We start from the raw sequence: 122,500 nt of genomic DNA on the forward strand, positions 1-122,500 counted from the left end.
CTCTCACACACACACACACACACACACACACTCCACATATCCCTCTGAACACCAGAGGGCGTCTCACACACACACACACACACACACACACACACACCCCGCAGAAGTACAATGACACACGTCATCACACTCTCTGTATCTGGATAAACAGAGGATTGAAACGCTTTGATTGATTTATTAAATGCAGTCTTTTGTGGGACAAGAGGTTCATAAATGCTTCTCATGTTTGGAAAGGTGTTTGACGCGTGTTGCTTTTTCAAATTCACGTTATAAGCGACTCAAACTCAGTGTTTTCAGAGTGAGCACAATCACAGCATTTGCCATTTCAGAATCACGATGAGCTAGATCGGTTTAAGTGCGATATCATGGAAATTGCGATTAATCGTGCAACTATAGTGTGAGTGTGTGTGTGTGTGTGTGTGTGTGTGTGTGTGTGTGTGTTCACAGGACCCGTATAACATGGAGCGTGTGTTCTGGCTGCTGTCTGGTCGAGATGGAGTGATGGTGAAGAGTGTGTGTGTGTGTGTGTGTGTGTGTGTGTGTGTGTGTGTGTGTGTGTGTGTGTGTGTGTGTGTGTGTGTGTGTGTGTGTTCACAGGACCCGTATAACATGGAGCGTGTGTTCTGGCTGCTGTCTGGTGGAGATGGAGTGATGGTGAAGAGTGTGTGTGTGTGTGTGTGTGTTCACAGGACCCGTATAACATGGAGCGTGTGTTCTGGCTGCTGTCTGGTCGAGATGGAGTGATGGTGAAGAGTGTGTGTGTGTGTGTGTGTGTGTGTGTGTGTGTGTGTGTGTGTGTGTGTGTGTGTGTGTGTGTGTGTGTGTGTGTGTGTTCACAGGACCCGTATAACATGGAGCGTGTGTTCTGGCTGCTGTCTGGTGGAGATGGAGTGATGGTGAAGAGTTTGATGGAGGAGTTTCAGGAGACGCACAGACTCTCTCTCCCCGCGCCGCTCCATCAGCAGGTGAACATCTCTCAGGAGAATCACACAGTCTCTGGAGCAAACTTCACACATGAGACGAGTTCAAACTCTGCTGCAAACCCAGCGAACAGAAATATCATTAGAACATTTTGTTAACAACATTCCCATAAAGTTATGAAAACACTCTTTCTGTATGTGCAAAACATCACATTTTTTAAATGTTGTAAAAATGTTTTTTCTTGGTTATGTGAATGTTAAGGAAACACTGTATCATTCTTCAAACATTATGGAATGTTACTTTTGAATGTTCTCTGAACGTTCTGAAACAAGTAACATTTAAAAAAGCGTTTGATGAACGTCCAGCTGAAACATTTCAGAAATAAAACACTCTGAGAACATTATTAATGACCAGATAAGTTTGAGCAAATGTTTTATTGTTCATAACTTTGAAAAAAGCAGTTGTAGAAAGACAATAGTGTCGTTATTCGGATCAAATCAGTTCAAGCTTGTTTCCAGCAGAAAATCATGATGTTAATGTTGATGGTATCTCAGCTAGAGCTGCGTGATAACATGCTCACTGTTGTTGATGTTGTAGTTGATGTTGTTGATGATGTTGTAGTTGTGTGAAGTGTTGTTGTTGATGTTGTCGTTGATGTTGTTGTTGATGCTGTAGTTGTGTGAAGTGATGTCGTCGGGGTCGGTGTCTGATGACGGGATCCTGGAGACCATGAGGAGATGCTGGCAGGACAATCACTATCTCCTCTGTCCTCATACCGCTGTGGGCGTGTGGAGACACTATCACTGTCCCATCACACCGGGAGAACACAGGTCACACACACACACACACACACACTATAGGACTGACTTTAGGACCCAGCGGAACAGCTCGTTTCCTCCATATAGAGCTATAAGGCCCTCTAGTGGCAAGAAATATCATGAAATATTATTTATTTCCCACAAGAGGTCTGCAAAGAGGTCCCCCGATGTAAGATATTTAGAGCTGAATTAAAAGGGTTATGCATGAAATTGTGAGCTTAAATTTAAGTTGAAAGAATGTGAGGAATGTGCTTAAATTACTATTTTTTTATTTTTTATTTTATCAAATCTAGTAATTTAAAGGTAAATAAAATAAATAAAAATCTCCAAAACAAACTTGTATTATATTTTTTTTTAAATATCAAAATGAAATAAAATTAGCTTTCTGGACAAAAATATATGTTACAAAGCGCACGAGGGAAGGATGAGGAATAATAAGTCTGGACGTAAACGGCAGTGTTATAACACTACTTTATCAAACATTACACAGATTAATTTCACAGTGTAATTAAGCTCTTTGTATTCAGATGTTGCATAGCGACCGCATCACCAGCCAAGTTCCAGGAGGCCGTGCATCGGGCCGGTTTGACCCTTGACCTCCCTGAAGCAGTGCTAGCGTTAGACGCGCTGGAGTCGCGTTACGAGGTTCTGGAGCGATCGGACGACTGGGAGTCGAGACTGAGACGCCACATCGAGTCCATCGGCTCCGCGAGAGAGCGCAGAGACCAGAGGAAATGAATCAGATCCGGGTTCTGCTGATCTCCGCGCATTTTTGACTGGAAAATTGTACGTTTTGTTTTTTGGAATTTTTTTCTTCTTCATTGAATCATGGTAAAGGTTTTGGCACTTGCTGTGTGAAACCAAAAAAATCATGGACATGATTCAAACAGGTTTAATGGTCCTGAAAACGATATTCACACTTGTGCTCCTCGCGGCTTTGGAAATGAATGAGACGAGTTTCCTCTAGTGGAAGCGTTTGGTACTGCAGCCGAACACACTCTCACTGAACGCTCATTTACTGAGATATCAAACTCAGATTTTGAACACAACTTGTTTAGATTTATAACTTTGATTTTCTTGCAGTTTTAGATTTAAATCTGATTTTGAAAGTATATATTTCATATACAATTTTTGCAGTTTTCATAACAATTCACATAAATTCTGTTACTTTTTTAAATTCATTTTTTAAAACTTTATTCACTTCAGCAATAATCTGCCAAGTGTCGTGTTTATAAAAGATCAAACTTCAGTCTGTCGCTCTAAAGTATTCAAGATTTACCACAGTTTAAGTTGGAAATTAAATGTTCAGGTCTATGCTCAAAAAGTGAATAAATGGATTATTAATAAAGTGTAAATATAATTTAGCACATAAAATCTCCTTAAAAATACAAAATATTACATAAAAAGCATTATCAAACTAAAATATAGTACATTCATTTCATTGGCCAAAAAAAAAAAAAAAAACCCAGAGGATTAAAGATTCACAGCAGATTTTTAATAAGAATGTCGTGTGGATAAACTGTCATGATCATCCAGTGGTGTAATTTTACTGTATGCATGAAGACCAGGTTCAAATCCTCATATAATGTGTTTTTATAATGCAAAACACTCGAGTTCCAGTGATCGGCCTGCTTTATTATACATAGACGAGCGGAATCAACTTTTTAATAGCACCGTTTGTGTTTGATCAGAAAAACCAATGCCCAATACAAATAACTATTATTGTTTATGATAAACCTTTACAGAACTTTCACTGTAAGAATTACAGCAATGCTTTCAGACCCAGTTCACTGAATTATCAACCGAGAACATGCATTATTAACACTTTTACAGTTGCTTTTCCAGAATGTTATGCATCATTTTAACAAAAAACTGGCTAAGATTTAAATGAATGTGTAATGCATATCTCATTAAATGCTGAAGCTCTTTGTGCTGTTCTGAACACTATTCTGTGAATTCTGGATAGTTGCATGCAAACACTTGTTTCTGCACAAATCAAAGCTGCGAAATTCACCAAAACCACTGACTATTATTCGTTTTTACAATAATGATGCAACTTAATCATCAAATGTAAACAAATATTTTTAAATAGTTTTTTGGAAGTTGCATTCAAAACTCAAAACTCCAGACTGTAAAACTATTTGTACGTGTCAATATTTTTAATTGTTCTGAATAAACAGAATCTCACTTTGAATGCCTTCTTAGAAAGGATTGTTTGTGTGTGAGTGTGTGAGTGTGTGAGTGTGTGAGTGTGTGAGTGTGTGTGTGAGAGTGTGTGTGTGTGTGTGTGTGTGTGTGTGTGTGTGTGTGTGTGTGTGTGTGTGTGTGTGTGTGTGTGTGAGAGAGAGTTTGTTAACACCGCTCGGTGTTTATATGGGAACCACCAGATGCAGTGTTAGAGTTAATGAGATAATTAAGTGATTAATTGAGTGATGATTGAGCAGTGAAGACACCTGATGATAACGAGCAGAACCACTGAAGAAGAGAGAAACACAAGAACTACAACTGACTCCCAGACACAGCCTTAGATGAAATCAACTGAAAACATCTCTCGAGATCTCAGCAGAGGAGGATTAAACATCTCCACAAACATCATTACCAGCTTCACTTTATTACCAACTAGTTATTGAGAATAGAGGTGTAGATGTTGATGTTTTATTAGAAATAATAGGTTTAGTAAAGTCGTCATTATGGTGATCAGTGTTTCCTCTAGTTGGTCAGTTTGACTCTTGGATTTTTCTATGCACGTTTGTGGTCTTTGTAACAGCGTTCACCAAAACACATCATTTGTTTCAAAGGAAGCCAGAAACAAACATGATCAGGTGATATAGGTTTAACCATCCTGAAGTAGAATGATTCACTAATCTCATCACTGACCAAACATGGTCATTTGTTATCAATAGATTATTTTCACCAACAATAGTTTCATGCCACAGATCATACAGTCTAAATTGTGATTTTTAGAGTACATTGTGGGGAGAAATTATTTCAGACACTCACAGACATCAAGAATTAGCAAATGAATCTCAACGATGGTGACATGCTTCAAGCAGCAATGCATGCTGGGAACCGCCATATTATAAAACGAATGTCTCCCAGCATGCATTGCAGCATGAAGCATGTCACCATTGTTGAAACTCATCAGCTGATTCTGGATGTTAGTGTGTGTGTGTCTCTTCGTTGTCTTTTCTCGCAGTGTATTTAGAAATTAAAAATCAGAATATTTGATGTGCGGCACAAAAAAAAGGTAAAAATCAATTAATAACAAGTTACCTCTTTTGGTCAGTGATGACTTTTATCAGACACTTTTCTCTATGATGATGAAATATATATCATGATCATCTTTATTTGTGGTTTCCTTTGCAACAAATTATGTGTTTTGGTGAACACAGTTTCAAAGACAACCACTAACTAAAAATAAATAACGAGTAAAACTGCCCAACTGAAGGACACTGATCATCATAATGGTGACCAATATTTTCAATATCTAGAAATGTTAATTCTGAAAAAGAACTTCTGTAGATGACTGACAGAAATAAGGTCAAACTGGTTTGTAATAAGAGAGATGTCATGTCTTTTCAGTTGATTTAATCTAAGGCTGTGTCTGGGAGTCAGTTGTAGTTCTTGTGTTTCTCTCGTTATCATCAGGTGTCTTTAATAATCGAGCAATCATCACTCAATTAATCACTTAATTATCTCATTAACTCTAACACTGCTCAGTGTTACTTTCAACACCCTGCTGGTGGTTCCCATATAAACACTGAGCGGTGTTAATTTAACACCTGTGTGTGTGTGTGTGTGTGTGTGTGTGTGTGTGTGTGTGTGTGTGTGTGTGTGTGTGTGTGTGTGTGTGTGTGTGTGTGTGTGTGTGAAATGTCCCCACAAGGATAGTAAATCCTGACATTTTTAACTTTTAACATTTTTTTGGGTCCCCATGAGGAATAGCTTATAACTCTCAATATGTATAGTCCTCATAAAACACAAAAAACCCACATGTGTGTGTGTGTGTGTGTGTGTGTGTGTGTGTGTGTGTGTGTGTGTGTGTGTGATAATGAAGGTGAGTGTTTGACTTCAGAAGGCTTTATTGCAGTATAAATGTTTTAGTGGAGCTGAACATTTGGACTTTGGTTATTCAAGACTTATGGTGTTCAAGACGAACTCAACATGAACTCACACACACACACTTGAACACTGGAGTGACTTTAAATGAGTGTTAGTCATTAGTTAATGCTTTTACTCTTTCCACCACCATGATTCATTCTGGGTCACATTTCTTGTTTTTATTGGCGTTTTCCATGTTCTTTGTGAATTGCTGATATACACTCACCTAAAGGATTATTAGGAACACCTGTTCAATTTCTCATTAATGCAATTATCTAATCAACCAATCACATGGCAGTTGCTTCAGTGCATTTAGGGGTGTGGTCCTGGTCAAGACAATCTCCTGAACTCCAAACTGAATGTCAGAATGGGAAAGAAAGGTGATTTAAGCAATTTTGAGCGTGGCATGGTTGTTGGTGCCAGACGGGCCGGTCTGAGTATTTCACAATCTGCTCAGTTACTGGGATTTTCACGCACAACCATTTCTAGGGTTTACAAAGAATGGTGTGAAAAGGGAAAAACATCCAGTATGCGGCAGTCCTGTGGGCGAAAATGCCTTGTTGATGCTAGAGGTCAGAGGAGAATGGGCCGACTGATTCAAGCTGATAGAAGAGCAACTTTGACTGAAATAACCACTCGTTACAACCGAGGTATGCAGCAAAGCATTTGTGAAGCCACAACACGCACAACCTTGAGGCGGATGGGCTACAACAGCAGAAGACCCCACCGGGTACCACTCATCTCCACTACAAATAGGAAAAAGAGGCTACAATTTGCACGAGCTCACCAAAATTGGACAGTTGAAGACTGGAAAAATGTTGCCTGGTCTGATGAGTCTCGATTTCTGTTGAGACATTCAGATGGTAGAGTCAGAATTTGGCGTAAACAGAATGAGAACATGGATCCATCATGCCTTGTTACCACTGTGCAGGCTGGTGGTGGTGGTGTAATGGTGTGGGGGATGTTTTCTTGGCACACTTTAGGCCCCTTAGTGCCAATTGGGCATCGTTTAAATGCCACGGCCTACCTGAGCATTGTTTCTGACCATGTCCATCCCTTTATGACCACCATGTACCCATCCTCTGATGGCTACTTCCAGCAGGATAATGCACCATGTCACAAAGCTCGAATCATTTCAAATTGGTTTCTTAAACATGACAATGAGTTCACTGTACTAAAATGGCCCCCACAGTCACCAGATCTCAACCCAATAGAGCATCTTTGGGATGTGGTGGAACGGGAGCTTCGTGCCCTGGATGTGCATCCCACAAATCTCCATCAACTGCAAGATGCTATCCTATCAATATGGGCCAACATTTCTAAAGAATGCTTTCAGCACCTTGTTGAATCAATGCCACGTAGAATTAAGGCAGTTCTGAAGGCGAAAGGGGGTCAAACACAGTATTAGTATGGTGTTCCTAATAATCCTTTAGGTGAGTGTATGATAATGATTTTTTTATTAATTAATAATGATTCTCAGCCCGGCCGCTGGCAGTGGCATCAACACAGGCTTTCCCACAGAACTGGGTTAGTTTCAAATAAATTGCATAAATTGTATCAGACTGAAATGCTTGTATTATAATATATAATTCATTTTATATTCTACCAATGATAAAACTACAAGATCATGCCTATGTACAGATTTGCATCTTTATGAACTCAGATTCTGTGGCCGTGATGAAATACACTAGAACAAAAAATAGTTTTAATAGTTTAATATCTGCACAAACGTAGTCAAGCCATCATCAGTACAGTTCTACTAATATCTGCTGCTATGTATTAGCCATACAAATATCTAGCGGCTATACAAAGTTGGTTTACAAAAGGTCGATGATGGTTGGTTGGTTGGTGGGCGGGCTCCTCCTGAGATGATGTCACGCCTCTGTGAGCGTTTCATTGGTGGAGTCTGTAGGGGTGGGCGTGGCTTGACATGTGCAGGAGCTTCATCAGTAGATCTTGGCTAGTTGAAGCCATACCGTCACCGTCTCCATCCACACACGACTGGTCCACACTGCAGCCCTCTGATTCACACACACAATTCACACACACAAAAATCTTTATTATCAATTTTTAAGGCGAGACAAGTAATTCGGTGAGGTCAATATGTAGAGAAAGACTACACGCCTGCGCACTACATATTCGAACGAGCATACCTATAGACTAAACACGTAATATGCATGTTCGCGTTTTTGAAGTAATAACGTTTTTAAAAAATTCAACGCGGCTTGCACCTTGGAACCTGTTCATAACCCAGTAAAGGATGGGATGCTAAAAGTAATTTCTGCATGTCAAGTCAAGTCTTCATTTATACAGCGCTTTAATAACATAGACGTTTCACAGCAGCTTTACAGTGATAATAGGAGATTACAGTAACAGAGAGTGTTTAGGCTTTACAGCAGATCTAGAATAAAGTTATTGTCCAGATAAAGTTAGTTTTGATTGATTCACTTCCGTTGCAAAGATCATTAGTTATTAACTTAGGGGCCGATAACACGACTCCGGCCCAGATCCGGGCCGTGAGGAATCCATGTGTACCAGATGTGGGCCGGATCTGGGCCGACACTGTTGCTGGGAAATGCTATATTATCACTAAATATTGGACTCAATCTTTTTGTCAACTGTCAATCAGCACAATTTCTTCATCTCTTTTTGGAGCTGACTGATCGAAGTCATTCATCTGAGCTCATGCGCCTCACTTTTTTTGAGGTGAAGTGAAGTTAATTTTCAAAAATCAGTTTCAGAAACTAAGGTCTGAGTTGAGAAACACTTTTATAAAGTATCCACCACTTTTTTTGGTGTGTGAAAACCTTGCAAACGATTCAGTGCGTGGGTGAACCAAAATCAAACTGAATCGCAACCGCGACCTTTCGACCGATTACATCAAAACAGTGATTCGTTCATCAATATGGCATGAGCTGATAGAAAGCAGTGCAACATGATTGGTTAAATATTGTCAAGGAAAGTGATCCTCAGATCGGTATACGGTCCCAGACGGCAACATAGTGTCGGCCCAGATCCGGCCCACATTCCGGAGCGCATGGATTCCTCACGGTCCAGATGTGGGCCGGATCTGAGCCGTCACTGTTGCTGTCTGAGTACGCAAAGTCAGAGAGTTTTTGTCCAGTGCAATAGCCTCAACTAGCATCTTCAGGAAAAAGAAAATCCCACGAGGGTGAATATATGAAACAGGTAAACTAACCTGCGTCACAACAGACCCCAGGCGCGGCGCAGCGCCCTTCATAACCGCACGCTTTCCCGGCCGCGTCGCAGGGAGTCGGCAGAGAGTCCTCCTCCAGACAGCGAAGGGTTTCTGGCGAGCCGACCAGACAGCCGATCCCTTCACCACAGCAGATACTGGGGCCGAAGCACCGGCCGCGATCGCCAGGACCGCATGACATGCACTACAGAGGACCAGGAGGACACGTCTCAGTAATGTCTTCAGCGTTCAAACACAGACAGACACAAAGGCCAAGTGTGTGTGGCTAGTTTCAGCCCGACGCAGTTTTCATTTTCACGTCCTGCGCCACGTTCTTTAAATAGCAAATGCATTTGTGCCCATCTGTGGCCCATGAGCTGCTGGTCTGAGAACGAGTGTGTGTTCAGGTGATGGAGCGTTGACCAACTGAGATCTGCTCTATAGTCAATGGCGCAGTATTTTTTTTGTTATTTAAAGAGCGCTTTAGTAATGTGCGCCTATAGGCGGGTCCACAACACACACACTCTGCTTATTATTACACACACTCTGCTTATTACACACACATGGACGCGCAGCAGCACACAAGGAAATATGCCAAATATGAAATATGCCAAATATTTAAAATAAAAGGATTACAATGTAAAAGATTAATACTGTGTACATAAAGATAGGGTGGAATCCGGCTTATCCCGTAGATGGTCTCGCTTTAACCTCACACACACACACACACACACTGCTTTAACCTCACACACACACACACACACACACACACACACACACTGCTTTAACCTCACACACACACACACACACACACACACACACACACACACACACTGCTTTAACCTCGAGCACGAGCAGATCCGTTTCCTCGCTAGAGAAGCGTTCAGTTTTTCCACTTGCAAATTCCATCATGTAAATAGCGAATCCGCCATGGCGCGAGCACAACTGGCTTTTAAAGGGAATGGGAGATGAGACTCTGATTGGTTTATTGCACGTTACGCCCAAAACACACCCATTACTCATTAAGAGAATAGGGACAAAACACACCCATTACTCATTAAGAGAATAAGGACAAAACACACCCATTACTCATTAAGAGAATAGAGACAAAACACACCCATTACTCATTAAGAGAATAGAGACGACTCTTTTAGACCAGCGCCGGGAGCGCCGACCATTTTCCCCGTCGTTAAACTAGCAAAACTGGATTCGGACCATGCGCTTAGATCGTTAAATTAGGGCTCAAAATGTCGGCCCAGATCCGGCCCACATCTGGTCCCCGGATCTGGGCCGACACTATGTTGCCGTCTGGGATCTCATGCTTTATAAGTGGATAAACGCACCTGTCGAGACGGCCAGTCCTGTACGGCTCGTTTGCCTCCGATGGGGCAGTTAGAGATGTAACAGGCCGAGCAAATGGACATCAGACCCAGCAGACAAACCACCGACAGCAGACCTCCAGACATATCTGTGCAGAAACTCCATTACAACACAACACAACACTCTCTAAATGCAAAAAATGCTTTTCTTACTTAGTATTTTTGTCTTGATTCCAACATTTCCTAAATCAAGATGCATTTACTAAAGTAGTAAAATGACATTAGATGGGGAAAGAAAAATAATCTTAATTCAAACAGAAACAAGATTATTTTTCTTACCCCATTGGCAGATAATTTAGCTTTTTTTAAGCATCAACTCCATTCATTTTGATTTATTTAACCAGAAAACAAGACTTAACATCTTATGTCATTTTACTCATCTAGTAAATGCATCTTGATTTATTAATTTTTTTTAGACATTTGGACTGGAAACAAGACAAAAATACTAAGTAAGAAAAGCATTTTTTGCAGTGAACACTGTAAATAAAGTCGCAGTACTTACTTTACCGAGGCTGAAATGGACAGCTATAGTGAAGAGATTCAGCTTCTGAGCAACGATGTTCATTTGTACGGTGTGAGGAGGCTCTTTTTATACCCCTTTGCTCTCTTTGCTGCGTGATATTATCACATTATTACCTGTTAGCAACAATCAAGGAGCCTATCTATCTAAATGTTAATGATGTGGCCTGATTAGGTCAGAGGCCCGGTCACTACGCTGTCCAGTCGCAGGGATGTGCGTCATTAGCGCCCGTGATCAGGCATACGGTGTGAGACAGGTGAAAGGCAGATGTGGATTAAAACAAGAACATTCATTTTAGAGATTTCTGAAACTTCACCCTTAAAAAATAAGTTTCCAAAAGGAGGCTTTCACAATGATGCAAAGTTGTTGTTTTGTTGGCATTCAGATACATCTCTAGTTTCAGTATTATTTGTTCTTCAGACATTCCTCTTTAAACACAATAAGTATCAGCTATTTGAAAAGTTAACTACATTTGGTTTTTGACCATTGAAAATGGGTAAAATTCAACTATTTGAATATAAAGTCGAATTGGGAATTTCTATGTGATTGAACCATATAGGGCCTTTAAAATGAAGATATCAAAAGAAAAGTTTATTAAGAATGAGAGTCTAAAATCATATTAAGATATCTTTAATACTTTTTGAGAGACAGGCATGCAAACTTTGGAAAAAGAATATGGCCTCAGACTGGTGTATTCTATGCAATTTTGTTGATAGAAAAACGTGAGATACATTTCTAGTTTCAACATTATTTGTTCTTTAGATATTCCTCTTAAAAGAAAGAAACTCTCAGCTGTGTGCAAACTGCAAAGTGACCCACATTTGGTTTTTGATAACTGAAAATGTGTAAAATTGACCAATTAACAGATGGAGCCGCATTAAGATCTCCATATCTCTGGGATTAAACCAGCGAGGGCCTTTAAAATGAAGAAAGCAAAAGAAATGTTAATCTAAAGCGATATTAAGATATATTTAAGATACTTACACTCACCTAAAGGATTATTAGGAACACCATACTAATACTGTGTTTGACCCCCTTTCGCCTTCAGAACTGCCTTAATTCTACGTGGCATTGATTCAACAAGGTGCTGAAAGCATTCTTTAGAAATGTTGGCCCATATTGATAGGATAGCATCTTGCAGTTGATGGAGATTTGTGGGATGCACATCCAGGGCACGAAGCTCCCGTTCCACCACATCCCAAAGATGCTCTATTGGGTTGAGATCTGGTGACTGTGGGGGCCATTTTAGTACAGTGAACTCATTGTCATGTTCAAGAAACCAATTTGAAATGATTCGAGCTTTGTGACATGGTGCATTATCCTGCTGGAAGTAGCCATCAGAGGATGGGTACATGGTGGTCATAAAGGGATGGACATGGTCAGAAACAATGCTCAGGTAGGCCGTGGCATTTAAACGATGCCCAATTGGCACTAAGGGGCCTAAAGTGTGCCAAGAAAACATCCCCCACACCATTACACCACCACCACCAGCCTGCACAGTGGTAACAAGGCATGATGGATCCATGTTCTCATTCGGTTTACGCCAAATTCTGACTCTACCATCTGAATGTCTCAACAGAAATCGAGACTCATCAGACCAGGCAACATTTCTCCAGTCTTCAACTGTCCAATTTTGGTGAGCTCGTGCAAATTGTAGCCTCTTTTTCCTATTTGTAGTGGAGATGAGTGGTACCCGGTGGGGTCTTCTGCTGTTGTAGCCCATCCGCCTCAAGGTTGTGCGTGTTGTGGCTTCACAAATGCTTTGTTGCATACCTCGGTTGTAACGAGTGGTTATTTCAGTCAAAGTTGCTCTTCTATCAGCTTGAATCAGTCGGCCCATTCTCCTCTGACCTCTAGCATCAACAAGGCATGTTCGCCCACAGGACTGCCGCATACTGGATGTTTTTCCCTTTTCACACCATTCTTTGTAAACCCTAGAAATGGTTGTGTGTGAAAATCCCAGTAACTGAGCAGATTGTGAAATACTCAGACCGGCCCGTCTGGCACCAACAACCATGCCACGCTCAAAATTGCTTAAATCACCTTTCTTTCCCATTCTGACATTCAGTTTGGAGTTCAGGAGATTGTCTTGACCAGGACCACACCCCTAAATGCATTGAAGCAACTGCCATGTGATTGGTTGATTAGATAATTGCATTAATGAGAAATTGAACAGGTGTTCCTAATAATCCTTTAGGTGAGTGTATACTACTTGAGTTAGGCATGCAAACGTGAGGCAAAAAAAAAAGCAAAAACAAGAAGTGCATATAATGAACAAATATTGCTAAAGTCAACAGATTTCACTAACAGATCTACCAATCTTTGTGTAAAAATAAAATAATGATGCTGCCATCTTTCTAAATTAAGTTTTACTCCGCTATAAATTGTCTCCAAATCTCAGGTAAAAAGTGTATTTTTGACCCCCCTCTACAAAATAGTGGATTATCAGTAAATATACATCCACGACATTTAATATTTTGCCTTTCTCCTTCATTTATGTATTTCTTTCACCAGATAAAAAATTATCTGCCGGGGGCCTCTGGCTCTGGCCTCTGGCAACATTATTAGCCGGGGGCCTCTGGCTGAGTTGACACGGAATGACCCTATAAACATTTCTCAATTTTGGTCATTGCTAAGTTCCATTTTTAGTACAGTCGATGCAAAATATTGCAACATGAGCATAATGTAATATCTTTAGATAAGATTAACCCCCAAAACTAGTCTTGCTGTGTTTTTTACTTGTATTAAACCACTCGTTTTCAAGACATACAACTGGTCACCAGTTGTTAGGCATCTTTTATTTCAACAATCGCTGGGACGCTCTAGAACCACATAGGATTTTATATTGCTCTTTTATAGTTTTATTATCGTTACTCACCATGAAAATAGCGAAGGAGGCTGGCATGTCATTAATATACCAGCCAAACAACAACAGTGTTTTAGGATCCCCGTTGAAAGCTCCTGCTCTCTCAGATCGGACACTGGCGTCCCCCAGGGCTCGGTCCTCGGCCCTCTGCTGTTCATGCCGAACACTCCCAGTGTGTCTCCAGGGATCTGAACAACCATGACATCAAAGTGGCTGATGATTGTGGAGGACAAGAAGACTTTTGTGGCACAGAAGCATGTGACAAGCATATGTTGTTTTAAAGGGGTGGTTGATTATGATTTGACTTTTCTAACTTTAGTTAGTGTGTAATGTTGCTGTTTGAGCATAAACAACATCTGCAAAGTTACAACGCTCAAAGTTCAAAGCAAAGGGAGATATTTGCTTTTACAGAAATCGCTTTTTAAGGACTACAACAAACGGCTGGTAGAGACTACACCACATTCCTCCCGGGTTAATGACATCACCAACCCTAAAATTTACATAAACCCCGCCCCCGGAACACGATTTATAGATTATCATGACAGAATATGCTAATCAATGACTAGAAGATAACTACACATCAGCTTCATAAATTCATCAATTATCCATTCAGAAACGTCCTGTTGCTTCTACATGTTGTCACTTCTTCTAGAATCTCTCCATCATTGTGCGACTCCGTTTTGAACATAAAAGGCTAAAGGTTTTTGAAATGTTCAGTGTGTGTGTGTGTGTGTATGAGGTAATCTGAGCTACTAACACTCACACACACACACACACACACACACACACACACAAGCTCTTGAAGCTCCGCCCTCTGTGCCGGGAGCAGCAGCTCATTTGCATTTAAAGCAACACACGAAAACGGTGCGTTTTTGCTCACCCTCAAAGGAGACAAATTTAACATGCTATTAATAATGGTCTGTGGGGTATATTGAGCTAAAACTTTACATACACACTCTGGGGACATCAGAGACTTATTTTACATCTTGTGAAAAGGGCATTATACCACCCCTTTAAGTTCTGCAGATGACAATAAATAGGAAGTTGAAAAATGTTCTTGAATACATGACATGTTCTGCAGTGTTCATATGTAACTTGCGGGAGCTTGAATCGAGGGAATAATGAGTGCTGAAGTGATTAATCCGCAGAGTCACAGGGTAATGACACAATTGTCACATTTAACACGTCCTCTCTGCTTTTCAATCATTTATCTCTGATTAGCCTTTAATAGGACACATATCCCATGGATTTAATCAAATTATTGAATTATTACCTCGGGTCAGCATAGGCCGCCGTTGATGGAAAGTCACGTGCTGCTTTTACCAAAGTAAATTAGTTGAATAGTTAGATAGTTGTTTGGTTCATTTGAACAGAGCAACTATAGCAGATGAGTCAGGGAGTCAATGGGAACTTACTGGTGTGTCTTTATATTAAAGCCCCCCTGTGGTCAAGCTTCAAAATCCAGCTTTTAATGTTGTTTATGTGTCTATATGGTGTTTTTAATCTGCTTTAAGACACAGCATGTGTAAGTTCATAAGTCGACAGCATTGCTGAGTATTTCCTCCTTAAAACTGCAGTGAACCAAAGACAGTCTCAAAAACACGCTTTGAAATCGCTGGTGTTTCTGACGTCACAAACTACCTTGTAACCAATCAGATCAACGTGTGATCGTCAACCAGTGGATCTCTGAGCTGAGCGAGTGAGTGGAGGCGGGGCTCATTTGCATATTCAAAGAACCACGCATACTAAATGAGGCAAGGGTTTCGAGTTACATTCAAGATATTTGAAGGCATTTTTTTTTAAAGGAAAAATGTCATTTTGCTGATCAAAGATGAGTTTTAAGAGATACAATTATTGACTTTGGGGGGACTTTAATACACCAGACACTTTTTGATAATGCTATTTTGTCTTAATGTGTTTCACATGGACACAGTAACAAGTAACAAGCTTCTGTTTCTACACAAACACATCAGTGATTTTTATGTGGCGATAAATGTCATGTGACTGATCACTGTGGACCTGCAGGAAAATGACATCCGACTAATGGGGCTAGTCCCAGTCTAGGGTCCACCATATCAGCTTCTGACACAACCAGTAGTGTGAGTTTGGGGCTTTGGGACTGTTTGTATTTTTGGGGTGTAACGATACCCTCATGTCACGATTCGATACACATCACGACACTGAACTCACGATACGATATTATTGCGATACTCCAAGACATATGGTGAAAGGTTACAAAAAATGCACGGTTGATTAAAATGCTAAATCTGGTGTTAGACTGTGTGTGTAAATGAACTTGGACTTGGTGCTGAAACCCAAAGCACAGGACAATAGAGACACCAGAATAACAATATTCATGATTCTGAAGCTGAAAATACTGAATTATTTTAGACGAATATGCTTTACTCTTTCACTGACTAGATATATTTAAAATAATGTAGGACACTTTTTAAAGACATTTGTCTTTATTAGGAGCCATAAATATCCCCCCATTGCATTATTATACATTATATTCAACATTATATAGTACAGTAGTTTAATGTAGTTATGACAATAAAACTCTGAAACTCTTTCTCACAGTTATTTTATTTTGGGTGAACTATACACAATACTTTTTTTGTACTGCGATATATTGTGACACTCCTAGTAATCACATATTGAACGTCAATTTCTTTTATGTTTCTTAACTCATAATTCACAACCATACATTGTTTATAACTAGTCACAGCCTGACGTTTAGGGTCCATCATATCAGCTTCTGACACAACCAGTAGTGTGAGTTTTGATTCTCTGTTTGTATTTCTGGGACACTGTATAGTAATCACGTATTGAACGTCAGTTTATTTTATGTTTCTAAACTCATAATTCACAATCATACATTGACCTATTTACTTTGGTTAGTTGTTTTCTTTATAGCACATTCATTCATTCATGTATTAGTAGTGTGTCGGTCTCCACCCTTCTCTTATATCTCTATGATCTGCCTCAGGTTTCAGCTCCACCTGCCCGGTGAGCGCGAGGCTGCGTCTCAACCCCTCTCGAGTGCCCTACCCAGTGCGCAGCGTCAGTGGCGCGTGTCATAGGCACGTGATGCAAACTCGTGTTGCCTAGGCAGCGGCCGAGCGGGGTTTGAGACGCGACCCCTTGAGGTGAGAGTGAGAGATTCAACATGGCGGCGGAGTTTCGCTCTCTGGCGATGAAATACCATCAACAGTCACGAATGATATCGTAATATCGCATTAAAACAGCCTCAGATCGACTTCCAATCATTTCGTTTTACATTTTCAATATCCTCTGAAGGACATTATATGATATTTCGTGTCATCGCGAGTCGATGGTTGTAACGTAACGTACATTAACGCGGTACTTTCTCTCATTAATGTCGTTTTATTTCTCATCGGGTTAGTCTGACGGATCTGAGGGGGAAATGTGCTTCAGGTAAATGTGTTTTCCTCTCGTTCTGCTGTGTTTTTGTCCTTTTCACCTGTGTTGTCGTCGTCTGATCTCTGACAGTCAGCTGATACACGGTCATTATGCAGATTTAAAGCAAACGCGTCTGAATTTATTCATCATATCATGCAAAACATTACATTTAAAATAGTTACACTGTTATACCAATTTTGATTGAATCCTAATGTTATATCACAGTGTTTATCATGGTTGTTTTCGCATAAAAAACAAATGAAGTCAGTCATTATTTTATTTTCAATAAGCACAAATAAGATCATGTTCACGTGTGATCTCTGTAAATAATGTAAAGCACAGATATGTTTAGGTTTAGTGGTTATTTTTTATGCTTTACCCTGTTGTTTGTGTTCTTTTGTTGTTGTTGTTGTTGATGATGATGATGATGATGCGCTTTAATCTGACCTCAATATCACTGAAAAACACATCACTCTTATTAACACACAGAATAAACCCATGGAAGCTTGTTTCTGATACGGAATAAAAGATAAAAAAAGCCAATTGCAACTTTTTATCTCACTTTTTTTCTCGCAATTGCCAGTTTATATTGCACAATTTTGAGGGGAAAAAAGTCAAAATTGCGAGATGATGATGATAATAATAATATAATATAACCCAGCCTCAATAACCTTTTATTTTTTTTTATTCTGTTGCATTAGTGGCGTGTCACATGGTTAGTTCCTCCCAAACACACGTGTTAGTTAAGCAAATGCATCAGTGCCTTGTTTAAACATCACGTCATGTATCTCGTGTTGTAGCACTGTAACATAATTCATTATATAATTCATATTCATTCATATTCTAATTCTACTGCATGTCTAATCAGATACCGTCTTGCTAACCCGAGACAGCTCTCATATTGTGTGAGTAGCAGTTCTGATCTGAGGGAAACAGGATAGTGTGTGTCCTCTTTACTCAGTGCGGTGAAGCCTGTGTTTTGCAGTGCAGTTGCTGGAGGACATGTGCTGGATTCCTGACGTGTGTAGAGTTACTGCGAGCTCCAGCGGCTGTTCTTGACTTCATTCGCACTCGATGTTGCAGAAAGAGTTGTTCAGCTGTTCCTAGTCTGAAAGAAATTGTGCATTATCCAGCAATAAAGTATTAGGGCTGCACGACTAAGCAAAGGCTGAGATGTAATAAATATATGCTCGTATTTCAGGGTGAAGCGCGGCACTGTGTTCATTTACACGCGAGCAGCTCATGATCTCTTCCTCTGCTTTGAGTTTGAGCCGCTTTAAGCTAATGTTTTATATTTTTCTTAAATACTGTTTTAAATTTTACAATGAAATATTACAATAGAAATTTTTTTTTTCCTGTTTGTACACAATAGGTCGTAATCATGAACTTCAAAGTCTGATGGAATCTTTCAAGGCAAACCTGTGCTTCGATGTGATACGCACTGGAAGTGTGATGTTTTATCCCTAGTTCATGTAAACCTGCACAAATGTTTTCGATGTAAAATAAGTCTGTACCACTCGCGGTAACCTAAAGCTAGTAAAGGATTTAACCATCATCTGACTTTTCAATCAGATGCTACGCAGGGGAACAGCTTCTGGAAACCTAGTAGTGGCACACATGATTGTTAATACTTACTGATGTTTGCTTGCATGTAAATTATTTATTGATCAAATCTGGTAGTTTAAAGGTAAATAAAGTTTTTAAAAAATCTCCCAAAAAAAATGCATTCAAAAAAAAAGAAAAAATATTATCAAAATGAAATAAAATAAGCTTTCTGGAAAAAATTAAGTATAATTTTAGGGCTTCGGGTCATTTTGACCCGCGAGGGAAAGATGTGTTACATTTGAGGGTTAATACTTATGTTTGCTTGCATGCATATTATTTATTGATCAAATCTAGTAATTTAAAGGTAAATAAAGTAAACAAATCTCCAAAAAAATTGCATTAAAAAATAGAAAGAATATAATCAAAATGAAATAAAATAAGCTTTCTGAAAAAAAAAAAAAAGGATAATTTTAGGGCTTCGGGTCATTTTGACCCGCGAGGGAAAGGTGTGTTATATTACTGATGTATGCTTACATGCATGATATCAGATGAAGCTCTTGTTGATTTCTTCTGTGTAGGTGATTCAGATTAGCGGCGTACCTCAGGGCTCCGTCAGCGGCCCGTTCACGTTCATCATGTCCTCGGCCCCGAAAGCTCCTGTTCTCTCGGGCCGGGACGATCTCTCCATCTCGTCTCTGCTGTCCGGAGACCTGGAGGAGGAGGAGGGCGAGAGAGCGGACGAGGACCTGGCCGATCTGGAGGTGAACCCGTACGACGGGCTGCCGTTCTCCTCCCGATACTACAGTCTTCTGGAGGAGAGGAAGACGCTGCCCGTGTGGAGCCTGAAGTTCAGTTTGCTGGAGCACATGGAGGAGCACAGTATGATCGTGCTGAGCGCGGATGGAGGCTCGGGGAAGAGCACACAGGTGGAGCACAGCTCATCCACATCACACACACGCTGATTCACCATCAGGGTTTGAAATTAACACCCGCCAGATGTTATAATGTTTACTCACTTTGCTGGGGAAGTCAAATCTGCGCAGATTCAGCGCAAATACTCGTGAGTCATCATGATATATTAAATACAGCGTATTGCACAGAATCTGCTCATATCTGGCTTACTTGAACACACACGTCACTACGCAACGAATAACGGCGCGCTTGTTCATTTGCATTGAAGCAACAGCAAAGATTAAAAAGCATTTGTTTAACAGAAAATACATTGTTATTTTTTTTATGTTCTTTGTACTGTATTGATCTATCCACCTATCTGTTCTGTTCCATCCCATTCTATTCTATTCTGTTCTATTCTATTCTATTCTATGGTTTTATTCAATTCCATTCTGTTCTATTCTATTCTATGGTTTTATTCAATTCCATTCTGTTCTATTCTATTCTATGGTTTTATTCCATTCTGTTCTATTCTATTCTATTCTATGGTTTTATTCAATTCCATTCTGTTCTATTCTATTCTATTCTATTCTATTCTATTCTATTCTATTCTATTCTATGGTTTTATTCAATTCCATTCTGTTCTATTCTGTTCTATTCTATTCTATGGTTTTATTCAGTTCCATTCTGTTCTATTCTATTCTGTTCTATTCTATGGTTTTATTCAATTCCAATCTGTTCTGTTCTATTCTATGATTTTATTCAATTTCATTCTGTTCTGTTCTATTCTATGGTTTTATTCAATTCCTTTCTGTTCTATTCTATTCTATTCTATGGTTTTATTCAATTCCATTCTGTTCTATTCTATTCTATTCTATTCTATGGTTTTATTCAGTTCCATTCTGTTCTATTTTATTCTATTCTATTCTGTTCTATGGTTTTATTCAATTCCATTCTGTTCTATTCTATTCTATGGTTTTATTCAATTCCATTCCGTTCTGTTCGATTCTATTCTGTGGTTTTAGTCAATTCCATTCTGTTCTATTCTATTCTATTCTATGGTTTTATTCTTATTCAATTCCATTCTATTCTATTCTATGGTTTTATTCAATTCCATTCTGTTCTATTCTATTCTATGGTTTTATTCAATTCCATTCTGTTCTATTCTGTTCTATTCTATTCTATTCTATGGTTTTATTCAATTCCATTCTGTTCTATTCTATTCTATTCTATTCTATTCTATTCTATTCTATGGTTTTATTCAATTTCATTCTGTTCTATTCTATTCTATGGTTTTATTCAATTCCATTCTGTTCTATTCTATTCTATTCTGTTCTATTCTATGGTTTTATTCAATTCCATTCAATTCCATTCTGTTCTGTTCTATTCTATTCTATTCTATTCTATGGTTTATTCAATTCCATTCCATTCTGTTCTATTCTATTCTATTCTTTTCTATTCTATGGTTTTATTCAATTCCATTCAATTCCATTCTGTTCTGTTCTATTCTATTCTATTCTATTCTATTCTATTCTATTCTATGGTTTTATTCAATTCCATTCAATTCCATTCTGTTCTGTTCTATTCTATTCTATTCTGTTCTATTCTATTCTATTCTATTCCAGCCTAGTTTTGTTTGATTCTGTTGTATTGTGTTCTACTGTTGTGTTCTATTTCTGTTCTCTGACGTGGCTCTTTGTCTTGTGTGTGTGTGTGTGTGTGTGTGTGTGTGTGTGTGTGTGTGTGTGCAGGTTCCTCAGTGGTGTGTGGAGTACGCTCTGTCGCACGAGTTCTCTCAGGGTCTGGTGTGTTGTTCTCAGCCGTATGCAGCGGCCGCTTCCAGTCTAGCGCTCAGAGTGGCGGATGAGATGGACCTGAGTCTGGGGTTAGAGGTCGGATACAGGGTCCCACACGAGGACGGGTGCACCCCCGACACTATCCTGAGGTACACACACACACACACACACACACCCCGACACTATCCTGAGGTACACACACACACACACACACACACACACACACACACACACTCACACACACACACACCCCGACACTATCCTGAGGTACACACACACACCGGACACCATCCTGAGGTGCACACACACACACACACACACACCCCGGACACCATCCTGCAGAAAATCAAACATTCAAAAATGATAGGTTTTTTTTTTTTTTTTTTTTCAATGAAATTAATGTACTATATTTTAGTTCGATAATGTTTTTTATTTAATATTTTGTATTTTTAGGGGATTTTATGGTACTGAATTATATTTACACTGTATTAATAATCCATTCATTCATTTTTGACCGTGAGGATCACAAGAGTGACTATTTTTCAGAACCATATAACCTGTTCGAATCATGTCCATGTTTTGTGTGTGTTCACACAGCAAGTGCCAAAACCTTTACCGAGTTTCGTTCCATTCCGATGAAGTAAAAAAAAAAAATCAGTCAAGCATGACGTAAGAGCAGTGGTGGAAAGAGGACTGAAAAAACATACGCAAGTAAAAGTACCAGTGTGAGCGGCAGTGCACAGATCGTGACGCGCGTCTCTCTATATGTGATTGTGAAGTGAATGGGAGCGGGAATTCACCGCATTATGAACTCGTCACGCAATACCCTAGCCTGGGAAAACCCAGACAACTTCCGGCAAATTCAGATTTGCTCTGCGAGTAGTCTGGCAAAGAGCTCATTCAAGCCCATTTCCATGGCCTAGAAATCGCGGCACCAATCAGAAACGTTGAGGCGGGCTTTACACGATGACGATCGCTCTGATTGGTTTTAGGTCCATCCAATTGCGCCCAGAGGCATTTGAGCGACGTCAGTTCAACTTTTAAATGCATTATTATATTCAAATTGCAAACACATGAGGACAGTCTCCATGAAAGACCCACTGGCAGATGAACGTGCGACTACATTTCTCTCCGAAACGGTAGGAAATTAAATTAGATTTACTAGAGGATTTCAACTGTGACACAATGATTGACAGGGCAGTTTACGTGACAGGACGCACGCGACAGATCCGTCCGATACAGATGATGAAGTAGTGTGTCCCAAAGCTTGCCTACTTTTCTGCTACACATTCAAAAGTAAATACATTTTCTTCACAAAAAGAGTACATACTTTTATGGCGTAGTGTAACTTAGGACGCAGCATATGGCTTTACACGATGCCGATCGCTCTGATTGGTTTTAGGAGTTTTAGGCCTATCCAATTGCGCCCAGAGGCATTTGAGCGACGTCCATTGGTGACGCCCCTTTGGAAATGAGTTATTAATGAAGCTTTGCCAGACCATAACTCTGGTTAGCAATACCCCCATCCTCACACCGTCAGGCCCTGTAGACAGCCCAGCCTATATACATATCATAGTAAGCAGAAGTGTACCTTATCATATTAGAGGAAGCTGATATCTGGATTGAGTTGATGCTTGAAGAATGCACTTCCTCACAGCAGTCTCGAGTAACAGCAGGATCAGGCGGTTAAAGTTTTCTGTGCTTAATTTGATTTGATGACAGTCACGAGGCCGATTACTCGATCCAATCACGTTCATGAATAAAAATAAAATTAAAACAAGCATGTAACGAGTAACGACCACAAACAGAAGGAAAATAGCGGAATAAAAGTACCGATACATCACTTAAAATGTACTCAAGTAAAAGTAAAATTACACAATTTTTAAACTACTCAAAAAAGTACAATTTCTGAAAAAACGACTTAATTACAGTAACGTGAGTGTTTGCAGTCCGTCACTTCACCCCCTGCGTGAGAGCAGCAGTAGTAATGCTTGTGCTGTAAACCTGCAGGTTCGTGACGGACTCGCTCTTGCTGGAGGAAATGATGTCAGACCCTCTTCTGCGCCAGTACGGGGTGCTGGTGATCGACGAGGCTCAGGAGCGCACGGTTTCCACGGATGTTTTGCTCGGGCTCCTGCGTGACGTGTGCCAGCAGCGCCGCGAGCTACGGGTGCTAGTGCTAACCGATCCCGCCAGCGCGCACACCTTCGCTAGCTTCCTGGGAGAGAGCGTGCCTCACCTCAGCGTTCCCGCGCTAGCCTCCAGCGCCGAGATCCTGTACCGGGACCCGCCCACAGGACGTGACCTAGCAACCGCTTCCTGTCACATGATCCTGGATCTGCACCGCAGGGGGGAGCAAGGAGACGTCCTAGTGTTCCTCCCTAGTGTTCAGGTGTGTGTCTTTATTCTTTTATTTATTTTTTTCCCAGAAAATAAGACATAATATCGTTTGGAATTTTACTCATCTAGTAAATGCATCTGGATTTAAAGGGGACCTATTATGCCCCTTTTCACAAGATGTAAAATAAGTCTCTGATGTCCCCAGAGTGTGTATGTGAAGTTTCAGCTCAAAATACCCCACAGATCATTTTTTACAGCATGTTTAAATTGTCATTTTTTGGGGCTCAGAAAAACGCGCTGTTTTAGTGTGTGTCCCTTTAAATGCAAATGAGCTGCTGCTGCCGGCACAGGGGGCGGAGCCTCACGAGCTCGCGCTCAGAGTCAGGACCATCTCATCTGATGATATCAGAACAGAAACTCTCAGTTGCGTGTTCATTTCGACTCGGAGTCGGACAATAATGCCCACGGAGCCAGAGAATATTTGCTGTATGGAGATAGAACAGGTATCGTTTAGCTTAATTACGGTTATAACTAATTTGTCATCTGCTTTTATCCACTAATACAAGCCTGCTGTAGCAAACCCCGTCCGAATGATGACCAAAAATATACTGACGAGTTCAGTGAAGTTTATTGTACATCACACAAAAGATGAGCGTTAGTTTTACTCCAGAGAATCTCTGTAAGAGCTGAATAAACACAGTATAAGAAGTGCGCATTAAAGTCTTATCCATAAACTCTCTCTCTCCCTTTCATTGTCATCAACATACACAGTGAAGTACACAAAACACTCGTTACAACTAACAGTAAACAAATATATACAGATAAATGAATAAATAAATACAAATATATGCCCTAGCAACCACCCAGAATACCCTAGCAACCACCTAGCAACACCATAGCAACCACCCAGAATACCCTAGCAACTGCCTAGCAATGTCCTAGCAACCACCCAGAATACCCTAGCAACGGCCTAGCAACACCATAGCAACCACCCAGAATACCCTAGCAACCGCCTAGCAACTCCATAGCAACCACCCAGAACACCTTTGCAACTGCCTAGCAACGCCCTAGCAACCACCCAGAATACCATAGCAACCACCTAGCAACACCATAGCAACCACCCAGAACACCCTAGCAACCACCTAGCAAAGCCCTAACAACCACACAGAACACCCTAGCAACACCTTAGCAACCACCTGAACAACATGAATAAGCCATATCTCAGCACCAGAACATCGTACTGTGTATCTGTAAAGCGACTCGATGAGCTGTGATAAAGAGCGCGCTCTCACTTTCATTTCTGTCGTGATCAGTCACGTTAGGCCTGTCGCTCCTCTGGAGACTGAAGCTGGATCACGAGAGCAGTTGTACTGATCCATCCTCGAGTAACAGCGGGAGTAAATGAAGACTGCTATGTTCATTCTTACATCCTACAACAACACACCTCAATCGCTTAGGAGACATTCTTGTCTACAGCGGCTCAAGCGTCGAACAATGGCGGACTCTGTGTCCAGCTCACTCTGGGCGGGTCTAGGCTCAAACTGAAGTGTCACTCAACAGTCGTGGGCGGGGCCTGTGCAAAGTGACGTCACATTGCCCCAAATCTGAGAACAGCTCGTTCTGAGACAGTGCTTATGATTTATGGGGATTATAAAAAAAAGCACTTGGTGTATTTTTATCATTATAGGGTGGTTGTGTACACACACTGCCAACACACATTTATGTTCAAGCACCATGTACAAGTGAATTTTGCATAATAGGTGCCCTTTAAGAATGTTTAGATATTTGGACTGGAAACCAGACAACAGTATGTTTGCAGTGCTCCACTGATCTCCTCATGTAGATCACACACAAACATGGACTCCTTTAGTCAACAGTGTCCCGCCCTCCTCCAGTCCCTGAGCAAACCGAGCTCGTTCTGCGGAGACACTCGCTGAAGTTCAAACGCTTCTGATTTCACTGAGATGATGTAAAGACTGCATTTGCTGTTGAAAAGTTAGCGTCCTAAAGCTAAATGTACTTTTGCATGCGTTATTCACAGAGTCGGCTGAGCAAACTAATCTATACCACTCAAACAATTGCAGAGGACTAGATGTTTGCTATCAAATCCTCAAATTTGAGGTTAAAGTCCACCTGTGGTGAAAATCCAGCTTTTAATGTTGTTTATGTGTCTATGTGGTGTTTTTAATCTGCTTTAAGACACAGCATGTGTAAGTTCATAAGTCGACACCATTGCTGAGTATTTCCTCCTTAAAACTGCAGTGAACCAAAGACAGTCTCAGTCACAAACTACCTTGTAACCAATCAGATCAACGTGTGATCGTCAACCAGTCGATCTCTGAGCTGAGTGAGTGAGTGGAGGCGGGGCTCATTTGCATATTCGTAGAACCACACATACTAAATGAGGCAAGGGTGTCGAGTTACAGTAAAGATATTTTAAGACATTAAGAGTTTTGTTTCACAGAAAAAACGCTTAAATATGTAGTTTTGGAGATCAAAGATGAGTTTTAAGGGATAAAATGATTGACTACAGGGGGACTTTAACAGAAATTAAAAACATAAAAATGAATGTATCTTTTGTCTTGTTTTCTGTACAAATAATCTCAAACTATATTTACTTAAAAAGCAAAATGACCAAAGATTGAGTGAGTTTATGCTTAAAACAAGAAAAAAAATGTTTAAATATGTCATTTTGTTGATCAAAGATGAGTTTTAAGGGATACAGTGAGACAGAGATGCTGTTGTTGTGCTTGTCAGGAGATCCAGGAGTGCCGAGCGGCGCTGGAGAAGGAGTGTGTGTCTCTGAGCTCTCATCTGTCGTCTCTGCGCGTGATCGAGCTTCACGCTGGCGGCGGAGGCTCGTCGCAGGAGCTCTACGACCCCGAGAGCGCCGAGGACGAGCAGGAGGACGCGCAGGAGGATCCGGCTCACAGACGCAGGGTCGTTCTCACCGACGTCTTAGGAGAGGCTTCGTTCTCCCTCCGTAACGTCCGCTACGTCATCGACACCGGCGTCCAGCTGAAGACCGTGAGTGTGTGGAGATCAGGGCTGGCAAAGTGGCTGAAAAGCTCAATTCGAATTTCTTTCTTAAAAATCAGCAAAATTCTAATTCTAAAAGAAATACTCGATGTCAGAGTAAAAAAGTGCTGTATTGTCTCCTGTGTCCACAAGAGGGCGCACGCGAGCGCAATGAGCAGATATAAATCAGATCACGCATCGCATCTTTTATTGAAATGAAACGACATTCACTTTTTAAAGTGCATTAACTTTTGAAACAATTGTTCTTAAATAAAATATATAATTTCCTTAATTTTTATGCAAGGAAAATTAGGTTACAATAGTGTGTTAAACTGTGTCTGTGCATCAGTGACCTGAGAAAACACTTCAACAGAAGCGTAAAGAACTACATGAACACACAACAGCAAACTGGCATTCAGAAACACTCACTTCTACTCTCTACATCTACATACTGATCATCACACACACCAGACGCTCTTGATCTGAGCGCTTTATCACACACGCACACACACACACACACACACTCAGCTCTGACCGATGTGCAGGTTTGGTAAAGATCAAGTGTGTCGTTGCACGTTTTTTGCCTCCGACTGAGAGTGTGTTCGTCAGCAGGAAGAGACTTTTCTCGCCATTGTTCAAATCAACAACTTCAAATGAATTATACTGGGTTAGCTAACACACAAACACAACGCGTCAGTGACGTCATCCTCAAGTCTCGCGCGCCTCTCGACACACCAAACATTCAAATGCACGGTTTTTATTTATTTTATTTGACGAATATTCTAAATTCGAAGCTGTATTTGCCAGCCCTAGTGGAGGTCAGAGTTCGCGTGGCTGTGGCGTGTTGTTCACCCTGCTGTTCCTGCACAGATCTACAACCCTCAGATCCGAGCGGATTCACAGCTTCAGCAGCCAATCAGCAGACAGCAGGCCGACGCTCGAGCCCGCAGGGTCAACAGCAAACTGCCCGGTGGGTAAATACACACACCTTATTAAAGTGCCCCTGTTAGTATTATTATTCGGTCAGTGATTCTGAACTGAAACGAGTCAGTAATTCAGTCTCACTTCCTGTTGAACCTGCGTAGGGTTGTAACTAATTTGCATAATGCAATTGGTTGGTCTTGATTGGCTGAGCAGCGTCTCTTAGCTCCGCCCTCAAACCCTGTAGTGTATCTGAGACTGGAAGAGTTCGGTTCGTGTTGTTCGTGTCGAGAAGACGCTGTTTTCTGAGATTGATACGGTAAAACCCATGCCATCGTTACTGTTCGTATCACTGTGATCAAGAGCTGAGATTCAGATATGATAATGAGCGTTTGCTTTCTGACCAATCACAGCAGAGCAGCTCTCAGAGAGGCGGGGCTTAGAGAGACTGAATCCTCGATGGAAGCGTTTCAGACACTGAGAGGAAAGAGCTGACGCTGCACTGGAGATTATGAATTAAACTTTAAGAAATTAGTGTGTTTTTTTACCTTTAATCCATTTAAACCTGTTTTAGGAGAAATTCAAACGAAATTAGGGACCTATAAAATGGCATAATAGGGCAAAAAAGAGAACCTTGTTTTGGACCCATGTGACTTTCTTTTGCTGAAATTTAACAATGAGTGAAACTGAAGCTTTAAAAAGACGCAAAAGACCATTACTGTTAATTAACATCATCTGGGTTGTTCTGGGTTGGTTGGGGAGGGATTAAAAATGTAAAAACTGCAAACTCTCTACAAACAATAGCATTTGCCTTTGGAACAAAAAAGACCCAAAAGCATCATAAACATGGTCCATCTGTGCTTCTGTGGTGCTCAGTTAGTCGTTCAGTCCCATTCACTGTCATTGTATAGAAAATATATCAATATAAGCATTTTATGCCCAACCCTAATTGTATTTATTTAAAATATGATTAAAAGGAAGTCTGATGTTTACATTTACATTTATTCATTTAGCAGACGCTTTTATCCGAATTTTATCTTAATAGAAGATAAAGTGTTAGTATTAATGGATCAAGTGTTGCCGAAAAAGATGCGTCACGGACTCGGTTCAGTTGAGTTCATCAGTCATTCATCGGTCATGTGATTGAGTTGATCGGTCATGTGATTGAGTTCATTGGTCATGTGATTGATTGGTCATGTGATCGAGTTGATCGGTCATGTGAAGGTGTGTGTTGTGTCCGCAGGTGTGTGTTTCCGCCTGTACTCTCAGCTGACGTACGAGGAGATGCCTGCGTCCCGGTGTCCAGCGGTGGCCGAAGCGAACCTCAGTCACCTGGTGCTGCTCCTCAAGAGGCTGGACATCGCAGACATGGGCCAGTGCAAGTTCCTGGACCGGCCGGGTGAGAGCTTCATCCTGTATTCTTCATAATCGTCCTGGGGTCCACACAGACATACAAGACAAAACATACAGATAACATAAAACCAAGAAATAATTACACCAATCAAATCATCCAGCTGTACATCTGCGCAGTAGCAGCACATCACACACACACAACACACATTTACACATACTTTACAGTGTCTTCTATATACACACGTGCTTTTACTTTTCCGTATGTTTATTGGAACCATATTCAAGCAACAGAACCTCGATAAAGCACAGTTTGTTTTCATGAAATGTGTGTGTGGACGAGCTATAAAGAGTTGAGCTTTACTCACTCGACGCGTTCTATAGTCGTGTCTGAAACCCACAAGTTTATCAGAAATCCAGAGCTCACACCTGTGTTCATCGGTGTCATGATCAAACCCGTGTCATGATCAGCACGTGACAGGTCAGATGTGCGCATCTACCACACACACATCAGTTCTCCTCCCAAATCATCCCTACCTAACATCTTCGTCTAGTTCTTATTCGTTGACGAAAATGTCAATAGATTTTCGTTACAGCTTTTGTGATTCAGAGCCAGTTATCGTCTCGTTTTCGTCTGTGAAAAAATGTCGTTGACAAAAATAATGCCGTAATTATTGGTTCCTTAAAGGGATAGTTCACCCAAAAATGAAAATTAGCCCATGCTTTACTCTCCCTCAACTCATCTAGGTGTGTATGACGTTCCTCTATCAGACGAACACAATCAGAGTTATATTAGAAACGTCCTGCTCTTGGCAGTGAATGGGTATATATTTGTGGAAGTCCATTAAAGTGCATCTGTTCATCATTAAAGCCCTCGACGCGGCTCTGGGGGTTGATAAAGGCCTTCTGAGGTGAAGCGATGTGTTTGTGTAAGAAAACATCCATATTTAAAACTTTATCGACTAAAATAACGAGCTTCCGGCAGACGGCTGTACACATCGACTGGAAACACCGGAACTTGACGCACAGCGTAACGATGAACACGGTTGCCATTCACTGCCATTATAAAGCTGGAAGAGCAGGACATTTATAATATAACTCTGATTGTGTTCGTCTGGAAGAAGAGTGTCATACACACCTAGGATGAGTTGAGGGAGAGTAAATCATGGGATAATTTATAGGTGAACTATCCCTTTAAGAGTCCTTGAGCCCTGGAAAGGCGCTAAATAAATAAAACATATTATTATTATTATTCACAGTTCACACTCTCTAACCGGCAAATCTAGAGCTGGAAGTTCCTGTTGCATCCGACATGATCTCTGTGTGTGTGTGTGTGTGTGTGTGTGTGTGTGTGTGTGTGTGTGTGTGTGTGTGTGCAGCTCCGGAGGCGCTGATGCAGGCGCTGGAGGATCTGGATTATCTGGCGGCTCTGGACGACGACGGGAATCTGTCGGAGGTGGGAATCATCATGTCTGAGCTTCCGCTGGAGCCGCCGTTAGCTAAAGCTCTGATCGCGTCCTGCGAGTTCGACTGCGTGAACGAGCTCCTGACCGTCGCTGCCATGCTGACCGGTACACTTCTCTCACGCTAGAGGACTGACACACACACACACACACACAAGTGTCTCTAATGGGGTCGGGGATCTTTGACTTTTAACGATTCCGATTTCGATTCTGCTTATCGATTCCTGATTTCAGTTCCAATAAGGTAAAAAAATTACTTGGATATCGTTCACATTTATTTTACTCTTATTGCAAAACACTTAATTGTATCTGAATATCATGAACAGAAATCATCAGGCTAAAGAACATTCACACAAGGAGCGTTTGCCTGTGGTTTAAAAACACCATAGAAGAACAACTAGCCCAACTAATATAAACTTTATTTATTAAAGACAATAAACACTCCGTAATTAAAAAAGAACAAACAAAAAATTAGCAATCGGAACAATTGGACACAACTGAACAAAGATTAGGCTGCTGTCGCTTTAAGAGCTGCACGGATCCGATATACTGATACACACGAAGACAGAAAACAGCGTCTCTCGCGCTTGAATGGTTTAACATCATATTGAAATTCTCACAAACGAATCGATAAGAGTCGAAATTGTTTATTTCCTAACCAGTATCCGATCCCTGACCTCAAGTATTCGATTCCCGATTCCCAACCCTAGTGTTTAGTGTGTGTTTGATGACTTCCAGCTCCGCCGTGCTTCATAACGCCTCCGGCTGGAAAAGAGGAGGCGGCTTCGACACACAGACGACTCTTGCTTCATCCCGAGGGAGATCACATGACCCTCATCAACGTCTACAGCGCATATCTGCAGCGTGAGTGACATCATCACACCGGATCACGAGAAACTGAAGTGTCCGAAACCGCTCCCTATACACTACATAGTGCACTAGATCCTCATAGTCATACACCATAGACTATACACTATATAGTGCACTAGATCCTAATAGTCATACACCATAGACTATACACTATATAGTGCACTAGATCCTAATAGTCATACACCATAGACTATACACTACATAGTGCACTAGATCCTCAGTCATACACCATAGACTATACACTATATAGTGCACTAGATCCTAATAGTCATACACCATAGACTATACACTACATAGTGCACTAGATCCTCATAGTCATACACCATAGTCTATACACTATATAGTGCACTAGATCCTCATAGTCATACACCATAGACTATACACTATATAGTGCACTAGATCCTCATAGTCATACTCCATAATCTATACACTATATAGTGCACTAGATACTAATAGTCATACACCATAGTCTATACACTATATAGTGCACTAGATCCTCATAGTCATACACCATAGTCTATACACTATATAGTGCACTAGATCCTCATAGTCATACACCATAGACTATACACTATATAGTGCACTAGATCCTCATAGTCATACACCATAGTCTATACACTATATAGTGCACTAGATCCTCATAGTCATACTCCATAATCTATACACTATATAGTGCACTAGATCCTCATAGTCATACACCATAGTCTATACACTACATAGTGCACTAGATCCTCATAGTCATACTCCATAATCTATACACTATATAGTGCACTAGATCCTCATAGTCATACACCATAGTCTATACACTATATAGTGCACTAGATCCTCATAGTCATACACCATAGAGGACTGGAGAGGACTGAGCGAGCGAGTTTAAACCAGAGATTACTTTACAGCTTTCTGATTTCTGCTTTTCATTTATTTCATGCTAGTTTTTTTTATTTTTTATTAATCATTACTTGAATAAAACATTAAAATATTGAGACAATATTATATAGATGAATTTCACTTCATTTGGTTCACTCTTGCAGATGTAGTGCACTCAAATGCCACACACTATATAGTGAACGAGTGAGCGGTTTGGGTCAGCTTGTGTCTGTGTCCTCAGATAATGAAGATGAGGTCTGGTGCCGGACGAACTTCCTGAACGCCTCTGCGCTGCGATTGGCTGTGGTGATTAGGGCGGAGCTACTGGAGGTGATGCAGCGAATCGAGTTGCCCGTCTCTCCGCCCGCCTTCGGTTGCCAGGACAACAGCACTAATATAAAGAGAGCTCTGATATCGGGATTCTTCCTGAAGGTAAACGCACGCGCTCATCGTGAGCCGGTTGAATAGCTGAAGCACTGGATTCTGATTGGCTGACAGACGTTCCTCATTGCTGGTGTGGAGAGCCACTGTCGAGTTTAGTTACAGGACTGGAGTTAATGTGGGCCGGATCTGGGCCGACACTATGTTTCTGTCTGGGATAGTTGATTCTGATTGGTTAATGATTGCGCTGAGATGACTGCACGTGATCACATGTTTTGAGTCCCCGGTGTGTTTGATCTCCAGGTTGCTCATGACGTGGACGGCTCGGGGAACTATCTGCTGCTCACACACCGGCACGTGTCTCACCTCCACCCGTTCTCCTCGTACCGCTGCCGCCGGCCTCGACCCGACCCGCCCGGCTGGGTGCTTTACCACGACTTCACCATCTCACACGACAACTGCATCTGCATCGTCTCCGAGATTCACCCTCAGATGTGAGTGTGATCGCATCAGATCCCTGTCTGTGAGTGAGTGCTTTAAAGGAGTTCACTTTAATATGAAGATTAGCCCATGATTTACTCGCATCATGGACTTCAAAACAGAAACGGCCATTATAAAGCTGGGAAGAGCCAGGACATGTTTTAATATAACTGTGATTGTGTTCGTCTGAGAGAAGAGTGTCACACACACCTAGGATGAGTTGAGGGAGAGTAAATCATGGGCTAATCTTCATTTTAAAGTGAACTCCTCCTTAAAGCTGGTTTAATCTGGACTCGTGTGTGTTGTAGGTTGGTGGAGCTGGCGCCTCAGTACTATCTGGAGAATCTTCCTCCCAGCGACGGCCTGGATCTGCTGATGGGCCTCAGACTGAGTCTCTTCCCTCCGGATGATCAGGACAAGATCCCTCCGGATAAAAGCCTAGAGGAAGCGAGAGAAGAGTCCAGCGCAGAGACGTGTAGTGTACAGTAACCGTTCAGATGTTTCAGTCACTGGAACACACACACACACACACACACAGTCGCTGAAACACACACTCAGTCGCTGGAACACACACACTCAGCCGCTGGAACACACACACTCAGTCGCTGAAACACACACACACTCAGTCGCTGGAACACACACACTCAGTCGCTGGAACACACACACTCAGTCGCTGAAACCCACACACACTCAGTCGCTGGAACACACACACTCAGTCGCTGGAACACACACACTCAGTCGCTGGAACACACACACTCAGTCGCTGAAACACACACACACTCAGTCGCTGGAACACACACACTCAGTCGCTGGAACACACACACTCAGTCGCTGAAACACACACACACTCAGTCGCTGGAACACACACACTCAGTCGCACAGCCGCTGGAACACACACACTCAGTCGCTGGAACACACACACACACACTCAGTCGCTGGAACACACACACACAGTCGCACAGCCGCTGGAACACACACACTCAGGCCGCGGTGCAATGAAGAACTCCAGATGAACTCGGATGACCTTTAATCAGGCTCAGATCTGTTATTTCTGTAATTGACATACTATAATATATATATTTATATATATATATATATATATATTTTTAATAGTGAATAAAGACATGTTTCTGGATCAAGTAAGGGAAGTCCAGCAAACACACTATCGGCTTCCTGCAGCCAATCAGATGAAGCTCAGTCATGTCCAATCACATGATTAAGACTACAGTCCAATCAGAAATAAATGCAGTTTTACTCGTCTGTTATTGGACTCTCTCTCTCTCTCTCTCTCTCTCTCTCTCTCTCTCTCTCTCTCTCGCTGAAGTAATGACTCTCGGCTGGCAGTCTGTGGTGTGGAAGCTTGTTTCTGCCATGTAATTGCGACTTTTTAATCTCGCAGTACTGGCATTTTTCTAGGAATTCTAGGATTTTATTTTTCACAATTCAGACTTCTTCTCAGATTTCTTTTCTTCTGAGAATAAGGTAAAGTCAGAATTCTGGGAAAATTTCAGAATTGAGAGATTTAAACTCAGAATTCCAGAAAAAAATCTGAATTGAGAGATTTAATTTCAGAAGATTTAAACTCAGAATTCAGAAAAAAAAAGTCAGAATGGCAAGATATAAACTCAGAATTCCAGGGAAAAAAAAATCAGAATTGTGAGATTTAAACTCAGAATTCCGGAAAGAAAGTCAGAATTGCAAGATTTAAATTCAGAATTCCGGAAAAAGTCAGAATTGCGAGATATAAACTCAGAATTCTAGGAAAAAAAAATCAGAATTGCGAGATTTAAACTCAGAATTCCGGAAAGAATGTCAGAATTGCAAGATTTAAATTCAGAATTCCGGAAAAAGTCAGAATTGCGAGATATAAACTCAGAATTCCAGGGAAAAAAAATCAGAATTGCAAGATTTAAACTCAGAATTCCGGAAAGAAAGTCAGAATTGCAAGATTTAAACTCAGAATTCCGAAGAAAAAAAAAAGTCAGAATTGCAAGATTTAAATTCAGAATTCCGGAAAAAGTCAGAATTGCGAGATATAAACTCAGAATTCCAGAAAAAAAAAATCAGAATTGCGAGATTTAAACTCAGAATTCCGGAAAGAAAGTCAGAATTGCAAGATTTAAATTCAGAATTCCGGAAAAAGTCCGAATTGCGATATATAAACTCAGAATTCCAGGAAAAAAAAAAATCAGAATTGCGAGATTTAAACTCAGAATTCCGGAAAGAAAGTCAGAATTGCAAGATTTAAACTTAGAATTCCGGAAAGAAAGTCACAATTGTAAGAATTAAACTTAGAATTCTGGAAAGAAAGTCACAATTGCAATATTTAAACTTAGAATTCCAGAAAAAAAATATCAAAATTGCAAGATTTAAACTCAGAATTCCGGAAAGAAAGTCATAATTGCAAGATTTAAACTTAGAATTCTGGAAAGAAAGTCACAATTGTAAGATTTAAACTCAGAATTCCGGAAAGAAAGTCATAATTGCAAGATTTAAACTTAGAATTCTGGAAAGAAAGTCACAATTGCAAGATTTAAACTTAGAATTCCTGAAAAAAAAATCTAAATTGCGAGATTTAAACTCAGAATTCCGGAAAGAAAGTCACAATTGCAAGATTTAAACTTAGAATTCCTGAAAAAAAAATCTAAATTGCGAGATTTAAACTCAGAATTCTGGGGAAAAAAATCTAAATTGCAAGATTTAAACTCAGAATTCCGGAAAGAAAGTCATAATTGCAAGATTTAAACTCAGAATTCCGGAAAAAGTCAGAATTGCGAGATATAAACTCAGAATTCCAGAAAAAAAAATCAGAATTGCGAGATTTAAACTCAGAATTCCGGAAAGAAAGTCAGAATTGCAAGATTTAAATTCAGAATTCCGGAAAAAGTCCGAATTGCGATATATAAACTCAGAATTCCAGGGAAAAAAAAAATCAGAATTGCGAGATTTAAACTCAGAATTCCGGAAAGAAAGTCAGAATTGCAAGATTTAAACTTAGAATTCCGGAAAGAAAGTCACAATTGTAAGAATTAAACTTAGAATTCTGGAAAGAAAGTCACAATTGCAATATTTAAACTTAGAATTCCAGAAAAAAAATATCAAAATTGCAAGATTTAAACTCAGAATTCCGGAAAGAAAGTCATAATTGCAAGATTTAAACTTAGAATTCTGGAAAGAAAGTCACAATTGTAAGATTTAAACTCAGAATTCCGGAAAGAAAGTCATAATTGCAAGATTTAAACTTAGAATTCTGGAAAGAAAGTCACAATTGCAAGATTTAAACTTAGAATTCCTGAAAAAAAAATCTAAATTGCGAGATTTAAACTCAGAATTCCGGAAAGAAAGTCACAATTGCAAGATTTAAACTTAGAATTCCTGAAAAAAAAATCTAAATTGCGAGATTTAAACTCAGAATTCTGGGAAAAAAAATCTAAATTGCAAGATTTAAACTCAGAATTCCGGAAAGAAAGTCATAATTGCAAGATTTAAACTTAGAATTCCCGAAAAAAAAAGAAAAAAAATTGCGAGATTTAAACTCAGAATTCCGGAAAGAAAGTCACAATTGCAAGATTTAAACTTAAAATTCCTGAAAAAAAATCAAAATTGCGAGATTTAAACTCAGAATTCCTGAAAAAAAATCAAAATTGCAAGATTTAAACTTAGAATTCCTGAAAAAAAATCAAAATTGCAAGATTTAAACTTAGAATTCCTGAAAAAAAATCAAAATTGCAAGATTTAAACTCAGAATTCCGTAAGAAAGTCACAATTGCAAGATTTAAACTTAGAATTCTGGAAAAAAGTCAGAATTTTGAAATATAAACTCAGAATTGCAAGATCTTAATTAGCTTTTTATATTTTTATTTCATGGTGGAAATAAGCGTCCCTAAAGCATTTGGAAACGTGTAATCCTGCATCTGCATCACTAGTGTGTGTGATTGTGTCGATACACACTCCTGCTCCGTCTGTCACACACACGTGCTCCTGTACGGACTCTTATATTTGTGTTGTGTTCTCGTGAACTCTCGGTCGCGCTGCATTTCTCCATGTGTTGTTGTGTGTGTTTGTTCTCCTCCTCAAACTGCCCGTTCAGCCAGAACTATAACCAGAACTATATCAGTGTGTGCATTAAAGCACGGTAGTGAAATGCTCGAGCTCTTTAAAGCAGGACGTATGAAAGCACATTCCCTCCACATGAAAAATATGCTTTCGTAAGTCATAATTATACGATGAAAAGTCTAAATAATTACGAAAAACTCATAATGACACACTAAGTCGAAATTGACTGAAGACATTCAAAGTCATGGCTTAGTTTCCACTTTATCTCATTATCGCTTAGTGTGTCATAATTTCAACTTTTTGTCTCATAATTATGACTTGGTATGTCAATTACATTTTTGTCATTATATTGACATATCTCATTATTTTGACTGTCAATTTGAACTTTATCATAGAATTATGACTTTGTATGTCAATAATTAAGTAATAATTTAGACTTTTTACCTCATAATTGACTTACCATGTCATAATTTCAACTTTTTATGTCACAATTAACTTTTCATCTCATAGTTTTTAACTTTTTCCCAAAGCATGATTTTTTTCCCCTTATGTGGCAGAAATGGGCTTTCATAGGATGGGTTCTGATTGGCTGTCAATGTTTTAATCATTCCTCTTAGAGTTAGAAACCAATATTAAAACTGCACAGTTATTGTTATTCTGGTCCACGATGAGCCGCACACCACCAGCCTCCGATCTTCATCAGCCTTCCCACTGAGCCGCACACTTTCAGGATGATCCCTTTGTTTGGGTTTTCTGGAATCAGGAATGGTGTGAGTTGATGATCTTCCTCGATTCTCCGCCGTGACGCTCGTGAAGCGACGGATCGACACTGGATGTTCGGGGTTCAGTTTGTTTGAATCCCATGACTGTGTTTCGTGCTTTTAGAGGTCGTTTGCTCCTTGTGTTTTGTATTTTTCTAAATCTTGTTGCTCTCTCTCCCAGAAGACTCTGTATTTTGTGTGTGAACTCTTGAGTGTACAAATGTGACTTTAATACAGGGGGAAATTTGAACACTAATTAAAAGTTGTGGTGCTTTTTGAATTCCAGTATAGCAGATGTGTTTATGTCTATATCTCTCTTATTTTGCTTTCCTTTACATTATTTAGTGTTCCGGGGCAAAAATGACCTGCCTTTAAAATTGCTCATAAATCTCTCATGTTATACTATCACTAAATATAAGATTCAATCTTTTTGTTAACTTGTTTTCTGTCAGAATTTAGAGATAAATTCAGAATTTTTGAGATTTCTGAATTTAAACAGAATTCAGAGGAAAAAAAGTTAGAAGCGCAAGATTTAAACTCAGAATTGAAATTTCCAGTGCATGTGTGTGTGTGAGGTAAAAGGACACAAGCTGTTGTAACTCCGCCCCCTGTGCCGGGAGCTGCAGCTCATTTGCATTTAAAGGGACACACACAAAACGACACATTTTTGCTCAGCCTCAAAAAGTGACAATTTTAACATGCGATATAAAAATATCTGTGGGGTATTTTGAGCTGAAACTTCACTTATTTTACACCTTGTGAAAAGGGCATTATACCACCTCTTTAAAATTTTTGGGTAAAGGAAAATCCTCTCCAGCCAGTAGTAATGGACATGACGTCTCTAAAATGAGATTTGAATCAGATTTTATTCGAGTCTTCAACAACAGATAAAGCTTTGAGACGTGAACATGTCGGATCAAGGCCACAATCGAGCAAACCCGAAGTAACGTGCTTTAATGATTATATTGGGTTCTCGGGTTCATCTCCACAAGAGAAAGTCTTCCTGGAAGCAAGGATCTGCTCAAACGCATCACAGCTCTGCTTTAATCAGAAGAGTGTTTTCTTAATCCAGATTCACACTGGGTTTGACTCCAGTTCCGGCTGATCGAGGCTTTGTCTTCATTTCTTCTCAGGTTTGGCCTCCAGCGGCTGCCCGATGTCTTTCCCTCGCAGCTTCAGACCTGGATCAACAAGTCGAGTCTCCATCATTTATACATTTATACTTTACAGTGATAACAGGAGATTACAGTAACAGAGTGTTTAGGCTTTATATCAGCTCTAGAATAAAGTTATTGACCAGATAAAGTTAGTTTGATTGATTCACTTCCATTGCAAAGATCATTAGTTATTAACTTAGAGGCTGCTAACACGACACTTATACTAATATTTATCTCATAATTTATACTTTTTATCTCATAATTATGACTTTGTGTGTCATAAAAAAAATGGTCATAACTTTGACTTATTATTTTGACTCAATTTCAACTTTCATATAATTATGACTTAATATGTCATGAATTAAGTAATAATTTAGACTTTTTCCCCCGGTTTCACAGACAAGGCTTAAGCCTAGTTCCAGACTAAAATGCATGTTTGAGCTGTTATAACTGAAAGAAACTTTCTCTGACAGATCTTAAAATATGTCAGTGCCATTGTTTTGTCTCAAGATGCACACCAGTAATGTTTTTTTCTAAGGCACATTTATAAAGACTACTTTACTGTCCTAATTGAACTAAGGCCTAATCCTGGCTTAATCTAAGGCCTGTCTGTGAAACCAGGCCTTTATCTTATAATTATGACTTAGTATGTAATGACTTTTTTTGTAATTTAGACATTTAATCTCATTATGACTTTGTATGTCATAATTTAAATTTATCAGCACAATTTTTACTTGGTAAGTCACTTTCAATGTTTTGTCATAATTTTGACTTTATCTCATAATTTATTTCTTTTTCATAATTTTGACTTGTTTATCATTATTTTGACTGTCAATTTCACCTTTATCATATAATTATGACTTAGTATGTCATGAATTAAGTAATTTCAACTTTTTGTCATAATTTTGATTTAGAAAGACATAAAAGTCACTCATGACTTTTTAAGTATTAATTTATACTTTTTATCTCATAATTATGACTTACTATTTTTATGTCATAATTTCAACTTTTTATCATAATCATGACTTGGTATGTCATAATTTTAAAAAAATGTGTCAATTTTGATTTGTTTATCATTATTTTGACTGTCAATTTCAACTTTATCATATAATTGTGACTTAGTATGTCATGAATTAAGTAATAATTTATACTTTTTAGATCAAAATTATGACTTGGTATGTCATAAAAGTTTTTAATGAAATCATTTTTTGTCATAATTTTGCCTTTTAAGTGATAATTTGGACTTATCTGATAAAACACGGGCTTGATGAGCTGCTTACCAATGGCTCTCTCGATTTTGCCCATGACTTGATTATTGGGGATGGCCTTCCCACACTCGTAGTCGGCGATGACCTGAGGCTTCTCACTGATTTTCTGGTGAACAAACACAGAACATATTTCTGAAGGAGCATTTATGATCAACTTGACTGCGAATTATGCACAACAGGCTCAGAGACGGCTCAGGTCGCTCAGGCTTACAGTGGCGAGATCTTTCTGCGTCAGACCCTGGTTCTGTCGGCCTTTCTGGATCACTTTCCCCACTTCCAGTGGCACTCGCTGGTGATGGAGCTCCTCCGTCTCCTGGTCCAGTTTGGCCGTGTTCTTGGTCACCAGATGCTGCTTGTTCTGACCCGCCGACCCTGAGATGACCACACTCAAGTCAGATCTGGGAATACTGCATATATTATCTGTGCACATCATGACTGTGTTCATAATGTTGAATCAGAATAAGTTCCTTCTCTTCTCTGATGATGTGGGCGGGGCTTTAACCTGTCACTCACATGAGATCAGCCAATAGCAAACCACAACCATCCAATCAACTCCCCACAGACTCAATCAAGCCCCGCCCACATGTGTTCTTGTTCCGATATACGGCACAATAGAGGAGACCAGCACAACTTCAGTTTCATGATGTCTGACACAAGAGAAGACGTCTAACCATGATGATGGTGTCTTCTATATAAGATTAGACATGCGCAATATTCTGATGATATAGTGGATATGAACTGTCATCTTTATGTCTCACAAAATATCAATGCCGTTCTGACGACACAGGGGAAAAACACAGATATATAAATACCTAAACATGTTCACTAAAGCCACGCCTATAATCTCTGAATGTGTTTGACTTGTTCACAGCAGAAGAAGCACTTCTTTATTTTTATGGGTCAATTTGTATTGAATATACTGTGAAAAGCGCCATATAAATTAACTCTGAGCTGTCGGAAATACTGGAGAACTTGTTCTCACTGAGGCTCGTGAACATCTAAAACACCGAACCATCGTGGATCTGGACACATACTCACACTTCTACTAATGACATCCTTACAAACTAAAGCTCATTTTCTTGAGATAACAACCTCAAATTTGGATCAACTCGTTAAAAAATGTGGACTTTTGAGGGTTAAATGTCCGAATAGATGAAATACATAAGCATACTAATATGATTAAAGATAAAGATGATTCCTCTGAGTCACAGCAGTTTTACTGTAGATGATGATGATGATGATGATGATGATGTGTGAGGTTAAAGGTTAAAGGTTCATTAGTTGTTGTCAAACACACTCCAGTAAATCTACAGTCCAACATTACAACAAACTGCAGATGCAGAAAAGTATTATATTTCTTTACATTTTTTGGTGGTCTCGACGTCGTCTCCTCGCCTCTGAGCGGCAGCGACCGCCTAAACACACACACACACACACAAATATACTAACAAAAATGTTTACCATCTTTAAATACATTAAAAGTATCTAAATACTTAAAAGCATTATTAGCATCACGCTTTTACCCATTTTCACAATACAACTTTGAACACACTTTAAAAATAAAATATGAAAAATATACTTGAAGTGAACATTCTGTTTATTTTTTAAAAGTGTATTTATTTGCACTTTATTAGAAATATATTTTAGGAAATGATCACTGTAACAATGCATTGAAAGTGTACTTTCAAAATACATTATAGCATACAATACTATATTGTACAAAGTAGAGCTAAGTAATATTTGTTTGTTAATGTGCATTTGTTATTGAAGACAGAGTGACTGTGTAATATCTGGAGTAAGTCAAAGGTATTACTGAGCTTATACTTTTTACTCAAATATAATAAATATAATACACTTATGGTATATCGCTTGAATTTGTAATGTACTTGTAACACAAATAAAGTACACTTTAATATCACTAATCAAGGATGTAATTAGTCCCTACAGGCATATACTTTAGTACACAAAAGTACACTAAACACACTTAAAGTTATGCTTTACTACAATTTAATCACAACTAAAATATACTTAGTTGTTTGTAAAGCACTTTCCACATTACATCTGGTTTCACAGCACAGATTTCACTGTTTCTGTTTGTCCAAACAACAAGATCATGAACATGAAACACGTGACTGTCTAGAGTTGTTGTGGATCGAGAGAATATTCTATTTTCGGTTATAATTAGTTAACATGAACTAACAATGAGCAATACTTCTACAGCATTATTAATCTTAGTTAATATTAATTTCAACATTTACTAATACGTTATTAAAATCAAAGGTTGTGTTTGTTTAACATTAGGTAATGCACTGTGAACATGAACACACAATGAACAGCTGGATTATTATTAACTAACATTAACAAAGATAAAGACTGTAACAACTGTACTGCTCATTGTTAGCTCATGTTAGTTAACACGTTAACTAATGACCCTTATTGTAAAGTGTTACCCATATTTGTTTTCAGTGCAAATTCAGTTTATTTGTAAAGCACTTTCCACATTACATATTTAATGTTATTTAATTTCACAGCACTTGTTTCAGATTTCAGACACTGTTTCTGTTTGTCCAACAACAAGATCATGAAAATGAAACATGTAACTTTCTAGAGTTGTCGTGGATCGAGAGAATATTCTAGATTGCAGCGCGCGCCACGTGTGGGCCAGCCGAACCCGAACCCGAACCCGAACTGTGATCCGGATCAGCAGAACACTCACCTGTCTGGATTTGGACTGAGAGGCAGAGGGGTTCTTCTTCCTCAACACGGTCACTGTGTCCCAGTCGCTCTCGGCCATGCTGTCTCTCTGTGTGTGTGTGTGTGTGTGTGTGCCAGATCCGCTGGAGCAGAGATTCGCTGAACGCCAACAGCGACACCCGCAGTTCCAGCCGTCAATCAGCGTGACATCAAAATGGACACTTCTGGGAATATTGCAGTATTTATTATAAATTAGGTGTTTTTAATCTGCTTTAAGACACACCATGTGTAAGTTCATAAGTCGACAGCATTGCTGAGTATTTCCTCCTTAAAACTGCAGTGAACCAAAGACAGTCTCAAAAACACGCTTTGAAATCGCTGGTGTTTCTGACGTCACAAACTACCTTGTAACCAATCAGATCAGCGTGTGATCGTCAACCAGTGGATCTCTGAGCTGAGGGAGTGAGTGGAGGCGGGGCTCATTTGCATATTCATAGAACCGCGCATACTAAATGAGGCAAGGGTGTCGAGTTACATTCATGTTATTAATTAAAGTAGTTAAGTAAAAAACATTTAAATATGTCATTTTGGTGATCAAAGATGAGTTTTATGGGAAAAAATGATTGACTACGGGGGACTTTAATTCATGTGCCTCGTAATCGTGAATCAGAATAAGTTCCTCTTGCAGCATCTCTTCTCTTCTCTGATGACGAGGGCGGGGCTATAACCTGTCACTCACATGAGATCAGCCAATGGCAAACCACAACCATCCAATCGATCCCCAAGGCAGTGCCTCCTCAAAAAAAAATGGATGAGAAATCCATTGCAAAAAAATAAAACAATGCAAATATTATGCAATATGGCATTAAAATGTCTATAATTGGAACAACAACAAACGTTTGTTTGTTTTTAAAAGACGATTTGTAAACACGAAATTAAACGAGAAAACGAGAGGCGGGATTTATAGCAATGGAGGAACTGCCTTCTGTCACATGACTTTACTTCTGTCACATGACTTTACTCCATTCAGGAGGTCTGTTAAAACTCATTGGGCTCAGAGGAGTGATTTATAATAAATATACAGAAGTAAAGTCATGTGACACAAGGCAGTTCCTCCATTGCTCTATAAATCCCGCCTCTCGTTTTCTCGTTTAATTTCATGTTTGCAAATCGTTTTTTAAAAACAAACAAACATTATATAATTAAAAACATACAAACGTTTGTTCCATTGTTCCAAAAACAAGAGGAATACCTTGTATCGCTTAGTATGTGATCATTTAAGGCCATTAGTATATTTTGTTATTAATTAATCGACACATTAAGTTGTTCATATGATTCCTTAACGCAGCACTGCAAGACGGGAACGATAATAAATACAAACATTTGGTAAGGAAAATTCGTAAAGTCGGCATGAAATAAAGGTTGCGTGAGTCGCTTCAGGAGCAAGAACAAATGTGGGCGGGGATTGATTGGACAGTTGTGGTTTGCTATTGGCTGATCTCATGTGAGTGACAGGTTATAGCCCCGCCCACATCATCAGAGAAGAGATGCAGCAAGAGGAACTTATTCTGATTCAAGATTATGAACACAATAATGATGTGCACAGATAAACCATTTAGAATAAACCCTGCAATATTCCATTAAAAAACAAAAAACAAGAATCTGTATTTGTGTTTGACTCCTGCAGGCGGCGCTGTGGCGCGCTGGTGACGTCATATCCGCTCTGGGCGGCAGCAGCAGCAGCTTCACTCTCAGGCCGGGAAAACCCGATAACAAGCGAACAGAGAAAAACACTGAGAAATCTCCATCCATCCTGCCGAGTTTTTCTCTCCGGTGGAAATATATCGATATATGTGATCTGAAGTGACAGTCATACGTTTAATCGGTGAGTTATTCGCGCGCTCCGTGCGGTTATTCGCGTGTTTCGCGGCGGTTTGTCGCAGGATGTCTGAGTGTTTGTGTCGCTTTGTTCTGAGGAGCAGCCATTTTTAATCGCCTCACACATCAACAAGTCCACTCAAAACCCTCATTAACGCATCGATCACTCAATATACTGGTCTATTTTAACTAAACACCCGCGATACTGGCGATTCTGCCCATGTCTGGAGCTCGTTTGTCGGTCCTGCTGAAGTTTATACATCAGAAGCGGCTCGCGGCTAATCTCCGTTAGCATTGCTAAAGCTCTCAGAGAATTTGTCAAAATCTCGCAGATTATATCAAATATCGTTATTAATCAGCGCTCACGTGTATATTTACAGACTGTAGTGTGTGATCGTGTTGATTAAATGTGTGTGACATGAGCTGTTTGTTCAGGAATCAGGCTGGAGAGCTTCTGTTTACATCTCATGCTAACCGACTCTGCTCGCGGACGAGTTCGTGTTGTAACCGAGAGATTCAGTGGAAGTGAATATAGCGATTCCCTCGATTCACTAACAGCAGATTGTAGTTTAAAGAGTGGATTTGACAGATGTGCTTTTATTTAGCCTGGCACCAATTTCACATTTCGCTAATAAATCACTTTGAGTCCACAATCATCGTCTTGTGTAACAGTGAGTGTGTGCTTGCTTTCTCGTGAACTGTATTTGTGTATTTCTCATTTCTGGCTCATGTTTGAGTTTAGCTCTGATGATGATGATGATGATGAAGGCCATGTATCTGAGTGGAAATATAACGCTTTGTGTGTTAGTGTTCACGCACTTGATGTTTTTTCAAGGTTAGGTGTCTTTGTCCAAGCACTGAGTAATATTAATTAATAACGTGTATTACTGTATAGTTAGGGTTAGTTACTGTGTGTGTATAATTGACTGTTATTACCCGAGTAACAAACACTGTAAAATAAAGTGGTCCCACTTCATATTAGGCGTCTTTAACTGGTACTTGCATCAGAAGCATCATTATGTACAGTGCAGATTTATTGTGTTGATGATGTGAAACACTTGTGCTGCTATTGATGTGGGATACAGTAATGTTAGGGACTTGTGTATATATAAACAATAAGTGCATTGTTTCGAATGATTTATATACATGTTATTACAAAAGATACTTAATATGAGGTGGGACCAATACATTTTTGTCTTCATAGCTTCACAATCCAAAATAATTGAAATCCATCATTTCTGGGGCTTTATTTCGACTGTCTGTGAATCTCCTGTCTCTAATAAACATTTAGATGTCTGCGGATTGTTTTAGTGTGAATTGAAGGTTAAAGCTGAAGATTATCTCCTTATTTCTAAAGGTTTATGGGAGAGGAACGCAGATGTTCACGCTGCTCTTTTCCTCAGTTAGAGCGGGTGGGGTGTGTTACAGAAACAACATTAGTGAGATGTGTGGGAATTACTCCTTTATAAAGCGTTAGTTCATCCGAAGATGATCGTCCTGACGTCATCATCCTCATGTTCTCCAAACTCAAGGCTTTCTTTCATCAAGATATTTGTACTGAACTCTGACCCTCTATTGAAGGAAAGTCCATGCAACCAAAAATAAAGTCAATCTCCTGAAGTGACATGACTACTTCATATGATGAACAGATTTAATGTAAACTTTTAGTCAAATATAGTGATGCTTTTCTTACTTAGTATTTTTGTCTTGTTTCCAGTCCAAATATCTAAACATTCTTAAATCAAGATGCATTTACTAAAGTAATAAAATGACGTAAGATATTATGTCTTGTTTTCTGGGGAAATAAATCAAAATTAAATGAGTTTTTGCTTAAAAAAAGCTAAATTATCTACTAATGGGGTCAGAAAAATAATCTTGTTTCTGTTTGATTTAAGATTATTTTTCTGACCCCATTGGCAGATAATTTAGCTTTTTTAAAGCAACAAATCACTTAATTTTTAATAATTTCCCCAGAAAACAGGACATAATATCAAATGGCGTTTACTTTGGTTCTTGCGTGTTTGAGCTTCTGCTTACCGTGTTTAATTTGTGTACTTTTACAGTGTCTTTTCACAGTTTGTGAAGCATGAAATGGTTAAATCTGTGTTGTTGTGCAACTCTTCTGTTGTCTTGAACATGATGTTGCTTTGACCTCACGCCGACATCTCTCGACAGCCCAAGACTCTGCTTTGGCTTTCGTGTGTGTGTCCGCCTGACCTGGCTGATTATTCTGTCTCAGGTTGTGTTTTGCTGTTGCCCAGCTTTGAGGTGTGTCTGATCCAGATCCTCCTCGCGGCGCTGGAGCCGTTACACCGCACGGTTCAGGGTCGCACAGGTGTTGATTCTTCTTCTGTCGTGTCTTTCCACAGAAACAGACGGTACTGAGGAAGAGGTGCAAAGAAAAATTCCCATACTCGATGACATTACATCGCAATGTCCGATCGTTTGGGGCAAATAACCAAGTCCAAGGATGGGAAAAGCAAGTATTCATCACTCAGCCTATTTGACAAGTACAAAGGGAAGTCAATAGAAACTCAGAAAACCACAGGTGAGACTTGAGAACTCAATATTCAGATATGTAGTTCTGTCTGGGGGCGATTGATACTCTTATCAGGGTTCGGATGAGATGCTTAAAGCACTGGGATTTGAGCTTTGAAATTTAAGTCTTGGAAAACATGAACTTGAAAATTTCCTGGAAGTAGCGCTTGAATTATTGAAAGCCAATTATGGGAAATGTATTTTTTTATTTTATCTGTAAAACAATCTTGTCACACAGAATTAAAGCTGCAGTGCGTCTGATATAGATATAGAGGTAAATCTCATGGCTATGAGTGTGATATTGCTCTTATAAATATCCAAGTAAATGATACAGCTTTTATTCTTCAGGTCAATCATATATTCATGGGAGAAAAACATAAGAAAAGTGATATATTTTTGTCATAGTATCCTCAATGGTTAAAGTTGCCGTAATCATTGCATCTGCTGCACTTTATCTGTACCGTTTTGTTTTATTTGCTTATTTTTATTGATCTATATACCTTTTTAGAATTTAAAAGATAATGAAGAAAGATATTGGTTGATAAGTGAGATCTCTGATTGTAAAAAACAAAAAAGTAGTGCTTAAAGTCCTGAAATTAGATTTTACAGCATCTGTACGAACCCGGTCTTATTCATGCGTTTACTTAATCACAAATATTTCACATAGATGTCGTGTTCCTCAGACTTGGAGTCGTCCCCGTGCAGACGTCATGCATTCAAGCTGTCGTTCATTACAATGTTCACTGATTTCATAAGGCCTTTCCTTAAATGTCAAATTGCTTCATATTCATATGTGTCTCAGCCACACCATGTTGAGCGGCACCAAGGCGTCTCGTGTGAAATGATATATATGATGATCGGTTTATATTCACATTTATCCCATCTGTCCTATGTTTCCCATGATATAGTCAAACCAAAAATTATTCAGACACCAGATTTTTTTAAATCATTTATAATCATTTGTGACCAAAAATGATTGGGACAATTTGAGCTGATCGTGTTTTGCTGAAGTGTGTTGTCTTTAATTGCTAATGCTTTTCTAACACACAGACTGAACACAATGAAGCATTGCTTGGTGATTGGTTGAGCTAAACTGGTATTATCTAATTGTGTAGTTAAATTTAACAGCTGACAGATATTCAACATAATTCATGTGTGAGACAGTCTAACAGAAGGACGGACAAAACCAGTCAAATATCAGCTGAGTTCTGCTCATATTTTATCACCATTTTCTAAACTATAGCGAATAAACTGAGATAATGTGAGAAATGTTGAAGCTGTCTGAATAAATGTTGGTTTGACTGTATGTGATGTTGGTTTGACTGTGTGATGTTTCCCTGTATATGTGTCTGTATATGTGACCGCCTCTCTCCTGTCTCCTGCAGTTGTTGCACGACATGGCTTACAGAGTCTTGGCAAAGTGGCCGCTGCCCGGCGCATGCCTCCTCCCGCTCACCTGCCGAGCCTGAAGTCTGAGAGTAAAGGAAACGATCCCAACGTGTTTATCGTGCCCAAAGACGGTACAGGATGGGCAAACAAGCAGGATCAACCCGATCCAAAGAGGTCAGGCCCGAGTGCTCAGTAAAACATTTCTAGTGTGGCCTGTGTGAGGGCAGATGGTGAGCGGTAGAGTGTTTTGAGTCGTTTTACAGCAGGTGTGTCTGCAGTGATTATCATGCAGAGCGGCTTGTGTTAAAGTCCCGCTGTATCCCTTAAAGCTCATCTTTGATCACCAAAATTACATATTTAAATTTTTTTTTTCCTTAAAAATGCCTTAAAGTATCTTGAATGTAACTCGACACTCTTGCCTCATTTGGTATGCGCAGCTCTATGAATATGCAAATGAGCCCCGCCTCCACTCACTCAGCTCAGAGATCCACTGGTTGACGATCACACGTTGATCTGATTGGTTACAAGGTAGTTTGTGACGTCAGAAACACCAGCGATTTCAAAGCGTGTTTTTGAGACTGTCTTTGGTTCACTGCAGTTTTAAGGAGGAAATACTCAGCAATGCTGTCGACTTATGAACTTACACATGCTTTGTCTTAAAGCAGATTAAAAACACCACATAGACACATAAACAACATTAAAAGCTGGATTTTCACCACAGCGGGACTTTAAAGGGGTGGTATAATGCCCTTTTCACAAGATGTAAAATAAGTCTCTGATGTCCCCAGAGTGTGTGTGTGAAGTTTTAGCTCAAAATACCCCACAGATATTTGTATATCGCATGTTAAAATTGTCACTTTTTGAGGGTGAGCAAAAACGCAGCGTTTTTGTGTGTGTCCCTTTAAATGCAAATGAGCTGCTGCTCCCGGCACAGGGGGCGGAGCTTCAAGAGCTCTTGTGTGTGTGTGTGTGTGTGTGTGTGTTAGCAGCTCCAATTACCTTACACAGACACACTGAAAATTTCAATTTGACATTCGGGAGGAATGTGGTGTAGTCTCTACCAGCCGTTTGTTGTCGTCCTTAAAAGCGATTTCTGTAAAGGCAAATATCTCCCTTTGCTTTGAACTTTGAGCGATGTAACTTTGCAGATGTTGATTATGCTCAAACAGCAACATTACACACTAACTAAAGTTAGAAAAGTCAAATCATAATCAACCACCCCTTAAAGAAAGGCATGTGTGTAAAGAGAAAGGGAGATGCTCATTACACAGTGTCAGTCCTGTGTTTTTCAGGGAAGTGTTTTTTTGAAAAGTATGGCCCACAGGAGTTGTGTAAATCCAAAAATAAACTGGTTGAGGGTGGGGTCCTGGTTACTGTATGATGAAATCTCATAATACATTTATTGCATGTACGGATTGCTTGTGTCAGCGCTGCACGAGCTCGCATGTGAGCCAGGGATGCCAATAAAAGGCGATGGTGTTACTCTGTGTTACCCGGTAACTCCAGAATTTTGACAATACCTGTTTCTTAGAACGTGATCTGGCTTAGTGTGATCATGAAATCACAACGGTTGTGTAATAACCACGATCAGATGATTAATAATCAATAATTGTGTGCGACGAGGTTGTTAATCGAAAGCATTTGCTTCTTTTGAAGCCGTCAGCCCGCATTATTTCAACATACTTTAAAATAATTGTTTAACAGTGGAATTCCTGGTGAAAAACTACATTACCCATGATGCTATACAGAAAATTCCACCAATCAGAGAGTTGAAACCAGCAAAGCACTTTTTAGCTCCGCCCACTGCCATGAATCTCCGCGAATTACGTAATTGATGTCAATCTCTCTACACACTCTAAATATTTGAATATATATATATATGCATTTTGTGCAATAAGCCTAAAATATATTTTATATATAAGCGTGTTCAAATTGTCCCTTCTTGAGGGTGAGCAAAAACGTGTCGTTTTGTGTGTGTCCCTTTAAATGCGAATGAGCTGCTGCTCCCGGCCCAGTGGGCGGAGCTTCAAGAGCTCGTGTGTGTGTGTGTGTGTGTGGGTTAGCAGCTCCGATTACCTCTTCTCAACATGGACTCACCCCCTTTGCGTGTTCCCGGGGGCGGGGTTTATGTAAATCTTAGGGTTAGTGATGTCACTAACCCGGGAGGAGGCTCATTGTAGTCCCTGTCAGTCGTTTGTTGTAGTCCTTAAAAATATCTCCCTTTGCTTTGAACTTTGAGCGTTGTGTATTTGCAGATGTTGTTTATGCTCAAACAGCAACATTACACACTAACTAAAGTTAGAAAAGTCAAATCATAATCAACCACCCCTTTGAAAGGACTTGGTTCTCAAAATATCCAGCTCTATTTTTGTATGTGAACGTCTGTCGTCTGATTGGCTGACGGTTTCTTCTCTGGTTTTCCTCCTTTAGTTCCGTTGCATCTTCAGCACAGCTGCCGGAGTCGCAGCCACCGCTGGCTTTACAGAAATCTGTCTCCAATCTTCAGAAGCCCACGCCAATCACCAGCCAGGAGGTACAGGCCTTCAGCTTCTCTTCACTGGCTGCGCTTACATGCACATCCTGATTCAACCCGACTCAATTCATTCCGGTTGATGAATCTGAACGCAGTGTTTACATGAACGCTGAACATGTGATCGGGTTGATGTGCGCGTTTACATGTCACGATTCAAATCAGAATATATTTTTAGACATGCGCTCACTGCACAGATATACAGAGTTTCCCACTGTTTCCTCATCATAACTGTTCTCCTACACTGGCTCTTTATTTGTTTTAAACAGCAGACTTAATATTTATCCATTTCTGGTCATAATTTGGAGATAATGAGCGTATGAGCCGTTGTGCCGCTGCTTATATTGATCACGCAGTAAAAATGCCCAAAGCCAGTCGTGTGTGTGTGAGCATCTGAAGCAGCGCTGGAGGGCCGTCGTCCTGCTCACACACGCAGAAGAGGAGGATTATTACACTATTTCTACGTCCTTGCGTTATTTCCAAGTCATTTCTGTTTCCGTTTTCAATCCGATCAAGTGTTTACATGTTCTCTCGATCGGATTAGAAAAGGAATAAACCCCCCTCTTTCAATCCGATCGAAATTTCGGATCGATTAAGGCGTCTACACACACTATCACACAAACACTATCACACACTCTCACTCACACACACTGATTAAGGCGTTTACATGAAGGCTTTTCAGTCCGATTGAGCCGTGAAATTGATTACTTGAGGATTATTTGGTTCAGAGTTTCCGCTAGAAAAAGTGACCGGCAGAGGTTTCGTTTTCCGGACATTTTTGATGATATGCCGGTCAGATATCGCCTCTTAATTAGGGGGGCGGGATTATTACACGATTTATTATTTATAATAATATTACCATCTTACGTGACAGTTCTCCATTACGGACGCGTCGCGACCGTTCAAAGCGGCACTAAAAGACTGCTTTAAAACTTCCTCAAACAGAAAGCACAAAGCCTTTCTTTAAAACGAATTTCGTTTTGTATTAATTGTATCTTAATTTTAATCAGTGTTTCATTATCCAATTTTCTCAATTTAATAATAATAAAAAAACAATAAATAATCACGACATGGAGGCGCCAGCGCATGAACTGGAGCTAACGTTAAGCTATCATCCATGGCCCGAAATTTAACGTATAAGGTAGCCTACTCGCCTCACACACCTAAAAAAAATAAAGAAGTATATCTATTATCTACAGAAATCTCTACTTTTAAACAGAACCATTCAAAACAAAATAAAACGATGTGATCCGTATGAAATGTGTATCTCTCTCCGGCACGTTCACTACTGCGAAGATCGCGAGTCAGACTTCATCTTTGCAGCCGACACAGAAAACACTTGTTTATTAATAGACAATTAAAATGTCTCATTGCAATATTTTACATATTCATAATCATTACTTTTGCTGGTTCGTTGTGACAGTTATGAAAAATTGAGTGGGATTTGTTCACTTCATACAAAAAGATCTTGGAATGAGATGGCTAACTGTAGTAGCGTTTAGTCCACTGCCTATAATAGCCTAATTTAGAGATCACTTTTTTTTTTAACCGACTACCGACTAGAGAGTAAACTTGAGGCACTCGCAAGAAAATGGATAAGTAGCTACATAATAAGATTCACAAATATTACACCATTTAAAAAAATACATAGGCTACTGAGTTACTAAAACATTCTTTGTCAAAGAATACACTTGTTTGTTCACAGTTTTAACGTTCATGTTTCCATTTGTTTAATTTCAAGATCTGAGGTGAATTATATCCATTGTTGCTTTTACAGCTTCAAAGCTGGAGCACTAAATGATATTCAAAGTCACATTTCACGCTTTTAACATTAAATAAAGCACATAAACAGTAGCCGTCCAGAGATTATCATTGCCACACTTTGTGTTTGATGTTCCAGCGCGACGTCGCAGAAAAATAGAAACCGTTTCTAAATGAGAAATGTCACCGTCGCATCTGGTTAGGACAAAAACTCTGATTAACATGGAAAAGATACCTTTTATCGCGTGTCGCGTCTCGTGTAGTTAGGACAATTTTAATCGGACAATTTGACCGGAGAGATTTAATTTTGTCGGACATTTCTTTTTTTTTCCGGCCAATGTCCGGCAATTACCGGACAACGGAAACCCTGATTTGGTTGCATGTAAACGTAGCCATTGAGAGATTGGAGTTTCGCTCATGATGAGGAGTGTGTTGATGTGATTTGTTCCTCTAGAGCACAAATACAGGTGGACCAAAGCAATGGGCACAGGTCAATGGAAAGGCAGTAGATCAAGATGGTAAAAACCTGTTTATTCCTATCTCCAAATTATAATTTTTTTGAGTGATCCGATGTTGCGATGTCTCACATTCGTCTGTGTGGTGTTCAGGTTTAAAGGTCTCAAGCCGACTGCAGCCCTTCTCTCACGAGGAATTTCCGACGCTGAAAGCAGCAGGAGAACAGGACAAGGTTGGCAAGGAAAGAAGCGTCTTCGATCCGTCGTATGGGCCCGGACCAAGCCTCCGCCCACAGAGTGAGTCCTCTCTACGCTTACATCATTACATGTTCACTAGAACGTGAAGGAATAGGCGATCACAGACACATCCGATGAGCTCGTGAACACAGCGGCCAATCAGAGGTGTTCATGATGCCGCTCAACAGCGCTCAGAGCCTCACATTTTTACAGTTTCAGTGTCGACTTGGTACCGAAGTCAATGCTTTTGACAACACTAGTGCCAGTGCATCACTACTCAATCTCTGTGTTACTATGGGGCTGTTTTTTCTTTACTTTTTTCTTTTCTTCTTGCACTCAGTCATGTGATAAAGCCTGTCTAACGTGCTGGTGTTTTGTGTGTTTGTCAGACGTGTCGAGCTGGAGGGAGGGTGGTGGGAGGAACCTTCAGCCTCCAGCCCTGTGTTCTGCTTCTCCTGCCGACCCGGACACCAGGAGCATCGGCTCAGCTGAGGCCATCACTCCTCTTCCTCTTCCTCCTCTTCCTCCATCTTCTTCATCACCCTCCTCCTCCTCCTCCACCGCTGCTGCTGCCCCGTCTCCTGATGTGAAGGAGCCGTCGCTGAGACCCGTTCAGCCCGTTCAGACCCGCAGACCCGCCCCGTCAGCCCTCCAGTACCAGCACCACACCACCACCACATACCACGACATGCTGCCTGCCTTCGTGAGTCTACACCTCATCATGATAGAGCCATTCAAACGCTTTAAAGGTGCAGTGTGTGGTGTTTAGCGGCATCTAGTGGTGAGGTTGTGAAATGCACCCAACTGAAGTTACGGTGGCCGACAGGAAGTGATGTCGTCGTCTGAGACAGCAGAGAGTAGCCAGTTAAACAATGAGTCTTCTTTACAAAGATAAATTGTTTACTTAATTATTCAGTAAAACGATGTTGTTGTGAATATTATTGTGACTTGTTCATCATTGTGTCAGTGTTTTATCCGCTGACTTTAGCTGAAGCTTCTTTACACGAAGAACAACAGAGTGAGGAAACGTGTTTGTCCGTTCAGGGCCACCGTAGAAACATGTGGATGTAAGCGGACCCGGTGTGTGTAGAGAGAAATGCCTCATTCTAAGCTAACGGTTCATTATGTAAGGTCTTTATACACCACTGAAAACATAGTTATGTTTATGATATTGCATTTCTGTCAACAGATCCTCCTGAATATTACACACTGCACCTTTAATTTCAGTTGATGTTATTTGAGCAGGCCCTTAAAAGCCTTGAGTTTGATTTTAAAAACCCTGCAGATACCCTTCTCCAGTATACAGTGTTAAGTAGAGATGTATCGGACAATTATCGGGATCAGCCGATTAGTGCTCTACATGTGTCGGTCAAAAATGACTGGAATTTTTATTTCAATGAAATTAATGTAATATATATTTTAGTTCGATAATTTTTTAATTTTATTTAATATTTTGTATTTTTAGGGGATAATCCATTTGAGAATTTAATTTCCAACTTTAACTGTGGGTAAATCTTGAATGCTTGAGAGCGACAGACTGAAGTTTGATCTCTCTTCAAAGACGACATTTGGCAGATTATGGCTGAAGTGAAAAAAAAGTTTAAAAAAAAGTATGTTTATTGTTATGAAAAATGTGCAAAAATACTATTTAAATGTTTTATATGAAATATATATTTTCAAAAACATGTTTTACTCTAAAGCTGTGAGAAAATCAAAGCCATAAATCTAAATTGTGTTAAAAAAAAAAGAGCTTTCAGTCAGATTCTGTTCGGCCGCAGTGTCTCTGGTATCAAGTACACTGATATGTATTTGGCCAGCGTATCTGTTATCGACCATAATGCAAAAATAATTTCCGCCTAGATTCTGGATGTGTGTGTTTTGGTTTCTTTGTGTCATGTTTGCTGTTTGTTCATCAGATGTGCCCTAAAGAGACCCGTGATGCCCCGGGCTCCTCGGATCACGGCCCGACCGCAGTGGTGGCTCCCGTGCGCTTTGATTCCCGGTTGATCTTCAGACCAGCGCCAGAACCGGTCAAGTAAGCCTTGCGCTAATCAATAATCCTGTACAGTTGAGCAAAGCTGGCTGTATATCAGGCTTGCTACGATAGTCGGTGTTGACTTACCAGTGTTCAGAACCGCGGCACCACCAATTAAACAATTTTTTGGTAATAAAATAATTTAGTTCAGTTAGAGAACAGACACTACAATTAAAAACTGAACGTGTCTGCTCAATAAACCGTGATTTGACCGAGAGTCGCTGCACAGATCAGCAGCAGGAGTCAGATTTCATTAATCACGAGAGTGAGGAACTGACTGACAAGATGGAGGAATATTGGTGTCAAAGCGAATGTAAAAGCGCCTATTTAAGCACATTTGTAATTGAACTGTTTTGTTGTTGTGTTTTTCATTAAGAATAATAGTACTGAACTCACCATTCATGCAATCCGCCCCCAAGTTGGCACTAATTTGAAAGTGAAACTAAAATACGCACGTCCATTCATAACGGTGTGTGTCCACGGCACGGTTACATTTGCCAGCATATCTCCCAAAATTGCAAAGAACCAGCAGGAAAAGAAATGTGTGCCTGTACTAGCAGCGTACTTGTAGTCAATGAATACAAACTTCAGCATATTCTGAATCTCTAGCATTTAATAATAGACTTCTAACCAACATCCTCTTGTTATGTGCAATGAGCAATACAATCCTTCAGACAAAAAAGAAACATTTTGCTGTAGCCCCAGAATGATGTACCAGCAGCGCTCATACAAAAATAATGCTTGTGGACTTACGCATATTCTGAATAATTAGTAACATACAAAGCTGCTCTTATACACAAATAAATAATGAGTCTAAGACTTGAAATTGTTGCTGTATACCACAATCAAAAACAGCTTATGCAAAAAAAGTAAATGAACATCTGCAGAGCAGTCAAAATATAACACGTTGTGACTGGCATTGCACTGACACACACTGCCTGTGGAGGGCAGTACAGTAAACCTGCGTATAGCAGATCGGTTTACAGCATATTGATGTGAAGTCAAAACAGTGCAGAAAGTAGCTCTCATACAAAAATAGAAAAAAGGCCACAATGAAATTATGCCAATTTTCCATACGTTAGCTTTTAACGAAGAGGGTGCCGCTCGGATATTGCGCTCAGCCATCATGCGGCGCTGTTATGCGCACGCCACAGACTGTCCGGGCGCTGCACGTCCACGCTTCAGAGCTCCGCCTTTTGCGTTCCGTCAATATTTCTTTTTAGAAAATCGATTTTTGACAGTTGTGAATCTCTTCAGAATCGTCCACGCGTATTTTAGTTTCACTTTCAAATTAGTGATTTAAAAGCCCGCGCCGGTGATATTACCGGTGTTACTGGTGTTCTCACACTTTGATTAACTGGTGGGAAAATATCCTGATAGTCACATCCCTACTGTATAAATTCCTGCTTTTTTTCCGCAGTGGTGATTTAAGGAGAGAAACCCGATTCCCACGAAACCCCCCGCGCCCTTCGACTCGCCCGATCCGACGCCCGGGAGACCGAGCGCCCCGTCCTGCCATCATCAACCCTGATGACCTGAAGGACCTCGATGAACTGGACAACGACTGTGAAGACGGCTGGGCGGGTGAGCGACCGCTAGCTCTCTTTAGCTGAAGCAGAAGATGTGTTTCCACCAATGGGCTCATGGTTAGGGCTGGTATCGAGTTCGGTGCTGATTCGCTAGCTTTGATTAAAGGATTAGTTCACTTTTATAAAAACTTTTGCTGATAATTTACTCACCCCCATGTCATCCAAGATGTCCATGTCTTTCTTTCTTCAGTCGAAAAGAAATTAAGGTTTTTAATAAAACATTCCTGGATATTATGGACTTAAATGGGACCCAAACGGTTCAAGGTCCAAATAACAGTTTCAGTGCAGCTTCAAAGGGCTTTAAACGATACCAGACCATGAATAAGGGTCTTATCTAGCGAAACGATCGGTCATTTAAAAAATAAATAAAAAAGTTTAAGTTTTATAAGCGCAAATGCTCGCCTTGCTCTGTTCTGTGATGCGCGTTCGTGACGTCATGTAATACGCAATTACGTTGAAAAGGTCTTCGCAGCCCTGCTCACTGTGACTGGTGTGTGTCCTTCAGGCCTCCATGAAGAAGTGGATTATAGCGAGAAGCTCAAGTTCAGTGATGATGAGGAAGATCGCTCCCCATGTGTGAAGAACAAGATCTGGTGAGTTCTCATTTGTTTTAATTAGTGATGCACCAAAAATATATATAAAAAAAATAAATAGCAGATTAGAAAAGAAATAAACACCCCTTTCAATCCGATTGAAATGTCATCCGGATCGAGCTCATTCGGATCGATTAAGGCGTTTGCGTGAAGGCTTTTCAGTCCGATTGAGCCGTCAATCCCATTACTAACGGATTATTGCATGTAGCCGTAGCCAGTGTTAGTGGACCAGCGGCTGCTGTTGTTGGGATTGAAGCCGGTTCTGGCTCCTGTGTGTTGCAGGGATGACTGGGACCACCATCATGATCCTCACTCCTCTCAGAGCTCTGGTGACGTGGCGTTCCCTCACGACACTGAGGAGGATCCGTACTCCCGCCAGCCGGAGACGCTATCCTCCAGAAAGGCCAACGGGAGACTCTCCTCTGCAGAGGCGCAGGTAACACAGGCCTTTCACCCGAGATCTCTCATGATAGTCAAGGGTTTTTATGATGAACATTTTCTCTCTGTCCTTTAGGGATGTGCACGAATATTCAATCTAATTAGTATTCGAAAAATAAAATACTATTAGAATTTTACTCCGTTGCTTTGCTGGCCGTGAATGCAGTGAGTCCATGATAAATCCCAAGCACTAACTCGCAGTTATAGTTAAGTGCACTGGGTGGCGCTGTGGAGCGTGTTTAACAAGTTGTTTGTATTTGATCACACATGTCGTTGCGAAGTTTGGAATTACTTGCATTAGATGAAAATGATATTACAAAATGGAATTACTTTTTATCAAATTAATGAATGAAACTGAGTTATAATAATATCAGCATAATATCACATGAAATCCAAACATCAGTCGAATGATGAAAGACAGCTGTCAATCACTGCAGGGCAGCGCAGCGATCACCAAAATGACATAATTAAACGTTTTTTACGTTTAATTCTTCATGCCTTCAAATATCTTGACTAACTCGACACCCTTGCCTCATTTAGTATGTGCGATTCTATGAATATGCAAATGAGCCCCGCCTCCACTCACTCACTCAGCTCAGAGATCCACTGGTTGACGATCACACGTTGATCTGATTGGTTACAAGGTAGTTTGTGACGTCAGAAACACCAGCGATTTCAAAGTGTGTTTTTGAGACTGTCTTTGGTTCACTGCAGTTTTAAGGAGGAAATACTCAGCAATGCTGTCGACTTATGAACTTACACATGCTTTGTCTTCAAGCACATTAAGAACGGTGTGAACAGCGAGTCCGCGGAGGAGCAGGAGGAACCGCAGAGACCGGCTCCTCCTCGAGGGAAGTTCGTCTCCGCCGATCTCTCTGCCGTGGAACGAGCTCGCAGACGCCGGGAGGAGGAGGAGAGGAGAGCGCGTGAGGAGAGACTGGCAGCCTGTGCCGAGAAACTCAAAAAGCTGGATGAGAAATTCGGCAAAACTGAGAAACCCTCACGCCCCGCAGAAACGCTGAGAGAAGCCGACAGCAAGGAGATGCTAACGCAGTCGCCAGGTCGGAGGTCATCAAAACCCCACCAGGAGGGCTGGCAGTACGCCACTAAAGGTACACTAGTTCATTACTGTGTGAGACGATGTGGTGCTAAACCGACAGCCAATCGCGTGCCTCGTATTCACATGCTTTTGGACACTCGCGGAAACACGACGCATTCTATATAGGCTAAACGTCATTTCGGCGTCTATAGGGGAAAAAGGTCAAATGGTGACAAAACATGACAACTCATTCTTACCTTTTGGCAGTTTTGTTCTCATCCAATAATATCACTGCAGTCAAATCTGTAATATTACTGAATATGAAGTGTCATAAATGACAACTTTGCAACAGGAACACATGTTAACTATTTTCACTGCAAAAATGCTTTTTTACTCAGTATTTTTGTCTCGTTTCCATTCCAAATATCTAAAAATTCTTAACATTTTCTCTCTGAACATTAAAAAGTGTTACTTTTTATGAAGACTTAAATAAAGATGCATTTACTAAAGTAGTGAAATGCCATTTGATATTATGTCTTGTTTTCTGGGGAAATAAATCAAAATTATGTGAGTTGTTGCTTGAAGAAAATCTACATGATCAGCCAGTGGGGTCAGAAGAATATTCTTAATTCAAACAGAAACAACATTATTTTTCTTACACCATTGGCAGATCATTTTGCTTGTTTTAAGCAAAAACTCACTTCATTTTGATTTATATCCCCAGAAAACAAGACATAATATTGTATGGTATTTTATAGGGGTGCACGATTCAGAAAATTTCACGATTCGATTCGATACCGATTTTTAGTCTCAAGATTTGATTCAAAATCGATTTTCGATTCAAAAACGATTCTCGATTCAAAAAACGATTCACAGTATGTAAATGTAGTTGACTTTTTCCTGTGTGATTGCAGTAGACATACAATTTAAAAGAAAAGAAATAACAAATTAAATGAAGTTTGATATTACTTTGTCTTCATAAAAACTTTTGCAACTAAACAGTGCAAAGTGCCAAGCTTTGGCCAGCTTTCAAATACATTTAATTCAAGTTTAAATTAAAACTTAAATATTTTTTATTTTTTTACATTTAGCTTTAAAGTGCTGTAGTCAGATCAAACAAACAATACTGCTAAATGTAGTTTAAGGAGTAGGCTATTGACGGCAAAATAGGCTACAGAATATTTCGTTCTGTATTGACAGGTGCAATTTTTGAAAATCGATAAAAAAAAATACAATAAGCCTACATTATATCTGCATTTATGTCAAAACCTAGACTTTCAAACATCAAAATGTCATTTATTAATATGAATATTCGTGTCAAAATGACATATATAAACATTCTATTTTGCCTGGAAACGCTTCCAACACGCTTGCGTGTCGCGAGAAAAATAGGCGTCGGTTCTATTTCATGCACGCGTTTCCCGCACGACTCGGGCCACACCTGACGCACGTGTCACGCAGGCTGTGTGCAAGCTCTAACCTGTTAATGGGAGCCGAAATAAAAACAGACACGCCACACAGCCAGCCAGCCAGCCTTCCTTCTGCTCCGCTTCTGCTGCACTTCTTCTTTTGGCTATGACAAGAGTGTGCAGGCGTAGTGCAAGTGTGAATTCGATGCTGCGCCATCTATGGGAATGGCAAGCTAGACTCATTTCAGGACAATACCAAAAAATATATATTTCAGTAAAAAAAAAAAAAGAATCGATTTTTGGAATTCTATGAATCGATTTTGAATCGGTAAAGTTTGAATCGCGATTCATATGTGAATCGATTTTTTTGCCCACCCCTAGTATTTTACTCATCTAGTAAATGCATATTGATTTAAGAACTTTTAGATATTTGGACTGTAAACAAGACTTTTTTTGCTTTAAAGGAGAACTCCAGTCAATTTTAACATTGAGCTAATTTTTTTGTACATTTGGAGTGCTGTCAATACAGAGAACAACGACAAAATTCGGTGTTGCCTACACCGAGTTATTCTATTTAAAAAAATTTAAAAATCAGACTCACTCGTGTTCACTCAGAAGGAATCACTCACATTTTCTGTGCACTTGTAATGACACATCAAGGATGTTAAGAGGCTAAAAGCAGGTTTAGTACTTGCCCCATTGAAGTCAACAGGGTGCAAATTTTAAAAATAGAATAACTCGGTGTAGGCAACACCGATTTTTGTCGTTGTTCTCTGTACTGACAGCACTCCAAATGTACAAAAAAATGAGCTCAATGTTAAAATTGACCAGAGTTCTCCTTTAAGTTAATCACTTCATCTCATTGAATGCAGAAGTGTTGGATACACCAGCCGAGTCCTCCAGTCAGGATTACAAAGATGAAGGTTGTAATTACCACAACGAAGACGATGCTCCTGAGTCCACTTCTCCTCTCCCAGATTACGGCCGGCACCAGAAACCCGTTCCGCCCCGGTTCCAGAAGCAGCACCAGGTGAGCTTTACCCACAATCCTGTGCAGAGTAGGAGTTAAAGGATCCCTTCACTTCAGAATTACAATTTCCTGATAATTTACTCTCCCCCACGTCATCCAAGATGTTCATGTCTTTCTTCAGTGGAAAAGAAATGAAGGTTTTTGAGGAAAACATTCCAGGATGTTCCTCCATATAGTGTCTTCAATGGGGTCCAACGGGTCGAAGGTCCAGATGTGAGTTTCAGTGCAGCTTCAAAGTCTCGACACGATCCAGCCGAGGAATAAGAGTCTCATCTAGACAAACCAGCCGACATTTTAGAACAAACAATAAACATTTATATACTTTTAAACCACAGATGCTGGTCTTGCTCTAGCTGTGATGCGACACACATTACGTCATCAGGTTGAAAGGTCACGCGTGTTCCGGTTCAGAAAGTTAATTTTCTCCAACTTCAAAATCGTCCGACATCGTTGTTTTACCTTTTATTTTTTATGTAAATGGCGTTTGACTCAGTCTTTGCACATTCGCTTTATAAACTCTGGGTCTGTACTTACGCCTACGTCCCGCTTGACCTTTCAACCTGATTACGTAATGTGTGTCGCATCACAGCTAGAGCAAAACCAGCATTAGTGGTTAAAAGTATATAAATGTTTATTGTTTGTTATAAAATGTCCGCTGGTTTGTCTAGATAAGACTCGGCTGGATCGTGTCGAGACTTTGAAGCTGCACTGAAACTCCTCATCTGGACCTTCGACCCGTTGGACCCCATTGAAGACACTATATGGAGGAACATCCTGGAGTGTTTTCCTCAAAAATCTTCATTTCTTTCCGACTGAAGAAAGACAGACATGAACATCTTGGATGACGTGGGGAGAGTAAATTATCAGGAAATTTTAATTCTGAAGTGAACGACTCCTTTAATGGTTATTATACACCCACTGTCAGCATCTCAGTGTTCATGAACGGCGACTCCGCATGTTGTGTTGAGTCCCCTCTCTGATCAACACATTCTTATTGGACTGTCCTGGCTTTAATACAAGTAGAGTGCTCTTCTATGAAGTTATTCCACTTAAGGACTTATTTAGTAAGATAATGCCTGAAAAGGTTTTGAATTTTTTAATCATGTTAATTTAAATAAAAACAATATATATAATATGACTTGTTTTGCTTGGTTTTATTGTATTTATATGATATTTGTATTTTTGTAATTGAATTTTTGCCATGAAAATAGCCTTAGATGCTGACATGGCATTAAACACATGCATCCGTCCCTCCAGGATCCGGTGTATAAGATGGCCCCATGGCAGCAGTCGAGCTCGGCGCACACACACACACAGAGAGGCTTTTACCCGCCTCATGTGCTGGGCTTCGACCCGCGCTGGATGATGATGCCTCCCTACATGGACCCCCGCATGGCTCAGGGATGCTCCCCGGTGGACTTCTACGCTCCTGGGGTTCACTCCTCCGGTAAACAGACGCTGTGTCTGGTGTCACTCAGAGATATGATCAAACCTAAAAAGCATTCATCTTCACACTCTTGACGAGCGCACACGTTTGGGTTTCGCAAACCTTTTACCCGTTGACATCAGATATTAATTTGAGTTAACCCGCTGTTATTTTTTGGATCATTGAGATACTAATATAGTGGATTTTTTACATTTGGTCAATTATTTCAGTTTAAGTTATTTTAGTATATCAGTTAAATGAAAATGAGAAATGTTGCATTGACGAATAGTTGGAAGGTTTTTTAATATAAATTATTTTACTGAAAACAACGTTTTTTTGTTTTTGTTGTGGTTTTAGTTTAACAATAAAAACCCTGCCTAAGATTTTGGGTTGATATTTAAATAATTTACAAATGCATTTGCATGTTCGCGATTCTCTGATGTCAGTTAATGCTCACATGACTTACAGGTAAACAAATATGCAGTCTTTTAGATCGTTTTCAGATTATTTGGATATAGTGTAAGGATGCAAGATATGACAAAGTAATCACAATAAGAATTTTTGAGCAAATAATTTTGTCATGTCATTGATTTGCGATTTGAACTGCGACTACAAACATTTTGTCTCATGAAAAAGTCTCTTATTGCTGCTGCTTAGATTTGTAGGCAAAAAGAATATCCTGCCTTTAACTCTAAATATAAAAAAATACTATTATAATACATTTGTACTTTTAAATAAATGAATATATGATGATAATTTGACACTACAAGTTACAAGTATCTCACTTTCAAATAATAACCCCAAGCTTTTATTTTGGTGGATAACTATAGATGGTTTTAGTTGACAAAAGGTTTATAAGCTGCTCTTCTCCACAAAAATGTTGTGATCCTGATGATGATGGTGTGGAGCAGAACCGGTCGAGTCGTCTCGAGATGTCATGAGTCCCTGGTCATGAGTCTTCTGTGATTTGATCATTTTACTAAAGCCGTATCACAATTTCAACCTTATTTAGATTTTATTTTGCATCCCGGTTTATTTTTAGTTTGGCCATTTTATGATTTAATTATGGTAACACTTCACAATTCATTAGTTAATGTATTAACTAACCATGAGAAATACATTTGTTACTGTATCTGTTCATTTTTGTTAACGTTAAATGATAAAAATAAAGCTGTTCATGTTAATTCACAGTGCATTAACTAATGTTAACAAGATTTTAATAAAGTATTAGTAAATGTTGAAATTAACATGAATATAGATTAATAAATGCTGTTTAAGAACAGTTCATTATTAGTTTGTGCTAACTAATGTAGTTAACTAATGAACCTTATTGTAAAGTGTTACCGTGTCAGTGTTAAAGTGTCAGAATCAAGGACCGGAACTATCCGTTTTATAACATGCCTTCTTTTCTTCAGAACATGCTCTTTATATTGCGATAATAATTGAACTTGTTTTATTTGAAAGGTCTGGTGAAGCCCGTCATCCAGCAGGATCACCTGAACAGCCCTGGTTCCACCTCTGACGAAGGCTGCCATCCCAGCATGCATCAGGAGAGGAGGGCACCATCCACTGAGCCCTACCAAGTGTGGAACCAAGACAGCTACTCGTCAGCGCGCAGTTTCACGCCACCCTACCAGAGACAGCACGAGAACGACGAGCGGGACGACCGGTCCTGCTCCCGACACGACTCCTACGAAGACCGAGGTCACGATCGCACGGAGAGTCCAGCGGAGGAACTGAACAATCAAGGTGGAGCCCACGAAGGGCCTTTAATTCTTAGCAGAACCCATCCTGGAGATCCCGAACACCGAGACGTGTCCTCCGTTAGACACCAGAAGGACCCCGCAGAGTCCCGTGACGAGGCCTTCGACACCAAGGAGAAGAGCTACGACTCTGACTTCTGGAGAAAAGACGCTAGTGTGAGGAAAGACGGCGGCTGTCAGGCCCAGTGGTCCGACCACGGGTCGAGCAGCAGCAGTAGCATTAGCATTAGCCAGCCGTCGGAGTCCAGCGGGAGAACGCTTAGGAGGACCGGACCCATCAAGAAACCTGTGCTGAAGCCGTTGAAGGTTCGGTTCAGTTCACATTTATTTGTATGGCGCTTTTTGTGTAGATATAAATACACACACATGCATGTTTATACAGTATTTGAAGAAAAATGTGTTATTTATACATTACATATTTATATATTGCATAAATTATATATACATTATGCAAATATTTCTTAAATATATACATGCATGTGTGTTTATATCTACAAAATAATTATACTCAGTACACACACGCATATATTAGATAAACACAAACTTTTATTTTGGATGCAATTAATCGTTGCGTGTAATTATATATTTAAGTACTGAGTAATATTGAGCAACTACATGTACTTACTGTAGGGTTAGGGTTTGGTTGAGGGTTAGTTGCATGTAATTATGCATAATTTACTGTTATTACTATAGTAAGTACATGTAACATGTAACAAGGACACTGTAAAATAAAGTGTTACCGATTATCAGAGGAAACTGTCCAAGTTATGCATTTCAGAAATGTACAAAATCACAGTTAGCGAACAATGTAATAATGTAATGCAGAAACAATGAGCTCACTAAAGTAATGAATACTTGTTTGTTAACTGATAAAGGTTGAGGACAAGGAGAACGAGAAACCCAAATCTGAGCCTGAGGAGAAGCCCGTCCCATACAGACTAGAGAAGGAAGTGGTCACTAACGTCTACGACCTGAAAAAAGACGCCCCGCTTGTGTCTAACAGGCACTCGGCTCCACCGCCCGCATCTTCTCCCGAGGAAAAACAAGCGGATGCTCCGAAGTTAGAGAAAACCAGCAATCTGCAGGAAGAGTTACACAAGGAGAGCTGCTGGGATACCGCCAAGCCTCAGTCCGTGGACTCCTCTGACGGCAGAGACGCTCCACGCCGCAACAACTGGATATTCATCGACGAAGAGCAGGCGTTCGCCGGGGCGAGAGGAACTGGTCGTGGACGGAGCCGCGGGTTTAGAGAGTTCAGCTCTCGCGGTGGCGCTCGTGGCGGACGAGGCGACGCGACCAGAGGAGGCTATAACAATAACACGACAGGAGCGCAGAGACCAGCACGTGGACGTGGCTCTCGAGACTTCAGGAGCGAAGATCTTCAACGAGGAAAACCCCGTCGACGCAACGTTAGCGAGACGCACAGCGAAGCCTCGGAGTACGAAGAGCTTCCCAAACGTCCACGGCAGAAGGTCGCCGAGAACGGAGAGGCTTCGTATGCGCCATCCGGAGAGGTTAAAAGAGCCGATCGGGAGTCGTGGAGATCCAACAAGGTGTACACCGACGAGCAAAGCGGGAACGGTGACAAGGCGAAATCAACAAGAGTGTTCGGAAGGTCGTTACCGCCTCGGCTTAACGCGGGATACAACCGCGGCTTCGTCTCGAGGGATATTTCAACATGGAGAGGAAGAGGAGCTCAGTTTGGGAGCGGATCCGCGCAGGAGAACGGATACAACTTTGGCACGGACTCCTATTCGAAACGCTCGTCAGAACGCGACCCGCTAAAATACCCGCCTAAATTCACCAGTTCTTTTGTAGAGAACGGCGTCGAGGATAGAGAGGGAGGCTACTATATTGATAACGATAACCCCGATAACCGGCCAATGAGACGCCGGCGTCCGCCTCGCCAAGATAAACCGCCACGGTTCCGCCGACTACGCCAAGAACGTGAAGGAGGAGGGCAATGGAACGGGGAAGAATATGTGAACGGAGACTTTGCTAATCAGTGGCCGGGTCGACCCAAGGAAGAGCACTGGCCGAATCACTATCCTGGAGGACGCCCGCAGGAGATCACGGCTCAGAGTCAAGCCGAGGATTGGGAGACCGGCTCTGAGAACAGTGATTTCAGCGACTGGAGGGAGAAACGTGGGCCTCACGGCGACTCGCTCGCTGACGCGGGTCACGGGGAGCCCGGCTCTGAGAAGAGAGAGCTCTCCAAACGGAGCTTTTCCAGCCAGAGACCAGTCGTCGAGAGGCAGAACCGGAAGAGTGAAGTGTGTGTAATGGAAAACAGTAAGATGACCCGCTCGACAGACACACAGTCCGGCGGAGGATCCTCCGGGAGAAACGAGAGCTGGCAGAACGGTGTCGCTTGCAACAGCAAACGGTACGTTTCTTTAGCACATGTGCTTGGTGAGATATAGCTTATGCTGTGTTGAGGAATGTTTCCTTTAAAGTCCCCCTGTAGTCAATCATTTAATCTCTTAAAACTAATCTTTGATCACAAAAATGACATTTTATGTTTTTTGCTTGAATAAATGCTTTAAAATATCTTGAATGTCTATATCGGGGACTTTAAGTAATGCATTATAATATTGCGTTACTCCCTAAAAAAAATTGCATTACGTTACTTGTATTACTTTCCATAAAAGGTAACTGTTACATTAATTTGGATTAGTCAACGAGAAGAGACTCAAGGTGATGATACACAGAGCAACTTTTTGAGCAATGTTGCTGGGCAATCTGTGTATCATCACCTTTAGGCTAATTGTCCAAATTGCAAGGGTAAATTTGGTCAAATTGCAAATTTGCCTCACTGACATAGTATATGTCTATAGAAAGCTTGAAATGTGTACTTTTAAATAAACCAGTTCAAAAACCAATATTCTCAGATAAATAAATCAAATATTAATGTGTACATTTAAAGTAATGCATTACTTAATTAGATTAATGCTTTGATGTAATGAATTATGTAATTCACATAAATTGTAAAGCTTTATTTTACTCGTTTACATAATCTGAGAAGTAATCTACTTGCATAATTCATGTTACTTGTAATGTGTTACTTGTTACATAAAGAAATCTATGTAACAAGTAACATGAGTTATGTAAGATTAGTTTTTTTTGTGTAACATGAATAACGCAATCAGTTACATAAAGTAATCTGCTTACGTAATTCATGTTACTGGTGATGTGTTACTTGTTACATAAAAAAAGTAATCCGATGACGTAACGCACTGTACTTGTAAAGCGTTAGCCCCAACACTAATGATGAAATTCACACTCTGAATGTCTCTTACTTCACTTCAGAGGTCCAGAAGAATCGGTCCCCGGCCTGAGCTCGGCTTCTGTGTACGGTGTGGAACAGAGCGACGACACCAGCACCGCTGAAGCCACGGGGAAGGTCATAGAGAAAGACATGAAACCCAGAAACATGAAGGGGGACATGACCGAACAGCTGTCCCAATATGACCTGAACACTTACTCAAGTAAGCCACACAACATTTGTTAATGATAGAAGCGCCTTTCCAATACAGAAGAATTGACGACAAACCATTGAGAGAGAATAAAACTCTGGAGACTATATAACCACAGTGCAAATGTTCAGTCATGTTCAATAACATCAGTGTAGTTAGCAGTGTGTTGAAACCGGTGGCTATGGTAAGGGGCACACTCGAAGCGCTCGACCAATCACAACACACTGCTCCAGCCGACCAATCAGAGCACAGTGTGCTTTTCAGAAGGAGGGGCTTCATAGAGATGTCATTTGTGTTTCTTCTCAGTTGAAAGTGATTCAGGAGCATCTGTACCCAGTCCAGAGGTTTACCAGGACGCTCTGTCCAAAAAACAGCGCCGCCCGCAGGATGAAGATCGCAGGAGGAAAGATCAGGGTCCTCCGGTGAGTAATCGAGAGTGCATCTGAAAGATGATCGCAGCTTAGCTATTTAAAGGTGCTGTATGCTACTTTTTTTACTCTACTAAAGCATAAAAATACCATGATATGTTTGCAGGTATTTACAGGGTTCGTACAAGGTGCCTAAAGTACTTTAAGTGCTTGAATTTGACTTTTTGAAATTTAAGTCCTGGAAAAACCTTGAAAACAGCCATATTTATGAAGAGGCACTTGAAAAGTGCTTGACTTATTTAAATACAAAATATATGTATATATTAATAAATATGTTGCAAGTTGTATTTTGGATACCTTATATCTGTAATTTGAGTTTAAAAAAAAACGTAAGATATTGTTTGATAAGTGCGATCTGTGATTGTAGTCCTTGCAAACCAAAAAAGTAGTGCTTTAAAAGTCCTTAAGTCCTGGAATTTCTTTTTAGCGTATCTGTACGAACCCTGTATTTAGGAAACATGTTAAGTTCACATACTCGTTTCTCTGAAAAACACCAGTTATTTTACTTATTACTTATTACTTATTGGTCTGTGTGACTCCGCCCACTGCCAGTTCAGCCAATAGTGTTTCGACACCCTGGGATGCCAGTTGGCGGGGGAAACACAGCGTATTGTAGCCTTGGAAACGAGCAAACACACTGGGTCAGAGACTGCAGATTCCACACAACCTAAAAAGCCTCTATCCATCTAAAAATCTCTATGAACGAGAGCATTTTTTACGCAAGTACGTACGCAAGTCTCCTCGGCATCAAGTTGCTCTCGTTCTGTCGCGTGTTACTTATTATTTTACATGTTCCGTGTTTTGGTCTGTGTGACTCCGCCCACTGCCAGTTCAGCCAATAGTATTTCGACACCCCGGGATGCCAGTTGGCGGGAAACACAGCGTATTGTAGCCTTGGAAACGAGCAAACACACTGGGTCAGGGATTGCAGATTCCACACAACCTAAAAAGCCTCTATCCATCTAAAAATCCCCATGAACGAGAGCATATTAAAATGCGGTTAAATCAACTCAACGTACGCAAGTACATACACAAGTCTCTGTCTCGTTCTGTTGTGTGTCCTCAAACTGGCATCAACCCGCGTGAGCGTCGAGTCTGAGGAGGCGGGGAAACAACGATCTATGATATTTTGAATTTGCGCTGCAGTACCTATTTTCGGCCACTAGCTGTTATTCTTACAGACTGCACCTTTAAAACTGCATGAAGTACCACTTGACTGGATATTGAAGGTAATGTGTTTGTGCCCCTAAAGGGTTCGGTGAAGAACAGAACAATTGCTTCGAAAATGCCTCCCCGTTTTGCTAAGAAGCAGGGCAGCATGTCCATCGAGCAACCCGAAGAAACACTCTCCGCCAACAACTTGGGAACTGAGATCTGGGAGACGAACAGCACAGGTGAAGCACAGCTGAAAGTAGTGTGACTGTAATAAAGTTGATGACTAGCTCACATGATTCTTAATGGCTTTGTTTTTCCTCCTGAAGCTCTGACTGTCCAGTCGTCAGGTGGAGACTCGTGGACGAAGCAGGTTTCCTACACGGGAAGCGAACCCAATTCAGAGGTGCAGGTCTTTCTACTTGATGAAAATCTCCGGGTAGTTTTGTAGGGCTGGGTTGTTGATACCGAATCCCAAGAATCGTTTTCAGTTTTCACTAAACACTATTTGTAGCTCCTGCCATCCAATAATCGCAATAAACTTTGTTCTTTGATGCTTTTGATATGAAAAAAAAAATCTCAGCTTTAGAATTCAAGCAATAAATGTGTGGTTTTGTGGGTCTTTAATGTGTGGTGACCGATCGCTGAAGTGCCTCAGTTTAATCGAATATGGGCTGGGAATCGAATATAAAATGTTTGATCCTGATACCATGACTTTCGATATTGGTTCCTGAACGGTACTTTTTTCTAGACCAATTTTATAAACGGATAAGGTTATAGCAGAGTCTGTAACATTAATGTGAAGAGGGGAACAAAACAAGAAAGCTAAACTGTTAATGCAGCCAAATTTAAGGATTAGCATACAGCATCCCTCATTGGCTGAGCCGCTCCCGAGACTAACGCCCCTCTGTCCTGTCCTGCAGGACTCAGACGCCGGGCCCGAGCAGAGCAAAGAACACAAGCCCGGGCCCATCGGCAACGAGCGCTCGCTGAAGAACCGCAAGGGCTCCGAGGGCCTGGAGCGCCTCGAGGGACCCATAACCCCCGTCAACGGAGTGGACCTTCACGTGGACGGTGTTCTTCCAGTGCCGCCCATCGAGTTCGGCGTCAGCGCCAAGGATTCGGACTTCAGCCTCCCTCCCGGATCCACACCGGTTCCCGTGTCCAACCCCGTCACCAAGCTCCAGGACGCGCTCGCTGGGAATGTGCGTACATGAGCTCCTAGTAGGGGTGTGCGATAAACAGTCAAACCAGACATTTTTCAGACACCCGATATCATTTTGTTATGTTATTTCTAGTGTGATCAGGACACTATAGTTCATTAATGTGAGTGAGGAGAGCAAAATAAAGTAAACTGTGACATATTATACCCAGATATTCTTCATACAGTGACAATGATTCAGACACTTTGAGCTGATCATGTTTGATCATGCTGATCAAGTCACAGACTGAACACAATGAAGCATTGCTTGGTGATTGGTTGAGCTAAACTGGTATTATCTAATTGTGTAGTTAAATTTAACAGCTGACAGATATTCAACATAATTCATGTGTGAGACAGTCTAACAGAAGGATGGAGAATATCGCACACCCCTAGCTCCTAAAGCAGTGTCTACCTTGTTGGCCCTGTGTAAAGAAGCGTTGAGCGTTTATACTGTCATTGTTGTGTGTTCACAGACGGGCCTGACTCAAGCCATCCCGATGCTCCGGAGAGACCATCTTCAGCCGGGAATAAACCTCAATCCCATCAGCTTCCCGAGCGCAGACCTCACGCTCAAGGTAACGCTGACCGAATATCATCCTCCCGAATGCTCGTGCCCATCCCTAACATGTTCCTCATCAGCGTCTCTCTGTGGCCCTCAGATGGAGTCGGCTCGTAAGGCGTGGGAAAACTCCCAGGCTCTCCCGGAGCAGGGCTCCCCGGGATCGGGATCGGGAGCTCAGCCGGCCTGCAGCGTGGGCTCCTCCGTCAGCTACAGCTCCTTCGGTGGCGTGTCCATGCCACCCATGCCCGTGGCGTCTGTGGCTCCGTCTGTCTCCATGCAAGGTAGTGTTAGAAGTGTTAGTGGTGAAAAATATTCCTTGACGACCTTTTCTTCCATGACTAAGACGAGACGATAACGAGACATTGCTCATCACTTAAAGAGGCATGCACTGAAACGGGTCGCTGTGGACAAGTCTAAAATCAAATCTATGCATATATCGAATTGAAATTTGATTCAAAATCGAGAATCAAACAATCAAAAACAACTTTGAAAAATCAAAAGAAAACTTGACTGAATGAAAACAGGGCAAGGTTGACTATATGATAAAAACTGAAAATTACATTTGATACAGGACTTAGACTAAATGTAAAAATAGCTGACAAAATGAACACTAATGAGAGTTCTGCCGTCTCGTTCGTCTCGTGCAGTGATTGAGTACGGCTCTAAATACTGTGCTGTTGTTGTGGTGTGTGTGTGTGTGTGTGTGTTACAGGCAGTCACATCCCTCCTCTGTATCTGGATGGTCATGTGTTTTCCAGTCAGCCGCGGCTTGTGCCGCCCTTGACTCAGCAGCCGAGCTACCAGCAGGTACGTGTTGGCACCTCAGATATCAGGCGACGCAATTACACTAAAAGCCTTTTACTCACTAAAAGTAATCTGATTACGCAATTCATGTTACTTGTAATGTTACTTGTTACATACAGGGTTCCCGCGGGGTCTTAAAAAGTCTTAAAATGTCTTAAATTCTGAACTTTAAATTTAAGGCCTTAAAACGTCTTAAAAACAGCCAGATTTTCATCCGCGGTCTTAAATTTCATTTAGTCAGGTCTTAAAAAAGATTTTACCCTCGTTCATTTCCAGAAACGCTGGCCGTATAAAGTTATTACAAAGTAGCAAAAAAGTATCGAAGTCGCTCACCAAAAGGCAGTTCACATATCGCGTCTTTTTCGCGCTCAAGTTCGTTCAAATGTAGGTGTGCGGTGAGCAACGCGCTCGTTTATTTTCCAGGCGCAGCAACATGAAAAAAGACATGAAGGATGCGGGTGCACCCAAACACTACGGGTGTTTTTCTCTTCTCCGTAAATAAATCTTGTAGCAGAGCTACAGCAAGCGTTTTTCGCCGGTGGAAATCCATTAGCCACTAAAACTTTTTTGTCATTGTGGAGTTGCATAGCAACGACAGACGCATGTTCATCATTTAGAGGCCTTAGATATGCATCAAATATGATACAGTAGTCTTTATAGGGTTGATTCATCGTGTGTGTGTGTGTGTTCAGGCCACCGCTCAGCAGATCCCCATCTCTCTGCACACGTCTCTGCAGGCTCAGGCTCAGCTGGGTCTACGAGGAGCTCTGCCCGTCTCTCAGTCCCAGGAGATGTTCAGCTCCATGCCTCCCTTCAGGTAATCACTCGCCACAGGAACTACCGCTACTCTTCACTACTCTTCTTCACTACTCTTCTTCACTTTCCATTAGGGTTGGGGATCAAAAATCAATTACAAATCTGGAATCGAATAGTTAAGGGTCAGGAATCAGATACTTGTAGTAAAATTTTGGTTCCTTTGTGAGCATTTCAATATGACTTTAAACCATTCAAGCGCGAGAGACTGTCTTCATGTGTATCAGTATATTGGATCTTTGCATCATAAAGACTTGGTGAAAACAATTGATAAATGTGACTGCTTGCATCAATAACTGCTGAATATAACATGCACTAACACTGACGTCCAATCTAGAGAAAATAAAAGATTCGATTTACAACTGTCAATCATGGCAGTTTCAGGAGTCAATCATGGAATGACAATTGAGCGGATTCACTGCCACATTTAAATACGGTCGTCACTCCTGACATTTTTCCCATGCATTTTAAACTGAATAGACCTTATTCAGAGCAGCGCCATGACCGTTATGAGAGCGAGGCTGTGTGGGATAGACTGTATAAAGCAGAGTAAAGCTCCTATATCATCTATTTTCACTTAGTTTTTCGTCTGCTGAAATTCCGTGGAAAGATATTTTTGCTTTTTCATCAGCAGAACAATCCAAAAACACATTAACATAACATCACCACTCACTGAAGAGATGTGTATCACTGAAGAGATGTGTATCACTGAAGAGATGTGTATCACTGAAGAGATGTGTATCAAGAGATGTGTATCACTGAAGAGATGTGTATCACTGAAGAGATGTGTATCGTGTATCACTGAAGAGATGTGTATCACTGAAGAGATGTGTATCACTGAAGAGATGTGTATCACTGAAGAGATGTGTATCACTGAAGAGATGTGTATCACTGAAGAGATGTGTATCACTGAAGAGATGTGTATCACTGAAGAGATGTGTATCAAGAGATGTGTATCACTGAAGAGATGTGTATCACTGAAGAGATGTGTATCACTGAAGAGATGTGTATCACTGAAGAGATGTGTATCACTGAAGAGATGTGTATCACTGAAGAGATGTGTATCACTGAAGAGATGTGCATCACTGAAGAGATGTGTGCCTGTCCCTCACAGCCTTGCTGCAGTTCACATTAAAAATCAAAGATGGCTGAGATTATAATTATAATAATATAAAAAGTCATTTGAGGTTGTTATGGATGGAATTTAACTAAACACGTTCTCTCCTCTTTTTTTTGTAAAAAGTGGGAAAAATTATACTTTAGAACAATTTATATTTAAAACACATTAGGTAATTGTACATATTTGTATTTGTAAAGACACTTTGTGATTGTTTGACACATATGATTGTACTCACATGAATGATAATCAACATAAAATAACAACAAAAAAAATCAAAGATGGCGCTGCTCGAATAGATTCTGAACTCAAACGCCTCTGATTGGCCGTCGTGTTCATTGGTTCCAATCATGTTCTGTTGAATCTGTTGCAGGTCTCAGGTGTACATGCACCCGAACCTGTCTCAGCCCAGTCCCATGGTGCTCTCTGGCGGAGCGCCCCTCAAAGGCCCGTACTCCGCCTTCCCCGGCATGCAGCCGTCAGAGATGGTGAAGCAGCCGTCAGGATCCCATTACCAGCCCATGAGCGGCAGCCAGCAGCTCGTGTACGACGGCAACATGAACCAGCCGGGCATGAGCACCTCTCAGCTCATGGACTCGCAGCTCATACAGGCAAGAGCCCTGCAGCGTACACACACACACTCACACTCACACATACACACACACACACTTTCACACACTCACTCACTCTTACTCACTCACACTCTCTCACACACACACACACACACACACACACACACACACACACACACACACACACACACACACTCTCACGGGCCCATGAACCAGGCGGCTGGGATGAACATGTCTAAGCTACTTCTGTACTACTAGTGCAAAATAGATTTATTAAAGGAAATGGGGGTGAAATCGTGAGATTCCAATAAAAATACACACCTGTACCAGAATATATGCAGTTGGCATTAACACAGGCAATAACAAAATAATAAAAAATTTAGATTTATACATCATCTGAGGGTGCAAAAAAATCGAAGCATTGAGAAAATCTCCTTAAAAAATGTGCATTTATGTTGGCGATTGTGCAGCACTCACTCACAGAAATACATGTTTTATATATTTATGGAAGAATTTACAAAATATCTTCTTGGAACATGATCTTTACTGAATATCCTCATGATTTTTGGCATAAAATAAAAATAGATAATTTTGACCCATTCAATGTATAGTTGGCTATTGCCACAGATAAACCCGTGTGACTGGTGACGTGATCCAGGGCCACAAATGTCCATAAGGTCTCGCAAGAGTTAAGGTCTATTGACTTTGCTGTGTGTGTGTGTGTGTGTGTGTGTTCAGGTGACGATGCCCATGCCCGGGTCTCAGCTGCGCTACGGCTCGGCCCAACAGCACCTCATTCTGCCCCAGTCCATCCAGCTCCAGCAGAACCAGAACCTGTCCGTAGGAGCTCCCCGGCGCATGATGCCTCCCGGGTCTCAGCCGCCCATCATGAGCAGCAGAGAGGTGAGAGAGCAAGGGCTGCTGGGAAACATCAGGATTCTTCAGCAAATGCTGAGATCATTAGTTATGCGCAGCTTGTCAGTGATCGGCTCAGGAAACGCTGAGTTTGAGTCGCTTCTAACGTGCATTTGAAAAACAAACGTGCGTCAAACATGAGAAGCATTTATGAACCTCTTGTCCGACAAAAGATGATATTTAATAACATGCTTTTACTCCAGACTCACTTCATGAGGAAGCTTTAATGCATGTAAACATCCCTCAGTGTTCGATGTCGTCCTGTGTGTTATTTACTCTGTGTGTTCTGCAGCCTTCCCAGATGGACATGAAAGGATTTCAGTTTTCTGATAAGCCCAATCACTCGCCTGGAATCCCCAGCGGCTCCTACAGGTGAACACCTCACACACTCCAGCTGAGGTCACACGCCTTCATTAGGCCTCGTACACACTGCTAAATCCTCACCTTTTAGTGCTTAATCATGTTCTGTACGCCCAGAGTTCAGTCGTTTACACCAAAATTAGCTCAAATCGTCTTCAGACCATGGTGACTAAACGCATTTTGATTAAAGTCCCACTGTATCAATCATTTTATCTCTTAAAACTTGAGCCAAATCAAGTGATCAGCCAAATCAAGTGATCACCAAAATTACATATTTAAATGTTTTTTTCCTTTAAAATGCTTTAAAATATCTTCAATGTAACTCGACACCCTCGCCTCATTTAGTATGCGCGGTTCTATGAATATGCAAATGAGCCCCGCCTCCACTCACTCCCTCAGCTCAGAGATCCACTGGTTGACGATCACACGTTGATCTGATTGGTTACAAGGTAGTTTGTGACGTCAGAAACACCAGCGATTTCAAAGTGTGTTTTTGAGACTGTCTTTGGTTCACTGCAGTTTTAAGGAGGAAATACTCAGCAATGCTGTCGACTTATGAACTTACACATGCTTTGACTTAAAGCAGATTAAAGGACTTTAAGTCACAGTTTCAGAACACTCGATAATTTAGGGGTTTCACTCCCGTATTTAAATGCGGTTGTCACTTTACAGTGTGTGTGTGGCCTAATAGACACACACCTTAAGAAGAACTGGATCAAAAAAGTTCATCAAAGTCAAGAAACGGGTATTGTTCAAAATTCATGTATAACTTTGATGAAAGGTTTTGATCCACTTCAGATGTTGACTACTGTATCTGAGAATGTTTATGATGCTGTGTTTGAGTCTGTCCTGCATGTAATGGCGCATTTCCTCTCTGTGTTCGACTCGACTCGGTTTGCAGTTCAGTCCCGCTCCAAAGTGTGTGTGATTATAGACTGTCTCACACATGAATTATGTTGAATATCTGTCAGCTGTTAAATTTAACTACACAATTAGATAATACCAGTTTAGCTCAACCAATCACCAAGCAATGCTTCATTGTGTTCAGTCTGTGTGTAAAAAGAGCATTAGCAATTAAAGAAAACACACTTCAGCAAAACATGATCAGCTCAAAGTGTCCCAATCAGTTTTAGTCACAAATTGTTATGATTGTCACTGGTAGTCACTGTATGAAGAATTATTCGGTATAAAATATTGTCACAGTTTACTGTATTTTGCTCTCCTCACTCACATTAATGACCTATAGATCTGGTGTCTGAGTAATTTTTGGTTTGACTTGGTCTGTTTTCTCACTGGGTTGTGTGTTTCCCATCAGGCCCGGTTCGGCCAGTCCGAGTGGGAAAGCCTCTGGCCCGGGAGCGCCTGTGGTGTCTCTGCCAGGACACTACACACAGCAGGTATTCAGCGCTCCGCCTCCAGCGCCGCGTTGCTTTAGTAAAGCTGATGGTTCATGTGGCCGACCGGTGTGTGTTCTGCGGCAGGTGTCGGGCCCTCAGGGCAACATGGTCATGCACATGAGACCCCCCTCGAGCGGGCCCTTCCCCACCCCCATCCAGCGGCCCGTCATGCAGATCAACAAGACCGTGATCATCCGCTCCCCGCCGTACCCCGGGCAGCGCGAGCCCAACCCCGAGCATGCTGGGAAGGGCCCTGAGGACGGGATGAAGGTGAGCCACCCACTGTGATCATCATAGGTAATTACATTTACTGCTCTTCTCCTTTCTTGTTTTCGTGTGTGTGTACGATTTGGCAAAGGCTGCGATTTATTTTATGCGCAGTTTGTCAGTGCAGTGGCTGATCGGTAGTAAATGCTCCATCTGAACACCAGAGGGTGTCACACACACACACACACACACACACCATATCCCTCTGAACACCAGAGGGCGTCTCATATACACACACACACACACACCACATATCCCTCTGAACACCAGAGGGCGTCTCACACACACACACACACACACACACACACCATATCCCTCTGAACACCAGAGGGCGTCTCATACACACACACACACCACATATCCCTCTGAACACCAGAGGGCGTCTCATATACACACACACACCACATATCCCTCTGAACACCAGAGGGCGTCTCATATACACACACACACCACATATCCCTCTGAACACCAGAGGGCATCTCTCTATGGCGTTCCGAACGGCTCTTTAATATGACTTTGCAACATGCACTCGTCTCAATGAACGTGACGTGACGTCTGCGTCTGCCGAACGTCTCGTCTGCATCTGCCACATCACTCGTTCGTGTGCCGAACGTGACGTCTGCGTCTGCCATAGTCTGCTGCAAGGGCGGTTTCCAGCACATTCCACACACTCATTCTTTATTATTTTTTCCCACTGATCTTCAGTTGTATTTTATTAGCAATTAAGTGATTTTACCTTGCTTATGTATAGCTTTTATTCCAAATAGTAAATATGAATTTACACAAATGTTCATGTTAAAATATTTGTTTGCCATTGTTTCTTGTCAACATATCCTGATATTCATTCATGTGCTGTAACTAAAAGAGATAATTGATCAGTTCATGTCCTGCTTGGACAGTAGGCCTATAAAGAGTCATAAAACGGTGTGTCTATTTATTATTTGAATTTCTTAAACATTTCCAAAACTGTAAAAGGTTAGGTTATATAAAAATAAAACATTCATAAATTATTTCATTATAAACATTAGCCTACTGAACTCATTTATAGTTAGGTATAAACGCAAATAATAATAATTCATTATTAATATCAGGCTAGTCTAGGCTACATATTTAGAAGACGCTTTTATCCTAAATGGGAACAAAGCAATTCGTCAAATGTCAGTCATAATATAAGAATATAGCTGCGAGCAGCGATTGCGGGCCCAAGCCGGTGGCACCGCCAACCTGGTGCCTTTAGTTACACTAAAGGCACCGGGGTGGCGGTGTCACCGGCTTGGGCCCTCCATCGCTGCTCGCAGCTATATATATATATATATATATATATATATATATATATATATATATATATATATATATATATATATATATATATATATATATATATATATATATATATATATATATATATATATATATATATCTCAGACAAGTAATATTCTTTGTCTTGTCACTTAAAAAAAAAAAAAAAAAAAAAATATATATATATATATATATATATATATAATATATATATATATATATATATATATATATATATATATATATATATATTCTTTTTTTCCCCTATTTTTTATATATATATATATATATATATATATATATATATATATATATATATATATATATATATATAATTAGCTTTTTTTGGATGCTAAACTATTGTTTATTATATGCTTTGTACTTCACTCACGTTCCAATATCGAAGGGAAAAATTATCCTCTTCACATGCGCAAAAATGTGCTTGGAAAATTCACACTGGAGCGGTGCTTACTGTGATTGTACGAATTGTACTACTGACTATTTAGAGAAGTGTAATCTTTATATGTTAGGTTGACCATTTTATTATTATATTTTATTAAGTTTATAATGAACAGGCTGCAATGTCAAGATTGCAATGCTTGTGTGTGTGTGTGTGTGTGTGTGTGTGTGTGTTTGTTTTTCTGTCCCGGTGGGGACTTTAACCTGAATGCACACAGACTCATGGGGACTCGTATCACAGTGGGGACCTAAATAGAGGTCCCCATGGGTAAACAAGCTTCATACAGAATGAGTTTTTTTGGAAATGTAAAAATGCAGAAAGTTTTCAGTGATGGGTAGGGTTAGTGTAAGGAGATAAAATATACAGTTTGTACAGTATAAAAATCATTAAATCTATGGAGAGTCCCCACAAAGATAGTAAACCGTGGGTGTGTGTGTGTGTGGCGTGGGCGCGATTGAACAGTGGACACATAAAAACATACTCCGTCATTATACAGGACGACATTCAAACTGCAAAGTGTTAACTTATATTTGTGTACAGTCGCAATAAAACACAACATTGTGCTTTTGTAAAATAATTTCAAGCAATCAACCCCCGAAAGGCGCTAATTTTAAAATTAAACTAAAATGCTCATGGCTGCACGGGCATTCATAACGGTGCGCATCCACGGCGAGGAACGAGCAGAACAGAGTGAACGTTTTTCAGTTAATTCCTACTTCCATAGGAATTCATTTGAAACGCTCGCTCAACCACTATCAATGTCAGTGTGGACGAGCATATTTTACTTTCGTTTTTAAGTTGGCGATTCAAAAGCCCCCAGCGGTGTCACACGTCGATTTACCGGTGGTAAAATATTCTCACCGTCACAAACCTAGTATATTTTTATGTAGATACAATAGGCCTACCTGATTTTGAACACAAGAGGGCAGTATAGCCCTATGTATGACTTGACTTTTATGGGACTAAATAGTACAATTACTATTTTTAAACCTATAAATATTTATTAAATTGAAAAAAAAAGAATAAAATGGGTTTAGTTGTGATATTTTTATACTTTTATATAGAAATAAATGGTGTTTAATTACATTTTTAGAAGATGAGGCTTTAAGTGTTACTTTACTTTAGTCCCTCACTATAGCAAAACCGTTTGAGATGTTTAATATCCGTTCACAATTTAGCATCTTTAATGTATCTTTATCATTTTGAAAAAGTTTGGTGTGAATAAAATAAACCAGTTAGGAAGAGTAGCTAAAAACTCAGAGTCTGAAATATCCAAAAAATCCACATTCAAACCAAAATATCTGACTTCCTTTTGCTCTGAGCTAATAACTGTAAATTAGAAAGTTGTCCGGCTCGGTGAGACCAATATATATACTGATTTTTGTAACTGTTGGTAAAACTAACCCACCCACTTTTGTCAAACGCATGTTGAAAGTGACACACTTCCTGCTGCCAGTTGGTGGCGCTATAACTTTGACTCACAATAGTTACATCCATCTGATCTGCCTCTTACCACGAACATACTGCTAAAGTTTCATCAAGATCAGTTAATGTATGCAGAAGTTATAACACTTCGTCTCCTCTCTTTTCTCGCCATAAATTTGTTTCCTCGCCACGGCCAAACCGTTCGAGATATCAAAAATCCGTCTGCAATTTAGCATTCTCAATGTCTTGACTTCATGCTGACTGAGTTTGGAGGTGATTGAATGAATTCTCTAGGAGGAGTACATCACATTCCACAGCAAGCGTTTTCCAAACAACCCATAATAGCCGACTTCCTGTTGGGCTGGCGTGAAACTTGACAGAGGGAAAGTTGTTCAGCCCGATGAAATCTATATGTGTACCGAGGTTCATATTAATTCATGCAAGCGTGTTTGATATATGGACCAAGTTTTCAGACCCTGTTCAAGAGGGCGCTGTTGAGCCCCCCTGCCACGCCCGTTTCTGAAACTTTTCACATGTCTACTGGCTAATAAGTGTTATGTGTCTGTCGAGTTTCATCCAATTTCAAGCATGCTAAGAGTCTCAAACGCATCCGAAAAGAATATTAAAATTTGATGCGTTGCCACGGCAACAGTATCTAAGATATCAATAATCCTTTCACAGGTCTACATCTGCCGTGTGTTTACATTATACACATAAAGTTTGAAGCAAATCGGGTAAAAGTAAGAGGGTGACTTCAAAGCATTTTGAAAGTGACACACTTCCTGCTGCCAGTTGGTGGCGCTATAACTTTGACTCACAATAGTCACATCCATGTGATCGGCCTCTTACAACGAATACACTGCTGAAGTTTCAGCAAGATCAGATAATGTATGCAGAAGTTATAACACACTTCCTGTGTCCCATTATTCGCCATAAATTCGTTTCCTCGCCACGGCCAAACCGTTCGAGATATCAAAAATCTGTTCGCAAGAATTCATCCTCAATGTCTTGACTTTATTCTCACCGAGTTTGGTGGCGATCGGATGAAATCCCTAGGAGGAGTATTTCACATTCCATTGTATGCGTTTTCCAAACAACGTATAATAACCGACTTCCTGTTGGGCTTTTGTAAAACTTAGAGCACGAAAGTTGTTCGGCCCGATGAGATCTATATGTGTACTGAGTTTCATATTATTACATGCAAGCGTGTTTGATTTATGGACCAAGTTTTCGGACCCCATTCCAGGGGGCGCCGTCGAGCCCCCCTGCCACGCCCCGGTACCAGCTTCAGCCCGGCCCTGATGGCCGCGGGTTCTGACGTGTGTGCAAAATTTCAAGAGTTTTTGAGCATGTTAAGGGCCCCAAAAGTGGCAAAAAGGCAAAAAAAATAATAATGAAGAAAAAGAAAAAGAAAAAAAATTATCCTTACGAAAACAATAGGGCCTTCGCCCTTTCAGGGCTTGGGGCCCTAATTATCACATATAAACACAAGATTTTGACGCATATCCAAGTGTTTGTGCGAAGTGTGGAGCGCGCTTGCTGCATGCCACGGAGGCGCGGGCGCGAACACTTTCCTATCAACAGTGGGAACAACTTAAAATAGCCTGTAATAGCTGTAAACTCACAATAACAAGAAAACATTGTGCTTTTGTAAAATAAAAGAAAACAATCAGCCGCATGATCTCCGTGAACTGGAGCGCGTCTCAAAAATGAACTGAAACAGTGTATAGGCCCTACTGCCTCACAGTCAGACTTGAGGAATATACATAAAGCTTGAAATGGCTACTTTTAAATGAACAAGTTCAAATCGAAAGTGTCTGATTATGTAATCCGTAAAGGTTAATTTCTCTCTAAGGCGCATCCGCAGCGGAGATGGAGATATGTTTGCAGACACGGATTTAAAAAAACACTTTAAACAATTAAAATGCCTCTTTATTTTTTCAGACACATTTATTATAATTAGCCTACTTTTGCTGGTGCTTTGCAGCAAGATTTATGCGTGCGCTTGAGCTATAGCCTACCATGCATGCACCCAGTATTTAATTTAATATAAACGTGCGATTAGTCGACTAATTGCTTAAATAAATTACTACTAGTTGACTACAAAAATCTTTAGTCTATGGCAACTCTAATCAATACATTTATTTGACATGTTTTACTTATTATTTATTGGATAGTAATTATCCAGTTATTTACATTACATTAGTTGAGTTAACATATATAGCCTAATTAGTAAATGAACGGGAAAAAAGAGATTAAATTAATATGCTAACCATGTACTTCTGCATTGCTTGTTCCTATACGAAAAGGACTGTTTTAAAGGTGACAATCCTATACGTGAAGATTATACTGTATCTTGAAGATTGTTGTATTGTATCTTCTGTTATAAAGATGAATATTGACATTTCGTTAATTAAAAATAATAAGCACATAATATTGTAAAAAAAAAAAAAAAAAAAAAAAAGTTATGTTCTGCTATGCGTTTTGACTACTTTTTGTATTTTACCCTAATTTTATCTCTAGGTAATGAAGATATATATAACTTTTTTAAAGGGCCTCATTTTTCCTGGACCCGCTACAATTGAGAATCACTTTAAGCATGCACGCTAAGACAATTTGAAGTATTCCACTTAATACACAATAAAACAATATACAATAATTAACAACGTAGGCCTACCGCTTGCTGCTCTGTGAGGACGGGCCGAAAAATATATTCCTCCAATTTATACCCACCCCACCACATACACCACAATTCTCTCTCTACACAACTTTAATTGTTGGGAATGCATTGCTGTAGCCTACTTACTACATCTCACAATCCATAGTATATTGTTTATACATTGTTATTTCCCTGTCGACTGGTAATATAACGGATTGCACTTTATGGACTTTTTATTGCACTTATATTGTAAGATTCTCTGATGTTATTTCGTTGTTATTTATAACAATGACAAAAGATCTCAGGGCTTGGGCCCTAATAAAAAATAAGGAACAAACAATATTTAGAAGACGCTTTTATCGAAAAAAGGAACAAAGCAATTCGTCATATGTCAGTCATACAGGTTAGACAATAATAATACAGGGTTTTATTTGATTATCACAAATAAACACAAGATTTTGACGCATATCCAACGGTTTGTGCGGAGTGGAGCGCACTGCGTGGTGGCACGGAGGCGCGGGCGCGAACACTTGTATTTTCCTATCAACAGTGGAAACAACTTAAAATGCTCATAATTTATGGTCATATAGAAAATAATAATACATAATTCGCAACTACTTTTATTTGAGTAAACTCACAATAACAAGAAAACGTTTTAATTTCGTAAAATAAAATAAAACAATCAGGCGCGCTTTCATGATCTCCGTGAACTGGAGCGCGTCTCAAAAATGAACTGAAACAAAATAAAGCTTGAAATGTCCATTTTTAAACGAACAAATTCGAATCGAAAGCAAATACTGTCTGATAATCCGCATGAACGGTGCATTTCTATCTAAAGGCGCATCCGCTTTACAGCGGAGATGGAGATATGTTTGCAGCCGACACTGATTTAGAAAATACTAGTTTATTAATAAAAACAATTAAAATGCCTCGTTATTTTTTCAGACACATTTATTATCATTAGCCTATAAACCACCTATAAATCAGCTCTCTGTATGGTTCCAGAGATGGCTCTTCTCATTCAACACTGCGGGAAAATAATTTGGCCTTAAAAAACCAGTAAAATCTAAAAAAAAAAAATCCATATTAATTTGTGAATATTTTAAATGTTTAATAAAGGGGCAAAACGTCATAAACAAAAAGTCAAATAATAGTTTACAAACTATTTAAAAAAAAAAGTTTACAGTCGTTTTTTTCACCACAGGTGACTTATATATAAAAAATAGTAGCCTATTTTTCAATTCTATTCTTCTATTTAAAGGATCTACAGAAACAGTGGTTGCGCGATCGAGTTGTCTGTTTTAGTTTACCAAAGTGCTGTAGCCTAGGCCTTTTAAAACTATAAAAAATTAAAAACACAATAACAACCCCAACAATAAGCTATAAAAATGCAATAGCCTATATCAATTTTGTTTCTTCATATTTCTATCTTTGTGGGGGCATTTGGCCCTCAAAATGTGGGTTAAACAACACACACACACACACACACACACACACACATAAAATCCTATATATAAATCACAGACGCAGACGTCACGTTATAAGACAGACGCAAGTGTCACGTTCATTGAGACGATATTGAGTCATATTAAAGAGCCGATCGCAACCGCTGGCACACTGCACTGAGCCGTGTTGAGTAGAGTTAAATACGTGTTAAATACGTGTTAGAGAAAAAAATAATTAATAACTTCACTGCCACACGTGAATGACGCGTGACGTCTGACTCCACACTTCACTGCCACGCGTGATTTACGTGATTTTCTGCGTCTTAAAATGAATGGAATAAATTGCAGGAAAAAAAAAAAAGACGTTGAGTGAGACGTTCATTGAGACGTTTGCATGTTGCAAAGTTGCATTTAAGAGCCGATCGGAACGCCATATCTCTCACACACACACACACACCACATATCCCTCTGAACACCAGAGGGCGTCTCTCACACACACACACACACACACACCACATATCCCTCTGAACACCAGAGGGCATTTTCTCCGAATATCAGCACGATTGCAGATGGGATATTGATGTTATACAACAGTTCAATAAACAATTTATGTAGTTCACTTTTAGACATATTGTCTGTTTTTGCTCACTTTGGCCGGAGTTTCATTACTGAATGAATCTGTGGCGAGTGAGTCATTGATTCGGTGTGCTTGAAGGCTTGCTGCCACCTACTGGTGCTTTTAGTTTCATATTTAAAGTGTATCATTTTTCCTTCATATTCCAGCTCTGATCTGCTCTACGTAATCTGTGGAAATAAACCTGAACGCCACATCTGATGCAGATCAGAGAATACAGTGTGTTATGGCCACATTGTAGCTTTAAACGTTTGTGTAATACTTTTTTTTTTTTTATCAAAATATATCTTTCTTAACCTACTTTTTTATTATAATTTTATTATAAAATTATTTTCATAATGTCTATTCAATGCTTTCCTCATCTAACACAATAATGACATTATTAATGATCTTTTGGGGGTAGTTTCTCAGCCAAAATTGCTCTGTGATTTAATTATTAGGAACATCATGTAATTAATTAGATTAAAAATGTTAATCGCTTGACAGTTATTATAGTTAACTCTTCACAAATGGAAACTTATTGTAAAGTGTTGCCGAAAAAATCCAGAATAAAAGTTCAATTCCGTTCATAAGCTAAAAATGCAATGTTTTGTTGTAAATTAATGGCTATATTTTTATTTGATTGTTTTACAATTAAATCGTTAGTTTTATTAACTCATACATTTATTATCAAAAGTGGTGTATTATGAAATATTAAATCCTAAAACATAAAATTAAGGAAATTAAATCTGAAAACAAAAGGTGTTTAGTTTTCAAACTCTATCAAACACGTGCAGTAGGGGTGTAACGGTACGCAAAAATCACGGTTCGGTACGTACCTCGGTTTTAAAGTCACGGTTCGGTTTATTTTCGGTACAGTAAGGGAAAGAAATGCAAACATTAAACTGCAGGTTGTTTATTACTATAAACTTTTTTTAACAATTTGTTTACACTTTTTTAAACACTTTTTAATATAATAAAATATATATAAAATAAAAAAAAGAATAAGAAATAAAATACTGCTGCAAAGTTCTCCACTAAATAAAATACTCTCAGACTCAAACCAATATCACATAATAAATTTAATGAAAAATATAAATAAATAACTATGATTACAGTGCAGCATTACCAATCCCAGCTTGTAGGCCTGCTCATATTTAAAAATTAAGTCTGGGGAAAAAAAAGAACTTTAATTGCACAATTTGCTGTAATTAATTGCAATTCCTCCAAGCTTGTAATCATCAATAATTAAACTTAGAATCACCTAATTAAATGAAACACCGGGGAAAAAAAGGAACAGAAAATAGCCCTATATTAAAATATTAAACATATATATATCAATGTATTATTATTTTTCAATAATCAATCAACAATCAATTTAAGATTTTTTTTTATTTTTTTACTAATTATCAAAATGAAATATATTCCTACAAAGCTAACGTTATTATTACCAGAGCAGAGCAGGTCATTTTACCATTGTTGCCCAGCATGACTATACCAGCTCAGCAAACAGAAGTCTACTACTGAGAAATGTCACCTTATTTGAGCGGACTTTGCTTTTCCAGTGCGTGATCGGTACATGATTGGAGTGTTTGGGCCATTAACGACAGAGCAGAACGCGCAGCAAACACGGACTCGAACATTGAGCAGAGAGCGCAGCAGGCCGACACACACACACACACACACACACACACACACACACACACACACACACGGAACGGAGAGTGCGGCGGCGCACACGGAGCGGAAAAGCTTTTTTTCGCCCTGCAGTCGATTTCATTGGTTTAGGTTACAGTGACGACGGATAAAACACTGGTAAAACATTAGAATCAGCTGCAGGTCTGGATTTGCGCTGAACGCGGAGACTTCCGCCACTTAATATGTTCGTGTGGAAACACGATAATGTACCTATGTTCCGCACACAAAATATTGCATTCGGTCATTCGGTACACACGTGCACCGAACCGAAAGCCCTGTACCGAAACGGTCCGGTACGAATACACGTACCGTTACACCCCTACGTGCATTTCCTTCCTCTTTAATGCGATGAAATGATAAATATTGGAATCAAACATTATGGAAGAAATATGATATCGCTCAGCCCTAATCTTTATATTTTACTGTTGTTTTTTAAATGATATTCAGCACTTATTATTGAGGGATCTGAAATAACATGCAGTAAGAATAAGTGTATAATTAAAAACATATGGACGATTATGTCATGTAATATATAGTGGAAGTGTGGCCTTCATTCTGAGGGATTAGAGAAACCAGTCTAATGATGCGATGCATAGACTTAAACCGTATATCTGACCCAGTCCTGCGTTCAGGTTCAGTGTTTTCATCAGTGCTTTGACTCGATGTTGATGAAGTGACTGTAAAGGTGTGTGTGTGTGTGTGTGTGTGTGTACAGGCCGCCAGTGATGTCAAGAACTCTCCAGTGATTCCCAGAAGGCCACAGGTCAAAGCTGCTCGAACCAGAGCCATCAAACCACAGCCGGTCCCAGTGGAGGAAGGCAAAGCCTGATTAATGGACCTCGTGATCACATGACACGGCTCTCTCTCTATCTCTCTCTCTCTCTCTCTCTATCTCTCTCTATCTCTCTCTCTCTCTCTCTCTCTCACCGGACTGACGCACAGGATCACCAAACCCACTAATGAATTGGAACACATTAATAAACATCACATAGAGAGATATGAATATCTATATATAAATGTATACTATATATATATAAATAGACACAATAGTTTTGGACTCTTCTCCGCAGACTTTTCAAGATCAGCTTTATTTATTTACATTTTATTTGTCATTTTTTCAAGTGAAGAATAACGGTTACAAAAAGTGGCAAACGAACCGCCGGTTGTCTCTCTCTCTCTCTCTCTCTCTCTCTCTCTCTCTCTCTCTCTCTCTCTCTCTCTCTCTCTCGCTCGCTCTCTCCATCGAAGTTTGCAAACAGAAAAACGAGAAGTGCATCTCTTCTTCCAGCTCATGCCCCGCCCACATTGCCAAACCGAGCCAGATGATTGGACTCCAGGTTTTGATTGACATGACAGATCAACATGAGCAGCTCCAGTGCGAGGCTTTAGTCCTTTTTTACTGGGTACCATGGAGTTTTAACTTCCTTTAATTAATATATATATATATATATATATATATATATATATTAGTAATCATGCATATTTGCTTTATTATTATTATTAAAGAACACGTTTTATTCAATAAAAAAAGTTTAAACCCAAATCTGAGGACATTATTCAATCCTCTGCTGAACTCTTCTTCTCCTCTGCTTTCATGTGTTGTGGAACTGCAGAGATGATGATGATGATGATGTGTGTGTGTGTGTGAGATAGAGATGTTGCAGCGTGGAGAAGCGCTTGCTCTCGCTCTGATATTCCTGTGTCTCGTGTGCAGATGTCGGAGAGGAACTGGTCCACAAACCCTCTCTCTCCTGCTTTGAGTTCCAGGTGTTCGGTCTCGTCAGTCACAGCAATAAACAACCTTTCTGTCACAATCAGGGTCCAAAAGAGTTGCTTTATTGTAGATGTTGCTGTCTCACAGGGATCATGATTGAAATACGAAGTCTTGTTTTGCCAGATCTCCGTCACACTACGGCTGTACAGAACTATGACATCATCAGCACACGTTCATGCATTCATCGGTCTTTGATATTGGAGCATTAATGCGACTCTGGGTCAATTGTTGCACATTTGAAATGCCTTTTTAAATGATTTCTCCAGTGCTTATGGTTATTTCAGAGGGTCATTTGCTTCTTGATTGCTGAATATCTGTACAGACTCATTATTGCCCTTTGGCTTCTTTTGTTAGACTTGTATTTAAAGGGCCAGTGATGGATTTACTCACTTTTATGTTTATTTTTAGGGGTCTGTTTTTTTTTTTTCCTGCAGATATTTATCACTCAGTGTTGTTTATCCTATTAAATGTGTGACCATATTTGCCCTTTTATTGGAAAATGATCTCAACAAGAGAGAAATAAAGCAGATTGTGCTTTTTTCAAAGACGGATCGTTGTTTGTATTCCCATCATCCCGTGTGCAGTTACTGAACTGAAATCCCAGCTTTCCACTGAATGAATGGCTTTTATAATTCTATATAGACCAATGCAACTACCTATAGTAAAAATATATGTAGGGAAACATCTATGAACATTTTTTTATGGTGATGTAAACGAATACAATTTCATTGATTGAAAGTGTTTTAATTGATTCACAGAAATGAATCAAACTTCCCATCTCTAGTTCTGTTTAATCCAGCAGATTCGTGAAGTAATGGCGTTAAAAGGAAGCTAACAAATTTCACTTGTTTCATTACTGTATGAATCAGCGTTTTGAACGAATCTCTTGAATGAATGATTCAATGCCTCATAAAAACTTCACTTGTTTTACCACTGGATGAATCCGCGTTTATGGACAAATCTCTTGAATGACTCACTCATAAAGATTTGTTTCATTACGGGATAAATTGCGTTTTTAACTAATCTCTTGAATGAATGATTCAATGACTCACTCAAAAAGTTTTGTTTGATTACTGAATGAATCTGCGTTGTTTTAATGAATATTGAATGATTCAATGACTCGAAGCGGCGCTGTGCGGGTTTGAATCGAGATCGCGATCTTTAAACGATTAATCATGCCGCTGTATTCAGAATCAGCAGCCATCTACCAAATCATTTCAAATCAAACATAAAATTTGATTCGTATTATAAACTTTATTTCGCACAAATAACGATTATTAAAAACTAGATTCAAGTTTGTTCCCGCCAAAGTTCAGTCGAGCAACGGTTGAGTTTCTCGATCTCGACTCCGAACACTTAAAGGGACAGTTCACCCAAAAATACCAGTTCTGTCACACTGTTCTAAACCTGCGAGGTTTTCTGTTAAACACAAAGAAGATATTTTGAAGAATATTGTTGGTAACCAGACAGTATTTTTCCCCTACTATAGTGAACTGAAAAAAATGAACTGAACTCCAAAACTTATTTTTTTTAGATCAAATCCCAGACCTAAAAAATAATGTTGGTTTTTATGGTCATCTTTGTTAGTTACCTGCATTACACATGAGATTTACATTTTTACATTTGGCAGATGCTTTTATCCCGAGCAACACACACACACACACACACACACACACACACACAATTGCAAAGATCTACACACACATTGTGTGTGTGTGTTAGTGGTCTGGTGATGACGTGGCTCGGAGAGTGTATTCCGCGCAGTTTCCCCGTGAGCTCCAGATCTACAGAAGAGAAGCAGAAGAGATCGAGGAACAGTGAGTATCTGTATTCAACACCAGTGGACGAGGCGAACTTTAGACGCGAGTTCGTGTGTGTGTGTGTGTGTGTGTGCGCGCGCATTTCTGAAAAGCATAACTTACACAGTCTCCTCTGATAACAGATCACTCTAACTGTAATGTGGACTCATGCATTTTCTGTAAAGTTGCTTTGAAACGATTTGCATTGTGAAAAGCGCTATACAAATATAATGTGAAGTGTGTGTGTGTGCGTGTGTGTCGGGCAGGTCTGATCTCGTTGTCGTGTGCGTTCGTGAATTCCTCATGATTCTTTAGTGTGATTTTAGTTTTCTTTGGCGAATCTTCATGTTTTGCGCTGGGTTTACTCTGTTATGGATAGTTGGAAAAGTTTGATACAATTTTCACGCAGAAACTGCCAGAAGATTTCACTAATAAGTACAAAGAAACGACAAGTTGCCTAACATGAAGGTTTAAAGTAGAATGACTGAAACTATTTCTTAAAACAAGGCTACTAATCTTTACAACTTCGAAATGTGTGTTTTCACCGTGTGATGCTAACAGCTCGATGATGTTACTGCTCATATAAACACTGATAGGCTAACACTCACACACTGCTATTCAGAACAAAGGAATCACACTCATATTGTGCAGTTTTAACAGCAGTGTGTGATGTATGTGGATGCATGAATAAAAAAATGTAATTGCATCATTTTTTTTATCTCAAACAGCAACAGTGTCGGTCCAGGTCCGGCCCACATCTGGTGTGCGTGGAATGCAAATGTTCCAGACGTGGGCCGGATCTGGGCCGACACTGTTGCTGAGCTGTGAGATAAAAAGATGTAATAATTTGTTTTATTTTGTGGGAGAAACAAGCTCATGTGATGTAAGGTCATGTGTTATAGTTTACTCATTGGTCATGTGACACATTTACAGCGCAAATGTGGCAGCAGTGATTGACAGAACCATGAAAACAGTGATGATGATGATGATGATGATGCATATGTTATTTTGCAGTTGTGCAATGGTACGATTGGCAGCTGAAAGCATAATCAAACAAGCCAAATGACAGGGGTGTGTGTGTGTGTGTCAGGAATGTCCAGCAGACACACTCCGAGGGCTGATGAAGGTCTGATGATGATGCAGGAGCTCGAGGACAGACTCCGGGAACACACGGATAAACTGGAGCACATCCGACTGTCCACCATGGAGCTGCGGGACACACTCTCAGGGGTGTGTGTGTGTGTGTGTGTGTGTGTACTTGTACAACTATCTTTGTGAGGACCAGTTTGAGTGTTAGACCAGTGGAGTGAGGACAGAGAGAGTAAAGTGAGGACATGTTGGCCGGTCCTCAGTCTCTGAGAGCCTTTAAAGGCTGTTTGAGGGTCAACACTTGGTTTTAGGGTTAAGGTTATAATGAGGTCAAGGGTCGGTTTAGGGTCAAGGGTTGGGTTAGGCACTTAGTTGTGATGGGTAAGGTTAGGATAAGCGGCTAGAGATTGCATTGTGTCAATGAATGTCCTCATAAAGATAGATGTACAGTGTGTGTGTGTGTGTGTGTGTTCCTCACAGAAGGACGAGGGTGATGTGCAGGAGTGTATCTCTGAGCGTGTGTGTGTGTGTGTGTTCCTCACAGAAGGAAGAGGGTGATGTGCAGGAGTGTATCTCTGAGCGTGTGTGTGTGTGTGTGTGTGTGTGTGTGTGTTCCTCACAGAAGGACGAGGGTGATGTGCAGGAGTGTATCTCTGAGCGTGTGTGTGTGTTCCTCACAGAAGGACGAGGGTGATGTGCAGGAGTGTATCTCTGAGCGTGTGTGTGTGTGTGTGTTCCTCACAGAAGGACGAGGGTGATGTGCAGGAGTGTATCTCTGAGCGTGTGTGTGTGTGTGTGTGTGTTCCTCACAGAAGGACGAGGGTGATGTGCAGGAGTGTATCTCTGAGCACGTGCAGTGGCTCGTTCAGCTGAGCGATCGCCTGGAGAATCTACAGATGAACACGTCTGTGTTTGTGCAGGTCGGCGACTCAAACTCTCCATCATATCACACCAGTTTCTTGTTTAGTTTTGTCTGCTTTCCAGTACAAATATCTAAACGTTCTTACATCACGATACATTTCTTTGAGAAGCAAAATTACATTATATTTATTATTGTTTTCTGACTTATTTATTATTTTTTGAACAACAAAATATCTGCCGATGGGGTCCATCCATCCATCCATCTTCCTCCGCTCATCCGGGGCCGGGTCGCGGGGGCAGCAGTCTAAGCAGAGATGCCCAGACTTCCCTCTCCCTAGACACTTCCTCCAGCTCTTCCGGGGGGACGCCGAGGCGTTCCCAGGCCAGCCGGGAGACATAGTCTCTCCAGCGTGACCTAGGTCTTCCCCGGGGTCTCCTCCCAGTGGGACGCGCCCGGAACACCCTCCCAGGAAGGCGTCCAGGAGGCATCCGGAACAGATGCCCGGGCCACCTCAGCTGACCCCTCTCGATGTGGAGGAGCAGCGGCTCTACTCTGAGCTCCTCCCGAGTGACCGAGCTTCTCACCCTATCTCTAAGGGATCGCCCAGCCACCCTGCGGAGAAAGCTCATTTCGGCCGCCTGTATCCGGGATCTTGTCCTTTCGGTCATGACCCACAGCTCATGACCATAGGTGAGAGTAGGAACGTAGATTAACCGGTAAATCGAGAGCTTCGCCTTGTGGCTCAGCTCTTTCTTCACCACGACAGACCGGCACATCGACCGCATTACTGCAGAAGCTGCACCGATCCGTCTGTCAATCTCCCGTTCCATCCCTCCCTCACTCGTGAACAAAACCCCAAGATACTTAAGCTCCTCCACTTGAGGCAGGAACTCTCCACCAACCTGAAGTGGGCATGTCACCCTTTTCCGACTGAGGACCATGGCCTCGGATTTGGAGGTGCTGATTCTCATCCCAGCCGCTTCACACTCGGCTGCAAACCGTCCCAGTGCATGTTGAAGGTCCCGGTTTGATGAAGCCAACACGACAACATCATCAGCAAAGAGCAGAAATGAAATCGTGTGGTCCCCAAACCTGACCCCCTCCGGCCCCTGGCTGCGCCTAGAAATTCTGTACATAAAAATTATGAACAGAACCAGCGACAAAGGGCAGCCCTGCCGGAGTCCAACACGCACCGAGAACAAGTCTGACTTACTGCCGGCAATGCGAACCAAGCTCCTGCTCCGGTCGTACAGGGACCGGACAGCCCTTAGTAAAGGACCCCGGACCCCATACTCCCGGAGCACCCCCCACAGGCCGCCGCGAGGGACACAGTCGAATGCCTTCTCCAAATCCACAAAGCACATGTGGACTGGTTGGGCAAACTCCCATATGAACCCTCCAGCACCCTGTAGAGGGTATAGAGCTGGTCCAGTGTTCCACGGCCTGGACGAAAACCGCACTGTTCTTCCTGAATCCGAGGTTCTACTATCGGCCGTATTCTCCTCTCCAGTACCCTGGCATAGACTTTCCCAGGGAGGCTGAGAAGTGTGATCCCCCTGTAGTTGGAACACACCCTCCGGTCCCCCTTCTTAAAAAGAGGGACCACCACCCCGGTCTGCCAGTCCAAAGGCACTGTCCCCGACCGCCACGCGATGCTGCAGAGGCGTGTCAGCCAAGACAGCCCCACAACATCCAGAGACTTGAGGTACTCAGGGCGGATCTCATCCACCCCCGGTGCCTTGCCACCGAGGAGTTTCTTGACTACCTCGGTGACTTCAGCCCGGGTGATGGAAGTATTCCTTCCACCGTCCAACAACATCCCCAGTTGAGGTCAACAGCTCCCCACCTCTACTGTAGACAGTGTTGGTAGGGCACTGCTTCCCGCTCCTGAGGCGCCGGACGGTTTGCCAGAATCTCTTCGAGGCCAAGCCGATAGTCCTTCTCCATGGCCTCACCGAACTCCTCCCAGGCCCGAGTTTTTGCCTCCACAACCACCCGGGCTGCAGTTCGCTTGGCCTGCCGGTACCCGTCAGCCGCCTCAGGAGTCCCACAAGCCAACCAGGCCCGATAGGACTTCTTCTTCAGCTTGACGGCATCCCTTACTTCCGGTGTCCACCACCGAGTTCGGGGATTGCCGCCTCGACAGGCACCGGAGACCTTACGGCCACAGCTCCGAGTGGCCGCGTCGACACTGGAGGTGGAGAACATGGTCCACTCGGACTCAATATCTCCAGACTCCCTCGGGATCCGGTCGAAACTCCGCTGGAGGTGGGAGTTGAAGATCTCTCTGACAGGAGACTCGGCCAAACGTTCCCAGCAGACCCTCACAGTACGCTTGGGTCTGCCGAGTCTGTCCAGCTTCCTCCCCCGCCATCGGATCCAACTCACCACCAGGTGGTGATCAGTTGACAGCTCCACCCCTCTCTTCACCCGAGTGTCCAAGACATACGGCCGCAGGTCAGATGAGACGACCACAAAGTCGATCATTGACCTACGGCCTAGGGTGTCCTGGTGCCATGTGCACTGATGGACACCCTTATGCTTGAACATGGTGTTCGTTATGGACAAACTGTAACTAGCACAGAAGTCCAATAACAGAACACCACTCGGGTTCAGATCAGGGGGGCCGTTCCTCCCAATCACGCCCCTCCAGGTGTCACTGTCGCTGCCCACGTGGGCATTGAAGTCCCCCAGTAGCACGACGGAGTCCCCAGTTGGAGCACTTTCCAGCACCCCTCCCAGAGACCCCAAGAAGGCCGGGTACTCTGCACTGCCATTTGGCCTGTAGGCACACACGACAGTGAGAGACCTATCCCTGACCCGTAGGCGCAGGGAAACGACCCTCTCGTTCACCGGGGTGAACTCCAACACATGGCGGCTGAGCTGGGGGGCTATAAGCAAACCCACACCAGCCCGCCGCCTCTCACCATGGGCAACTCCAGAGTGGTAAAGAGTCCATCCTCTCTCGAGGAGTGTGGTTCCAGAGCCCAAGCCGTGCGTGGAGGTGATTCCGACTATCTCTAGTCGGAACCTCTCAACCTCTCGCACAAGCTCAGGCTCTTTCCCCGCCAGCGAGGTGACGTTCCACGTCCCTAGAGCTAGCTTCCGTGTCCAGGGATCGGGTTGTCGAGGCCCCCGCCTTCGACTTCCGCCCGATCCTCTCAGCACCGGCCCCTTATGGTCCCTCCTGCAGGTGGTGAGCCCACGGGAAGGCTGCCCCACTTCGCTCCTTCGGGCTGAGCCCGACCGGACCCCGTGGGGGGAGGCCCGGCCACCAGACGATCGCATACAAGCCCCAACCCCGGGCCTGGCTCCAGGGTGGGGCCCCGGCTGCGCCATACTGGGCGACGTCACGGTCCTCGTTTTAATTTTTCTCATAAGGGGTTTTTGAACCGCTCTTAGTCTGACCCGTCGCCTAGGACCTGTTTGCCTTGGGAGACCCTACCAAGGGCATATAGCCCCGGACAACATAGCTCCTAGGGTCATTCGGGTACTCAAACCCCTCCACCACGTTAAGGTGGCAGTTCAAGGAGGGGTCTGCCGATGGGGTACGAAAAAAAATCTTGTTTTCCCTTTGAATTAAGTTTAATATAAAATTAAACTTATAATTCATGTTCGCTGTACAGCAGTGTGTCGTGTGTGTATTGGCAGTATTCTCCATCAGATCTATTCCTCCAAAACCAAACACATAACATTGTCGTACGCATTTGTACAGAAAACAAGACAAAATAAAATTTTATTTAGAAGCAAAATTTGAAGAATCTATAAATTTTTTATTTATTTTTTATTTTTGTTAAAGTCTCCCTGTAGTCAAAAAATGTATCCCTTAAAACTCATCTTTGATCACCAAAATTACATATTTAAACGTTTATTCCTTGAAAAAAATGTCTTTATGATGTAAAATATCTTGAATGTAACTCGACACCCTTGCCTCATTTAGTATGGGCGGTTCTTTGAATATGCAAATGAGCCCCGCCTCCACTCACTCACTCAGCTCAGAGATCCACTGGTTGACGATCACACGTTGATCTGATTGGTTACAAGGTAGTTTGTGACGTCAGAAACACCAGCGATTTCAAAGTGTGTTTTTGAGACTGTCTTTGGTTCACTGCAGTTTTAAGGAGGAAATACTCAGCAATGGTGTCGACTTATGAACTTACACATGCTTTGTCTTAAAGCAGTTTAAAAACACCACATAAACTACATTAAAAGCTGGATTTCCACCACAGGGGGACTTTGATATTTTAGGTCCTTTAGCAACTCCAGTAAATGTATCTTGAGATTATTTGTACTGGGAAAACAAGACATCAATACTAAGAATGAAACTCGTTTTGTTTTCATTTGCGATTCATTTGTACAGCACTTTTCACTCACATTCATCTCAACGGCAGCCGCTCGACTGGCGCAAGAGTGTTATTTTGTTATGATCAGGAATGAGCCAATCATCTGAGCTGTAAATGTCATGTGACTTGTCTCGTATTGTAATTGCCATGATAATTTATGATTTTTGTTGTTATTCGCGCAGATGAACGCCAAACCCCGCAGTTTTAGAGGGAAACAGCAGGGGCTCCGAGGCTCCGCCCACTGGGGCCGCTCACATGTGACCGATGACGTCCAATCAGAATACGGCTGGTCTCCGGTGCGCACCCGACGCAACAGTGACGCTGCGTCTGAGATGTCGTGTGCGTGGTAGACTTACACTCGTCTCATCATTACTCCTCGTTTACTACCATTTGTACTTTTATATATCTGTTTTTATTATGGTAAGGACCCATTGGTTAGGGTTTAATATTCAACAATATTATTGATCTCCTGCATTGACAGCAGTATATGAGAACTGAACTGAGCTGGACGATGAAATTGATCATTTATCAAATTTATCAAACACGGTTTTCTCCAGCGCGGATATATACAGTATATAAATGAACTAAATTAATAACTTTTTTACAGCAGAAATGAACCATCACTGAACTTAATTAAGCTGGACTGATTTCCATTATATCCCTGTTATCTCTGTAAAGCTGCTTTGAAACACTCTGTAGTGTAAAAAGTGCTATATATAAATAAAGGTGAGTTGACTTTACTAGTTCATGTTATTTCATGCATATAAACTAACAATGAGAAATATATATCTGCTAACATTAGTTAAGAAAAATGCTGTTGTTGATGTCGTGTGCGTGGTAGACTTACACTCGTCTCATTATTACTCCTTGTTTACTTTCATCTGTACTTTTCCAGTCTAGAAAAATAAAGTGGAGGTTTGGAGTGACATGACGACAGAATGATCATTGTTGAGTGAACTGTCCCTTTAAATTGTGTAAAGCAGGGGTGTCAAACTCAGTTCCTGGAGGGCCACAGCCCTGCAGAGTTTAGCTTTAACCCTAATTAAACACACCTGATCAGCTAATCAAGTCCTTCAGGCTTATTTGAAAACTGCAGGTGTGTGTGTGTTGAAGCAGGGTTGGAACAAAAATGTGTAGGGCTGTGGCCCTCCAGGAACTGAGTTTGACACCTGTGGTGTAAAGGCTCGTTCACATCAGGGACGATAATGATAACAATAAAGATATAGTTCTAAACATCATTCTAAACATAAAAGAATAGCAGAGTCCAGAACTATAGCGATAACAGCACAGAGAAACCATATCGCTGGAATCACTCTTAGATCGTTTTATTTTTCAGCTGATGAACCATAGAAACATCGGCAGCCAATCAGAAAGAGCCCAAACATTTTAAAAACATCGGCAGCCAATCAGAAAGAGCGCAAACATTTTAAAAACATCGGCAGCCAATCAGAAAGAGCGCAAACATTATAAAAACATCGGCAGCCAATCAGAAAAAGAGCAAACATTACAAAAACATCGGCAGCCAATCAGAAAGAGCGCAAGCATTTTAAAAACATCAGCAGCCAATCAGAAAGAACGCAAACATTTTAAAAACATCAGCTGTCAATCAGAAAGAACGCAAACATTTTAAAAACATCGGCTGCCAATCAGAAAGAACGCAAACATTTTAAAAACATTGGCTGCCAATCAGAAAGAGCACAAACCTTTTAAAAATATCAGCAGCCAATCAGAAAGAGCGCAAACCTTTTAAAAACATCGGCTGCCAATCAGAAAGAGCGCAAACATTTTAAAAACATCGCCAGCCTATCAGAAAGAGCGCAAACCTTTTAAAAACATCGGCAGCCAATCAGAAAGAACGCAAACATTTTAAAAACATCGGCTGCCAATCAGAAAGAGCGCAAACCTTTTAAAAACATCGGCAGCCAATCAGAAAGAGCGCAAACCTTTTAAAAACATCGGCAGCCAATCAGAAAGAACGCAAACATTTTAAAAACATCGGCTACCAATCAGAAAGAGCGCAAACCTTTTAAAAACATCAGCTGTCAATCAGAAAGAACGCAAACCTTTTAAAAACATCGGCAGCCAATCAGAAAGAGCGCAGACATTTTAAAAACATCGGCAGCCAATCAGAAAGAGCGCAAGCATTTTAAAAACATTGGCAGCCAATCAGAAAGAGCGCAAATATTATAAAAACATCGGCAGCCAATCAGAAAAAGAGCAAACATTACAAAAACATCGGCAGCCAATCAGAAAGAGCGCAAGCATTTTAAAAACATCAGCAGCCAATCAGAAAGAACGCAAACATTTTAAAAACATCAGCTGTCAATCAGAAAGAGCGCAAACATTATAAAAACATCGGCAGCCAATCAGAAAAAGAGCAAACATTACAAAAACATCGGCAGCCAATCAGAAAGAGCGCAAGCATTTTAAAAACATCAGCAGCCAATCAGAAAGAACGCAAACATTTTAAAAACATCAGCTGTCAATCAGAAAGAACGCAAACATTTTAAAAACATCGGCTGCCAATCAGAAAGAACGCAAACATTTTAAAAACATTGGCTGCCAATCAGAAAGAGCACAAACCTTTTAAAAATATCAGCAGCCAATCAGAAAGAGCGCAAACCTTTTAAAAACATCGGCTGCCAATCAGAAAGAGCGCAAACATTTTAAAAACATCGCCAGCCTATCAGAAAGAGCGCAAACCTTTTAAAAACATCGGCAGCCAATCAGAAAGAACGCAAACATTTTAAAAACATCGGCTGCCAATCAGAAAGAGCGCAAACCTTTTAAAAACATCGGCAGCCAATCAGAAAGAGCGCAAACCTTTTAAAAACATCGGCAGCCAATCAGAAAGAACGCAAACATTTTAAAAACATCGGCTACCAATCAGAAAGAGCGCAAACCTTTTAAAAACATCAGCTGTCAATCAGAAAGAACGCAAACCTTTTAAAAACATCGGCAGCCAATCAGAAAGAGCGCAGACATTTTAAAAACATCGGCAGCCAATCAGAAAGAGCGCAAGCATTTTAAAAACATTGGCAGCCAATCAGAAAGAGCGCAAATATTTTAAAAACATTGGCAGCCAATCAGAAAGAGCGCAAACATTTTAAAAACATCAGCAGCCAATCAGAAAGAGCGCAGACATTTTAAAAACATCGGCAGCCAATCAGAAAGAGCGCAAACATTTTAAAAACATCAGCTGTCAATCAGAAAGAGCGCAAACATTTTAAAAACATCGGCTGCCAATCAGAAAGAGCGCAAACCTTTTAAAAACATCAGCTGTCAATCAGAAAGAGCGCAAACCTTTTAAAAACATCGGCTGCCAATCAGAAAGAACGCAAACATTTTAAAAACATCGGCTGCCAATCAGAAAGAACGCAAACATTTTAAAAACATCGGCTGCCAATCAGAAAGAGCACAAACCTTTTAAAAACATCAGCAGCCAATCAGAAAGAGCGCAAACCTTTTAAAAACATCGGCAGCCAATCAGAAAGAGCGCAGACATTTTAAAAACATCGGCAGCCAATCAGAAAGAACGCAAACATCGGCAGCCAATCAGAAAGAGCGCAAACCTTTTAAAAACATCAGCTGTCAATCAGAAAGAACGCAAACATTTTAAAAACATCGGCTGCCGATCAGAAAGAGCGCAAACCTTTTAAAAACATCGGCAGCCAATCAGAAAGAGCGCAAACATTTTTAAAACATCGGCAGCCGATCAGAAAGAACGCAAACATCGGCAGCCAATCAGAAAGAGCGCAAACATTTAAAAAACATCGGCAGCCAATCAGAAAGAGCGCAAACATTTTTAAAACATCGGCAGCCGATCAGAAAGTACGCAAACAATGGCAGCCAATCAGAAAGAACGCAAACATCGGCAGCCAATCAGAAAGAGCGCAAACATTATAAAAACATCAGCTGTCAATCAGAAAGAGCGCAAACATTTTAAAAACATCGGCAGCCAATCAGAAAGAGCGCAAACCTTTTAAAAACATCAGCTGTCAATCAAGAAAGAACGCAAAAATTTTAAAAACATCGGCTGCCGATCAGAAAGAGCGCAAACCTTTTAAAAACATCGGCAGCCAATCAGAAAGAGCGCAAACATTTTTAAAACATCGGCAGCCGATCAGAAAGAACGCAAACATCGGCAGCCAATCAGAAAGAGCGCAAACATTTAAAAAACATCGGCTGCCAATCAGAAAGAGCGCAAACATTTTAAAAACATCGGCAGCTGATCAGAAATAACGCAAACAATGGCAGCCAATCAGAAAGAACGCAAACATCAGCAGCCAATCAGAAAGAGCGCGAACATTATAAAAACATCAGCTGTCAATCAGAAAGAGCGCAAACATTTTAAAAACATCGGCAGCCAATCAGAAAGAGCGCAAACCTTTTAAAAACATCAGCTGTCAATCAAGAAAGAACGCAAACATTTTAAAAACATCGGCAGCCAATCAGAAAGAGCGCAAACCTTTTAAAAACATCAGCTGTCAATCAAGAAAGAACGCAAACATTTTAAAAACATCGGCTGCCGATCAGAAAGAGCGCAAACCTTTTAAAAACATCGGCAGCCAATCAGAAAGAGCGCAAACATTTTTAAATCATCGGCAGCCGATCAGAAAGAACGCAAACATCGGCAGCCAATCAGAAAGAGCGCAAACATTCTAAAAACATCGGCTGTCAATCAGAAAGAGCGCAAACATTTTAAAAACATCAGCTGTCAATCAGAAAGAGCGTAAACATTTTAAAAACATCAGCTGTCAATCAGAAAGAGCGCAAACATTTTAAAAACATCGGCTGCCGATCAGAAAGAGCACAAACCTTTTAAAAACATCAGCTGTCAATCAGAAAGAGCGCAAACCTTTTAAAAACATCGGCAGCCAATCAGAAAGAGCACAAACATTTTAAGGACAGAATGATAATCAGAACGATGATGTGCTGATATAGTTATCTTTATCTTTATAGTTATCGTTCTCTGTGTGAACGAGCCTTTAATATTACTATTCTCATATTTACAAACTTTTAATAATGACATAAATCTGCCATAAATAAAAACAATGTTACAAACTGATATCTGTTGCTGTATCGGTGATGATGATGATGATGATGATGATGATGATGATGCACATATTTATCACTCTCAAAGGTGCTTCAATATTTTATGTTTTAATATTCATTCTTTACTGTAATAAATTTCAAGCATCATGTTTGTTTTTGCTCTATTTTTTCTCCGTCTAAATAACGCGAGAGGAAAACGGAGGGTGTTTTCTGCGACTGCAATTAAAATACAGTTTATTAATGAGACAAAAAAATATTCAATATTTATGAGACAGAAACACACAGCTACTGTGCATGTAAAACACGGCTGTTTATATCTCTGTTCTAACTGTTTCTGTGCTAACTCAAACATGTTTTGCAATAAACTTAGATGTAATTTTTACACAATTGTTAATTATTATTAATTATATTTTCTTTATCTTTCCAGTTTTAGATTATTTGTACACTGTACTGTCATGTAATTCTGAGTTCTAGATGTTCATCATGTACAGTTACTCTTCATCTTAACTTCAAGTTAAAAAATCACATTATAACACATTATAAGTATAATATCAAGAAAACAATAACCAAAACAATATTGTTTTGTGTTACATTAACGATTTGTAATAATCGTTCTGTTTATTCAGAAGTATTTATTTCTCATCAGGTTTTCTTATCATTTAAAAAAAAAAAAAATTCTTTCAAAATAATAACTAATAATGCAGTGATGATTTTCATATTTCATGTGTTTTATTTGCTAACTGATGTTGAGTTAATCTCGTCAGTGTGTTCATATGATGAAAGCTCAGCAAACTGCAGATAATTATGAGAAAAAGTCACAATCGTGATCAAGTCAGTGAAGACAAAGGGCCCTATCTCGCACCCAGCGCAACTGACTTTGTACAGCGACGCATGTATCATTCCTATTTTGCACCCGACGCACAGCGGACTCTTCCCTCCACAGACGCACGTCGGTTAACTAAGAAATACACTTGCGCTCCCGGGGGCGGTTCAGCGCAAAGAGGAGGCGTGTTCCGGCGCAAACGTTCCCTCATGCTATTTTGCAGGTTTAGAAAACAATTCCGCCACTGACCGAAAAAAAACTAGTTTAAAGTCAGTGGCGCGTTGCGCATGTTATTCATATGCTATTTTAAGGGCTATTTTACAAGCTATTTTGCTTGCCCATAATCAATGTAGCGTGTGCACAATGCGCATACACTTTGCTGCTCTCATCTACACAGAAGCAGCGGTTTTTATTTTTGCAAATCATACATTATGACGATAGATAGATCTATATAGATAGATAGATAGATAGATAGATAGACAGTTTATTATAAAAGCATACATCTAGCTTACACATTTACCCACATTATCATACGCCTGTTTAACCGAAGCTAATCTGGGTGTGTTTCTCCATCCCCAATGTCACTTCTCTGTGTTTTACGGCCCTGACGAGAACGTCGGTCTCCTCGGCTGTGAACCGCTCCTGGCAAATCCGCCGTTATAATAGCAATCCGCCTTGGAACAAGCGCGCCTGCTCTTAAAGGGAATGTGAGATGACACTCTGATTGGTTTATTTCACGTTATGCCCAAACCACACCTATGAATAATGAAGCGACTTCAGACCAACACATTTTAGATTTGCGTCGGGCGCAAGAGTCATTTATCCCACCGGTATAATAGCAACAGCGCCCGAGATCCTCCCACAAAGTTACTTGAGTTTTGCGCTTGATACTTGTGTTTCAGATCGTTAAAATAGGGCCCAATAAGTCATAATTATGAGAGGAAACGTTAGAGTTATGGGGCTCTATCTCGCACCCAGCGCAGTTGACTTTGTACACGACGCATGTGTCATTCCTATTTTGCACCCGACGCACAGCGGACTTTTCCCTCCACAGACGCACGTCGGTAAATTAGGGAATGAACTTGCGCTCCCGGGGGCGGTTCAGGGAAAAGAGGAGGCGTGTTCCGGTGCAAACGTTCCCTGGTGCTATTTTGCAGTTTCAGAAAACAATTCCGCCACTGACCAGGAGAAACCTCGTCTAAAGTCAGTGGCGCGTTGCACATGTTATTCAGATGCTATTTTAAGGGCGCATGCTTGGCCATAATGTAGCGTGAGCACAGCGCACACACACTTTGCTTCTCTCATCTACACTCAGATGCAGCAGTTTTCATTTTTAGAAAACCATACATAATTACAAGGAACAATATTACCACACGAGGGAAATCATTGTTGTGTCCATGAAGATGTGAAAAATAGGCATAATTCTAGCTTACACATTTACCCAAATTATCATACGCCTGTTTAACCGAAGCTAATCTGGGTGTGTTTCTCCATCCCCAATGTCACTTCTCTGTGTTTTACGGCCCTGACGGGAACGTCGGTCTCCTCGGCTGTGAACCGCTCCTGGCAAATCCGCCGTTATAATAGCAATCCGCCATGGAACAAGCGCGCCTGCTCTTAAAGGCAATGTGAGATGTCGCTCTGATTGGTTTATTTCACGTTACGCCCAAACCACACCTATGAGTAATGAAGCGACTTCAGACCAACACATTTTAGATTTGCGTCGGGCGCAAGAGTCATTTATCCCGCCGGTATAATAGCAACAGCGCCCGAGATCCTCCCACAAAGTTACTTGCGTTCCGCGCTTGATACTTGCGTTTCAGACCGTTAAAATAGGGCCCATGGTGTTTTTGGTCTTTTTTTATTATCTCATAAGGATTAGTATGTCATAAGTGCGACTTCCCGAAGCCGGGTTTAAAATATCAAGACATCTTTAATTCTGAACTCAACATTACATCCAGCGCTGACCATTCACGTATAATCCTGTCCGAAACAGCCTAGAAGATGTTATAAGTAAACAGAGAAATGTGTGTGTGTGTGTGTGTGTGTGTGTGTGTGTGTGTGTGTTAGTGAGAGTGAACACTAGAGGGCACTAGAGTCAATGGAATCCCCTTGTCTGTGAGCTGAGAATATGAATGAGAATATGATAATGTTCATGAATGAGCTGTGTGTGTGTGTGTGTGTGTGTGTGTGTGTGTGTGTGTGTGTGTGTGTGTGTGTGTGTGTGTGTGTGTGTGTGTGTCTCTTGAGTGTGTGTTCTCTCGCTCTGTCTCGTCTGTCTAATGAAGTGTTTGTTCTCTTCACGTCGAGAGCATCTGGAGGATCAGGCGTTCAGGATCGTGGAGCTTCAGTCACTCACAGATGCGCTTCATTTACAGCTCCTTATCTGCATACTCAATTATGTTAATTACATTCATTATAATATCTAGGTACTACCCCTGAAGCTAACCTTAACTCATGTATTTACCTCATATCACCAGAGGTAAAGTGCGCGTGATTCTGAGGGGTTTATTACAGAATGAAACTGATCTAGATATAAATAATAAACTTGTTGAGGTGTGTTAAAGTTCATCAGTTCTCACCGGAAACCGACACACTTCCTCAGTCATTCACACGGTTTACGCAACATTACAAACTACGCTTACACTTTCTCAGTTTGTGTAAATCTACTGAGGGTTCAGAGGATTTATTTTTCCCTAAAATCTAAAATAATATCAGATTTCTCTCATTTTAAATAAATATTTATCTATCTATCTATCTATTTATATATATACCTATCTATCTGTCTATAATATTATTTCAGTTACCAGATACTTCATTCAGACATCCATATTTGTTTGTGATTATTTAATTTTTGGTGTTTATATAATTTGTTATTTGATTACTGATAAATTAAATAATGTATTATGTTGTTTAATAATAATAATTTTTTTGAATGGTATTATATAGCATATTTTATTTAATAAATCTAATTTAATCTAATAGAATTATAGGCCTAAACAACTAATATATATTTGATCTAAATCAACTATTTTAATTGTATTTATTTATATTTTCTACTCACTATATTAATGCACTGTTAAATGTTTTTGGTTATTTAATTTTTAATTTTGTATATTTTAGCTAATAAAAAATAATTTTATTTATATTAATCAAAAGTTGTATTTATATTAATATACTTAATATATTAATAAGTATTTTTTTAATTTAATCAAATTATTAATTAATTCTTAATTTCTTTAAATGTTATTATTTACAGTTTTCCTCCAGACTTTTCCCTGTTTGACAATCCCAGATTTAAAGGGACAGTTCACCCAAACATGGAGATTCATCATTTATCCTCCCTCAAGTGTCTTTGTTCTGCTGAACACAAACGAAGATATTTCGAGGAATGATGTTAATCAAGCGGTTCCCGTCCTGCCTTCCACGGAGTGTTTACTGTGTGCCGTCGACTGTTGATCACCAACATCCTTATTGTGTTCAACACAATGAGGAGAACCACTTTATCCAGCCACTAAAAGTCACCAAAGCTGATTCAAACATTGATCTGAGGATCTGAGCTCATGAAAGAGTCATTTATTTATAAAGTACAAATATGTACAGTACAGAACAAAGGCAGCTGATCTCTTGAATATTGCATGTGTCATTACAGTACTTTAACTGGTATCCCAGAAAATAAGGATTCGAAACATTCATGCATGCTCCGGATCAAATTCATCCGCATGTTCATATCGCACATAAAATAACCAGAAATGCTTGAGAAATTACAACAACAACAACAAAATATGTGTCTTTTGACTTTGGATGTTCTTCTTCTTTTCTTTCACAACGCTGTGGATGTTTTCAAAGTAAAAACAGAAAACAAAAAATACATTTGAAGTAAAATGTATAAAAAAAAATACTAAAAATGACAAAACACAACAAAATGACTACAATTTTAAATAAAATTCTAAAAGAAAACAGAATATACAAAAATAAAAAAATACATCTGAAATAAAAAATTTATAAAAACTATATAGACATTTAAAAAAAAAAGACTAAAAATGACAAATGAACAACAAAATGACTAAATCTTTAACTAAAATGAAAATAAAAGCAGAAAATACAAAAATAAAAACTAAATCGGAATTAAACATTTATAGATTATACAGACATTTTAAAAAACTACTAAGAAAAAACAAAAGAAAATGACAAAAATGAACTAAAATTCAAAATGAAAAATAAATCTCAAAATTAAAAAACTACTTAATCATATTTAAAAAAAACCTACTAAACTAAAAAAAACAAGAATGTAATGAAAATACAAGCAGAATACATCTAAACCTGAAATAAAGTTGAATGCAAACTATATACAGTATTAAAAACCATTACAGTACTTTAATTGGTATTACAGAAAATAATGATTGGAAACATTCATGCATGCTTGAGATCCTGATCATGTTCATCCGCATGTTCATATCACACACAAAATAATGCATGAGAGATTACACAAAAAAAATGTGTATTTTCTTTTCTCTCCCAATGCTGTGGATGTTTTTAACACAGACGACCAAAACTCAGGCCAGACAAAACAGGACAAAAGCACTTCTACTCTTCCGAGCAGCTTCCTCCGCCAGACGTCTCAGTTCTGCAGGAGTTAAGAAGTGAAAATGAGAGTGAGAATCCCAGCATCAGTCCTGATCCCACACACACATCGCTCTGAGGTGTGCAGGCGTTCCTGGAGCTCACAGAAGATGCCAAGCTCACGGGTTCGATTCCCAGGAGAGCCAGAACTGATACGAATGTAAATGTGTGTTCTCTTCACCTGTGTGAACTTGAGGAGAACCACTTCATACATCCACTAAAAGTCACCAAAACTGATACCAAATGCAGAAATGTGACCCTGGACCACAAAACCAGTTGAAATTGAGATGTATACATCATCTGAACGCAGAATAAATAAGCTTTACATTGATGTGTGGTTTGTCAGGATAGGACAATATTTCTCCAAGATACTGGAATCTGATGGAGCAAAAACATTGAGAAAATCTCCTTTAAAGTTGTGCATTTGTGTTGGCGATTGTGCTGCATTCACTCACAGAAATACATGTTTTATATAATTATGGTAGAAAATGTACACAATATCTTCATGATCATGATCTTTACTTAATATCCTCATGATTTTTGGCATAAAAGAAAAATCTATAATTTTGAGCCGTACAGTGTGTTGTTGCCGCAGATATCCCCGTGCGCCTCGAGACTGGAGACGTGATCCGGGGCCACAGATGAGCAGAAGTGTGTCCAGCTATCGGGCCGAGCCCCAGCTGAAGGTCCCGATGGACAGGAGCGCCCGACAGGCGCTGGACGAGACCCACACCGTCTCCATCAGCCCGGAGTGGAGGAAGCCCAGAGCGAAGCCGCAGGTCACGTCGCTCAGCCGGTTCTGGCCCAGCAGGACCCGGGACAAGCCCGCCAGCCCGGCCCACAGCACCAGCAGGACCCGCAGCGGGACGGCCAGGTCCAGGTGGGACAGCAGGAACCGGGACACCAGCGCCGCTCGGCTCGCCTGGCCCGCCGGGAACGAGTGTGTGTGCGGGAGCCCGGCACTCGAGTCCCACGGGCCCTTACGCCGGACCAGCTTCTGCACGCCGGCCACGGTCAGCAGGTCCAGGACCAGCGCTGGAGAGGAGAGAGAGAGGTGAACATGATGAATATGACAACACACAGCAGGTCCAGGACCAGCGCTGGAGAGGAGAGAGAGAGGTGAACATGCTGAATATGACAACACACAGCAGGTCCAGGACCAGCGCTGGAGAGGAGAGAGAGGTGAACATGCTGAATATGACAACACACAGCAGGTCCAGGACCAGCGCTGGAGAGGAGAGAGAGGTGAACATGCTGAATATGACAACACACAGCAGGTCCAGGACCAGCGCTGGAGAGGAGAGAGAGGTGAACATGATGAATATGACAACACACAGCAGGTCCAGGACCAGCGCTGGAGAGGAGAGAGAGGTGAACATGATGAATATGACAACACACAGCAGGTCCAGGACCAGCGCTGGAGAGGAGAGAGAGAGGTGAACATGATGAATATGACAACACACAGCAGGTCCAGGACCAGCGCTGGAGAGGAGAGAGAGGTGAACATGATGAATATGACAACACACAGCAGGTCCAGGACCAGCGCTGGAGAGGAGAGAGAGAGGTGAACATGATGAATATGACAACACACAGCAGGTCCAGGACCAGCGCTGGAGAGGAGAGAGAGAGGTGAACATGATGAATATGACAACACACAGCAGGTCCAGGACCAGCGCTGGAGAGGAGAGAGAGAGGTGAACATGATGAATATGACAACACACAGCAAAAATTATTGCAAATTAAAGTAAAAAGACAAAATGCAAAAAATAAATCTGAAATAATAATGTAACTATAGACATTAAAAAACTACTAAAAATGACAAAAACACAACACACTATTACTAATAATAAAAAACTAAATAGACATTTAAAGAACTACTAAAAATGATAAAAACATAAGAAAATTACTAAAACTTTAACGTATATGAAAGTAGTTACATAGTCATTTTGTTGTGTTTTTTTTAATGACTATGTAACTACTTTCATTTACGTTAAAGTTTTAGCCATTTTTATGTTTTTATAATTAGTAGTTCTTTAAATGGCTATAATTTTTTTCATTTCAGATTCTGTTTTATTTTCAATTTAGTTAAAATTGTAGTAATTTTATAGTTTTAGTCATTTTGTTGTGTTTTTGTCATTTTTAATAGTTTTTTAATGTCTAAAACTAGTAAAAACAGAAAATGCAAAAGTAAATCTGAAATAAAAATTAAAGACATTTAAGACTATAGACATTTTTAAAAAGCCTACTAAAATGACAAAAACAACAAAATTACTACAATTTTAACTCAAATTAAAATAAAACAGAATCTGATATCAAAAAAACTATAGACATTTAAAGAACTACTAATTATAAAAACATAAAAAATGCTAAAACGAATACAAATAAAAGTAGAAAAAAACAAAACAAAAGCTAAATCTGAAAAAAACTACAGACATTTAAAAAACTACTAAAAATGACAAAAACAAGAAAATTATTTAAATTTTAACAAAAATTCTAAATGAAAACAGAAAATACAAAAACAAAAAATAAATCTGAAATAAAAAATAATTAAAACTATATAGACATGAATTAAACTACTAAAAATGACAAAACAACAAAATTACTAAAACTTTCCTAATTACAAATGAAAAAAAAAACTAAATCAGAAAAAAATTATATATTGACTTTTTTTTAAAACTACTCAAAATTACACAAATGAACAACAAAATTATTAAAACTTTACAATGAAAATAAAAACCAAATCTGAAATTAATAAACTATATAGATATTAAAAAACTACTAAAAATGACAAAAACGCAACAAAAATTTTAAATTTAATGAAATTAATTTTTAAAAAAACTAGACATTTAAAAAAAAATCAAAAAAAAAATACACTTCACTCAAATTACTGGGAAAAAAATTATAGACTTTTTAATTAACCGAAAACAAAACCTTTTTAAAATGACAAAAACAACAAAAATACTAAAACTTTAGAATGAAAATAAAAGCTAAATCTGAAATGAATAAACTACACAGACATTAAACCCCAGGGAACGAGTAAAGCTCCGCGATAGCATAAGAGCGCGTGCGGTACCGATGAGTAGGTTGATGAGCAGCTCCTGTCCCGCCGGCGTGTGGCTCTGGCTCAGACACACCAGCGTCCCGCAGACCCATGTGACCCCGTGACCCGTCAGAGCCAGCAGGGTGACCCCCGAGCGCATGCTGGACCACGGGGACCCGGCCTGGACACACACGCTCAGGCGCTTGGACAGGCAGATGTCGACGGCTAGCAGCGAGCTCACAGCGATGCCTCTGAACGACGGGTTGAGGAGCATACAGTCTTCATCCGGCGGCTCCGCGTGTGTGTGTGTGTTCTCGCTCGCCTGGGTCGGCTGGCTCCTGGACGGGCCGGATCTCCTCCACGCTTTGCTGTGGTTCCGCGGAGGCGAGTTCAGGGACAGAAACTCGGGTCGACCCAGAACGCTAGTGCTAATGCCGCGATCTTTAGCTCTGGAGCGGCTCGGGTGCGAACGCATGGCGCGGTTTATTCCACAAGCTAATGAGCTTCAGATGTGGATTCTGGAAAACATGTTTAGACATGCATGAGGAAAGAGAATCACTGAACACTAACACTTAAACTATCACGATAATCATATATCGTCATTTAGGCTTATAAATGGATAGTTGACAAAGAGGCATGAGCTTTTTTTTGCAGCATCAACATTTTAGGTGACCAGTCACAGCTTTAGATAATTCTTTACAGTATTTGTCACAATTTTGATTTCATTGTAACTGGCCTTGCGATATGAAAATCATATAATGAATCAGTGTTTTAAATGAAATGGTTGAGTGAATGTTTCAATGACTCACTCACAGTCCCTTGTCGCCCCCTACTGGTGTAACACTGGAACCTGCAGAAAGAGGCAGTGGAAATGAAAAAAATGTTGCAATGTTTTATTTCATAACCAAATTTTTATTATTATAATTATGAATTAGTATGTCATAATTTCAACTTTTTAAAAACTTAAAATACACCCATACATATTTACACACATTGTTTTTATTTCGGTCACTGTAAAACATGCATTTTATGAAGATTTTTGGCGCATGTTTTACAAGAAAATAGCATTTCAGGGTTTCTACTTAAAACTTTCACTTTTCTATTTGTCTTGTAATTATTTCTGCCTGTTTAACCTAACCCTACCCTAACCTTTCAGCATTTTTACCATTTTAAACATACATAGTCTACAACTTGTCCCCAAAATATGGTTAAGCAGGAACACACACAAACACAATCTCAGTCCTAATAGAGCATTAATGCGGCTGAACTTTGCTGTCCAAATGCTGAAAATGTCAGAGAAAAAATTAGCGTCCTTCATAAAAAACAATAAACGAGAACAATTACTACAAGCAACCATCTCGTTGTAACAGTCCTGAAGCACATCAGCTGGCCTACCTCAGATCAGGTCTATTATGATCCCGCTCACACTCGCATCAGTTCACGCGCACAGAAACGCCATTAGACACCTTGGTTTTGGAAAACATCTTTACATAACATAATAAAGATATCGGTGTATTTGCAAGCGCTGCTTTAGCATCCATCACGGTCCGCCTCCGCCTCACTGCAAACCCACAGATACTACTATGGTGAAGGTGTGTTTTTAATCAATATTAATTAGCCACGCCCACTAGCCATGCTGATTGGCTGCCAGGCAGAAAGCTGACGAATGAAGGTTCGCCTCATGAATATAAGTTTGATCACGTGACTAGACGCTGCAAGTGACGTTTAATGCATATTAATGAGCTTTGTCTTCACCGTAGTAGGAATCGCAAATCGCACAGCATCTTTTGTCTGTGGTTGGCGTTCTCCAAGGTGCTTAAACGGGGACCATCGTTTGTTTTTATTATCTTTTACACACGAATCGCTTGATATTTCAAATATGTGTTTTTCCAGGTCATTGCGCTATTTCCATCTGAAGCATTTTACACTTTTGTATGATGTCTGAGTGCCTGAAATCCCTTTAGAATATACAAATAGACCAAATTTAGCTCACTCTGTTAAGAGAAATATGAAAAAAGTTAGAAAAATCATATTTTTTAAATTACAGTTGCAATGCAATTCTTTATTTGATAAACTTTCTATTCTAGCTTATTTTTCCTCAGACATGGTGGAGTTGCTGATTTTAGCTCAGAATATCCTTTCTGTTAGTATCCACTCTGACAATCACTATCCACTCTCAGTGTCTACTCTATTCGCTCTTCTGATTTAACAAAGTAATGTATGCTTAGAGTGGAAGAAGAAGTGTATGTATTTAAAGTTCTTTGGTAATGTTTTATATTTTGTTTCCTATCAAAATCCAGCTCAAACAGTAACTGGTTGTATATGAGAGATACAAAATCATCCATCCATTATTTATACCACTCGTCCATCCTTTTTTTTACTTAGTCCACTCAGTTATTACTTAATCCACCCTGTTATTACTTAGTCCACCATATTATTATTTAGTCCACTCTATTATTACATTGTCCACCCTGTTATTACTTAGTCCACCATATTATTACTTAGTCCACTCTATTATTACTTTGTCCATCCTGTTATTACTTAGTCCACTCTGTTATTACTTAGTCCACTCTTTTATTACTTTGTTCACCCTGTTATTACTTAGTCCACCATATTATTACTTAGTCCACTCTATTATTACTTAGTCCACCATATTATTATTTAGTCCACTCTATTATTACATTGTCCACCCTGTTATTACTTAGTCCACCATATTATTACTTAGTCCACTCTATTATTACTTTGTCCATCCTGTTATTACTTAGTCCACTCTGTTATTACTTAGTCCACTCTTTTATTACTTTGTTCACCCTGTTATTACTTTGTCCACCCTGTTATTACTTAGTCCACCATATTATTACTTAGTCCACTCTATTATTACTTTGTCCATCCTGTTATAACTTAGTCCACTCTGTAATTACTTAATCCACCCTGTTATTACTTAGTCCACTCCATTATTACTTATTCCACCCTGTTATAACTTAGTCCACTCTGTAATTACTTAATCCAGCCTATTACTTAGTCCACTCTATTATTACTTTGTCCACCCTGTTATTACTTAGTCCACTCTGTTATTACTTAGTCCACTCTATTATTACTTTGTCCATCCTGTTATTACTTCGTCCACTCCATTATTACTTAGTCCACTCTGTTATTACTTAGTCCACTCTATTATTACTTTGTCCATCCTGTTATTACTCAGTCCACTCCATTATTACTTAGTCCACTCTATTATTACTTAGTCCACTCTGTTATTACTTAGTCCACTCTATTATTACTTTGTCCACCCTGTTATTACTTAGTCCACCATATTATTATTTAGTCCACTCTGTTATTACTTAGTCCACTCTGTTATTACTTAGTCCACTCTATTATTACTTTTTCCACCCTGTTATTACTTAGTCCACCATATTATTACTTAGTCCACTCTATTATTACTTTGTCCACCCTGTTATTACTTAGTCCACCATATTATTACTTAGTCCACTCTATTATTACTTTGTCCATTCTGTTATTACTTAGTCCACTCCATTATTACTTATTCCACCCTTTTATAACTTAGTCCACTCTGTAATTACTTAATCCACCCTGTTATTACTTAGTCCACTCTGTTATTACTTAGTCCACTCTATTATTACTTTGTCCACCCTGTTATTACTTAGTCCACCATATTATTTACTCCACTCTTTTATTACTTTGTCCATCCTGTTATTACTTAGTCCACTCTGTAATTACTTAATCCACCCTGTTATTACTTAGTCCACTCTTTTATTACTTTGTCCACCCTGTTATTACTTAGTCCACCATATTATTATTTAGTCCACTCTTTTATTACTTTGTTCACCCTGTTATTACTTAGTCCACCATATTATTACTTAGTCCACTCTATTATTACTTTGTCCATCCTGTTATTACTTAGTCCACCATATTATTACTTAGTCCACTCTATTATTACTTTGTCCATCCTGTTATAACTTAGTCCACTCTGTAATTACTTAATCCACCCTGTTATTACTTAGTCCACTCCATTATTACTTATTCCACCCTGTTATAACTTAGTCCACTCTGTAATTACTTAATCCAGCCTATTACTTAGTCCACTCTATTATTACTTTGTCCACCCTGTTATTACTTAGTCCACTCCATTATTACTTAGTCCACTCTGTTATTACTTAGTCCACTCTATTATTACTTTGTCCATCCTGTTATTACTTCGTCCACTCCATTATTACTTAGTCCACTCTATTATTACTTTGTCCATCCTGTTATTACTCAGTCCACTCCATTATTACTTAGTCCACTCTATTATTACTTTGTCCACCCTGTTATTACTTAGTCCACCATATTATTACTTAGTCCACTCTATTATTACTTTGTCCACCCTGTTATTACTTAGTCCACCATATTATTACTTAGTCCACTCTATTATTACTTTGTCCATTCTGTTATTACTTAGTCCACTCCATTATTACTTATTCCACCCTGTTATAACTTAGTCCACTCTGTAATTACTTAATCCACCCTGTTATTACTTAGTCCACTCTGTTATTGCTTAGTCCACTCTATTATTACTTTGTCCATCCTGTTATTACTTAGTCCACCATATTATTTACTCCACTCTTTTATTACTTTGTCCATCCTGTTATTACTTAGTCCACTCTGTAATTACTTAATCCACCCTGTTATTACTTAGTCCACTCTTTTATTACTTTGTCCACCCTGTTATTACTTAGTCTACCATATTATTATTTACTCCACTCTTTTATTACATTGTCCATCCTGTTATTACTTAGTCCACTCTGTAATTACTTAGCCCACTCTGTTATTACTTAGTCCACTCTATTATTACTTTGTCCACCCTATTATTACTTTGTCCACCCTGTTATTACTTTGTCCACCCTGTTATTACTTAGTCCACCATATTATTATTTACTCCACTCTTTTATTACTTTGTCCATCCTGTTATTACTTAGCCCACTCTGTAATTACTTAATCCACTCTGTTATTACTTAGCCCACTCTGTTATTACTTAGTCCACCATATTATTACTTAGTCCGCTCTATTATTACTTTGTCCACCCTGTTATTACTTTGTCCACCATATTATTACTTAGTCCACTCTATTATTACTTTGTCCATCCTGTTATTACTTAGTCCACTCCACTATTACTTATTCCACCCTGTTATAACTTAGTCCACTCTGTAATTACTTAATCCACCCTGTTATTACTTAGTCCACTCTATTATTACTTAGTCCACCATATTATTACTTAGTCCATCCTGTTATTACTTAGTCCACTCTATTATTACTTTGTCCACCCTGTTATTACTTAGTCCACCATATTATTACTTAGTCCACTCTATTATTACTTTGTCCATCCTGTTATTACTTAGTCCACTCCATTATTACTTATTCCACCCTGTTATAACTTAGTCCACTCTGTAATTACTTAATCCACCCTGTTATTACTTAGTCCACTCTGTTATTACTTAGTCCACTCTGTTATTACTTTGTCCACCCTGTTATTGCTTAGTCCACCATATTATTTACTCCACTCTTTTATTACTTTGTCCATTCTGTTATTAATTAGTCCACTCTGTAATTACTTAATCCACCCTGTTATTACTTAGTCCACTGTATTACTTTGTCCACCCTGTTATTACTTAGTCCACCATATTATTATTTACCCCACTCTTTTATTACTTTGTCCACCCTGTTATTACTTAGTCCACTCCATTATTACTTATTCCACCCTGTTATAACTCTGTTATAACTCTTATTCCACCTTAGTCCACTCTGTAATTACTTAATCCACCCTGTTATTACTTAGTCCACTCTGTTATTACTTAGTCCACCCTGTTATTACTTAGTCCACCATATTATTTACTCCACTCTTTTATTACTTTGTCCATTCTGTTATTACTTAGTCCACTCTGTAATTACTTAATCCACCCTGTTATTACTTAGTCCACTGTATTATTACTTTGTCCACCCTGTTATTACTTAGTCCACCATATTATTATTTACTCCACTCTTTTATTACTTTGTCCATCCTGTTATTACTTAGTCCACTCTGTAATTACTTAATCCACCCTGTTATTACTTAGCTCACTCTGTTATTACTTAGTCTATTCTATATTACTTATTCCATCCTGTTTTTACTTAGTCCACTCTATTATTACTTAATCCACCCTGTTATTACTTAATCCACCCTGTTATTACTTAGTCCACCATATTATTGTTTACTCCACTCTAGTATTACTTAGCCCACTCTGTTATTACTTAGTCTACTCTATTCCACCCTGTTATTACTTAGTCCACTCTATTATAACTTATTCCACCCTGTTATTACTTAGTCCACTCTGTTATTACTTTGTCCACCCTGTTATTACCTAGTCCACTCCATTATTACTTATTCCACCCTGTTATAACTTAGTCCACTCTGTAATTACTTAATCCACCCTGTTATTACTTAGTCCACTCTGTTATTACTTAGTCTACTCTATATTACTTATTCCACCCTGTTTTTTACTTAGTCCACTCTATTATTACTTTGTCCATCCTGTTATTTCTTAGTCCACTCTGTAATTACTTAATCCACCCTGTTATTACTTAGTCTACTCTATATTACTTATTCCACCATGTTATTACTTAGTCCACTCTGTTATTACTTAGGGTCTACTCTGTTATTACTTATTCCACCATGTTATTACTTAGTCCACTCTATTATTACTTATTCCACCCTGTTATTACTTAGGCCACTCTATTATTACTTTGTCCACCCTGTTATTACTTAGTCCACTCTCTCATTACTTAGTCCACCATGTTATTACTTAGTCCACTCTATTATTACTTAATCCAACCTGTTATTACTTAGTCCACTCTATTATTACTTATTCCACCCTGCTATTACTTAGTCCAGTCTCTCATTACTTAGTCCACCATGTTATTACTTAGTCCACTCTATTATTACTTAATCCAACCTGTTATTACTTAGTCCACTCTATTATTACTTATTCCACCCTGCTATTACTTAGTCCAGTCTGTTATTACTTAGTCCCCTCTATTATTACTTTGTCCACTCTGTTATTACTTAGTCCACTCTCTCATTACTTAGTCCACTCTGTTATTACTTAGTCCACTCTGTTATTACTTAATATAAAATGCTTACTCCGCTCCGTGTCGTGCCTAACAACGCCCCTTAGCTGTTCTAAATTCACTGTAAATTACGGCTTTGCGGGGCTTATTGCTTTAGTCCACACTGTTATTACTTAGTCCACTCTATTATTACTTAATCCACCATGTTATTACTTAGTCCACCATGTTATTACTTACTCCACCCTGTTATTATTTAGTTCTCTCTATTATTACTTAGTCCACCCTGTTATTACTTAGCCACTCTGTTATCACTTAGTCCACTCTATTATTACTTAGTCCACCCTGTTATTACTCAGTCCACTCTATTATTACTCAGTCCACTCTGTTATTACTCAGTCCACTCTGTTATTACTTAGTCCACTCTGTTATCAGTTAGTCCACTCTGTTATCAGTTAGTCCACCCTGTAATTACTTAGTCCACCCTGTTATTACTTAGCCACTCTGTTATCACTTAGTCCACTTTATTATTACTTAGTCCACTCTGTTAAGACTTAGTTCCCATGTCATTATTTTGTCCACCCTGTTATTACTTTGTCCACCCTGTTATTATTTCGTCCACCTTGTTACTATTTTGCCCACCCTCTTAAGCAAATTTTTTTAATTTTTTTTTTCATACAAATTCATACAAATAGCACAAAAAAAGATAAATACTAACAGTTCAAAATGATGCATTTGTTAGAAAGTAACTACAATTCTTACATATTATATATTTATTATTCTGATAATTTATTAACCGATATACTTTTAAAGGGACAAAGGGACATGAGTTGTCTAAGAAAATGTACACAATGCCCATAAATTTGAATCATAAGTATTTTTATATTCTTCATTTGTCCCCAACAGGGTGGACATTTTTGATCTACCATTTCATTGATTTTGTTTAATAAATGGTTAAATGTATTTACCTGAGCTTGACCAAGATAATTTAAAAAATATATTTTACATCACTGTAGCCTATATCATGATTACATTTCATGATTAATTATTATATATAAAAAAATATTAGTTTACCGGTACTAAATTTTGTGAGTTATGACCATGATAGGCTTTTGGTTTCCTGGAGATGTACAATACAATTAAAATTCTTATTTTATTTGTGAAATATCATATACACAAAGCATAGATGAAGAGCGCCTCTTTCAACAGAACTACACGTCCCATGATGCGCGCGTCGCGGAGAGGAAGTGACGTCACGGGCGCTCGGAGTCGAGCAGCTGCAGCTGATGCGGTGACTCTCACAGCGCTGCGGGACGGAGGCTGAGACACAGGGATGAGGATGAGGAGGATGAGGGATTATAATAACCGATGAGGAGAGACGGGGCAACGATGGGCTGTTCAGCACAACATGTGTGTTCGTGACAGCGGGACTGATTCATTCATCGCTCATGTTTATTCATTACGGGCTGATGAAGTTCACCTGGATGCTGCGGCGCGCGACACGGATCGTTCACTCATTAGTGCACGAGAAAGTGAGCTTCCTCCAACTGAACCTCAAGGACAAACTCACAGAACACCTCGACAGTGTGAATATCCAATGCAAAAAAATGACTTTTCCAGCGTCCTTTTTGATACCCAAACACACTATAGCATTTAGAAATAATTTATTTGCCCGCAACATGCCAACAGTAGCATATCCTGAGCCGATGGGTTTAACCTATTTGTTTTAATCTGAAACCAGTGTTTGCGAGAGTTATGACGCAGAAATGCCCGTTTGGTGATGATTGGAGAAGATTAATAAGTGTGAGCTGAGCGGTTCGCCAATGACGGACAGACGAACATTGTTTTTAGTTCTTTTCTTTTGTTTTCTTTTAAATAAGAAGAACGCCGTTCCGTTCTGTCCTGACGCGACACCGCGACGCGTCGTTTAGAGTTGGAGCGGATCGTTCTGAGAGCGCGTTATTCTGAGTGACAGCGCGTATAGTGCGCGTTACTCTGACAGACAGCGCGTCGTGAGCGTTATTCTGAGGGACAGCGCGTCGTGAGCGTTATTCTGAGGGTTGATGTTCTGCTGGCCGCTCGCGTTGCTTGTGATGGGCTGTATTCAGAGTATCAGATGCAAACCCAAGAGTTTCCGCGACAGCATCATGGTTCTGGAGGTCAACTCGTCCATCGACCCGAACCCCACCAGCATCGACGAGTCCTCCAGCGTGGTGTTGCGTTACCGCACGCCGCACTTCCGCGCGTCAGCCCGGGTCATCGTGCCGCCCGTGGCCGGGAAAGAGAGCTGGACGGTCGGATGGATTCAGGCGTGCAACCACATGGAGTTTTACAACAAATACGGATCGAAAGGGATGTAAGTAAGAACAAATGCTGTTACAATACAGCAACAATTATGTCCTTGTTACATACAGTGTGTTACATGTACTTACCATAGTAATAACAGTTAATTATGCATGCAACTAACCCTGGTAACACTTTATTTTACAGTGTCCTTGTTACATATGTTACATGTACTTACCGTAGTAAATTATGCATAATTACATGCAACTAACCCTCAACCAAACCCTATAGTAAGTATAGCCTACATGCAGTTAATTATTATTACTAAGTACTTAAATGTTTAATTACACTGTAACAAAAAATGTAACCCACTATTTGTGTCCTTGTTACACATGATACATGTACTTACCATAGTAATAACAGTAAATTATGCATAATTACATGCAACTAACCCTCAACCAAACCCTAATCCTACCCTAACCCTATAGTAAGTACATGTAGTTAATTAATATTACTCAGTACTTATAAATATATAATTACACTGTAACAATGAAACTTTAAAATCAAGTGTAACCAACACTATAATGCAAGAGTTTTCAAACTGGGGTCCAGAAACCCACAAGGGCCACTATAGGGGTCTGTGCAAAGTGGATGGAAAAACTCAAAACTCACTTATAAATAATAAAAAACAAATAAAAAACTATTGAAATACATAACAGAAATGTACAAACTGCAACTACACTGAAAACAGTTTCCACTGTTAATTGTTAGTAAAGTTCACATTTATTTACAGAAACGGCAAGTAACACGACATTAAACTTGAAATGTTGATGTAGGAAGACTAATAATCTTTATTTTATTTACAACTTAACCATGATCAATGTTTCTGTAACATTGTAACACTTTATGAGAGTGTCCTTGTTGTTACACACGTCACATGCACTTTACTATAGTAACAACAGTAAATTATGCATAATTACATGCAATTAATCTGAACCCTACAAGTACATGTTTTTAATTGATATAACTCAGTACTTAATTGTACAATTACAATGTAACAGAACTGTAATTACCAGCAGCTCTGCAGGATAATTACACATTAATTACATGCAGTTTATTAGCAGTAATGTTGAACTCTTGGGTTTGGGTTTTGGGGTTTTTTAGGGTTAGATGCATGCATGATTTATAGTTATTAATAAAGTAACAACATGTGACAAGGTGTGTAACAATGACACTAAAATAGTGGGTTACACTTTTTGTTACAGTGTAATCATACATTTAAATACTGAGTAATAATGATTAACAACATGTACTTACTGTAGATTTAGGTTGAGGGTTAGTTGCATGTGATTATGCATAATTTATAGTTATTACTATAGTAACTACATGTATCATGTGTAATAAGGACACAAATAGTGGGTTACACTTTTTGTTACAGTGTAATTATACATTTAAGTTCTGAGTAATAATAACATGTACTCACTATAGGGTTTGGTTGAGGGTTAGTTGCATGTAATTTACTGTTATTACTGAAGTAACTACATGTAACGTGTAACAAGGACACTGTAAAATGAAGAGTTATGATTTGCACGTGCTCTTTATACACGACACGTCTCAGTATTTTCCGTGATTTACTCGTAGAATCTCACGAGAACAATCAAACGTGTGTCTAATATCATGTGTTAAAGCCTCAGTGCAGGATCAGCGTGAGACTGTAAAGCGTGATGATCGTGGCATTACAGCACATCGTTAGAGGTTTCACTTGTCCTACTTCCTGTTGAAGAGGCTGCGCTTTGCCCTATTTCCTGTATGAAACGAAGAACCCCTCTTAAGATGAAGTGTGGAGACTGAGATAA

The 122,500-nt window shown here is 40.1% G+C and overlaps 8 protein-coding genes across 18 annotated transcripts in view; 5 read left to right on the forward strand and 3 right to left on the reverse strand.

Moving 5' to 3' along the window:
- thnsl2 (threonine synthase-like 2) overlaps nt 1–3,944 on the forward strand; it is a 15,367-nt gene extending 11,423 nt beyond the window's left edge. The window contains exons 7-10 of one of the 3 annotated variants that reach the window (XM_079872156.1): nt 598–654; nt 840–965; nt 1,597–1,751; nt 2,267–3,944. In XM_079872156.1, the coding sequence (XP_079728282.1) occupies nt 598–654; nt 840–965; nt 1,597–1,751; nt 2,267–2,477 (549 nt within the window). In that variant the 3' untranslated portion in view covers nt 2,478–3,944. Of the gene's footprint in view, nt 1–597; nt 655–689; nt 966–1,596; nt 1,752–2,266 lie in introns of all 3 variants that reach the window. The other 2 variants (XM_079872155.1, XM_079872157.1) reach the window with 2 other exon arrangements.
- A 3,571-nt stretch (nt 3,945–7,515) lies between these two features.
- On the reverse strand, nt 7,516–10,966 carry oxt (oxytocin). The gene is made up of 4 exons (XM_079871305.1): nt 10,918–10,966; nt 10,380–10,504; nt 9,040–9,241; nt 7,516–7,861 (listed from the first exon to the last, which is right to left on the reverse strand). The coding sequence occupies exons 2-4, from the start codon at nt 10,500–10,502 to the stop codon at nt 7,734–7,736; spliced, it is 453 nt and encodes a 150-aa protein (XP_079727431.1). The 5' UTR covers nt 10,503–10,504; nt 10,918–10,966; the 3' UTR covers nt 7,516–7,733.
- Nucleotides 10,967–16,884: 5,918 nt separating this feature from the next.
- dqx1 (DEAQ box RNA-dependent ATPase 1) lies at nt 16,885–33,901 on the forward strand. Of its 2 annotated transcripts, none has more exons than XM_079872144.1 (12): nt 16,885–17,239; nt 19,348–19,695; nt 21,412–21,605; nt 23,467–23,848; nt 26,557–26,823; nt 27,685–27,784; nt 28,979–29,134; nt 30,465–30,656; nt 31,287–31,412; nt 32,527–32,717; nt 32,970–33,160; nt 33,455–33,901. In XM_079872144.1, exons 2-12 carry the CDS (start codon nt 19,405–19,407, stop codon nt 33,633–33,635), a joined length of 2,271 nt encoding a protein of 756 aa, XP_079728270.1. In that variant the 5' UTR covers nt 16,885–17,239; nt 19,348–19,404; the 3' UTR covers nt 33,636–33,901. The 2 variants fall into 2 exon arrangements, with proteins under 2 accessions (XP_079728270.1, XP_079728269.1); XM_079872143.1 differs by having other exon boundaries at nt 16,888–17,239; nt 26,554–26,823.
- Nucleotides 33,902–38,810: 4,909 nt separating this feature from the next.
- LOC307159032 (endothelial differentiation-related factor 1 homolog) lies at nt 38,811–43,418 on the reverse strand. Of its 2 annotated transcripts, none has more exons than XR_013821329.1 (5): nt 43,105–43,302; nt 41,752–41,803; nt 40,600–40,760; nt 39,744–40,494; nt 38,811–39,498 (listed from the first exon to the last, which is right to left on the reverse strand). XR_013821329.1 is itself a non-coding variant. In XM_079872165.1 (5 exons), the coding sequence occupies exons 1-5, from the start codon at nt 43,180–43,182 to the stop codon at nt 39,083–39,085; spliced, it is 447 nt and encodes a 148-aa protein (XP_079728291.1). In that variant the 5' UTR covers nt 43,183–43,418; the 3' UTR covers nt 38,811–39,082. The 2 variants fall into 2 exon arrangements, 1 of the variants encoding a protein (XP_079728291.1); XM_079872165.1 differs by having other exon boundaries at nt 38,811–39,144; nt 40,401–40,494; nt 43,105–43,418.
- Nucleotides 43,419–44,797: 1,379 nt separating this feature from the next.
- On the forward strand, nt 44,798–89,010 carry prrc2b (proline-rich coiled-coil 2B). Of its 3 annotated transcripts, none has more exons than XM_079872089.1 (31): nt 44,798–44,967; nt 47,330–47,508; nt 48,884–49,061; nt 51,318–51,420; nt 53,633–53,696; nt 53,787–53,930; nt 54,260–54,573; nt 55,787–55,905; nt 57,326–57,489; nt 58,000–58,087; nt 58,370–58,517; nt 59,304–59,637; nt 61,846–62,003; nt 63,261–63,450; nt 64,894–65,498; nt 66,068–67,578; nt 68,502–68,680; nt 68,975–69,090; nt 70,349–70,490; nt 70,578–70,654; nt 71,172–71,453; nt 71,926–72,027; nt 72,112–72,295; nt 72,727–72,821; nt 73,511–73,635; nt 75,122–75,359; nt 76,059–76,223; nt 76,528–76,607; nt 77,911–77,992; nt 78,077–78,262; nt 88,574–89,010. In XM_079872089.1, exons 2-31 carry the CDS (start codon nt 47,394–47,396, stop codon nt 88,685–88,687), a joined length of 6,402 nt encoding a protein of 2,133 aa, XP_079728215.1. In that variant the 5' UTR covers nt 44,798–44,967; nt 47,330–47,393; the 3' UTR covers nt 88,688–89,010. The 3 variants fall into 3 exon arrangements, with proteins under 3 accessions (XP_079728215.1, XP_079728216.1, XP_079728214.1); XM_079872090.1 differs by having other exon boundaries at nt 44,799–44,967; nt 58,370–58,523; nt 78,077–78,289; XM_079872088.1 differs by having other exon boundaries at nt 44,799–44,967; nt 58,370–58,523.
- Nucleotides 89,011–91,314: 2,304 nt separating this feature from the next.
- On the forward strand, nt 91,315–98,710 carry LOC307159473 (uncharacterized protein). 3 transcript variants are annotated; one of them, XM_079872877.1, is made up of 4 exons: nt 91,315–91,449; nt 92,522–92,661; nt 93,333–93,440; nt 97,908–98,699. In XM_079872877.1, the coding sequence occupies exons 1-4, from the start codon at nt 91,365–91,367 to the stop codon at nt 98,073–98,075; spliced, it is 501 nt and encodes a 166-aa protein (XP_079729003.1). In that variant the 5' UTR covers nt 91,315–91,364; the 3' UTR covers nt 98,076–98,699. The 3 variants fall into 3 exon arrangements, with proteins under 3 accessions (XP_079729003.1, XP_079729004.1, XP_079729005.1); XM_079872878.1 differs by having other exon boundaries at nt 91,331–91,449; nt 92,446–92,661; nt 97,908–98,710; XM_079872879.1 differs by lacking the exon at nt 91,315–91,449 and adding an exon at nt 92,084–92,102.
- Nucleotides 98,711–107,151: 8,441 nt separating this feature from the next.
- On the reverse strand, nt 107,152–112,848 carry LOC307159604 (inactive phospholipid phosphatase 7). 3 transcript variants are annotated; one of them, XR_013821417.1, is made up of 5 exons: nt 112,662–112,848; nt 112,080–112,116; nt 111,300–111,784; nt 108,804–109,261; nt 107,152–108,604 (listed from the first exon to the last, which is right to left on the reverse strand). XR_013821417.1 is itself a non-coding variant. In XM_079873076.1 (4 exons), the coding sequence occupies exons 3-4, from the start codon at nt 111,739–111,741 to the stop codon at nt 108,888–108,890; spliced, it is 816 nt and encodes a 271-aa protein (XP_079729202.1). In that variant the 5' UTR covers nt 111,742–111,784; nt 112,076–112,116; nt 112,662–112,826; the 3' UTR covers nt 107,153–108,887. The 3 variants fall into 3 exon arrangements, 2 of the variants coding, with proteins under 2 accessions (XP_079729202.1, XP_079729201.1); XM_079873076.1 differs by having other exon boundaries at nt 107,153–109,261; nt 112,076–112,116; nt 112,662–112,826; XM_079873075.1 differs by having other exon boundaries at nt 107,159–109,261; nt 112,662–112,835.
- A 6,814-nt stretch (nt 112,849–119,662) lies between these two features.
- Nucleotides 119,663–122,500, forward strand: part of fam78ab (family with sequence similarity 78 member Ab) — a 12,527-nt gene continuing 9,689 nt past the window's right edge. Inside the window, exon 1 of the mRNA XM_079871400.1 lies at nt 119,663–120,717. Within this exon, the coding sequence (XP_079727526.1) occupies nt 120,425–120,717 (293 nt within the window). The 5' untranslated portion in view covers nt 119,663–120,424. The remainder of the gene's footprint in view (nt 120,718–122,500) is intronic.

Source organism: Squalius cephalus (genome assembly GCF_949319135.1).
Source record: "Squalius cephalus genome assembly, chromosome: 5".
Lineage (NCBI taxonomy): Eukaryota > Metazoa > Chordata > Actinopteri > Cypriniformes > Leuciscidae > Squalius > Squalius cephalus.

Excerpts from the sequence above, each read along its gene's own strand:
- LOC307159604 (XM_079873076.1), bottom strand. The coding sequence starts at position 111,741 with ATGCGTTCGCACCCGAGCCGCTCCAGAGCTAAAGATCGCGGCATTAGC. Across the intron at positions 109,262-111,299 it reads GCTCATCAACCTACTCATCG|CGCTGGTCCTGGACCTGCTG; the intron begins GTACCGCACGCG and ends TCTCCTCTCCAG.
- oxt (XM_079871305.1), bottom strand. The coding sequence starts at position 10,502 with ATGTCTGGAGGTCTGCTGTCGGTGGTTTGTCTGCTGGGTCTGATGTCC. Across the intron at positions 9,242-10,379 it reads AGGACTGGCCGTCTCGACAG|TGCATGTCATGCGGTCCTGG; the intron begins GTGCGTTTATCC and ends GGTCCTCTGTAG. Across the intron at positions 7,862-9,039 it reads TGGGGTCTGTTGTGACGCAG|AGGGCTGCAGTGTGGACCAG; the intron begins GTTAGTTTACCT and ends TGTGTGAATCAG.
- LOC307159473 (XM_079872877.1), top strand. The coding sequence starts at position 91,365 with ATGACGTGGCTCGGAGAGTGTATTCCGCGCAGTTTCCCCGTGAGCTCC. Across the intron at positions 91,450-92,521 it reads GCAGAAGAGATCGAGGAACA|GAATGTCCAGCAGACACACT; the intron begins GTGAGTATCTGT and ends TGTGTGTGTCAG. Across the intron at positions 93,441-97,907 it reads ACACGTCTGTGTTTGTGCAG|ATGAACGCCAAACCCCGCAG; the intron begins GTCGGCGACTCA and ends TTATTCGCGCAG.
- dqx1 (XM_079872143.1), top strand. The coding sequence starts at position 19,405 with ATGTCCTCGGCCCCGAAAGCTCCTGTTCTCTCGGGCCGGGACGATCTC. Across the intron at positions 26,824-27,684 it reads CCGGCGTCCAGCTGAAGACC|ATCTACAACCCTCAGATCCG; the intron begins GTGAGTGTGTGG and ends GTTCCTGCACAG. Across the intron at positions 32,718-32,969 it reads TATCGGGATTCTTCCTGAAG|GTTGCTCATGACGTGGACGG; the intron begins GTAAACGCACGC and ends TTTGATCTCCAG.
- LOC307159032 (XM_079872165.1), bottom strand. The coding sequence starts at position 43,182 with ATGGCCGAGAGCGACTGGGACACAGTGACCGTGTTGAGGAAGAAGAAC. Across the intron at positions 41,804-43,104 it reads CTCAGTCCAAATCCAGACAG|GCGGTCGCTGCCGCTCAGAG; the intron begins GTGAGTGTTCTG and ends GTGTGTGTTTAG. Across the intron at positions 39,145-40,400 it reads CAAAATCGAGAGAGCCATTG|GTCTGAAGCTGCGAGGGAAA; the intron begins GTAAGCAGCTCA and ends TTGTTGATCCAG.
- prrc2b (XM_079872088.1), top strand. The coding sequence starts at position 47,394 with ATGTCCGATCGTTTGGGGCAAATAACCAAGTCCAAGGATGGGAAAAGC. Across the intron at positions 58,524-59,303 it reads TCTCCTCTGCAGAGGCGCAG|CACATTAAGAACGGTGTGAA; the intron begins GTAACACAGGCC and ends TTTGTCTTCAAG. Across the intron at positions 76,608-77,910 it reads ATCCCCAGCGGCTCCTACAG|GCCCGGTTCGGCCAGTCCGA; the intron begins GTGAACACCTCA and ends GTTTCCCATCAG.